The 144,179-nt window shown below is 45.1% G+C and overlaps 1 protein-coding gene across 2 annotated transcripts; it reads right to left on the reverse strand.

The window, feature by feature from the left end:
- Positions 1-16,271: 16,271 nt before the first annotated feature.
- LOC122550159 (vasoactive intestinal polypeptide receptor-like) lies at positions 16,272-111,668 on the reverse strand. Of its 2 annotated transcripts, XR_015757279.1 has the most exons (14): positions 111,446-111,668; positions 108,571-108,673; positions 79,303-79,410; positions 77,889-77,995; positions 71,258-71,355; positions 66,162-66,294; positions 51,337-51,490; positions 44,953-45,013; positions 42,905-42,971; positions 36,352-36,443; positions 28,140-28,269; positions 24,517-24,558; positions 21,703-22,211; positions 16,272-20,511 (listed from the first exon to the last, which is right to left on the reverse strand). XR_015757279.1 is itself a non-coding variant. In XM_043690842.2 (13 exons), exons 1-13 carry the CDS (start codon positions 111,506-111,508, stop codon positions 22,023-22,025), a joined length of 1,347 nt encoding a protein of 448 aa, XP_043546777.1. In that variant the 5' UTR covers positions 111,509-111,668; the 3' UTR covers positions 16,272-22,022. The 2 variants fall into 2 exon arrangements, 1 of the variants encoding a protein (XP_043546777.1); XM_043690842.2 differs by having other exon boundaries at positions 16,272-22,211.
- Positions 111,669-144,179: the final 32,511 nt, after the last annotated feature.

Below are 144,179 nucleotides of genomic sequence, written 5' to 3' on the forward strand. Positions count from 1 at the left end.
CTGTGTTGTCCCTACACTGTGTTGTCCCTACACTGTATAGTCTCTACATTGTGTTATCCCTACACTGTATTGTCCCTACACTGTATTATCCTCAAACTGTGTTTTCCCTACACTGTGTTATTTCTACACTGTGTTATCCCTACACTGTATTATCCCTACACTGTGTTTTCCCTTCACAGTGTTATCCCTACACTGTGTTATCCCTACACTGTGTTATCGCTACACTGTGTTATCCCTACACTGTATTGTCCCTACACTGTATAGTCTCTACACTGTGTTATCCCTACACTGTATTGTCCCTACACTGTATTATCCTCAAACTGTGTTTTCCCTACACTGTGTTATTTCTACACTGTGTTATCCCTAAACTGTGTTATCCCTACACTGTATTATCCATACACTGTATTATCCCTACACTGTGTTTTCCCTTCACAGTGTTGTCCCTACACTGTGTTATCCCTACACTGTATTGTCCCTATACTGTATTTTCCCTACACTGTGTTTTCCCTTCACTGTGTTATTCCTACACTGTGTTATCTCTACACTGTGTTGTCCCTACACTGTGTTATCCCTACACAGTGTTATCCCTACATTGTGTTGTCCCTATACTGTGTTATCCCTACACTGTATTGTCCCTACACTGTATTATCCCTACACTGTGTTTTCCCTTCACTGTGTTATTCCTACACTGTGTTATCTCTACACTGTGTTGTCCCTACACTGTGTTATCCCTACACTGTGTTGTCCCTACACTGTATTATCCCTACACTGTGTTTTCCCTATACTGTGTTATTCCTACACTGTATTGTCCCTACACTGTGTTGTCTCTACACTGTGTTATCCCTACACTCTGTAATCCCTACACCGTATTGTTCCTACACTGTATTATCCCTACACTGTGTTTTCCCTTCACTGTGATATCCCTACACTGTGTTATCCCTACACTGTGTTATCCCTACACTGTGTTTTCCCTACACTGTGTTATCCCTACACTGTGTTGTCCCTACACTGTGTTGTCCCTACACTGTGTTAACCCTACACTATGTTATCCCTACACTGTGTTATCCCTACACTGTATTGTCCCTACAATGTGTTATCCCTACACTGTGTTATCCCTACACTGTGTTATCCGTAAACTGTATTGTCCCTAAAATGTGTTATCCCTACACTGTGTTTTCCCTACACTGTATTATCCCTACACTGTGTTGTCACTACACTGTGTTGTCCCTACGCTGTGTTGCCCCTACACTGTATTATCCCTACACTGTGTTGTCCCTACACTGTGTTGTCCCTACACTGTATTATCCCTACACTGTGTTGTCCCTACACTGTGTTATTCCTACACTGTGTTATCCCTACACTGTGTTATCCCTACACTGTATTGTCCCGACAATGTGTTATCCCTACACTGTGTTATCCCTACACTGTGTTATCCGTACACTGTATTGTCCCTAGAATGTGTTATCCCTACACTGTGTTATCCCTACACTGTATTATCCCTACACTGTGCTTTCCCTATACTGTGTTATTCCTACACTGTGTTATCCCTACACTGTGTTATCCCTACACTGTGTTGTCCCTACACTGTGTTATCCCTACACTGTGTTATTCCTACACTGTGTTGTCCCTACACTGTGTTATCCCTACACTGTATTATCCCTACACTGTGTTATCCCTACACTGTGTTATCCCTACACTGTGTTGTCCCTTCACTGTGTTATCCCTACACTGTGTTATTCCTACACTGTATTATCCCTACACTGTATTGTCCCTACACTGTATTGTCCCTACACTGTGTTGTCCCTACACTGTGTTATCCCTACACTGTATTGTCCCTACACTGTATTATCACTACACTGTGTTTTCTCTTCACTGTGTTATCCCTACACTGTATTGTCCCTACACTGTATTATCCCAACACTGTGTTTTCCCTTCACTGTGTTATTCCTACACTGTGTTATCCCTACACTGTGTTGTCCCTACACTGTGTTAACTCTTCACTGTGTTATCCCTACACCGTATTGTCCCCACAATGTATTATCCCTACACTGTGTTATCCCTACACTGTGTTGTCCCTACACTGTGTTAACCCTACACTGTGTTATCCCTACACTGTGTTATCCCTACACTGTATTGTCCCTAAAATGTGTTATCCCTACACTGTGTTATCCCTACACTGTATTGTCCCAACAATGTGTTATCCCTACACTGTGTTATCCCTACAATGTGTTATCCCTACACTGTGTTATGCCTACACTGTGTTGTCCCTACACTGTGTTGTCCCTACAATGTGTTATCCCTACACTGTGTTATCCCTACAATGTGTTATCCCTACACTGTGTTATCCCTACAATGTGTTATCCCTACACTGTGTTATCCCTACAATGTGTTACCCCTACACTGTGTTATCCCTACACTGTGTTATCCCTACACTGTATTGTCCCTACAATGTGTTATCCCTACACTGTGTTATCCCTACAATGTGTTATCCCTACACTGTGTTATCCCTACACTGTGTTGTCCCTACACTGTATTATCCCTACACTGTGTTATCCCTACACTGTATTATCCCTGCACTGTATTGTCCCTATACTGTGTTTTCGCTACACTGTGTTATCCCTACACTGTATTGTCCCTATACTGTGTTTTCGCTACACTGTGTTATCCCTACACTGTATTGTCCCTATACTGTGTTATCCCTACACTGTGTTATCCCTACACTGTATTGTCCCTATACTGTGTTTTCGCTACACTGTGTTATCCCTACACTGTATTGTCCCTATACTGTGTTTTCGCTACACTGTGTTATCCCTACACTGTATTGTCCCTATATTGTGTTATCCCTACACTGTGTTATCCCTACACTGTATTGTCCCTATACTGTGTTTTCGCTACACTGTGTTATCCCTACACTGTATTGTCCCTATACTGTGTTTTCGCTACACTGTGTTATCCCTACACTGTATTGTCCCTATACTGTGTTTTTGCTACACTGTGTTATCCCTACACTGTATTGTCCCTATACTGTGTTTTCGCTACACTGTGTTATCCCTACACTGTATTGTCCCTATACTGTATTGTCCCTACACTGTGTTGTCCCTACACTGTGTTATCCTTACACTGTATTGTCCCTACACTGTATTGTCCCTACACTGTATTATCACTACACTGTGTTTTCTCTTCACTGTGTTATTCCTACACTGTGTTGTCCCTACACTGTGTTATCTCTACACTGTGTTATCCCTACACTGTATTGTCCCTACACTGCATTATCCCTACACTGTGTTTTCCATTCACTGTGTTATTCCTACACTGTGTTGTCCCTACTCTGTGTTAACTCTACACTGTGTTATCCCTACACCGTATTGTCCCTACAATGTATTATCCCTACACTGTGTTATCCCTACACTGTGTTATCCCTACACTGTGTTTTCCCTTCACTGTGTTATTCCTACACTGTTATCCCTACACTGTGTTGTCCCTACACTGTGTTAACCCTACACTGTGTTATCCCTACACTGTGGTATCCCTACACTGTATTGCCCCTACACTGTGTTGTCCCTACACTGTGTTGTCCCTACACTGTGTTGTCCCTACACTGTGTTATCCCTACACTGTTTTATCCCTACACTGTATTGTCCCTAAAATGTGTTATCCCTACACTGTATTGTCCCTACAATGTGTTATCCCTACACTGTGTTATCCCTACACTGTGTTATCCCTACACTGTGTTGTCCCTACAATGTGTTATCCCTACACTGTGTTATCCCTACACTGTGTTATCCCTACAATGTGTTATCCCTACAATGTGTTATCCCTACACTGTATTGTCCCTAAAATGTGTTATCCCTACACTGTATTGTCCCTACAATGTGTTATCCCTACACTGTGTTATCCCTACACTGTGTTGTCCCTACACTGTATTATCCCTACAATGTGTTATCCCTACACTGTATTATCCCTGCACTGTATTGTCCCTATACTGTGTTTTCGCTACACTGTGTTATCCCTACACTGTATTGTCCCTATACGGTATTGTCCCTACACTGTGTTATCCCTACACTGTATTGTCCCTGTACTGTATTGTCCCTACACTGTGTTGTCCCTACACTGTGTTATCCCTACACTGTATTGCCCCTACACTGTATTATCCCTACACTGTGTTGTCCCTACACTGTGTTGTCCCTACACTGTGTTATCCCTACACTGTGTTGTCCCTACACTGTATTATCCCTACAATGTGTTATCCCTACACTGTATTATCCCTGCACTGTATTGTCCCTATACTGTGTTTTCGCTACACTGTGTTATCCCTACACTGTATTGTCCCTATACGGTATTGTCCCTACACTGTGTTATCCCTACACTGTATTGTCCCTGTACTGTATTGTCCCTACACTGTGTTGTCCCTACACTGTGTTATCCCTACACTGTATTGCCCCTACACTGTATTATCCCTACACTGTGTTGTCCCTACACTGTGTTGTCCCTACACTGTGTTATCCCTACACTGTTTTATCCCTACACTGTATTGTCCCTAAAATGTGTTATCCCTACACTGTATTGTCACTACAATGTGTTATCCCCACACTGTGTTATCCCTACACTGTTTTCCCTACACTGTGTTGTCCCTACACTGTGTTGTCCCTACAATGTGTTATCCCTACAATGTGTTATCCCTACACTGTTTTATCCCTACACTGTATTGTCCCTAAAATGTGTTATCCCTACACTGTATTGTCCCTACAATGTGTTATCCCTACACTGTGTTATCCCTACACTGTGTTATCCCTACACTGTGTTGTCCCTACACTGTGTTAACCCTACACTGTGTTATCCCTACACTGTGGTATCCCTACACTGTATTGCCCCTACACTGTATTATCCCTACACTGTGTTGTCCCTACACTGTGTTGTCCCTACACTGTGTTATCCCTACACTGTTTTATCCCTACACTGTATTGTCCCTAAAATGTGTTATCCCTACACTGTATTGTCACTACAATGTGTTATCCCCACACTGTGTTATCCCTACACTGTTATCCCTACACTGTGTTGTCCCTACACTGTGTTGTCCCTACACTGTGTTATCTCTACAATGTGTTATCCCTACACTGTGTTGTCCCTACAATGTGTTATCCCTACACTGTGTTATCCCTACAATGTGTTATCCCTACAATGTGTTATCCCTACACTGTTTTATCCCTACACTGTATTGTCCCTAAAATGTGTTATCCCTACACTGTATTGTCCCTACAATGTGTTATCCCTACACTGTGTTATCCCTACACTGTGTTGTCCCTACACTGTATTATCCCTACACTGTGTTATCCCTACACTGTATTATCCCTGCACTGTATTGTCCCTATACTGTGTTTTCGCTACACTGTGTTATCCCTACACTGTATTGTCCCTATACGGTATTGTCCCTACACTGTGTTGTCCCTACACTGTGTTATCCCTACACTGTATTGTCCCTACACTGTGTTATCCCTACACTGTATTGTCCCTACACTGTATTGTCCCTACACTGTATTATCACTACACTGTGTTTTCTCTTCACTGTGTTATCCCGACACTGTGTTGTCCCTACACTGTGTTATCCCTACACAGTGTTATCCCTACACTGTGTTGTCCCTACACTGTGTTATCTCTACACTGTGTTATCCCTACACTGTATTGTCCCTACACTGTATTATCCCTACACTGTGTTTTCCCTTCACTGTGTTATTCCGACACTGTGTTATCCCTACACTGTGTTATCCCTACACTGTATTATCCCTGCACTGTATTGTCCCTATACTGTGTTTTCGCTACACTGTGTTATCCCTACACTGTATTGTCCCTATACGGTATTGTCCCTACACTGTGTTGTCCCTACACTGTGTTATCCCTACACTGTATTGTCCCTACACTGTATTATCACTACACTGTGTTTTCTCTTCACTGTGTTATTCCTACACTGTGTTATCCCTACACTGTGTTATCCCGACACTGTGTTGTCCCTACACTGTGTTATCCCTACACAGTGTTATCCCTACATTGTGTTGTCCCTACACTGTGTTATCTCTACACTGTGTTATCCCTACACTGTATTGTCCCTACACTGTATTATCCCTACACTGTGTTTTCCCTTCACTGTGTTATTCCTACACTGTGTTATCCCTACACTGTGTTGTCCCTACACTGTGTTATCCCTACACTGTGTTCTCCCTACACCGTATTGTCCCTACAATGTATTATCCCTACACTGTGTTATCCCTACATTGTGTTATCCCTACACTGTGTTTTCCCTTCACTGCGTTATTTCTACACTGTGTTGTCCCTACACTGTGTTATCCCTACACTGTGTTGTCCCTACACTGTGTTAACCCTACACTGTGTTATCCCTACACTGTGGTATCCCTACACTGTATTGCCCCTACACTATATTATCCCTAGACTGTGTTGTCCCTACACTGTGTTGTCCCTACACTGTGTTATCCCTACACTGTTTTATCCCTACACTGTGTTGTCCCTACACTTTGTTATCTCTACACTGTGTTATCCCTACACTGTGGTATCCCTACACTGTATTGCCCCTACACTATATTATCCCTAGACTGTGTTGTCCCTACACTGTGTTGTCCCTACACTGTGTTATCCCTACACTGTTTTATCCCTACACTGTGTTGTCCCTACACTTTGTTATCTCTACACTGTGTTGTCCCTACAATGTGTTATCCCTACACTGTATTGTCCCTACACTGTATTATCCCTACACTGTGTTAGCCCTACACTGTGTTTTTGCTACACTGTGTTTTTGCTACACTGTGTTATCCCTACACTGTGTTGTCCCTACAATGTGTTATCCCTACACTGTGTTGTCCCTGCACTGTATTGTCCCTACAATGTGTTATCCCTACACTGTGTTATCCCTACAATGTGTTATCCCTACACTGTTGATAGCCACCCTGCTTTGAAATGGAAGTGGCTATCTGTCAATGAGTTGGAAGCTGTTGTTGTAACAGCTGCTCCATTATGTATGCTTGGCTGGTTTTCAAACAGATAGCTCAGCAGATGATCTAAGCATTGTTGAAATGTTTACAAGCCTATGACATCAGAATGTGTCTATGATGTGCTTTCATGTTTGTTTAGAAGCCTGTGAGGCACTTGAAGGATTACAAATTTCCTTCTTTGGATTCGTTTGTCCCTTGTAGTATGTTGATATTCAGGGTTTTATTTAGATTGGTAGAGGTTTAATGTTCTGTCAATGAGTTTCAAATTGTCCCCATTGATATTGCAAGGCACCTAAGTAGTGCACTCTGAGTGAAAGACCATGGAGGATACAGGGGATGGGGCTGGTTGTGGTGATGACGTTGTCATGGAGCAATATGGATGATCTGAGGACGGTCATGGAGAATGCATAGGGGCATAAACATACTGATTCAACTTGTCCTAAAATTTAGCTGTAGCCAGTAATAATAATTTTATTGCCTGGGCAATTCGGGGTGGGCAGTAAATGATTGGAAGTGGCAGGACAGGTACAGAGTAGTTAATAAAGCATACAGTGTCCTTGGCTTTATTAATAGGGGCATATGTACAACAGCAAGGTGGTGATGGCGAACTTATACAAATCACTGGTTAGACATTAGTTGGAGTATTTTATACAGTTTTTGACACCACATTATTGGAAGATGTGAACATGTTGGAGAGAGTGCGGAAGCAATTTACAAAAATGGTTCCAGGAATGAGGAACTTTGGTTGTGAGGGTATACTGAAGAAGTTGGGACTGTTCTCCCTGGAGAGAAAGAGGCTGAGAGAAGGTTACAAAAGATTTTCAAAAGCATCAGTGGGTGGGACAGAAGGGAGAAGCTGGTCCTGCTCATAAAAGAGAGGGCTTACATTTAAAATGGTGTGCAAACGAAGCAAGGGTGATGTAAGGAAAAAAAGGTATTACTCAGCGAGGAATTGGAAAATGGAATACACTGCCTGGAAATGTAGTGGAGGTAGGTTCAACTGAGGCATTCAGGATGGGCATTGGATGATGCTTTGGACAGAAATAATGGGCAGGGATATGAGGAAAAGGAGGAAATTGTCTCAAAGTAATGATCCCTGTTTGAAGATGTGGTGCAGGCACGATGGGCCAAGTGGCCTCCTTTTGCATGGTAACAGGTCAGTGAAATGAATGGTGCTACATTAAAACCTCGGGATCTACCTGTGAAACCCCATGAAAGAAGAGCCAATCTTCAGGAGGGCAACAACACATTTGCTCCTGAGGAGAGGCTGAACAGGCTGGGGCTGTTTTCCCTGGAGCGTCGGAGGCTGAGGGGTGACCTTATAGAGGTTTACAAAATTATGAGGAGCATGGATAGGGTAATTAGGTAAAGTCTTTTCCCTGGGGTCAGGGAGTACAGAACTAGAGGGCATAGGTTTAGGGTGAGAGGGGAAAGATATAAAAGAGGCCTACGGTGCAACTTTTTCACACAGAGGGTGGTATGTGTATGGAATGAGCTGCCAGAGGAAGTGGTGGAGGCTGGTACAATTGCAACATTTACGAGGCATTTGGATGGGTATATGAATAGGAAGGGTTTGGAGGGATATGGGCCGGGTGCTGGCAGGTGGGACTAGAGTGGGTTGGGATATCTGGTCGGCATGGATGGGTTGGACCGAAGGATCTGTTTCCATGCTGTACATCTCTATAACTCTATGACTCAAGTGACAGTGGAATGCTAAATGAAGGTGAGACACATTGGAGTGGAAACTTTGACTCTATTTCCCGGTCCACAGATGCTGCCAGACCTGCTGAGTTCCTCCAGCTGTCTCTCTGTGTTTGTTCACGCTGAATGAAGAATCTGGATGTGTGATACTTGGCATTTTTCAAGAAACAGTTCAGGTGCGTCAGTGGCAGATGGCATTGCACGACCGCCAATATGTGTTTGTGATGTGCCACAGTGACTGAGGCAGCACTTTATAATAGTAGGAAACCTACATGAGGTGTTAAAAGAAGCAATTGAAAGAGATAAGACATTATTGGCACAAAAGGAGAGATTATAAGGATCCAGTCATAAGCTAAATATCTATTACACATAAGGACACTATGTTTAGAAATCATAGAACCCCTACAGTGTGGAAGCAGGCTATTCGGCCCATTGATTCCACACCAATCCTCTGAAGAACATCCTACCGTACCCATGTAACCTTGCATTTTCTCATGGCTAATCCACTTAGCTGCTTATTCCTGGATATTTTGGGCAATTTAGCACAGGCAATCCACCTAACCTGCACACCTTTGGACTGTGGGAGGACAACCACACAGACAGGGAGAATGTGCAATCTGTCTGAGCCTGGAACTGAACCAAGGTCTCCGGTGCTGTGAGGCAGTAGTGCCTACCATTGATCTTGCATAGAGACAATTATAGATTTCAGAATGTATCAAAGGCAAATGTCAGAATGCAGCATCCAGTACTTAGAGATTCGTCAATTCTTTTCCCATCCCTAGTCTCCTAGTAAATCAGTTCTGATAAAACAGATAGGGTTTAGTCTTGAAGGATTTGTTTTTTGAAATTCTGGGGCACACAGGAGACTTCAGCCACTCCAGACTTCGCTGTGTTTCAGATAACAGATTGTCACCAGCCTCTGACCGTGTTTGTAGCAGATGTGCTTTGCAAATCTCTTGTGAAGTTGTTTTGGCATTGGATCAGTCAGTCTTGATTATTGATGGTCCCAGACATCAAACTTATTTTCAATAGATTGTGCATTTGTTTTGTCGATATCCCGCGTCGGAGGCTGAGGGGTGACCTTATAGAGGTTTACAAAATTATAAGGGGCATGGATAGGGTAAATAGACAAAGTCTTTTCCCTGAGGTCGGGGAGTCCAGAACTAGAGGGCATAGGTTTAGGGTGAGAGAGGAAAGATATAAAAGAGACCTAAGGGCCAACTCTTTCACACAGAGGGTGGTACGTGTATGGAATAAGCTGCCAGAGGAAATGGTGGAGGCTAGTACAGTTGCAACATTTAAAAGGCATCTGGAAGGGTATATGAATAGGAAGGGTTTAGAAGGATATGGGCCAAGATTGGGTTGGGACATCTGGTCGGCGTGGATGGGTTGGACCGAAGGGTCTGTTTCCTTGCTGTACATCTCTATGACTCTATGACTCTATACTTTTAAATATGCAGTCAATATGGGTGTGACCAGACCATCACAATCCCCAATTGGCCAAGACAGCTTAAGTATTCTGTCATTTGACTCCCGTAAGTTTTGACAAAGCAGCAACTACACATCATTAGATATAACTAATGGGTTGAGTAGCATTTTGAGACTCAGTTAGGGACATGCATGGGGCTCTGTTGATATCAGGGCATGATAGTGGCTTGAAGAGTTCAAATCTTGCAGCAGCTGGTGGGAAAAAAAATTGAGTCTTTTCAAAAGGAAGCATCTGAAATTCAAAGCTGATCTGAGAAGTGTGTGAGTCAGTTTGAAGACAGTTCAAACAGACACCAAATTCTGGGTATTGCCAGTGAAGGAAGGAAATGAAGTTATGATGATTTGCAAATGAATATTTATTCGGCAGTTCCTCTTTCCACAGGCTCCCCGTCTGCAAATATTTTCTGGGCAGGGGAAGGTTCGGAAAAAGCAAGAATGTTGTTGCCTATATAACCCGGGCATATAGAACCTGCCTCACAGCGCCAGGGACCCAAGTTCAACTCCACCCTCAGGCGACTGTCTGTGTGGAGTTTGCACATTCTCCCCGTGTCTGCGTGGGTTTCCTCCGGGTGCTCCAGTTTCCTCCCACAGTCCAAAGGGTAGGGTGGATTAGCCATGGGAAATGGACGGTGATGGGGATTGGGTTGGATGCTGTTCAGAGGGTTGGTGTGGGGCTGAATTGCCTGCTTCCACGCTGTAGAGTTTCTATGATTCTATGATTGAAATGAGAGACGAGCTGTTGTGCAATCAGGAATTGGAAGAGTTGCTGCATGGTTTAAGAACAAGTAACTTAATACTCATTGTGAACACCGTTTGCACAATTGTGGGTAACAGCTGAAGGGTTGTGTACAAATGGAGTTTTGGATGGCAGCAAGTAATGGATTGGTTTGAGGATTAGTAACCATTCACCAATGATAAATTTCTCATGCCTGTTAACTATTGTGTAGGAGAAAGTGAGGACTGCAGATGCTGGAGATCAGATTAGATTAGATTAGATTCCCTGCAGTGTGGAAACAGGCCCTTCGGCCCAACCAGTCCACACCAACCCTCCGAATAGTAACCTAACCAGACCCACTTCCCTCTGACTAATGCACCTAAAACACTATGGGTAATTTAGCATGGCCAATGTACCTGGCCTGCACATCTTTGGACTGTGGGAGGAAACTGGAGCACCCGGAGGAAACCCACACAGACGTGGGGAGAATGTGCAAACTCCACACAGACAGTTGCCTAAGGCTGGAATCAAACCTGGGACCCTGGTGCTGTGAGGTAGCTGTGCTAACCACTGAGCTCTTGAGAGTGTGGTACTGGAAAAGCACAGCAGGTCAGGCAGCATCCGAGGGGCAGGAGAATCGATGTTTTGGGCATAAGCCCTTCATCAGGAATGAGGCTTGTGGGCCAAGGGGGTAGAGAGGGCTCGCAAGCCTCTTTTCCTGATTAAGGGTTTATCCCTGAAATGTTGATTCTTCTACTACTCGGATGTTGCCTGATCTGCTGTGCTTTTCCAGCACCACACTATTATGTTAACTATTATGTGATTGGTTCTCAGTCCACTGAACAGCTTGGGACTATGAACAAGATACAGAAAAGCTCATCTAAACGAAGTGATACTGGAAATGAAACATCAACTCTGTTTCTTTCCCCACAGATGCTGCTAGACAGGCTGTGTTTCTCCAAAACTTTCTACCACATTACAGACAGAAGCTATTCAGATCACCAGCCACTGCAGAAAAATAATTGGCTAATCCAAGCCCAAAGGAAATCAGTTTAGCAGTTGTTGTAAAACTGTGACTTTTATTCAATATGGCAGAGACTTTTTATCATGAACCAGCCACCCTGTGTCTCTTACAAACCAATGGAAACATCAAGGAAAAGGAAGATTTAGAAGCAGTGAACTGACTGGCACAAGAACCATCTGAACAAATCCTGTGACCAATGACTACTGAATTGCTTTCCTAAGTTTTCCTCCATCCATCACACCTATCTTTTATTTTTTCCAGTCTATAGTCTGTGTGTGTGCATGTGCGTGTGTGCATAAAGGGAGATTTAACATGCATAGAGGTTTTAATTAGTAGAGCAGTATGCTGATGGTTTATAACTGTTTACCTGTGGGATGATGCTGCTCCTTTAACATGATTATGTTGTCCATTTTTCAAAAGGGGTTGTAAAAGGCAGATGTTCTGATTTGTCTGGGACCTGCTAAAGGCTAACAGATACTGCTTAAGGCAACAATCAGGGAAAAGACTTTCAGGATTTTTTTTAGAAAGCAGTTTTACAATGAAAGGGGAGTGACCACTTCTCCCAGTTCAGGGATTTTTCTAGATTGGTTTAGTTTAAGTTAGGGACCCAGAGAAGCTGCTGCATTGGAAAGAGATTCCATGGCTTTAGCAAATGACCCTTGGCTGATCCTCTCTCTGTCTCTGACATTTCTCTTCCAGAAGAACCTGGGTTTGCCAAGGGGTGTGTTTATGGGATGTTGCAGGAAATCCGAATGGCTCCTTTGTTAAGTTGTGGGGGATATAAGTTAGGGATAGCATAGTGGCTCAGTGATTAGCACTGCCTCCTCACAGCACCAGGGACCTAGGTCAATTCCAGCCTTGTGTGACTGTGTCCAAAGATGTGCAGGTTAGGTGAATTGGTCATGCTAAATTGCCCATAGTGTTCAGGGACGTGTAGGTTAGGTACATTGGGCAGAGTAAATGTAGGATAACAGGGTATGGGAATGGGTCTGGATGGGTTACTCTTCAGAGGATCGGTGTGGACTTGTTGGACTGAAGGGCCTGTTTCCACACTGTATGTAGTGATTCTATGATATCATGCCAGTTAGGTTTTTAAATTGTTGCTATTCTAAATTCTGTTTTCTTTTGGTTGTGCATCCTTCGGCGGTGTGTTACTAAATCCTGTTTTACTTGAAGCCAAGTGGTTTGAGCAGCTGCGTCCCTCCTGGGATATCCACCTTACATCTGCCTGAAACAACTGGAAAAGTTAGGGTCTGGGCTACCTTCTTATAATGTTTAGAGGTGGTCGGGTCTGGCCTGGTCCATAACACCTGTATCTACAGTCTAATTACTTGCAAAAAATAGATTTCTTTGCATACAGACACCTGGTCCAATAAGTAACCAGTGCAATCTTGATATACTTATAACAATCTTTAACGTTTGGGATTAATGTGGGAATGGGGGGGGGGGGAGGGAACCTTGATTCCCAAACCAGCAAGTCGTGACAAAAGCATAATTTCTAAATCCAACTACGTTTGAGGTCCAAATGACCGTCTACTGTCTGTGGTTAAAAAAAACGTGATGTCATTGCCAAAAAGCAAAAGATCTGTGAGAAAGTGACCTCACTGTATCCTTGTGGTTTGGGCTCTTTATCTCACATTGATTCTGTCTTGCCCCTGCATTTCACCCACAGTATTTCTGCAGTTGTCTGTCTTGTGTGTTCTATTTGAGAATCAATATAGATTAAAGGGGGCATGTTTAAAATTGCTTACCAGTGATCAACAAGCTGCTTTACCCCTTCGAATAAGTTTGTGTACATTAAATAGGTCTTTTAAGTTTATTAATAAAACATAACAGTTTATCTTTGTCCTAGATGGCAGTCAAAGTCAGACAAATTAACCATCTTGCTCATTCAATTAGTCCTTTATACATTTACGGTGGCTAATGAAGCATTGGGATTGGTTGTCCGTGCACTGATCTTATCACACGCAAAATGACACTCAAAAAATAATCACTGGGACACGACTGATATAGAGGTATCACTGCTTGTTGACATGGCAGCATGGTGGCTCAATGGTTAGCACTGCTGCCTCACAGCACCAGGGATCTGGGTTAATTCCAGCCTTGGGTGACTGTCTGTGTGGGTTTCCTCCGGGTGCTCCGGTTTCCTCCCACAGTTCAAAGATGTGCAGGTTAGGGTGGATTGGCTATGCTAAATTGCCCAGGGATGTGTGGATTAGAAGTAGGGAATGCAGGGTTACAGGATAGGAGTGGGTGCTCTTCGAAAGGTCGGTGCGGGCTGAATGGCCTGCTTCCACATTGTAGGGATACTATGACTGATTCCTGAGTATAACACACTTGTATTGCAATGCTTATTTATCAATTGGCTGAGCAATTGTTGTTTGATATTTATTTACCATGCTCCTTTGGCCTGTTGTTCCCAATGAAATACTTGCTGCTCCTCAGGAGTTGTATTGCTCCAGCATTTGTTGCCCAATGCAACTTGCCTCTTGAGCTGAGCGTGTTAATTGATCCATTTGAGAGAGCCAGTTAATGGTGAAACACATTTCTGTGGGTCTGGTGTCACATGTAGGTCAGGCTGAGTAAAGACGGATTTCCTCCCTGAAAGGACATGAATGAAGCCAGTGATTCTGTATAATAATCGGTGATATTTAACACGGCCACCTTCACTGAGACAGACACTCGATTCTAGATTTATTAATTGAGCATAAATTCCACCAGTACATTCGGTGGAGTATGAATATGAACATTCTCGAGATAACAAGGTTTTATAAAAAAAGTGACTTCTCAGCTCAGACAATGCATTTAAGATGTGAGGTTAGATTCTGTCTGTATCCCAATCTTGAGTCAGACTGGTTCTATTTCCAATGGAGGAATTTATAAACTGGTATATGGATTGACTGCCTGTAGATTGTGTTTTTTGAGCGAAAATAGAATGCATCTGCAAATAAAATTCTGCAAATGGAAATTCACCTCATAGACTTATATGTGTTTGTGTGTGCATGTGAGGGAGAGCAAGAGCGAGAGAGTGTGTTTGTGTGTGCGCATGCTTGGTAGAGCATGTGTGACACAATCTGAGGCAGATTTTACAAATTTTATAATTTTACAAATTTATAAAACATTTTATAAATTCCTATTTTGTATCTAGAACCAGTCTGACTGAAGATTAACTCTAACCTCACATCTCTAATGCATTGTCTGAGCTGAGATGTCACCTTTTCTCATAAAACCTTAAGTTATCTCGAGAATGTGACTTAAAAGAAGTTCTGGGATTTACATATTAATGAACCGAAACCTGCCACCCATTCTAAAGGATGAGAGACTTAACAGCAATCTAGGTTTGTTCAATATCTCGTTTTAATTGCATGACGCTGTAATCTTTTGCTATGAATTCTGTCTTATGATCCTGCCCCAAGCTTAACCTGATGAAGGAGCAGCACTCTGAAAGCTATTCCTTCCAATTAAACCTGTTGGACTATAACCTGGTGTTGTGTGATTTTTGTCCACCCCAGTCCAACACTGGCACCTCCTCATCATGGTTTAGAAGAGTCAACTCATGGTTCTTTTGCTGAATATAAGAAATGAACCCACTGTGTGGCAGGTACAGCGGTGTATGGAAAGAGCTGCCAGAGGAAGTGGTGGAGGCTGGTACAATTACAACAGTTAAAAGGCATTTGGATGGGTATATGAATAGGAAGGGTTTGGAGGGATATGGGTCAAATGCTAGCAAATGAGACTAGGATTTAGGATATCTGGTCGGCATGGACGAGTTGGACCAAAGGATTTGTTTCTGTGCTGTATAGCTCTATGACTCTTACTATGGGAATGAGTGGGGGGCATACAGGGCATAGCAAGTAGATAGAGTGACAGAAGGTGACACAACAGTTAGGATTGTGCATGGAGGATTGCAGATTGGCATCAGGAGTATGAAAGGCATGAGATGGTACAACAGCAGAGGTTGGCATTGAGTTTTGAGGGGCCATGGAGGTGGATGGCAGCATAGATTGGTAGGAATGGACATAGGGAAGGTTGTAGAATGGGGGGATATGGCGGTACAGGCATGAGAACTGGAGAATCGGATTTTGTAAAACGTATTTCAAAAAAAAGGGCTGGGTCTTCGAGACAGGCCTTGCACAAAGCCTCTTTTGGGTTCATGGTTGCTTTGCTCAGTCCCTGGAGAGCCGCAGGACAACGTAACAAAGGCCTGACCATCCAGAGTATTGAGTCCCTGATTGTGGAGACCAGGAAGTGACCTAACTCAAGCTTCAATTAATTCCAATCAGAAAGCAGCCTGCTCTCTGTGAGGAAACAAATTGAGTGGAAAAGAAGACACATTGGGTCAGTGGAAAAAAAGTATATTTAATTCACAAACTGTTTTGCATTTCAAAACAAGCATTAAACAATGTTTTGCATTACACAGGCCAACTGTACACAATGAAATATTTCATAAAAAACAAAGTCTGACTGTACATATTACCTCATACTAGAGCTTCTTTCATCCTTCAGCTGAGGTACCAGCTTAAAGAACTCCAATAGATTCATTTAAGCATCATTTTCCTTTCACAAAACTATGTTGTTTCTGCCTGGTTACTTTGAATTTTTCTGTGACCTACTATAACATCATGATTCTGAACAGAGATAATTAACTTCAAAAAGGACATTGACTAATTGGTGGAGTGGGCGGAGAGGTGGCAGATGAGATTCAATGTTGAGAAGTGTGAGGTGATACACTTGGGTCGTAAGGACATGGAAAGACAATATAAAATAGGGAATACAATTGTAATGGGGTGCAGGAGCCAAACGAGGTGGGTGTATATGTGCACAGATCATTGACAGTGACAAGGCAATGTGGAGAGGGCAGTTAACAAAGCATAAGGTATTCCTGGAGAAAGTGAGGACTGCAGATGCTGGAGACCAGAGTTGAGAGTGTGGTGCCAGAAAAGCACAGCAGGTCAGGCAGCATCCGAGGAGGAGGAGAATCGATGTTTCGGGCATAAGCCCGAAACCTGGCTTTATTAAAAGAGCATGGAATACAAGAGCAAGGAGGTGATGTTGAACTTGTACAAGACACTTGTCAGACCCCAGCTGGAGTGTTCTGTAGAGCTGTGGGCGCCGCATTAAAGAAAAGGTGTGAACACATTGGAGAGAGTGCACAGCGATTTACATGAATGGTTCCAGGAATGAGAACCATCAGTCATGAGGATAGATTGAAGATGTTGGGACTGTTCTCCTTGGAGAGAAGGCGGCTGAGAGGAAACAAGAGAGGTTTTCAAAATCCTGAGCAGGCTGGAGAGAGTAGACAGTGAGAAGCTGTTCCAACTTGGTTACAGAAACAACAATGAGAGGGTGTAAAGTGACATGCAAAAGAAACAAGAGTGATGCAAGAAAATACTTCTTTAACTCAGCAAGTAGTTAGGGTCTGGAATGCACTGCCTGGAAATGTGGTGGAGGCAGGTTCAATTGAAGCATTCAAGGGCATTGGAGATTTTTTGAACAGAAATGGTGTGCAGAGATATGGGGGAAAGACAGGAATTTGGGATTAGGCAATAGAACTGGTGCAGATACAACAGGCTGAATTGCCTCCTTCTGCACATTCTGTGATTTGAAGGGTTTCTCTTCTCCTTGTGGGGGGGGGGGGGGGGGGGGAAGAGGCAGTTCATAACCAAGGCTGAATGCACTTCCTAAGACATCCCTGCTCCTGGAAGTCAGAACCAAGTTAACCTTGCACAGTGACCCTGTTGATCGAATACTCTGAGCCATCACCTCCCTATAAAATCTGGAGATGATCAGCATACTGGCCCTTGTCACTGGGATCACGTTTCAATTTATGTTCCTATCTAAAGTAAGAATTCTCCTCTTTCTGCTTGTTTGGACCAGGGACCCATCCCAGTTCCCAGAGGTAATAGCACAGCATCATAGCCACTCCTGACTTGCTTGGCAAATTCCCGAGAGACGCGATGGCTTTACAAGCACAGACAGCTTAACAGGGGAACAGAGGCAGCGTATCCCACAGGAGGACCCCCTTTCTCACACACCTGCCCCTTTATAGCGCATCCTTCCAACATAGGTTCGCAATCATTTTGCAAAGTGACACAATTAGATTGACTAAACAGCACTCAACCATGAGGAGATGCCAGGTGTTTGCTGCAGTGGCTGAGCTATTTCTCATGTCTCTTTGAAAAGCAAATAGTGGGAAACTTCCTTTTCGAACCATCACTTCTCAACCAAGTCTCTGCTAATTGGTCAGGAGCTTGCTGACATGTTCCACACAGAGTAACAGCTCAGTTTGATGAGGGCACCCCAAGGGTCTAAGAGGTTGGTGGCCAAGCCAACAACTCCAGACGACCACCATGGCTGCCGTGGGGAAAGGGAGTTACTCTGGAGTGGGTCACCATGTTGACGCAACATGATGTGCTCACTATTACATTTAGCTGACTGAAGTTACCATCGTTCTGAAGAGTGTGCGATTTCAATTTGAGGTGGTTACCAGCAGAATTCTGAAGATGCAGTAAGCTACTGCTGCTGTCAGATTTAGGATGCTCTGCTCTCCAGCAAATTTGGATTGAATCACAATCTTCTGTAATGGACAGACACTAATTGTTGAACTTGCTTCGCTCAGTTGGCTGGATGGTTGGTTTACAATGCCATCACTTCCTGCACTGTGAGAGTGCCATGACAGAACTCTCTTTCTCAACCTCTCCCCTTGCCTGAGAGGTGGTGACCCTCAGGTGAAACCACCAATAGATTCCTCTGCGATAAGGGAGCAGGGTTATGGTGACTTTAAATTTTTTTAATGAGGAACTCTAGCTTTTACAATGAGTGGTCATGGCATTGAAAGAAAATACATTCATTGCAAGTCAAATTAACATGACAATTATACACAGCCATAAATAATGATACTTATTTACAATAAAGTGATTTTGAGTTGATCCACTGTCAAGTTACACTTCTACACCAAGACTGAAGAAAGACAGCATGGACTGAGGATACCAAAATATTATTATTACGGTACACCGTTCTGAAGTCACTAGACTCGAAATGTTAACTCTGTTTCTCTCCTCACCTGCTGAGTTTTATTTAGCAATTTATGCTCTGCTACCAAAGTGTTAGCAGGGTTTGCTCATTGAGATAGTCTTCTCACATCAATACTCAAAACACAAACCTCAATGTATTCACTCGCTTTCACATTTGGAATGCTATTAAGTTGATCTTAGCCATGTCCTGATGATACCATTGCAATCATGCCCAACAAGGCAAGGGGTGTTCGTCACATGGAACAGTTCTGGACTGCAGACACCACCATCAGTAAGAAGTAACCCATCCCTTTTTTAAATTCAGTAACAGGATGTGAGTGTCGCTGATTGGACCATCACTTATTGTCCTACCCCTGGTGGGAGGGACTTTGGCTCAGTGGTTAGCACTGCTCTCTCACAGTGAAGACCCCGGTTTGATTCCACCCTCGTGTGACTGCCTGAGTAGAGCTTGCACATTCTCCCTGTGCGTGTGCGTTTCCTCCCACAGTCCAAAGATGTGCAGGTCAGGTGGATTGGCCATACTAAATTGCCCCATTGTGTCCAGGGATGTGCAGGCTAGGTGGGTTAGCCATAAGAAATGCAGGGTTATAGGGATAGGATAGGGGAGTGGGTCTGGGGGATGCTCTTTGGAGGGGCTGAATGGCCTGCTGCCACACTGTAGGGATTCTATGATTCTAATTGCTCAAAGGGATCTGGAGTCATATGTAGAGCAGACCAGGTAAAGTTGGTACATTTCATTCTTCAAAAGGACATTTGTGAACCAGATGAGTTCTCTCTCCCACAACAGTTTCATCTTTAGATTCTTAATTTCAGATTCTTATGGGAATTCAGTTCCATACAAGCTGCCATGGTGGGTTTTGAACCCACATCCCCAGAACATTAACTGGGGCTCTGTGTGCTTAGACTAGCAATAATACCACACCGCCATTTCCACCCTCTGGAAGCAGATATACAGGTTACAAGTCTGATTAAAGAGCTCAGTCTGTGATACCAGAATATCGATACAGTGGCAGAATAAAACTGCTGCTTCGCTTGGACTCTGACCTAGGAACATTGAATGAAATCTTTTCATTCATTGGCCATGCTTCTGGTACTTTTTTGTGTGACTCTAAAGAAAGTATTGATGTTTGCATTATGACAGCACTGAGCTTAGTTAAATGCACACGAGTCTGAGGTGAGTTGCATCTCCATAATTAAAAAAAAGTGATAAGATACACCCTGACAGCACAGCTTCCGTGTTATCAACAGCTGTTTACACATAGCAAGCTGAGAATAGAACCGTCTGATCTTCTGTGACGTTGGTCGAGGGACATGTATTGGCCAAAGATAGCTCTCCCGTCAAAAAGTGTAGCACTGGAAAAGCACAGCTTTGACAAAGGGTCAGTTAGACTTGAAACGTCAGCTCTTTTCTCTCCTTACAGATGCTGCCAAACCTGCTGAGATTTTCCAGCATTTTCTCTTTTGGTCCCAGAGTTGACAGCATTAACCAGACCCTTTCTCAAGGTCAAATGTTGACCTATTCAGCAATTCTTATTTCCCAAGATCAAAAGGCTATTGAAAATCAAAAACATTACCATCATAAATTGAGAGTGCGTGTTAGAAGAAAAATCTGCTCTTTATAAAGTTTCATTGACTGAAGTAACTTAAATTTTCCAATACTGTAATGGACTGTGTGGAGTTTGCACTTTCTCCCAGTGTCTATGTGGGTTTCCTCCGGGTGCTCTGGTTTCCACCCACAGTCCAAAGAGGTGTAGGGTAGGTGGACTGGCAATGTGAATTTGCCCATAGTGTCCAGGGATGGGCAGGCTGGATGGATTAGCCATAGGGAATGCTAAGGGAGGAATGGGATGCTCTTCAGAGGGGTCAGTGTGATCTCAATGGGCCGAATAGACTGCTTCCAGACCGTAGTGATTCTAAGATTCTATAATACTCTGATGGGAAATTAGCACAACTTCATTTTGCATGCCCTCCTATGGGACACCCTGTACAATGGCATCAACTTGTGGAAAAACAGATTGATCAAAATGGAAAGAATTTCACAGAAGAAAGCTGGAACCTTGTCTTTTGCTTCAAGAACAGGAATCTTAAACCTGGGTGACACACAACTTGTTGTTATGTGAAAAGGACTGTATAATTACAAAATAATTCTTAGGTCTAAAGGGATTAAAGGGTATGGGGAGATAGTGGGTTGGACGATCAGCCATGATCATACAGATCAAATTCTCCTGCTCCTATTTTCTATGCACCTATATAAAAATGCCTTTAGTTGTTTTACAGGAGCATTAGAAAGCAAGATATAACTCAATGCTCCATAATGGGAGATCAGGAAAGTTGACTAAAAGCTCTGTCAAAAGAGGTAGGTTTTAATGAGTGGTGGATAAAAGGAACAGTCAGGTTACAGGCAGTCAGGTTGTAGGGTCAGGTTACCGGCAGTCAGGTTGTAGGGTCAGGTTACCGGCAGTCAGGTTGTAGGGTCAGGTTACAGGCAGTCAGGTTGTAGGGTCAGGTTACAGGCAGTCAGGTTGTAGGGTCAGGTTACAGGCAGTCAGGTTACAGGCAGGTTACCGGCAGTCAGGTGTAGGGTCAGGTTACAGGCAGGTTACCGGCAGTCAGGTGTAGGGTCAGGTTACAGGCAGGTTACCGGCAGTCAGGTTGTAGGGTCAGGTTACCGGCAGTCAGGTGTAGGGTCGAGATTTGAGCATTGAGTTCCGAGAAAAACTGAGCAACTATATAATAATTTACCTTTGTCCATTTGTCAATCATTGAAACTTTTGAGATTTGGTTTCCTGCAAACGACCACTGCCTGCAAAGCCAATCTTGTCCCAGCTGAAGATGGCCACCCCATCTTTTTTCTTTTAAAAAGCAGGGCAATTCTTAGCCATGAAATTCCGATCAATTCCCACCTCTTGGGAGGATGTGCTTCACTTCCCCAGGAACATAAGCTTTCACATCAACTCAGCATTATGAAGCTTTGCGTGTATCGTTTCTTTTTGTTGGATTCCTCTTCGGGATTGCGTGTAATTTAATGTTCAACCAAACCCTGGAAGGGGAGATGCGTCATGCTATGCAATGGAAGACTCGGCTTGAAAGCTCGACGATCTGGTCTTGGGACTGCACTTGGTGAGCATCGAGATCTGGGTGGTGCAGTTGGTGCCATTGCTGCCCATGGATGGATGGTGGTACTTCAGGTCCCCTCCTACATACCTGTCAATATGCCATCGCCTCCATTTCCTCTTCAGCTCCGACTGGACCTACACACAGGTGACAACATCAATGAGAAGACCATCAAATAGAGGAGCAGGTATCTCTGGCTATTTGGCCCACTGAGTCATGATTGATTTGGTAATCCTCAACTCCACTTTCCCGTCTTTTCCCCATAATCCTCACTTCCCTTCCTGACTAAAAATCTGTCTACCTCAGCTTTTAACTTACTTAACAACCCAGCCACACCAGCGCTCTGTGGTAAAGAATTCCACAGATTCCACAGCATGGAGGAGAGAGATCCCTGAGGCAATGGCAGCAAAGGTAGACCCAGCGACAAAAGATGGCACCTCAAGATTGGCAACTTGGTTGTTGGCTCGGTCCAGTGCTGACAGCGGCAAAGCAATGGAGGGACGGCACCATGACACCATCAACTCAGCGATAGTCTCCAGCAATTGGTGTGCCTGGTACAGGTGGTGGTGAAGGTGACTTGGCCTAGCAATGAAAGATGGCACAGGATGGTCAGCGACTTCAACACTAGTTGGGTCTGGCGAGGTGGTGGTGGTACTGAGCCGGTTCAGAATCCGGACTTTTTAAATTAAGCTATATCTTTACATTTTCCCTTATTCTTAAACTGCTTCAGGTGGAACGGTGGCTCAGTGGTTAGCACTGCTGCCTCACAGTGCCAGGGATCTGGATTTGATCCCAGCCTGGGACAACTGTGTGTAGAGTTTGCACATTCTCCCTGTGTCTGTGTGGGTTTCCACACACAGTTCAAAGATGTGCAGGTTAGGGTGAATTGGCCATGTTAAATTGTTCATAGTGTTAGGTACATTAGTCAGAGGGAAATGGGTCTGGGTGGGTTACTCTTCGGAGGGTCGGTGTGGACTTGTTGGGCCGAAGGGCCTGTTTCCACATTGTAGGGAATCTAATCTAAAATGGCGACAAATGAAAGTTTTTTTTACTGTGTTATATTTCACTGTAAAATACAGGTGACAATAAATCATCCATTCATTCAGATTCACTCGCCTCTGAAAGAAGAGATTCCTCCGCACCTCTGTCATACACGTGTAACCCCCTTATTCTGAGACTCTCCCACAATGGGAAACAACCTTTTAGCATCTACCCTGTCAAATCCCCCAAGAATCTTGTACGTTTCAGTAAGGTTTCCTCTCATTCTTTCAAACTCCAATGAGCATAGGCCCAACGTACTCAACCTCTCCTCCATACGTGGAATCAGCTAAGTGTACCCTCTCTGGACTGCCTCCAATGACGGAATATCTTCCCTTACATGAGGAAACCAAATCTGCTCACGATATTCCAGCTGTGATTCAACACGTGTCTTGTAAAGTGGTTGGAGGGATTTGTTTATGAGGAGAGGGTGAGTAAGTTGGTCCTCATTGGGGTTCAGAAGAAAGGAAGGTGACCTTTATGAACCACACAAGATTCTTAGGCAGCTTGACAGGGTCAATGCAGCATAGCCCCCCTTGTGGGAGAATCATATTAAGCGATCCTAGAATAACGTGGGCTTTATTAACTCTTCTCTCTGCCTGTCCTGTCACATTTCATGACTCATGGACATACACAGCCAGGTCTTTCTGTTCCTGCAGTTCCTTTGGAGTAGTACACTGTTTTTATTCCTCAGTTTCCACGTCCTTGTACAAAAATGCATCACCTCACACTTCTCCACATTGAACTTCATCTGTCTTCTGATTTTTGATTTGATCTGATTTATTATTGTCACATGTACCTAAGTACAGTGAAAAGTTTGTTTTGCGTGCATCACAGGCAGATCATACCATACGTTAGGGTGCATCAGGGTAATAGAACACAGCGAGGAATACAGTGTTACCGCTGCAGAGAAGGCACACAAACAGCAAGACCAACATTAAATTTAAAGTTTGAGAGGTCCATTCAGAAGTCTACTACTGTTCTTGAATCTCTTGTTTGTGTGTTTAAGCTTTTGTTTCTTCTGCCTGACAGAGTAGGTGGAAGAGTTTATAACCTCTGCCCACTCTACTGCTCTATCTGCTTCACTGTTTAAAATAATTCCAAGATTTGTATCCTCCACAAATGTTGAAATTTGCACGCCAAGATCCAGATCATTTATACATAACAAGAAAAGCAACAGTCCCAATACCAATCCCTGGGGAACTTCAATGCTAATTTTCCTTCAGCCTGACCATGACTCTCTGTTCCCCTATCACTCACGCCATTTCATATCAATTCGACTACTGTCCCTTTGATTCCACAGCCAATAACATTCTTCAGAAGTGTGATGTGTGGTACTGTATCGAGTAACTTTTGGAAATCAATAAATACTCAAATCTCTATCTATGTCACTGATTCTCTTACCTCTCCATTAAGGAAGCAGTACAGCACAGCTACAATGAAACCCTGTGGAACATATCAAGTGGAAATCATTATTATCACAAGGGCAATGTTTCATCATCTGCACAAGGTACAATCCATGATTTGACCTCGCGAATCTACCGCAACAAAGACTGAAAACAAGAAAAACGATTAATCAGCACCTGCTTGCAAGATATTAACAGATAGATTAAAGTTCAACCACGTGATTGACTTAATTACAAACTCTGCCAGCATTTAGGTCGAATGTGAGGACTGGAGATCAGAGCGGAAAATGTGTTGCTGGAAAAGCGCAGGTCAGGCAGCATCAAAGGAGCAGGAGAGCTCCTGAAGAAGGGCTGATGCCTGAAACGTTGATTCTCCTGCTCCTTGGATGCTGCCTGACCTGCTGCGCTTTTCCAGCAACACATTTTCAGCATTTAGGTCGGGCAACTCAAGGCAGGACTTATACGCTTAGTGGTAAATTTCTGGGCAGTGTTGCCGAACAAAGACTTTGGAGTGCAGGTTCACAGTTCCTTAAAATCAGAGTCCCAGGTCAATAGGATAGTGAAGAGGGCATTTGGTATAGTTTCCTTTATTGGTCAGAGCATTGAGTACAGGAGTCGGGAGGTCATCTTGCATTGGTTAGATCACTTTTGGAATATTGTGGTCAGTTCTGGTCTCCCAGCTATGGAAAAGACGTTGTGAAACTTGAAAGGGTTCAGAAAAGATTTACAAGGAATTTGCCAGAGTTGGAGGGTTTCAGCTACAGAGAGAGGTTGAACAGGCTGGGGCTGTTTTGCCTGGATCGTCAGAGGCTGAGGGGTGACTTTATAGAGGTTTATAAAGTCATGAGGGGCATGGATAGGGTGAATAGACAAGGTATTTTTCCCCGGTGTAGGTGTGAACAAAACTTAAGTGTATAGGCTTAAAGTGAGACGAGAAAGATATAAAAGGGATCTAAGGGACAACTTTTTCACACAGAGGGTGGTGCATGTATGGAATGAGCTGCCAGAGGAAGTGGTGGAGGCTGGTACAATTACAGCATTTAAAAGGCATCTGGATGGATACATGAATAGGAAGGGTTCAGAGGAATATGGGCCAGGTGCTGGCAAATGGGACTAGATTAGGTTGGGATATCTGGTTGGCATGGTCGAGCTGGACCGAAGAGATGCTGTTCATCTCTATGACTTACTTTATAAATTCTTTCACAGTTTGCAGCCATCACTGGCCAAGCCAGCATTTACTGCCCATTCCAATTGCCCAGAAGGTGGTGGTGAGCTACCTTTTGAACCCCTGCAGTTCGAGTGGTGTGGGAGTGGTGTAGTGCTGTCCTCTGCTGCTTTTTTTAAAAAGTAGGCTTCCCAACTGTCCACTTACTACTAATCTTCACCACAATGTGCGCTTTTCCTTTTGCTTTTATACTGTTCCGAACTTCCCTTTACAGTCATAGTTTCCTCAACTTACCCTTAATATGCTTCTCCTTCCTTGGGATGAATTTCTGCTGTGCCTCCTGAATTACAACAGAAATTCCTGCAATTGCTGCTTCCCTTCCAATCAACTCCAGCCAGATCCTTCATGTCTTCGTCATTACGTTTACTCAACTGTAATACCATTGCATCTGATTCCAGCTTCTCCCTCTCAAACTGAAGGGTGTGTCTTGTCTTATTATGGTCACTGCCCCCTAGGGGTTCCTTCACCTTGAGCTCCCTAATCAAGTCTGCCTCGTTACACATCAGCAAATCCAGCACTGCCTGTTCCCTAGTGGGATCTACCACAAGCTGCTCCAAAAAAAAAACGTCTTGCAGACATTCCACAAATTCCTTTTCTTGGGATCCACGACCGACCTGATTTTCCCAGTCCCTTTGATAATGGTAGTAGTGCCTTTCTTACATGCCTTTTCTATCTCCTGATTTATTTTCTGCCCCACTGCTCCCATCAAGATCTTTCTCCTTTTCCAATTCCTCAACTCAACTGACACAGATTCTACGCTTTCCAACGCTATATAACTTTTTTTTAAGCAAACTTAAATTGCTAAACAAGGCAACTCTGCCCACCTACCTGTCCTTTCAGTATGACATGAACTTTGCATATTTCATTCCCAGCTCTGATCCCCTTCCAGCATTTCTTTGAGATCTTGAATATGAAGGGGGCATGGTTCGATTCACTTGTTAGAGATAGTCCTTGAATCAAACTAGCAACATTCGCATCACACAAGTGCCAGACAATGACCATCTCCAAGAAGAGAGAATCTAACCACTGCCTCTTGACATTCAATGGTGTTACCATCACAGAGCAGTCCACTTAATTGGCACCACATCCACAAACATCCACTCCCTCCACCATCAACATTCAGGAGTAGCAGCGTGTACTATCTACAAGATTGCACAATAGAAATTCACCAAAGATCCTCAGACAGCGCCTTCCAAACCCATGACCACTTCCAGCAAGAAGGACAAGGGCAGCAGATACATGGGAACACCACCACCTGCAAGTACCCCTCCAAGCCACTCACCATCCTGACTTGGAAATATATCACCGTTCCTTCACTGTTGCTGGGTCAAATTCCTGGAATTTCCTCCCTAAGGGTGTTATGAGTCAACCCACAGCAGGTGGACTGCAGCAGATCAAGAAGGCATCTCACCCCCACCTTCTCAAGGAGCAACTAGTGACAGGCAATAAATGCTGGCCCAGCCAATAATGGTCACGTCCCACAAGTGAATAAATATTAAAAGCAGTTGGCTTTGAGAATGAGTTGTAAATGAAGGGATGAGCGATCACAACATGATAGAATTCTTCATCAAGATGGCAAGTGACTTGGTTGATTCTGAGACTATGGTCCTGAATCTAAATAGAGGGCATTAAATTGGAATGATATGCAAGTTGGCTATGATAGATTGGGGAAAGTTAGTGAAAGAGATGATGGTGGAAAGGCAATGGTGAACATGCAAATAGCTGAGCATTTGGAAAACAGTGGCATGATTGGACAGTGTCAGCATATATTTGTAAAAGGGAAACCATGCTTGACAAAGCTACTCGAGTTTTTCAAAGACATAAGTCATAGGGTTGGTGAGGGGAGACAGTGGATGTGGTTTATTTGGACTTTCAGAAGACTTTTGACAAAGTGTCCAATCACAGATTAACGTGTAAAATTAAAATTCCTGGGATTAGGGGCAGAGTATTGAAGTGGGTTTAAAAAGAAAACTGCTTGGCAGACAGGAAACAAAAACTAGAAGTAAACAAGTCTTTTTCTGAACTACAGGGAGTGACAGGGATCAGTGTTAGGACTCCAGCTATTCACAATGTATATTAATGATTTAGATAAGGGAACTAAATGTAATGCCTCACAATTTGCAGATGAAATAAAGCCAGGTGGGTGGGTGAGCGGTGAGGATGATATGGAATGATTTGGACAAGTTAGGTGAGTGGGCAAATGCATGGCAGATGTAGTATAAATGTGACATTTCTAACTTTGGGACTGAAAACAGGAAGGTAGATTGTTATCTGAATGGCAATAGATTGAGAGAGGAGAATGATGAAAGGGACTGAATGGACCTACTGCTGCTCTATATACAACGGGTTTCCTATTTATAATATCAGGGTGCGCGATGAAATATAGAATGTCTTACCTGAAAAGAGCCGAGAATGAGGTCAAAAACCAGTTTTATTTCCACTTCAAAGTTGTCAGGGAAGAATGCAAACACAATGTAATTGACTCCAAAAAGAGGAATTAGCAGAAGAGTTGACTTTGCAAGCCTCCTGTAAAAGGGGAAGAAAAGAAACCACTTCTTTAGAGCCTTCAGACAACTGGGTTCAAGACCACCCCACACGTCCTGTGAATGAATGTCAAAAAGTTACAAAATAAACTCATCACAAAATATTGGTGATGCATGGAGCCTATCTTGAAAGCATTCAAGGTTTGCACATTTCTAATTCAGCCTGAATTAGGAGCCGGTGATTATTTTGACAGTATGCCAAGTGTCAATTACTGTTGGCACCATTCTCAAGTGTGGAGTCGCATTCCTTCATCTGTTAATTGTCCCACATTTTTAAAATGGAAACACTGATATATTTTAAAACTTTTCCTTTTCTATCTCTTTTGTTATTTCTTGTGCAATCCATCTTTATTTCCCGCTGTTCTGAGGAAGGTCACTCAACCTGGAACGTTAATTGATTTCTCTCTAAGATGCTGCTAGGCTTGCTGAGCTTTGCCAGCAACTTCTGATTTTGTTTATTCCCCGCTCAATAGGCAAATTGATCTTATTGAATGGCACAGCAGGCTCAAATGTTTGTCATACCTTCATACTTTGTTTGTCCCTCTGTATATTACTGAGGCATTCTCAGCGACCGTTTGGAGAATCAGGCATTTTCAAGGCACCAGCAGATTGTCACCTGGAAGCAAGACCCTGAGGCTTGCGCTTCACCATGGGGAGATACAAGGAGAGCATCCCCAGAGTTCCAGGTTCACAGAAGATCCAGGACTGAGATAATGGATTTGTAGGTGGGAGTTTTCCCAAGATGGGATCAGCGAGATGGGACCAGGATAAGAATAGGAAGCACGGTTAGGGTACTGGCTCCCAGTATACAACCCCTGCTGCTCTATGTTAAGTTCCTTGATCAGTCACTGACTGCCTTTCTTTGGAGGACTCCGCACCCCAGGGGGATGAGCTACCGTCCGGGTATCAGTTCTCGAACATGCTCGGCTACAGGCCGACTCACAGCTGTGGGTTAATGCCAATGGATGGTGGGATGAGGCCCTTAAATGGTCCTGAATTGGTCACGTAAGCAGCTCAATTGACAGCAAGGCAGGAAAGTTGACCACACAGAACTTAATGGCTAGGATTGGGCACCATCACTTGCATAATTAAATGCCCTTCCCACCTTCAAGTTCACCATCTCCTGAAATTGCAGGTTTCCCCCTCCTCCCCCAGGTATTATTCTTCCTGTATCAATTTGGCCTCAAATTCAGGAATATCACATGGAAGCAGAGGACCAGCTCATATAAGAACAAAGGTTTGGATCTATGTTATTTATTATTTACATAAAGGGCAGCACGGTGGCTCAGTGGTTAGCACTGCTGCCTCACAGAACCATGTACCCGGGTTCGATTCCAGCCTCGGGCGACTGTCTGTGTGGAGTTTGCACATTCTCCCCGTGTCTGCGTGGCTTTCCCTTCGGGTGCTCCGGTTTCCTCCCACAATCCAAAGATGTGCAGGTCAGGGTGAATTGGCCATGCTAAGTTGCCCATAGTGTTAGGTGTAGTCAGGGGTAAGTATAGGGTAGAACGTAGAACAATACAGCACAGAACAGGCCCTGCGGTCCTCAATGTTGTGCTGACCTGTGAACTAATCTAAGCCCATCCCCCTACACTAGCCCATCATCATCCATGTGCTTATCCAAGGATTATTTAAATCTCCCTAATGTGGCTGAGTTAACCATATTGGCAGGTAGGGCATTCCACACCCTTGCCACTCTCTGAGTAAAGAACCTGCCTCTGATATCTGTTTTAAATCTATCACCCCTCAATTTGTGTTTAGATCAGAGTGGTGCTGGGAAAGCACAGCAGGTCAGGCAGCATCCGAGGAGCAGGAAAATCGACGTTTCGGACAAAAGCCCATCATCAGCACCACTCTGATCTAAACTCTGGGTTCCAGCATCTGCAGTCCTCACCTTTGCCTACCCCTCAATTTGTAGCTATGCCCCCTCGTACAAGTTGACGTCATCATTCTGGAAAAAAGACTCACTGTCTACCCTACCTAATCCTCTGATCATCTTGTACATCTTTATCAAATCCCCTCTTAGCCTTCTTCTTTCCAATGAAACAGACCCAAGTCCCTCAGCCTTTCCTCATAAGACCTTCCCTCCAGACCAGGCAACCAGCTTTGACAAAGGGTCAGTTAGACTTGAAACGTCAGCTCTTTTCTCTCCTTACAGATGCTGCCAGACATGCTGAGATTTTCCAGCATTTTCTCTTTTGGTTTCAGATTCCAGCATCCGCAGTAATTTGCTTTTAACCAGGTAGGGGAATGGGTCTGGGTGGTTACTCTTTGCAGGGTTGGTTTGGATTTGTTGGGCCAAATGACTTTCCATTCTGTAGGGAATCTAATCTAAATGATCTGGATGTGAAAGTACAAGGCATGGTTAGTTAGTTTGTGGATGATACTATCGTTGACAGCGAGAAAAGGTTATCAAAAATTACAGAGGAATCTGGATCAGATGGGGAAGTGAGCTGAGGACTGACAAAAGGACGTTAATACAGATAAGTGTGAGGTGTTGCACCTTGTAAGTCAAACCAAGGTAGGACTTGTACAGTAAATGGTAAGGTGCTGAGGTGTGTTGTGGAACAGAGGGACCGAGGAGTACAAGTACATAGTTCTTTGAAAGCAGTGTCACAGGTAGACAGAGTGGTGAAGAAGCATTTAGCATGCTGGCCTTCATCAGTCGAGGCACTGAGTATAGGAGTTGGGACGTTATGTTGCAGTTGTAAAGGTGCTGGTGGAGTATCGTGTATAGTTTTAGTCATCCTGTTACAGGAAAGGCTTAGGTAAACTGGAAAGAGGGTGAAGAAGATTTACAAGGATGTTGCCAGGACGGGTAGGCCTGAGTTACGGGGAGAGGTTGGCCAGGATCTGACTTTATTCCTTGAAACGGAGGAGAATGAGGGGTGACCTTATTGAGGCGTGTACAATCATGACGGGCATAGATAGGATCTATGTAAATAGACTTTTTCCCAGGGATGGGAAATTGAAAACTAGAGGGCACAGGGTTAAGGTGAGAGGGGAAAGGTTTAGGAAGGACCTGAGGGGCAACTTCTTCACACAGAGTGGTGCGGGTATGGAGTGGGCTGCCAGACAAAATGGTTAATCAATGTTTCGGGCATAAGCCCTTCTTCAGGAATGACTAAGAAGGGCTTATGCCCGAAATGTCGATTCTCCTGTTCCTTGGATGCTGCCTGACCTGCTGCACTTTTCCAGCAACACATTTTCAGCTCTGATCTCCAGCATCTGCAGCCCTCACTTTCTCCCCAGACAAAATGGTTAAGGCAGGTACAATAGCAACATTTTAGAAAACATTTGGATAAGTACATGGATGGGAAGGGTTTGGAGGGATATGGACCAAATGCGGGCAATTGGAACTAGCTGAGTGGAGAGCATGGTCAGCATGGACCTTTTTGTGCCAAAGAGCCTATTTCCATGTTATATTACTCTATGATTCTACAACATATGAACTAGGAGCAGTAGGAGGCCATTTGGCCTCTTGAACCTGCTCCACCACTCAATAAGATCACGGCTGATCACGGACTCAGCTCCACTTACTTGCCCACTCACCCTAACCCTCAATTCCTTTACTGTTCAAAAATGTATCTATTCACGTCTTAAAAACATTCCTTCCCTTCACTTGAAGAGGTCACTTCAACTCCTTCACTGTGCAGGGAATTCCACAGATTCACAACTCTTTGGGTGAAGAAGTTCCTCCTTAACTCCGTTCTGAATCTGCTTCCCCTTATTTTGAGGCTTTGCCCCCTTGTTCTAGTTTCACGAGTCAGTGGAAACAGCCTCCCTGCTTCAATCTAATTTTTTATGTTTCTATAAGAAGCCCCCCCCCCCCCCCCCCCCCAACCCCCATTCCTCTAAATTCCAATGAGTCTCATTCCAGTTTACTCAATGTCTTGTCTGGAATCAACCTAGTGAATCTCCTCTGCACCCCCCCCCCCCTCCAGGGCCAGTACGTCCTTTCTCAAGTAAGGAGACCAAAACTGTACACAGTACTCCAGGTGTGGCCTGTACAGCTGCAGCATAACCTCCCTACTTTTAAACTCCCTCCCTCTGGCAATGAAGGACAATATTCCATTTGCCTTCTTAATTACCCGCTGCAGCTGCAAACCAACAATATTGAAGGTCAGTGCAGGCTTGAAGGGCTGAATGGCCTCTTCCTGTTCCCTCGTTTCTATGTTTTCACCCATTCAATCTGGTTAAGGAGAGTTTGTGCATTTTTTGTCCTGGTATTGCAAATATCTGATTCATGTTAACGTTTTTGAGGTAACATTTAAGATTAGATTAGATTACTTACAGCGTGGAAACAGGCCCTTCAGCCCAACAAGTCCACACCGACCCACCGAAGCGCAACCCACCCAGACATTTACCCCTGCACCTAACACTATGGGCAATTTAGCACGGCCAATTCACCTAACCTGCACATTTTTGGATTGTGGGAGGAAACCAGAGCACCCAGAGGAAACCCACGCAGATACAGGGAGAACGTGCAAACTCCACACAGTTAGTCACAGCCTGAGGCGGGAATTGAACCAGGGTCTCTGGTGCTGTGAGGCAGCAGTGCTAACCACTGTGCCGCCCACTAATTTAGTTCTGGAAAGATTATTGTTGCATAAAACGCTGGGCTTTGGAGATGGCTAAAGAAATCACAGTTCAAAGGTAACTCTTGTTTGTTAAATGAAGTCATGTGTTATGAAACAGCAAGAGGACCTACTCAGCTAAAGAACTGGAGGCGTGATGTCTGAAATCCTTGCAGTAATGACAGTTCAGAGAGATATTTTATTTTAGGAGTTAAGAGTTAATTTGATTTTAAAATCTAGTGAGCCCCAAAAGATTGTAAACCTCATTTACTTCAGTAGATCAAAGAAGAAACTGTAATTAAACAATTTAAAAAGGTTGATTTGAGGATAGCCCAGAGCAACTGTGTTGACATGGAGCTGGGTGGAGCTAAGACAGACTCTTTATTTTCAATCTATCTGGGTGTTTGCTGGGAGAGGTAGTTGCAGTTGTGATTTGCAGCTGCCTGAGTAAAGTTAACCAAACGACTACTTATATCAATAGGCCTGAGCTATAAGCAGCTAATTAACTTCACAATTGACAGTGTGGAATATAGGCAAGATAAACCCTCGCGATTTTCAGGGAAAGGTGGGCACTGCAGGGAGTGGAGTGTATTATTTCCCCCTCCAACTCTATTTTGAGTTAATCCCTGCCCTCCCCTTCACTGTTTGATCACGCAGCATTGCCCTTTGATGTTTTCTTTCTACCTGGTGGGGGAAATTGAATAAAGATTTGTACACCTGTTGTCTTTCACGGTGTCTCATGCCTACAGACACACAAAATGGGTGCTGGGGAGAAAATTAAAAAAAAAACGTATAACCAGAGATTACAATCTCCTTAAAAAAAAATTAAGCAGGAGAGGCTCTTGATGTGAAGGGCACTGCTTGTCACTGGCCACTCTGGTGTTTCCTTGCTTCCTGGTGGTGGCGGACGAATAAAGATTTATGCGCTCATTGTTTTACACGGTGTCTCACACCTGCACACACACAACATGAGGGCTGGGGAACAAATAAGCACTACCGCTGTTAGGTGGCAGTGCAGGCGAAAAAGGGTTTAAAAAAAAAGTAAAACCAGGAGATTAGAATCTCCTCATTTGAGAAAATATATCTAACCAGGAGATGAAAATCTCCTCAGTTCAGGGGACTTACTCTGAGCTGGCTGGCCACACAGCCAAGGGGTGCGGCTGCTGTTGGTCTCTGCTGAGGAGGAAAGTTTCCTTTCTTTCCCCTTGTCAAGGAAGACATTTAATTTTTGGTCTTCTTTATTTGTTTTTTTTTGTGTTCGTTTTTCTGGGTTTATTTTGTTTTTTCTTTTTTCCTTGAATTTGAGCTGTGTTCAGGTGCACAAGCAGCTACCCACTACTGCTGCTGTTAGAGAAAAGAAGAAAAGAATATAGTCAGGAGAACCAAAAAGTGAATAATCTCTGGATTACTACCTGAACCATGAGAGAAAGAAAAAAGGCAAGACGAACCCTCGAGATTTTCAGGGAAAGGTGGGCACCGCAGGGAGTGGAGTGCATTATTTCCCCCTGCAACTCTATTTTGATTTAATCCCTGCCCTCCCCTTCACTGTTTGGTCACGCAGCATTGCCGTTTGAGAAGGGCACTGCTTGTCACTGGCCACTCGGGTGTTTCCTTTCTACCTGATGGTGGAAATTGAATAAAGATTCATGCACCTTGTGTCTTTCACGGTGTCTTACACCTGCACACACACACACCATGGGTGCGGGGAAAATAAGCACCACTGCAGTTAGGTGATAGTGTGGGGGGTAAAGGAAAAAGAAGTATTAAAAAAAGGTGAGATGAGATGGGGGGGGGGGGGGTTTGAATATAACCAGGAGTTTTAGAGTCTTCGCAGTTTAGGGGACTGACTCTGAGCTGGCTGGTAAAAAAACCCAGGAGATACTACTGCAGTTAGGCAATGGTGTGGGGGAGGGGGGGTGGGAGAAGAAAAAAATTTTAAATAAAAGACAAATATAGGCAAGACGAGGTGGGAGTGGAGGGGGTATGGATATAATGAGGAGATTTAGAGTCTCCTCAGTTCAGGGGACTGACTCTGAGGTGGCAGGTGCCAGTGTGTTGCTGTGTTTTGGAGGAGGAAAGTTTTCTTTTCCTTTCCCCTTGTTTAGGGAAAGAAAAAAAAAAGTAAAAAAAAAAGCAACTTGAGAACGTAGTTTGAACTTTGTGAAGGAACACAGGCTGAAAGATTTTCTAGTTTGAAGCTCCTGAAAAAAGAAAAAATGTCTACAGGGCATCTCACTATGTCTTGTGGCAAAAGATCACAATCAGCCAAAAGTGGCAAGTGTTAGAAAAGTACCCAAGAAACTGATAAGATACAGAAGCATCAACAAGTCAAGAGAGGGTGAATTAAAGTTTTACTTCGGAGAATGGTTGAAATGAAGTAAAACTCTCCAGGGGACTGTGGCGTTGTTATGGCTATGTCTTACTGATGCAACTATCCTCGAGATTTCTACATCTTACAAGAGAATTCTTCAGTTAGATAGGAAGCAAACTACAACGCATAACATAATGCTAACCCATACTAAATTAACAGTGTCGGGATTAGTACTTAGAACTGTGCAGCATAGGAACAGCCCCTACAGCCCATGATGCTGTGCCAAACAGGACGCCAAATTAAGTTAATCCCTTCTGCCTCGCCTTGGTCCATATCCCTCCATCTCTTGCCTATCCATGTGTTTATCTAAAAGGCCCTTAAATGTCCCTATTGTATCTGCCTTCTACACAACCCTGGCAGCACTTTCCAGACCCCTACCACTCTGTGTAAAAAACCTTCCCCTCACACCTTCTTTGAACTCTCCCCCTCTCACCTTAAATGCATGTCTCCTAGTATTAGACATTTCAACTTTGGGCAAAAGATTCTGATCTTCAACCCTATCCATGCTTTGTATTAATTCTTTTACACACAATTTTTGTTTTTGCTAAAAGTAGTAAAACTTTGTGGTACAGTTCTATTTATTAAAATGAGATATTTAAATTTCTTTTTTAAAATATTAATATGATGATGAGATGTAGAAGTAAGAATAGGCCATTCAGCCCATAGGGTATATTCCACCATTCAGCATGATTATGGCTGATTTGATAATCCTCAACGCCACCTTCCCACACTTTCTCCATCACCCTTACAGATTTAAAAATCGATCTCAGCCGTGAATATACTTAACGACCCAGCCTCTACAGCCCTCGGTGATTAAAAAAAAAAATCTACAGATTCACTCCCCTCCGAGAGAAGAAATTCATTCTTATCTTTGTCTTCAATGTGAGATCCTTTATTCTGGAGTTATGGCCACTGGTCCTTGACTCTTTCACAAAGGGATGATCTCCTTAATGTCTCCTCACTAGATTCTAATGCTGTTTACTGGTGTTCCAGTTTCCCTCACAGCCAGGTTAACAGCCAACAAACTGTGGTGTGAGATATAGTTGAGACAAGATCAGTCTAACCAATGGTGATGGGTGCTGCTATAACACATTAATGAGTCATTCAGAACACTTACAGGTATTGACTGGTATCATGGAGCCCAACATCTGGTGAGTGGAGTTTTTGAACCAGGATTCGAATGATACAGATGAAGAAAATAAAGTTTACCTAAAGATGGAAAACAAGGTTAAAACACTCGAACATAAGAAATTGGAGTAGACTGACAATCCCATTGAGCGCACTCTGATATTCCATCTGATCAAGGCTGATGACATGCTTCACACTTTCACACCTACTCCGTCAATTCCCAAACAGACCAAAAATCACAACCTTAAATGTATTCAACAATGAAGCACTCAATCCTCTGGGGTACAGAGTTCCGAAGATTACTCACCATCTGTGGGAAGAAATTTCTCCTCATCTCAAACTGAAATGATTGCCCACCTCTAGCCAAAGAATATGGCCCTGCATTACACCCAGCCCAGCCAGGGTAAATGGCCTCTCAGTTACTACCCTCTCAAGCTCCTTCACAATCTTGAATTGAAATCACCTCTCGTTCTTCTAAAATCCAGAGAATACAGTCCCAATTTACACAGCTGCTCAACCTAGGACCACTTTCTTATCCCAGGGACCAAGAACAGGGAGGGGGATAAAGAGGAGGGGGTGTAGCATTGCTAATCAGAGGGTGCATCATAGCTGCAGAAACGAAGGATGTTGAGGAAGGTATGTCTACTGAGTCCGTATGGGTGGAAGTTAGGAGCAGCAAGAGAACAACCACCGCATTGGGGGTTTTCTACAGACCACCTAATAGCAGTAGAGAGATTGAAGAATTCATAGGTGGGCAGATTCTGGAAAAATGCAGAAGTAGCAGGGTTGTAGTCATGAGTGATTTCAACTTTCCCAATATCGAGTGGGAAGATGGTTTGGATGGAGTGTCAGGTGTGTTCAGGAGGGTTTCCTTACTCAGTATGTAGACAGACCGACGAGGGGAGCAGCCATTTTGGATTTGGTGCTCGGCAATGAGCCAGGACAAGTGTCAGATCTCACGGTGGGAGAATACTTTGGTGACAGTGATCACAACTGCCTCACATTTAGCATAGCCTTGGAGAGGGAAAGGAGCAATTACCGAGGGAAGATATTTAATTGGGGAAAAGCAAATTATGACACTAATCTGACAGGAGTTGGGAAGTACAGACTGGGAGCAATTGTTCCACAGAAAGGGCATAGCAGACATGTGCTGAAAATGTGTTGCTGGAAAAGCGCAGCAGGTCAGGCAGCATCCAAGGAGCAGGAAATCGATGTTTCGGGCATGAGCCCTTCTTCAGGAATCCTCCTGCTCCTTGGATGCTGCCTGACCTGCTGCGCTTTTCCAGCAACACATTTTCAGCTCTGATCTCCAGCATCTGCAGTCCTCACGTTTTCCACAGCAGACATGTGGAGACTATTTAAGGAGCAGTTGTTGAGAGTGATGCACGAATTTGTTCCTCTGAGACAGGTAAGAAGGGGTAAGATTAAGGAACCTTGGATGACGAGAACAGAGGAACTTCTTGTCAAAAGGAAGAAGGCAGCTTACGTAAGGTGGAGGTAGCAAGGGTTCAACACAGCTTTAGAGGATTACAGGCTTGCTAGAAAGGTGCTGAGAAATGGACTGAGGAGAGCCAGGAGGGAGCATGAAAAAGGCTTGCCAAGAAGGATTAGGGAGAACCCAAAGGCATTTTACTCATACGTGAGGAATAAGAGAATGATGAGGGAGAAGCTAGGGCTGATCAGGGATAGCGGAGGGAACTTGTGCATGGAGCAGATAGAGGAAGCCCTAAATGAGTTTTTTGCTTCGGTTCAAGGAAAGAGAACTTGCTGGGATACAGCCTTGACCAGATCAAGATTGATGAAGATGATGTGCTAGAAACTTTGGAAAACATTAAGATTGATAAGTCCCCAGGGCCAGATCAGATTTATCCTAGGCTGCTCCGGGAAGCGAGAAAGGAGGTTGCTAAGCCGCTGGCGAAGATATTTGCCTCCTCACTCTCCACAGGAGTCATACCAGAGGATTGGAAGGAGGCGAATGTTGTTCCTCTTTTCAAGAGGGGGAATAGGGAAATCCCTGGCAATTACAGACCAGTCAGTCTTACGTCTGTGGTCAGCAAAGTTTTGGAAAGAATTCTGAGGGATAGGATTTATGACTATTTGGCAAAGCATGGCTTTGAGAGGGGCAGGTCATGCCTCACAAATCTTATTGAGTTCTTTGAGGAGGTGTCAAGACAGGTCGACAATGGTCGAGTGGATGTGGTGTATATGGACTTCAGCAAGGCATTTGCTAGGGTTCCTCATGGTAGGCGCATTCATCAAGTCAAGAAGTATGGGATACAGGGAGATTTAGCTATCTGGATTCAGAAGTGGTTGGCTGACAGAAGGCAGAGTGTGGTTGTAGATGGAAAGTATTCTGCCTGGAGGACAGTGCTGAGTGGGGTCCCACAGGGCTCTGTTCTTGGGCCTCTGCTCTTTGTAGTTTTTATACATGACTTGGATGAGGAGGTTGAGGGGTGGGTTAGTAAATTTGCAGATGACACAAAGGTTGGAGGTGCCGTCGATAGTATCGAGGGCTCCTGCAGACTGCAGCGTGACATAGACAGGATGCAGAGCTGGGCTGAGAAATGGCAGATGGAATTCAACCTGGATTAATGCGAATTGATGCATTTTGGAAGGTCGAACTCGAATGCTGAATACAGGATTAAAGACAGGATTCTTGCCAGTGTGGAGGAACAGAGGGATCTGGGTGTGCAAGTACATAGATCCCTCAAAGTTGCCACCCAAGTGAATAGGGTTGTTAAGAAAGCAAATGGTGTTTTGGCTTTCATTAACAGGGGGATCGAGTTGAACAGCCGCAAGGTTTTGCTGCTCTACCAGTCCCTGGTGAGGCCACACTAGATTTGCTTTTCAAATTCTTTGTTAGAATAGGGAAGCTCAATGGAATTCTAGCCGATGAATTTCAGTGACAAAAAAAAAACTGCAGATGCTGGAATCCAAAGTAGACAAGCAGGAAGCCAGAAGAACAAAACAAGCCAGTCAACATCAAGAGGTGGAAAAGTCCTGAAGAAGGGATACACCTGAAATGTTGATTTCTCCACCTCCTGGTCCTGCTTGGCTTGCTGTGAATTCCAGTGACAACCGATATAAAACTGGAAGAACTGTGGATGCAGTAAATCAGAAACAAAAATAGAAATTGCTAGAAACGCTCAGCAGGTCTGGCAGCATCTCTGAAGTGCAATCAAAGTTAACATTTCATGTTGAGTGACCTTCCTCAGAATCAGACCTAAAACGTTAACACCAGTGATAGCCTGACTGCTGTTATATCCCTGACTACTCTCAGAAAATTGCTGGTTTGTAAAGAGTCATAGGGGCAAAGAGATGTACAGCACAGAAACAGATCCTTTAATCCAACCCGCCCATGCCGACCAGATATCCTAAATTAATCTATCCTCATTTACCAGCTTTTGGGCCATATCCCTCTAAACCCTCCCTATTCATATACCCATTCAGATGCCTTTTAAATGCTGTAATTGTACCAGCCTCCACCACTTCCTTTGGCAGCTCATTCCATACATGCACCACCCTCTGTGTGAAAAAGTTGCCCCTTCGGTCCCTTTTAAACCTTTCCTCTCTCACACTAAACCTATGCCCTCTAGATCTGGACTCCCCTCACCCTGGGGAAAAGACCTTGTCTATTTATCTTATCCATACCTTTCATGATTTTATAAACCTCTTTCAGGACACTCCTTAGCCTCCGACGCTCCAGGGAAAACAGCCCCAGCCTATCCAGCCTCTCACCATAGCTCAAATCCTCTATTCTGGCAACATCCTTGTAAATCTTTTCTGAACCCTTTCAAGTTACACAACATCCTTCCGATAGGAGGGAGGCCAGAATTGGACGCAGTACTCCAAAAGTGGCCTCTGTGACGGAGATAAATGCAGGAAATGCACCGCAGTTTAGTGATGGAAATGGAAAGGCTATCTAGGTCTACATGGGAAGCTGACTTTGCTGAAGGGGACTCTACACAAAGCAACAGCCCATTCTTTCTCTTTCTTAGGCTGAGTGGTTTTCCAGGGTTTTCCTGAGATTCACCGATGCTATCATTCCACCGTTTCTGATGACCAATGGATAGAGAGATAAAGTGCATCAAAGCACTAGCATCTCATCCTTGCAAGTGTAAGGAGACCTCTACATCAATAATATCGACATCATGTAAACTGGCTACATGAAGAAGTGTCCAAATATTTCAATAACATTTTCAGTGTTCTTTTGGTAATGTGCATTGAGTTTTTCGTGTAGGTCAGTTGGAACAATCCTCAATGCTTTTGGAAAACAAAATATAGATCGGGAAGATTAATGTGACTGGCTACTGAGTTAAGAAGGTGGAGGGTGAGGGAAACTGTAACTCTTTATGTCAATTGACAAGTAGAGTTAAAATCCAAGTGGTATGTTTCACACCCACAGCCCCTCCCTGATTTTAATTCTGCTCATTGTCCTGACAATGAGCAGAGGCCTCCTTCTTCAAGGACAGCAATTTTCCCCTCCCATGCGGTCCCCCCCAGCACATCTTCACTTCCTGCTCGTCTGCCCTTGAACTCCACCTCTCCAATCGCAACAAAGACAGAACCCGCCTGGTCCTTACCTTTCACCCCACCAACCTCTATAGACATCGCATCATCCTTTGCCATTTCCACCACCAGAGATATATTTCCCTCCCCACCTCCATCGGCCTTTCGGAGAGACCATTCCCTCAGTGACTCCCCTGTCAGATCCCCACCCCTTTCCACCAACCCACACCTGGCACCTTCCCTTGCCATCGCAAGAAGTGCAAATCCTGTGCCCACATCACCCCTGTTACCTCCATCTGAAGTCCCAAAGGATCCTTCCACATCCATCAGAAATTGACCTGTACTTCCACACACGTCATCTACTGCATCCGTTGCACCAATATGGTCTCCTTTACATTGGGGAGACAGGATGCCAACTTGCGGATCATTTCAGAGAACGTCGCTGGGACACCCACACCAACCAACCCCAACGCCCTGTGGCTGAACACTGACTCCCCCTCCCATTCAACCAAGGACATGCAGATCCTGGGCTTCTTCCATCACCAAACCCTAACCACCCGGCACCGAGGAAGAATGCACCTTCCGCCTTGGGACCCTCCAACCACATGGGATCAATGTGGATTTCACCAGGATTTCCATTTCCTCTCCCCTGACCTTGTCCCAGATACAACCTTCCAACTCTGAACTGCCCTCTTTAACGGTCCTACCTGTCCATCTCCCTTCCCACCTATCTGCTCCACCCTATCAACTTCTCCCTCACCTTCATCTACCTATCATATTCCCAGCTACTTTTACAGTTCCGTCCGCCCGCCCCCCCGACCCCCCCCCCCGACCCCCCCCCCCCCCCCCTCCCTCCCCCTCCCATGTATCGCTCAGCTCCCTTGGCCCACAAGCCTCATTCCTGATGAAGGGCTTATGCCTGAAACGTTGATTCTCCTGCTCCTTGGATGCTGCCTGATCAGCTGTGCTTTTCCAGCATCACACTCTTCAATATTGTCGGGACAATGCCTTACTCAAATCAGAGCCATTCATATTGATCAGCCTGTGCTCTTTTAACTGACCCCTGAACAGGGTGCAGATACAGTAAGGGAGAATCTCAGTGCAGGTTCTGTTGTAAAATTTATCAGAGGTGTGGAGGAACCCTTCTTCGTAGCTCATGACTGTACCAAACATCTCATCCTTACCGCTCTCCGTCCCTCACCCTGTGCAATTCACCTGCCCACACTTTTATCCTTGGAGGCTTCAGGTGATGCTATAGAGGGAGTGCCGTAAAAGTTTACCAGACTGAATCCTGGGATGGCAGGGCTAACATATGAAGACAGACTGGATCGGTAAGGACAATAATCACTGGAATTTTGAAGACTAATGGGTGATCTCATAGAAACATGTAAAATTCCATTAGGACTAGACAGAGTAAATGCAGGAAGGATGTTCAGTGACCAGGGAGCCCACTACCAGGATCACAGTCTACAGATATGAGTAGGTTATTTAAGACTGTGATGAGGAGCAATGTCTTCAACCAGAGAATGGTGATCCTGCTGACTTCTCTGCCACAGATTGCTGTTAAGGCCAAAACATTGAATGTTTCCAAGAAGGAGTTACACATCGTTCTGAAGACTAAAGGGATCAAAGGGTATGATGAGAAAGCAGGAACCAGGGACCGAGTTGCATGATCAGCCATGATCATATTGAATGGTGGTGTAGGCTTGAAGGACCGAATTGCTTACTCCTGCTCCTATTTTCTATGGAGGAAGGGTAGATGGCCAGTCGAGGTATTCAGAACAGTAACGAATGATCACCAGAAACAAAGTGTGGTGTCAAAGGCAGGAGATTGGGCACAAAGTTAAAAGGCTTGGAGAGTCGGTGCAGATATGATGGGCTGAATGGCCACCTTCTGCACCATAACAATTGTGAAGTATATGGCCTCCCGTCATCTCCTGCAGCTCCTGAGATGAAAATCCCACCTTCCCATTGGCTTCAACCCAGGAGTTTAAAATTCCCATCCAACAGTAATTTGAGCACTGTTCCCTTACCAAGATGGAGACCAGAATGGGAGCACGAATGATCCACCAGTATGGAGAGTCAATATTCAGCCAACATCTAAAGGACAAAAGAATAAACTGGCTTAGACTAAATGGATCCAGATATATCACAGAAACCTCAGCAACTCACGCGGGTTAAATTAAACACATATTCGCTCCAACCAAGTCAAAGCTCTTCCACATTGGTCTCACCTCCTCACATCTACTCAACGGACTTCCAACCCAATTGACCCTTCCTAATCTTTGGGTGCTGAGATTTAATTACAGCACTGCTCTACTTGAGAGGAGCTAACTTCCAGCTTATTGATCACACTGGTTCCATAACTCAGGTTCCATATGGGCGGCACGGTGGCACAGTAGTTAGCACTGCTGCCTCGCAGCGCCAGAGACCCGGGTTCAATTCCCGCCTCAGGCGACTGACTGTGTGGAGTTTGCACGTTCTCCCCGTGTCTGCGTGGGTTTCCTCCGGGTGCTCCGGTTTCCTCCCACAGTCACAAAGATGTGCAGGTCAGGTGAATTGGCCATGCTAAATTGTCCGTAGTGTTAGGTAAGGGGTAAATGTAGGGGTATGGGTGGGTTACGCTTCGGCGGGTCGGTGTGGACTTGTTGGGCCGAAGGGCCTGTTTCCACACTGTAAAGTAATCTAATCTAATCTAATCTAAACTCATTGCTTGGGCTGAAAATTCCTCAGATTCCTCTACCACCCACATAGTCTATGCTGCCTCCTGGAATCTGAGCAGCATGTCTATTCCTCCCTTCCTCATGTGTTTCTCTAACTTCACATTCATGGATCGATTAATTACTCCCTGTAGTAGCAGATGCCACATACCCCTCACTCTCTGGGATTGCCTTTCTATGTTAGGCCAGTTGACAGTTAAGTGCTAACCACATTCAATGGACCTGGAGTTAAATGTAGACCTTACCGGGTAAGGAGGGCGGTGGCGTCCACCCGATGATGTGGAAAATTGTCCAGATGTGCCCTGTACAGGAAAAACAGGACAAATCCAACCAATGGGTGGCATGGTGACTTAGTGGTTAGCATTGCTGCCTCACAGTGCCAGGGACCCAGGTTCAATATCTCCCTTGGGTGACTGTCTGTGTGGAGTTTGCACATGCTCCCTGTGTCTATATGGGTTTCTTCCAGGTGGGTATATGAATAGGAAGGGTTTGGAGGGATATGGGCCAAATGGGACTAGATTAGGTTAGGATATCTGGTCAGTATGGACAAGTTGGACCAAAGGGTCGGCTTCTGTGCTGTGCATCTCTGTGAAAGGCAACAGTAAACATTTGGGATATTCCAAAAATCGATGATCGCTGTGCATAGCTTTCAATTTATTATTTGAATATAGAGAATCCCAATGGTGCGATTTGAGCTCCTTAACCTAGGCCTCTCCATTACACCTACACTATACAAACACTGCAGCTGCAAGAGCAGGTCAGTGACTGGCAGGTCAGTGTCTTTGGAAGCCACTATTCCATTTATTCATTTTGATCTTACTACTGACCTCAAATTTTAAATTCCTCCAGAACAGAAAAAATCTCCGCTACATTGAGCAAATTGAACCCTTTCGGAATTTAATAGGCCTGGAAAATCAATTGCCTTCCAGCCTTCACTTGGCTGTCGAAATGAGTCTCGCCTATTTCAACCTGCCTGATAGTTATACATACTCTGTTCTGGCATCAATCTTTTCCTGCACCTTCCCCAGCGACTCGATACCCTTTACTCATTGCTCAGATATTCTGAAAGGGGTCTGCCTCCTTCGCATTCAAGGTCAGAGTCATGGAGACTTGTAGCACCAACAAGGCCCTTCAGCCCATCATTCCTGTGCCACACAGACTCCCTCAGTCAATGAGCTGACTATTCTTCCATCCAGCAGAAGCCGGCTGTACCCAGTGTGGTGCCCACGAGAACTCAATGTAAGAGACGAGTGAATGTTTGGCACTGCCCTCCAGGCACGCTGAACTGGAACTGAAAATCTCTCCACATTGTGAATTCTGCTGGACTCTGCCCTGTACCGGAGTGAACACAGAGAACTTACCCGTCATCATCATAATGTACTCGAGTAATGGTCCAGGTGACAATAAAAAGCATCGGAGTCCCTGGCAAAAGAATTAAAGAGAACTTTACTTCAGATACTATCCAATATGAAGCAGTCTGTTTAAATTCCATCCCATCCAAATGCTTGAATCCCTATTCCTCCATCATTAATGCTCAGTAGCAGCAGTGTAGACCGTCTACAGGATGCACTGCAGAAATTCACCATAGAGTCATACAGCATGAAAACAGACCCTTTGGCCCAACTCGTCCATGCTGACCCAGGGTTCCTGAACTGAACTAGTCCCATTTGCCTGCATTTGGCCCATATCCCGGAGTCAAAAAGTGTGGTGCTGGAAAAGCACAGCCGGTCAGGCAGCATCCAAGGAGCAGGCGCGTCAACTGGTACATGAATAGGAAAGGTTCAGAGGGATATGGGAGCAGGAGAGTTGACATTCCTGATGAAGAGTTTATACTTGAAACATCGATTTTTCTGCTCCTCTGATGCTGCCTGACTTGCTGTGCTTTTCCAGCACACACATTTTGACTCTAATTTCCAGCATCTGCAGTCCTCACTTTCTCCCACATCCCTCTGAACCTTTCCTATTCATGTACTTGTCCAAAAGTCTTTTAAATGCTGTAATTGTACCAGCCTCTACCACTTCCTCTGGCAGCTCATTCCATACAGGCACCACCCTCTGTGTGAAAAAGTTGCCCCTTAGGTCTCTTATATCTTTCCTCTCTCACCCTAAACCTATGCCCTCTAGTTCTGGACTCCCCGACCCCAGGGAAAAGACTTTGTCTATTTATCCTATCCATGCCCCTCATGATTTTATAAACCTCATTAAAAGGTCACCCCTCAGCCTCCACACTCCAGGGAAAACATCCCATTCTATCCAGCCTCTCCTTATAACTCAAACTCTCCAATCCTAGCAACATCCTGGTCAATCTTGTTTGCACCCTTTCCGGTTTAACAACATTGTTCCAAAGCAGGGCGACCAGAATTCCAGACAGTACTCCAGATGTGGCCTTACCAAAATATCCTTAAACACACACTTCCACCTGGAAGGACAAGGGCAGTGGATAAATGGGAACACCACCCCCTGCAAGTTTCCCTCCAAGCCACTCAGCATCCTGACTTGGAAATATATCCCTGTTCGTTCATTATCACTGGATCAAAATCCTGGAATTCCCTCCCCAAGGGCAGTGTGGGTCAACCTACAACATGTGGACTGCAGTGGTTCAAGAAGGCAACTCACTTTCTCAAGGGGCAACTAGGGACGGGCAATAAATTTTGGCCCAGACAGAGACACCCACCTCCTATGAATATGTATAAAAAGATGGAACCAAATCAAAAATCCTGCCGAATCTCCTCTGCACTCGCATCCTTCCTGAGCGTGGTGATTAGAACTGCACACAGTAATCTGACTAACGCTATATACAGCTCAACATAAACACCTTGCTCTTGTATTCAGTGTCCTGACTAATAAAAGCAAATATCCCTTCCTAGCCAGCTCACCTGCCTGTCCTATACCTGGAAGGAACTATGGAGATACACACCAAGGTACCTCTGATCCTCTGTATGTCCCGGTGACGTAACAACAACATACACTCTCATGTCTTATTAGTCCTTCCAAAATGCATCACCTCACCCTTTTCAGGATTAAACATCAATTTGCCACAGCTCAGCCTAACTGACCAGCCGGCCTAGATCATCCTGTAGTCTAAAGTTTGCTCCTTGCTATTAACCAACTGCCAATTTTCATGCAGTCTGAACTTACTGACTATACTGCCTGTATTCTCACTCATTAATACACCACAAACAGCAAGCATGGAACCCTGTAGTATTACACTGGACACAGGCTTCCAGTCACAAAAACACCATTCAACCATCACCCTCTGCTTCTTGCCACAAAGCCAATTTTGTATTTAATTTGTCAAGTTATCCATGATTCAATGAGCTCTAACCTTCTTAAGCAGGCTACCGTGAGCTCATCAAAAGCCTGACTGAAGACCGGATAGACAACATTAACTGCACTCTCCTTATTTATACATTGGGGCACCCTCTAGAGAAAGTTAATCAAATTTGTTCGATGTAATTTCATCCCTAGCATAGCTGTGCAGACTCGCCTTGATTAACCCCTGCTCCTCCGACTGGGAACTGATTCTGTCCCTCAGTTTTTTTTTTCCATTAAATTCCATATCACAGGCATTAGATTCCCTGACCTGTAGTTTCCTGGTTTAGTCCTACCATTCTCTTAGAGAAATGGTGCCAGGTGGCCATTCTCCAGTCCTCTGGTACCTCTCCTGAAGCCAGAGAGGATTTGAAAGTTAATGTCAAGGCCACATCAAACTTCATCCTTGCCTCTTATAGAAACCGTAGATACATCTCATCTGCGCCTGGGGTTTACCCACTGCGATACCTAATGTCTCTTGCTGTTAATTCGGTCAAGTATACCACAGGCTCCCTACCTGATACTCGATATACATTGTACACCCTATAGTAAATACGGATGCAAAGTATTTTTTAAAACCTCAGCGATGTCATTGACTCCACACACAAATTGCCACTTTGGTCCCTAATTGGTCTTACATTTATTTTCTGGTTCCTCTTTTACTCCTGGTATACCTATAAAATACCTTTGGATGTTCCTGAACGTTACCCACCAATATTACTTCATGTCACCTCTTTGCTCCCCTAATTTCTTTTTGAAGCAACTCCCTGTACTTTCTGCACTCCTGTAGGATATCTGCTGCTTTGAGCTTTTGGTATCTGTCATAAGCTTCCTTTTATTTTCCCCATGTATCCAATTCTGCACATCCCTTGATATCCAGGATTCTTTGGCCTTCTCTGGATCTCATCATTGACCTTCATGGGAACATGTTGGCCCTTCACTCTTACTACTGTCCTTTCGAGCATTGCCCACTGATGTGGATTACCCTGCAAGTACCTGCTCCCAGTGCTCTTTGGCCAGACCCTGTCTTATTAAAATCAGCTTTTCCCTAATTCAGAACCTTTACTTCCAGTTCATAAGTATCCTTGTCCATGACGACTTTAAATTCTCCTGAATTATGGTCACTATCACCAAAATGCTCCCCCACTACCACATCGTACCCTAAAATTAGGATCAGGGCCAACCCTTTGCCTCTTGGAGAGTAGGTAGGAAAGTGGAGTTCAGGCTGAGGTGAGATCAGCCATGATGGTATGAAGTGGCAGAACAGGTTTGAGGGGCTGAATGGTCTCGATCTAGTAGGGCATTCTTTGTGCTGGCTTAAGAGAGCCCTCCATACTTTGTCTATCACGATTAATAATGGGGAGGTGGAAATTCCTTCTGATAATCAGTCTTACAGGCAGAGATGTATTGCACGGTCCAACTCATCCATGCCGATTAGATATCCCAACCCAATCTAGTCCCATTTGCCAGCACTTGGCTTATATCCCTCTAAACCCTTCCTATTCATATACCCAACCAGATGCTTTTTTAAATAATGCAATTCTATCAGCCTCCACCACTTCCTCTGGCAGCTCATTGCATATACACACCACCCCCTGCATGAAAATGTTGCCCCTCAGGTCCCTTTTATATCTTTCTCTTCTCACCCTAAATCTATGCCCTCTAGTTCTGGACTTGCCCCACCCCAGGGAAAAGACTTTGTCTATTTATCCTATCCATGCCCCTCATGATTTTCTAAATCTCAATGAGGTCACCCCTCATCCTTCAACGTTCCAGTGAAAACAGCCCCAGCCTATTCAGCCTCTCCCTATAACTCAAATCGTCCAACTCTGGCAACATCCTTATAAGGGTAAAAACAATGACTGCAGATGCTGGAAACCAGAGTCTAGAATAGGGTGGTACTGGAAAAGTACAGCAGTTCAGGCAGCCTCCGAGGAGCAGTAAAATCGACGTTTCGGGCAAAAGCCCTTCATTAGGTATTCCTGATGAAGGGCTTTTGCCTGAAACGTCAATTTTACTGCTCCTCGGATGCTGCCTGAACTGCTGTACTTTTCCAGCACCTCTCTAATCTAGACCCCAACATCCTTATAAATCTTTTTTGAACCCTTTCAAGTTTCACAACATCCTTCCAATAGGAAGGAGACCAGATTTGCTGGCAATATTCCAAAACTGGCCTAACCAACGTCCTGTACAGCCACAACATATACTCAATACTCTGACCAATAAAGGAAAGCATACCAAACGCCTTCTTCACTATCCTATCTACCTGCGACTCCACTTTCAAAGAGCTATGAACCTGCACCCCAAGGTCTCTTTGTTCAGCAACACTCCCTGGGACTTTACCATTAAGTGTATAATTCCTGCTAAGATTTGCTTTCCCAAAATGCAGCACCTCGCATTTATTGGAATTAAACTCCATCTGCCACTTCTCAGCCCATTAGCTCATCTGATCAAGATCCCATTGTAATCAGAGGTAACCTTCTTTCGCTGTCCATGACATCTCCAATTTTGGTGTCATCTGCAAACTTATTAACTATACTTCCCATGCTCACATCCAAATCATTTATATAAATGATGAAAAGTAGTGGACCCAGCACCGATCCTTGTGGCACTCCACTGGTCACAGGGCTCCAGTCTGAAAAACAACCCTCCACCACCGTCTGTCTTCTACTTTTGAGCCAGTTCTGTATCCAAATGGCTAGTTCTCCCTGTATTCCATGAGATCTAACCGTACTCACCAGTCTCCCATGGGGAACCTTGTCAAATGCCATACTGAAGTCCATATAGCTCACATCTACCGCTCTGCCCTCATCACTTTTTCAAAAAAACTCAATCAAGTTCGTGAGACATGATTTCCCATACAAAAAGCCATGTTGACTATTCCTAATCAGTCCTTACCTTTTCAAATACATGCAAATCCTGTCCCTTAGGATTCCCTCCAACAACTTGCCCACCACTGATCTCAGGGTCCCTGGTCTGTAGTTCCCTGGCTTGTCCTTACCACCCACTCTTAAATACTGGCACCACATTAGCCAACCTTCAGTCTTCCGGCACTTCACCTGTGACTATTGATGATACAAATATCTCAGCAAGAGGCCCAGCAATCACTTCTCTAGCTTCCCACAGAGTCCTAGGGTACACCTGATCAGGTCCTAGGGATTTATTCACCTTTATGCATTTCAAGACATCCAGCACTTCCTCCTCTGTAATCTGGACATTTTTCAAGATATCACCATCTATTTCCCCTACATTCTATATTTTCAATGTCCTTTTCCACAGTAAATACTGATGTAAAATACTCGTTTAGTATCTGCCCCATCTCCTACAGCTCCACAAAGGCCGCCTTGGTGATCTTTGAGGGGCCCTATTCTCTCCTGAGTTACCCTTTTGTCCTTAAATGTATTTATAAAAACCCTTTGGATTCTCCTTAACTCTATTTGCCAAAGCTATCTCATGTCCCCTTTTGCCCTCCTGATTTCCGTCTTAAGTATTCTCCTACTGCCTTTATACTCTAAGGATTCACTCGATTTCTCCTATCTATACCTGACGTATGCTTCCTTTTTCTTAATCAAACCCTCAATTTCTCTAGTCATCCAGCATTCCCTACACCTACCAGCCTTCCCTTTCACCCTGACAGGAATATACTGTCTGTTGTTATCTCATTTTTTATTCCCATTTTCCAGTCGTCCCTTTACCTGCAAACATCTGCGCCCAATCAGCTTTCAAAAGTTTTTCCTCCAATTTAGAACTTCAACTTTTAGATCTGGTCTATCCTTTTCCATCACTATTTTGAAACTAATAGAATTATGGTTACTGGCCCCAAAGTGCTCCCCCACTGACACTTCAGTCACCTGCCCTGCCTTATTTCCCAAGAGGAGGTCAGGTTTTGCACCTTCTCTAGTGGGAACATCCACAAACCGACTCAGAAAATGGTCTTGTACGCACTTAACAAATTCCTCTCCATCGAAACCCTTAACACGATGGCAGTCCCAGTCTATGTTTGGAAATTTAAAATCCCTGACCATAACTATCCTATTATTCTTACAGATAACAGATCTCCTTACAAATGTGTTTCTCAATTTCCCTCTGCCTATTAGGGGGGCCTACAATACAATCCCAATAAGGTGATCATCCCTTTCTTATTTCTCAATTCCATCCAAATAACTTCCCTGGATGTATTTCCGGGAATATCCTCCCTCAGCACAGCTGTAATGCTATCCCTTATAAAAAATGCCGCTCCCCCTCCTCTCTTGCCTCCCTTTCTATCCTTCCTGTAGCACTTGCATCCTGGGACATTAAGCTGCCAGTCCTGGCCACCCTTTACCCTGTTAGCTTTGCATTTCTCTGAGATGCAGAAGACTACACACACACGACTATGACCAAATAATAAATGACAGCCAGAAATGTTTGACAGACACATGTACCAGCCTTACCCCAGCCGATTAGAGTATACCACCAGAAGTACTTTCTCTCTGAGAAGAACGAAATAATCAGTAACGTGTGCAAGTAGAGACCTTCCACCAGGAGCCAGAAGAAATTCGCCATGATGCAGTATTGAAAGAACACCACTGCTGCTTTACAACCATCCTGGGGTGAACAGAGAAACACATTACAATCAAACGATGCAACATCTGGGCCAACCAAGTTCCTGGCAATGACAGAGAATGCTGGAGAAAATCAGCAGGTCTAAGGAGAGAGAAACACAGTTAACATTGCAACACTGATACAACAACTCTTCAGAATGTGTCATTCCCCATGCAAAATGTTAACTGTTTCTTTCTCCAGTGATTCGGCCAGTTTCTCCAGCAGTCTTTGTGTCTATTCTATGATTCCAGCATCCACAGTATTTGTCTTCTATTCAAGTGCCAGAAAGCAAGGGCCTCCAACAAGAGAGAATCGAACCATTTCCCCTTCATGTTCAACACCATTTCCATCACTGAATTCTTCACTCCACTCCCAGGCTCAACCATCGATGACATTCCTTCCAGAATCTAAGCTTGAGCCGAGTAGTGGCAAGTCACATTCATGCCACAAAAGTGCCAAGAAATGACCATCTCAACACAAGACGAGACAATCTAACCATTGTCACTCAGTCAATGCCATTACCATCACTGAATCCACTCACTAACAACATCCTGGAGGTCACCATTGACCAGAAACTGAACTGGACTTGCCACATTAAGACTTGGCTACAAGAGCAGAGGCTAGGAATACAGCATCAAGTAACTAATCTCCTGACTCCCCAAAGCCTGTCCACCACCTACAAGTCAGGAGGGTGATTGAATCCTCCCCACTTGCCTGGATGGGTGCAGCTCCAACAACACTCAAGAAACCTGACACCATCCAATACAAAGCAGCCTACTTGATTGGGACCACAACACCCACACCGTCCACCACCAATGCTGAGCAGCAGCAGTGTGTACTCTCCACAGGTTTCACTGTGGCAAATTACTTAGGCTCCTCCCACAGCACCTTCCAAATCACAACCTCTAACACTCAGAAGGACTAAGGCAGCAGATACTTGGGAACACCACCACCTGTAAGTTCCTCTTTGAACCACTCACCATCCTGACTTGGAAATGTATCACTTTTAGGTCATCGTTTTGCTTGCTGAGTTGCTGGGTTTGTTATCAGATGTTTCGTCACCACGCTAGGTAACATTGTCAGTGAGCTTGCAGTGAAGCGTTGGTGTTCTGTCCCACTTGCGATTTGTGTGCCTTGGTCTGTTGTGGTAGGTGATACCACTTCCAGTTCTGATTCTGAAAGGTTGGTAGATGGGGTCCAGATCTATATGTTTTTTTTAAATGGAGTTCCCTTTGGAATGCCAGGCCTCTCGGAATTCCTGCGCATGTCTTTGTTTAGCCTGTCCCAGGATGGATGCACTGTCCCAAATGAACTGCTGTCCCTCTTCGTCTGTGTGTATGGGTACTAGTGATTGTTGTCAAGAGTGTGGTGCTGGAAAAGCACAGCAGGTCAAGCAGCATCCGAGGAGCAGGGAAAAAAAAAAGAAAAAAAAAACAAATAAAAAAATTCGACATTTCAGGTGACACCAGTGATTATTGGTCATGTCTAGGTGACTACTCCGGCTCCTAGGCTATAGCCCACAAACTTACTACACACTAAAATAACTACTGATGAATTTAAAGGACCCCATATCCACAGCCAGTAGAATGATCATTATATACAAAATACCCTGCAAATACTGCAACAAACATTACATTGGACAGACGGGCAGGGAACTAGCCACCAGAATACATGAACACTAATTAGCCACCAAAACACACGACCAGCTATCACTAGTACCCATACACATAGACGAAGAGGGATAGCAGTTTGACTGGGACAATGCATTCATCCTGAGACAGGCTTAACAAAGATGTGAGCTGAAAATGTGTTACTGGAAAAGCGCAGCAGGTCAGGCAGCATCCAAGGAGCAGGAGAATCGACGTTTCGGGCAAGAGCTCTTCTTCAGGAATGAGGAATGACTTCGGGTTTTAGGTATTTTATTGGAATAACCCCTAGTTCTCGATTCTCCCACAAGAGGAACCATCCATCCCATATGGTCAAGACCTCTCAGGATCTTATGTGTTTGAATTAAGTCACCTCTAATTCTTCTAAACTTCAGAGGATACAGGCCCAGCCTGTCCAGTCTTTCCTCATAAGGCAATCCACTCATTCCAGGTATTAGTCCAGTAAACCTTCTCTGAAATGTTTCCGACACAGTTGGAGAAAGTGAGGACTACAGATGCTGTATATCGGAGCTGAGAGTGTGGTGCTAGAAAAGCACAACAGGTCAGGCAGCATCTGAGAAGCAGGGGAATCGAAGTTTTGGGCATAAACCCTTCATCAGGAATCCTTCTGTAAGTCTGGTGACGAGTGCTGTATACAATACTCCACATGGAGTCTCATCAATACCCCGTAGAACTATAGCATAACCTCCCTATTACTGCGTTCAATTTCCCTCACAATAAAGGCAAAAGTAGGTACTGCAGATGCTGAAGATTAGAGTGGTGCTGGGAAAGCACAGCATCTGAGGAGCAGGAAATTGATGTTTTGGGCACAATAAGGCATAGCATTCATGAGCCAAAATGCTTAACAATCTAATAGGATTAACACTTAAAAATGCAAGCACACATATTTTAAAAAAAGTCCCATTATCATTCCTTTCAAGTGGCTATTTGTTGTAAAAGCAAATATACATTTTGAAACCACAAAGACCAAAAACTTTTGAAGACCCTTTTAAAATGGTCAAACTTCGAGCACAAAATGACCACAATCCCTCAACGAGATAGTGGATCTAATGCTTTTGGAACTCAACCAAACATTCATAATGCGCTCAGCTGAGAAATAACAACTCCAGACAATAAGACCCATTGAAACAGGTGAAAAATATGCCATACTTTTGTAAACATAAAACCCCTGTCTGAAATGCAGCCCATCTGACACTCCATACTGCATTTACTTGTCTTCGCAAATCTCTGCAGTAAGACTTTAACTAAAAGCAAGTGTGCTTTCAACTGATCTACAGAAGAACAACAAGAAGCATAGAAGATCTTTTACTGTATTTTGCTTAGTGTTGTTGTTCATTAGATATTGTACTCCCCCATTAGCACCATGCCCCTATAGTCTTATACAATAGCATCATGCCTTACTAAGGTCCTGCATTGGAAATTAAGCTATTCTTGGAATTTGTCACAGAAATTGAATATTTTCCCAGTTCACAGTATTCCTCAAATTACCTGCCTTGCAGACTCAGAAACACGGGACAAGTTTCTGTCCTTAACAACAACTATTCATTTATCAGAAGTAGATTTTAAATCATAGGTAAACAACTGTGAACGGTCAATGTATTAACACTATGTGTTAACACTCCTTTATAAACTCTGCCTCTACATTCACAGGCAGACAAAATAACATCGATATTATGGGTTGGGGGGGGGGGGGGGGGGGGGCGCTGAGGACAGAAACTGGGAAAGTAAATCAATGGCCCCAGTTCATAGGAATGGCTGAGATGATCCTTTTGCTTGCTAGGAACTTGCTCTTCTTCAAATCTCTCTTCTCTAGTGTTTGTTTTTCATTTCTTTGCAGGAGGCATAGAGTGATTGGTACATAAACTGCAAAGTCTTTTCATTAGTGTTAAAATGCCACAGCCTACAACAACTGGTGGGGAGAAATATAGGAAGGCTTTATCAAGCTGGGGAGGGTTCAGAAGAAATTTACCAGGATGCTGTTGGGAATGGAGGGTTTGAGTTACGAGGAGAGGTTGGATAGGCTGGGACATTTTTCACGAGTGTAAGAGGTTGAGGGATGACCTTATAGAGGTTTGTAAAATCATGACGGGTGTAGAAAACATGAATGACAGGTATCTTTCCCCTAGGGTTTCAAGACTAGGGGGCATTTTTTTTTTAGGGTGAAAGGAGAAAGATTTAAAGAAGACATAAAAGGGCAACTTTTTTGCAATGGTTCGTGTGTGGAATGTACTTCCAGAGGAAGTGATGGATGTGGGTAGAGTTACAACATTTAAAAGGTATTTTGTTAACTTCATGAATATGAAACATTTGGAGGGATATGAGCCAAAGGTGGGACTAACTTAGTTTGGGACTATGGTCGGCATGGACTGGTTGGACTGCGGGGTCTATGTCTATGCTGTACAACTCCGTGACCCCAACTAAATGAGCTTTCTTTGGGATTTAGATATTTTGCTGGATAGAGAAACCATCTCATGTTCCAGAGCTCTGAAGGCTTCTGCTAGTATCATTCACACCCACAAGCTGTTCAGTTTCCCTGGAGCCAATCAGAGAATTCTGATCAGATTGATGGCCTTTGTCATCCACAACTGGTCACACCTCCACAAAACAATCAGCCCTTTTAGCTGGGCTCCCCTCGCCTCCTTCACATCTCCTGGCGTTGGTCCATCTACGGTGTGTGTGCGCCACTCTGCTTGAACAAACAACTTACAATGAGTTTCAATAACTGGTTTCAAAAAAGTACAGCAATCCTTTCCACAATCCTGGTGTGTTTTTTTTCGTAAAACCAGCCTTTTATTTCCCCAATTTCAGTCCACAATCAAAACTACAGAAAATAAAAATCATCTTTACAATGACATTCTTCTTGCAGCAGAGACATTTGTGTGCGATTTAATGGAGGCATTCAAAAGCATAAAAGATCTGTCAATGAAAAAACACTTTCTACTGGCAGAGAGGGATCAGCAATTAAGACGGCACACAGATTGGACTGCTGGCAAATAAATAAAGGGGAGATGAGCACTCTATTTAAGTGCAGAGAAATGTTATGATGTGGAATGTGCTGCATGATAGGACTGTCAAAGAAGACTCAACTGTCACCTTCAAAGCGATTTGGAAACGTACAAGAAAAAAGGGGAAGAAAAGAATTCCAGGTTCGGGGATAAGAGCTGGGGTGTGGGACTAATTGGATAACTTGGGTCAGATTGCTAGCAAAGTAGCGTTGGGTTTAATGATCTCCATCAAAAGTGGTGTGAGATTATCTCAATCCCCCCAGTTAGATTTGTGCTCGATAGTGGCTCTTTGAACAGTGAAACAATGCAAGCAAAAAAAAAAAAGTGAACAGGGAAAGTTGGCCAGTGAGCAGAGTGGGGAGGTGGACAATTCTGTGTTTATGCTGTCAATTGTCATTGTCAAGATAAACTAAGGCCTACTTCTTTAACTCACATATCACGCTCAGAAATTCTGATGCTCTCAATATGGTTTCAGTTAGAATAAAGAGATTCACTTTTGTTTGGTTTTGACATATTGACCAGAAAGCTGTTACTGAGGCCAATTATTAACTGTTTTGTGTATCCTCTGCCAAGGAGCATGCCCTCTTATCTGCTTTGCTCGTTATTTAATTCTCGTCTGTATGCTGCTCGGAGCTCGCCAGGAGAAAGATAATGAGGCTGTGGTTCCAATGATACTTACAGGTCAAAGTGACTGCCTGGATAAAGAAAAGATTCAAGCTTTTTAGCCAACAGGCTTTGGCAATGTGGAGTTGGCTCTGAAAGCATATTGTCAAAAGATGGGAACTGGAGGTCTCAAAACAAAATCAATTATAAAAATTGAAAATCCAAAGATACCAAGAAATGAAGGGAGACCAGGAGGTTGCCTAGCGTGGTCAGCTCAGTTGGTAGTGTACTTACCTTTGAGCTAGAAGGCTGTGGGTTCAAAACCTTTTGCTTCAGTGCAATACTGAAGTATTCCTGCATTGTCAGAGGTGTCACCCTTCACAGAAACTGGAAATAGGCCATTCGGCCCTTTGAGCATGTTCCACCATTCAATGACAGAAGTCACATGACACCAAGTTATAGTCCAACAGGTTTAGTCTAAGTTAAAAATCCCTGATAAAGAAGCAGCGCTTTAAAAGCTAGTGCTTCCAAATAAACCTGTTGGACTATAACCCGGTGTTATGTGATTTTTAACTTTGTACACTCCAGTCCAACACTGGCTCCTCCAAATCAGGTTTAGTTGTAATGATACGCTTTAGGAGCACTGCTCCTTAGTCACCTGATGAAGGAGCAGCTCTCCGAAAGCTTGTGATTTCATGTTGGACTATAACTTGGCATTGTGTGACTTCTGACTTTGTCCACCCCAGTCCAACACTGGCTCCTCCACATCAAAGCTACCATTCAAAGGGATCATTCAACTCAATACCCTGTACCCACTTTCTCCCCATACTCTTATCTGTGCACCTCTCGAGATCAGAAGATATCTGATAACCACCTCTTTGATATCTCCTGAACTGCAGGTAGAAAAGAAAGAGGATAACCATCTTCACCGATGGTCCCAAAGAGCCAACAGCACCCCCTTCCTCCTACCCTTATTAAAAAAAACACAGGCCAGGAACTCCACTCTTAGCACCAGAGAAATGATAGCACAGAAGGGGGCCATTTGACCCATCTTGTCCATGCCGACCCAAAGACACCCAGATGCCCTTTCCAATTCCATCTTCCTGCCCACAGCTCATAGCCCTGCAACTTAAGGTGCAGATCCAAGTACTTCTTGAAAGGGTTTAGGGTCTCCGCCTCCATCACCAACTCAGGCAGCGAATTCCAGACACCCACCACCCTCCCCATAAAAAAATGTTTCCTCATGTCCCCTCTAATCCTTCTGCCACTAAGCTTGAGTCTATGGTAAGGAAAGGCTGGATAGGCAGGGACCCTTTTTCATTGGTGCATAGGAGGTTGAGAGGCAATCTGATAGAAGCTTATAAAATAATGAGTGATATAGGTAAAGTCAATGGTAGTTGTCTTTTCCCTAGGGTGGGGGATCACAAGACTAGGGAACATATTTTTAAGGTAAGAGGCAAAGGATTTAAAAACATCATGAGGGGAAACTTTCCTTTACACAGAGAGTGGTTGACGTGTGGAATGAATGTCCTGAAGAAGTGGCTGACGTGGGCACAGTTATATTAAAAAAACACTTAAATAAGGACATGAATAGGAAAGGTTTGGACGGATATGGGCCAGGAGTAGGCAGGCAGGACTTGTTTAGTTTGGGATTATGATCAGTATGGACTGGTTGGACCGAATGGTCTGTATTGGTGCTGTATGACCCTATCATCCCTGATTTTTGAACCCTGTGCCATAGGAAACAGGCCACTCCTCTCTACTGTTTCTCTACCTCTCGTAATTTTAAATATGTCAACTGTGTCGCTCCTCAGCCTTCTCTGTTCTGAGGACAACAACCTCAACCTCTCCTGTTTTGCCCTTCACCAACCACTAACCAATATAACATTTATTGGTTAATGAATTTAGTTCTCTATGTGGTGGACAGATTGTTAGTTTCTGCACTCGCTCACTGAAAACACTCCTAGTGGAGGAACATATCATATTAAACCAATTGAATGGTAGAGCAGTTTTGGGCTGAATAGCCTTCTTGTATTCCTATGTGAATTGGCCATACTAAATTGCCCAGTGTTAAGTGCATTAGTCAGGGGTAAATATAGGGTAGGAAAATGGGTCAGGGTGGGTTACTCTTCGGAGGGTCAGTGTGGACTTGTTGGGCTGAAGGGCCTGTCTCCATGCAGTAGGGAATCTAATCTAATCATGTCCAATGGTCTTAAGAGTGCCTTTTGAATTCCACCTACCCCCAGTAACCTTTCAGTCCCTTGCCTAACAAGAATCTATCTAACCTTCATCTTAAAAATATACACAGAGCTCTTAGCCCCATCCATCACCTTTCGAGGCTCATCTCTTTGAGACAGAAATAAATTCCTCACCGCAGTTACGTTGGGGTTTTGAAGGATGTGGATGCAAAATGGGTAGGTGGAATTAAGGTAACAACCAACCATTGAATGGAAGAGGCGAAGAGTGTACTGCTGGAAAAGCATAGCCGGTCAGGCAGCATCCGAAGAACAGGAGATCTTGTGTTTCGAGCACAAGTCCTTCATCAGGAATTGAATGGAGGAATATACTAGAGGGGCTGAATGGCCTTCTCTAGTTTCTATCTCCCTTTCCAGCTTTCATTTTATTAATTTCTGTAAAGGCGCCGGCATTGGGGGACGTTGCTTTATTGCCTCCTTGCGATTCTAACGGAAGAACTTCGAGAAATAAATCCTGTTATTAGCATCTAAACAACTCTGACTATATGGTATGAATTTCCAGTAAGTGTTGGGACAATGGATTACTGCCATCAGTTCTGGTCACCAAACTAGAACAGGTCCAGAAACACCCAGCCTCACACACACAAGACAGACTGAATCAATTCCACAGTGGGGAGGGAGATGTTATCAAGATGTTGGACTGATCACATGCAGCTAGGGGGAGGGACTGGAACTTCGAAGAGCAGTCTGTTCTTATAAACCCACCTCAGGGGTTTCACGGACTGCTCTGTGCTCATCCATTCATTCTCTGCCCTGCGTGTTTTAACCTGCAGTGAGACCATTCTGTAATTTGCTATTCATGTAGATCTCCTCAGTGACATACTAGACAGCGGCTTCTGAAACACAGCGCTCAGGCTTCTACAGCTGACAATCCCTCCTGCAGATTGTTTTATTGACTAGGACAGCGTTCATGACTTCCCACAGGATGCCAATTCCACTTTCCCGAGCTGTCCTGCCATACCTTAAACTTTACAAACTATGCAAGCTCACCTAACTGCTTTGTCTCTGAAGTCAGTACAGAAGTGTGGCTGACGGATGGTGGGGGAAGATGGAGGAAAAGCACCTTTAAGCAAGATGCTGTTGCCTTTGGGGCAGGTCTGGTAGGCAAGCGTGCCTCTTTCTGCATGATAGGTTTGAGCAATGTTGCATATGTCCAGGAGATTATCGAGAAAGTTCCCTAGTATTTAGGGTAGGGCTGAGTCAGAAGCCTGGTTTGCCAGAAGCAAGCTAGTTTTATCTACATTGATTTGGGAAGGCAGTGGCCTGGTGGTATTATCACTAGACTGTTAATCCAGAGACCCAGGTAACCCAGGTTTGAATCCTGCCACGGCGGAATTTGGACTCAATAAAAAGTTGGAATTTTGGGTCTAATGATTGTCAAAAAGAACATCAACAAACAATTGGGTTCATTAACATCCTGCAGGGAAGGAAACTTCAATCTTTACCCGGTCTGGCTCGTGACTCCAGACACACAGATGACTCATAACTGCCCTCTGGGCAATTAAGGATGGGTCCCCATCCAGTGAATGAATAACCAAAAAAAAAAAATGGGATCGCTGGATTTTCTCCGGTGATCAGAGCTTCTAGTGTACAATGTTCTATCACATCATCATGTGGGGAAAATACAGGGAATTGGACACGAGGATGCTCGGATCAGCCACGATCCTACTGAATGGCGGTGCAGGCTCGAGGGGCCGAATGGCCTACAACTGTTCCTATTTCTTAAGGGAAAACATTGCCCGGGATTGAAAGAACTCAGACTAAATCACTAAATCCAGCCGTGCACCACGACAGGGTTAAGAAAATTAACAGATGCACATTTTCTCTTTAGCCACAGAGAGAAAAAAAAAGAATAATGTATCGGATTTGGAATGTTCCCCTTTGGCCAAGATGTCAACTCACAGCAAATTTACACTGGATCCAGTTACCGACATGGATGTGAGAAATGAAAGATTCCAGGCACAAAGCCTTCGAGATATTCCAATCACGACAATGGAATCATTTAGTTTTTCCTTTGCTTGCTGCCCGGAGTTCCTGTCTCCAGGACCATCACCACCTGCCCCCCCCACCTCCATGGCCATCCAAACACCACCACCCCTATCGGTACACCTTGATGCTCGTGTGTATGCTACTTCCAAATCGTAAAAATATCAAAGGATTCACAGCACCGAAGGCGGCTACTTAACCCATTCAGTTTCTACTAGCTATTCAGTCTAACATCACCGTCTAGCTCTCGGTTTGTAACCTTGCGAACGAAGAACCACAAGTGCTCATCAACTCTGGTCTCCCTGCTGCAGGAAGGATGTTGTGAAACCTTTTTTAGAATCCCTACAGTGTGGAAACAGGCCCTTCGGCCCAACAAGTCCACACTGACCCTCCGAAGGGCAACCCACCCAGATCCATTCCCTTATCCTACGTTAACTCCTAACTAAGGCACCTAACCTATACTATGGGCAAATTCCCTAACCTGTACATCTTTGGATTGTGGGAGGAAACCGGAGCACCTGGAGGAAACCCATGCAGACATGGGGAGAATGTGCAAACTCCACACAGACAGTCACCCGAGGCGGGAATTGAACCCAGGTCCTTAGCGCTGTGAGGCAGCAGGGCTAACCACTGAGCTACCATGCTGCCCTTCTTGGGAGGGTTCAGAACATCTTTTACAAGGATGTTGCCAGGGTTGGAGGGTTTGAGCTATACGGAGAGGATGAACAGGCTGGGGCAATTTTCCCTAGAGTGTCGGAGGCTGAGGGGTGACCTTATAGAGGTTTATAAAATCCTGAAGGGCATGGGTATGGTAAATAGACAGAGGTCTTTTCGAGGGTAGGAGAGTCCAGAACTAGAGGGCATAGGTTTAGGGTGAGAGGGGAAAGATTTAAAAGGGTCCTTAAGGGCACCTTTTTCATGCAGAGGGTGGTGCGTGAGGTGCCAGAGGAAGTGGTGGGGGCTGGTACAATTGTAACATTTAAAAGACATCTGGACAGGTATATGAATAGGAAGGGTTTGGAGGGATATGGGCCGGGTGCTGGCAAATGGGACTAGATTAGGTTGGGATATATGGTCGGTGTGGACGAGTTGGACCGAAGGATCTTTTTTTTTTTTAGATTAGATTAGATTAGATTAGATTAGATTACTTACAGTGTGGAAACAGGCCCTTCGGCCCAACTAGTTCCACACCGCCCCGCCGAAGCGCAACCCACCCATACCCCTACATTTACCCCTTACCTAATACTACGGGCAATTTAGTATGGCCAATTCACCTGACCTGCACATCTTTGGACTGTGGGAGGAAACCGGAGCACCCGGAGGAAACCCACACAGACACGGGGAGAACGTGCAAACTCCACACAGTCAGTCGCCTGAGGCGGGAATTGAACCCGGATCTCTGGTGCTGTGATGCAGCAGTGCTAACCACTGTGCCACCGGATCTGTTTCTGTGCTGTATATCTCTATGACACTGTGGTGTTTTCTTGATGTGTTAAGGTTGAGACAGAGTTGCTGAGCATCTGCTCAATGTCAATAAACAGGTTTAAGGCCTTGGGATTTTTTTTGAAGTTGGAATAAGCGCACTTTGGGATTACTGTGTAAATTCTGATTGGCTTGCCATAGCCATGTATTATTAAATTCGAGAGGGCTCAGAAAAGATTTTACCAAGATTGTGGCAGGACTGGAGGGTTTGAGTTATCGGGAGAGGCTGGATAGGCTGAGGCTTTTTTCACTGGAGTGTAGGGGGTTGAGGGCTGACCTTATAGAGGTTTATAAAATTATGAGGAGCATAGATAAAGCGGATAGCAAAGGCCTTTTCTTTAGTTCAAAACTAGGGGGCATATTTTTTAAGGTGAAGGAGAAAAATTTAAAACAGGCCTGAAGGGCAACTTTTTCACAGAGGGTAGATTGAGTGTGGAACGAACTGCCAGAGGAAGTGGTAGATGCAGGTACAGTTACAAAAAGGGATATGGGCCAAATGCAGGCACGTGGGACCAGTTTAGTTTGGGAAACTTGGTCGGCATAAACAATTTGGACCGAAGGGCCTGTTTCCATGCTGTATTACTCTATGTTCTATGAACAGTAGAGCTCCCACAGGATCAGGATTTTTGTTTAACTTTCTGTAGCTGTTGGGGGTTTGGAAGCTCCTATACAACTCTCCCTGCTACAGAAAAACACTCGAGTTCTCTCTCTTTGAGTTTTCTCTTTACATTGTTCCTCCTGGATTGGAGAATTGCATGTGACAATCTACTTTACTGAATTTGCCTTTGCCAAGGGTGTGTTTATAGGAAATTACAATATTGGAACAGTTGAAGTTTAGTAGTTAAAATGTTCTATTATTGCATTAAGTTTTCCAATAGAGTTAAGCTATTCCAATTTTTCTTTTAGTTTGCATTCTAACTATATAGTGTAAGAATAAAGTGTGCTTTGTTTCAAGTCTGATAGTCTGACCAATCAAATTGTATCCGGAACACAATGCCTTACACTTGCCTTTAAAAAATAAGAAAAAGTTGCGCTCTAGGCCGTTTCCTTAATATACATTGAGGGGGTTCGGTCTGACCCATAACAAAGAAGAATGAGCTCGTGTCACAGAATCATTACTTATCAGAGGTAGGCCATTCAGCCAGTTGAGTCCTTACTGGTGGACAGTATTGTGAATGGAGATGAGGAGAATGCAGGATTTTCACAACAATATAGACAAGTTGGTGGAAGTGGATGGACAGACAGGGGGCAGGTGCAGTTCAATGCAGAGAAATGTGAAATGATTCATTTTGGGAGGAAGAATGTGGAGAGACAATATAGAATAAAAGCTACAATTCTGAAGTGGTAACAGGAACACATGATCTTGGATTGCTATGTATACAAGTCACTAAAGATGGCAGGACAGGTTGAGAGAGTAGTTAATAATGCACACAGTGTCCTAGGCTTTACTAATAGCGACAGAGAACAAGAGCAAGAAGGTGACGCTAGGACTTCTACAAGACACTAGTTTGCTCTCAGCCGAAAGTTTGTGTCCACTCTTTGCGCTGCACTTTGGAAAAGACTTTATTTATTCCTATCCATGAAAATAACAAGAACACAATGGCATAGATTTAAAGTAATTAGTAAAAGAAGCAAAATTGACACTTGCTTCTGTAGTCGAGAGTGTGGTGCTGGAAAAGCACAGCAGGTCAGGCAGCATCTGAGGAGCAGGAGAATCGATGTTTCGGGCATAAGCCCTTCATCAGGAACGAGGCTTGTGAGTTGGGGCTGAGAGATAAAGATTCCTGATGTCCGAAATGTTGATTTCCCTGCTCCTCGGATGCTGCCTGTCCAGCTGTGCTTTTCCAGTGCCACACTCGACTGACTTCCAGCATCTGCAGTCCTCACTTTCTTCTACTTGTTTATGCAGAGAGTAGCTTGGGTCTGGAATGTTCTGCCTGAGTGGAGGGTGGAGGCAGGTTCAACTGAAGCAATCAAAAGGGAATCTGACTATTACCTGAAAAGGAAGAACATGCAGGGTTACAGAGAGAAGGCAGGAGAATGACAATAAGGGAACTGCTTATTTCGGAGAGCTGGAACAGGCACGATGGATTGGACACACTCCTGCACTGTTACAATTCTGTGATGATACAGCAGATTCAATGGGTCAAATGGCCTAATTTTGCTCCTATATCTTAAATCCATAAGATTGCAAGTCTAGGTTCCATAATCCTGTACCTTCAGCTAAAGGAATCAGTTTTTCTATACCTACCTTATCCAAACTGCTGCTAACCTTGTACACATAAATCACTTCAATCTCCGTTGGACCAAAAATAAATTAGTAAAAAACAAATCAATGGCCCATACCCCCAGCTTAGTTCCTGGATTTGTCAGATTGGTGAGGTCATGCATTTATCAATGAGAAGGCATTTCTAGCCTGCAGTAATACTTTGTCATATCAGGGTATTCATACATTGAAGGTAGTTTAAAATCAGGGTACCATCCAGAAGACCTTTTTGTTTTTAAACACGTGGTAAATTGGCTTTGATGACAAGTATTATTTATGATTATTCTGATACTGAAGTGGTGAGTGTCTTGGTCTATTAAGACCAGGACAACATCCAGGCTTGGGATGATAAGTGGCAGCTAACATTTGTGCCACACAAATGCCAATCAATGATATCTCCTACTGACATTCAATAGTGTTGCCATCATGGAAGCTCCCCCTAATAATCCTGGGGGTTACCATTGACCAGAAACTCAACTGGACTTGTCACATTAACACAGTGGCTAAAAGAGCAGGTCAGAGGCTGGGAACACTGCAGTGAGTAACTCTAAACCCTGTCCACCATCTACAAGGCACAAGTCAGGAGGGCAATGGAATACTCACCACTTGGGTGCAGCCCCAACAACACCCAAGAAGCTTGACACCATCCAGGACAAAGCAGCCCACTTGATTGGTACCACATCCACAAACATCAACTCCTTCCACCACTGGCACTCAGTAGCAGCAGTGTTTACCAGCTACAAGATGCACGGCAGAAAATCATCGTGTCTCCTTAGATAGCACTTTCCAAACTCATGACCTCTGCCACTTAGAAGAACAAAGGCAGGAGATACATGGGAACACCACCAATTGCATGTTCCCCTCCAAACTAGTCACCATCCTGACTTGGAAATATATTGCCGTTCCTTCAGTGTTGCTGGGTTACTCTCTCCCTAAGGGCATTGTGGGTCAACCTTAAGGTCATGAACTGTCTGGGTCACCACCACTTCCTAAAGGCCAATTTGAGAGGTCAACTTGAATAGAGGTATAAAAGATGTTGAGAGGCATTGATAGAGTGGATAACTAGAGACTTTTTTCCCCCAAGGCAGAAATCTATACCACGAGGAGGCATTATTTTAAGGTAATTGGAGGAAGGTTCAGGAGAGATGTCAGAGATGGGTGCATGGAATGCACTGCCAGTGGTGGTAGTAGAGTCAGATACACTAGGGACATTTAAGCAACTCTTGGATAGGCACATGGAAAATAGTACAATGAAGGACATGTAGGTTAGTCTGATCTTAGAGTAGGATAGTAGCACAACACTGAGGGCCGAAGGGCCTGCACTGTGCTGAACTGTTCTATGTAATTAGGGATGAGGAATAAACGTTCGCTTTGCCAATGAGCGAGTGTGTTTGGCTACTTTTGACTTACCAAGGCCGTAAAGCAACGATCCGTTTCCTCAACTTCGAACAAGACAAGGTCTTTGATAAAGACAGCGATGGCTCTCAGGATGAAGGACATAAATAAATTCATGTGGATGTAATTCCGTGTACAGTGCAACTTCCTGCAGAAGAAAAATTAACAGTGATGGTGACATAAATGGCCCAAGATTGAGGAAATAATCAAAGAATAATAAAACTCATTACCAGAAGAGGTAATGATGGCAGATAACTGTACTACTGTCAACACATTGATGGATCCTGTTGTCCTCAATACCTCTCAATGGATGAATTGTGGTACTAGCTGATCCAGAACACTTTCTGACCCAGCTGTTGCCATTGTTTCATTCTCCCACCCAGGGGCGGCACAGCGGCCTCAGTGGTTAGCACTGCTGCCTCACAGCACCAGGGACCCAGGTTCAATTCCTGCCTCGGGTGACTGTCTGTGTGGAGTTTGCACATTCTTCCTGTGTCTGTGTGGGTTTCCTCTGGGTGCTCCGGTTTCCTCCCACAATCCAAAGGTGTGCGTGTCAGGTGAATTGGCCATGCTAAACTGCCCATAGTGTTAGGTACAATAGTCAAGGGTAAATATGGGAGAGGGGAATTGGGTCTGGGTGGGTTACTCTTCGGAGGGTCGGTGTGGACTTGTTGGGCCAAAGGGCCTGTTTCCACACTGTAGGAAATCTAATCTTAATTAACGTCCCACTGTTTCAATTGCAATCCTCTTAAACTGTGCGTTCTGCAGCCTATTGCCAAAGTTCGACATCCCTTGATCACGTGTAGCATATAAACGGCAATATATCTTAGAGGGGTTTTGCCCAGGGCTGAGGACTTTTAGCTACAAGGCTAAGCAGTGGAACACCAGTTTGCTGTAAAGGAGGCAGAGTAGAGATTTAAAGAAGCAAATCAAAATTAGGACAGAGGGATGGGGCAATGGGATGGAGTGGCCTCTTCTAATGCCATGAAGCATCCAATGCAATTTGATATAATTCTGTGTTGGGTGGAAATGATGCTGATTTTCAGGGAGAACTTGGAACAAGCAATACCCCAACAAGTGGCTGTTACACACTATGCCCCACATCAAGCCAAATGGATTTCCAACTTCCCAAATTCAAAAATCTGTCTCTAAGTAAAACACAAAAGCCTCGCCCATTTTTCTCAAGAGCAGCGATTGGCTCTCACGGTTACCAATCAGAGGATGATGGAGTTGCCCCTGTTTGAAAGCCCCTCTTGCTCTCATGGTGCACTGGTCATGTTCCTGTCGCTGGGACAGGAGATCTGGATTCCAATCCCAGCTACTCCAGAAGGGTGTCATATCACTCCGAATTATCGCCCCTGGTGGACGGATTGATTGTCCTCCTGAAGTGATCTCCTCATCTCTACAGTGGATGGGTGACACCCCATCCTGTCATTGAATCCGCACAATTAGTCATTTGGATATTTTACTGGGACACAAGTGGCAGTCTAGGCTGTCAGTGTCCCTATTCAAAGGGGTCAGCTCCAAACCTAATGTTTTCCTTTATCTCCTCACTTCCTCTTAGTCACAGAGTCATAGTCATAGATTCGGCTATAGTCCCAGTCCAGTCATAGAAGTAAACCATTCAGTCCATCGAACCTGGTCCACCATTCATTACTATGGAGTCTGCTCAGACATGACTACCACTGAAGGTGCATGAATTCTAATTTCCTGCACTTGTCCCATATCCTTGAATGTTATGATATTTGAAGTATTCATCCAAATATGTTTTAAAGGTTGTAAAGTTTCCAGCCACCACTACCTTCCCAGGCTATGCTTTCCAGATTCCCACCACCTGCATTTTTCCCCCAAATCCTCTCTGAATTTCCTGCATATTTTTTTACATTGCCCTCTTGTATTTGACCCCTCAATGAAGGGAATAGCTGCTCTCCATTCACCCCGTCCATACCCCTCAATCTTAGACACAACAATCATGTCTCCCTCAGCCTTCTCTGCTCCGAAGAAAACAATCCAAACCTATCTAAATGTCTTCCTATAGCTCACTTTCTCCATCCCAGGCAACACCCTGGTGGTACTATCTGATCCAGAACAATTTCTGACCCAGATGTCACCATTCTCTCATTCCCCCACCCATTAATGTCCCACTGTTTCAATTCCAATCCTCTTAAACTGTGCATTCTGCAGCCTATTGCCAAAGTTCCACATTCCATTATCACGTGTAGCATATAATCGGCAATATATCTTAGAGGGGCCAAATAACCCCCTCCAGTGCTATCACATCCCTCTATAGTGTGATGACCAGAACTACACATAGTACTCCAGAACACCAATGCTTTGCACAACGCCAACATTACCTCCTTGCTCTTATACTCTATGCCACGACTGATGAAAGCAAATGTCCCATATACCTGCTTAGCTTTCTATTCATGTGTTCTGCCAACTTCATTGATCTGTGAATAATTACTCCAAGATCCTTCTGTTCCTCTGAGCTACTCAACATCCTGCCATTTATTAAATACTCCCTCATCTTGTAGTTTCTTCCAAAGTTCCTCACCTTGCACCTATCAGGATTAAATACCATCTGACCAACCCATCTATATCTTCCTGAAACCTACAACCAACTTCTTCACTGTTAACCACTCTACCAATCTTCACCCTTAGCCAACTGTAGTACCCCTCAGTGCATGCGGAGAATTTCCATTTGTCATCTGAATGAGTCCTGATTCATTAAGTCAGAATCATACAGCAAAGAAATAGACCCTTCGATCCAACTTGTCCATGCTGATCAAGTTTCCCAAACTACACTAGTCCGACTTCCCTGCATTTGGCCCATATCCCTCTAAACCTTTCCTATTCATGTACCTGTCCAAATGTCTTTTAAATGTTGTAACTGTACCTGCATCGACCACTTCCTCTGGCAGTTCATTCCACATATGAAACACTATGTGAAAATGTTGCCAGTCAGGTCCCTTTTAAATCTTTCTCCTCTCACTGTAAAATTATGTTGTGTAGTTTTGACAGCCCCACTCATAGGGAAAAGACCTTTGCTATACACCCTATCCATAACCCTCATGATTGGATCAAACTCGATAAGGTCACCCCTCAACCTCCTACGCTCCATGGAGAATAGTCCCAGGCTATCTAGCCTCTCTTTGTAACTAAAATCCTTTAGTCACAGCAACATCCCCGTAAATCGTTTCTGCACCCTTTCTAATTTAATAACATCCTTCCAATATCAGGGTGATCAGATCTGTCCACAGTGGAGGCCTCACCAATGTCCTGTACAACTGCAACATGACATCCCAATTCAATGGTCTGAGCAATGAAGGTAAGTGCGCCAAACACCTTCTTCATTACCCTGTCTACCTGTGACCCCACTTTCTAAGAACTATGTACTTGCACCCTAAGGTCTCGGTGTTCAATAACACTCCCAATGGCCCCACCATTAACTGTCTAAGTCCTGCCCTTGTTGAGAAACCAAATTTTATTTGTTGCTATTCTTTTGTGGCTGAACAAGGACAGGTTTCAAGATTAAAATTGGAGCCAAGTTTCCCAATCTATCCCCTCATCCCTAGGCGTCATCGGAAAAGAAAACTTGTATTTACATAGCACCTTGCACCAGCCTGATGCACTCCCAAAGTGCTTCCCCAGCCCATCAAGTCTTTAACACTGTTATAGAGACAAACTGCATGGGAACAGACCCTTTGGTCTAATCAGGAGAAAGTGAGGACCTGCAGATGCTGGAGATCAGCCAAAAACAATTGTGGTGCTGGAAAAGCACAGCTGGTCAGGCAGCATGCGAGGAGCAGGAGTGTCGACTCTCCTGTCCAAAGTCAAAAATTGCAGTGCTGGAAAATATAGCTGATTGGGCATATCTGAGGAGTGTCGACTCTCCTGCTCCTCAGATATGCCCGATCAGCTATATTTTCCAGCACCGCAATTTTTGACTTTGGTCTAATCAGTCCATGCCAAACTAAACTCGTCCCACCTGCCTGTTCCTGGCCCATATCCCTCCAAACCCTTTCCTATTCATGTCCTTATCCAAATGTCTTGTCAAGTAAGAAAGGAAATATCACCTTAAGCAATAGGAGGAGAAGTAGACCATTCAGTCTTTCGGGCCAGGTCCCCCATTCAATACCATCATGGCTGATCTTCAGCTATAACTCCACTTTGGTATTTCCTCCCCATGCCCCTTGGTTCCTGGAGAGACCAGGAATCTATCTATCTATCCTATGTTAGCTTTAAACGTCTTCAAATGATGAAGCATACACAAATCTCTGGGGTAGTGAATTTCAGAGGTTCACAACCCTTGAGTGTAGAAACTCATCTTCAGTCCTAAATGATCAGCCCCTTACCCAGAGACAGTGCCCTCCCTTGACCCTTCCTGTTCTCGATTCCCCGGACAGTGGAAACAATCTCTCAGCATCTACTCTGAGAAACCCCATCACGATTTCATACGGTTCAGTGACATGGCCTCTCATTTTTATATAACATTTGAGAATGTAGAGGCAATTTGTTAAGAATCTCATCCCTGGGACAAATTCATTGAGTTGTCTCAGTAATGCATGTATATCTTTTGTTGAATGTGAAAACCAAAACGGCACTTTTCTTTGTATTCACTCATGGGATGTGGCTGTTGCTTGCTGGGCAGCATTTATTGGCCCACAGGGCAGTTAAGAGTCAACCACGTTTCTGTGGGTCTGGAGTCACATGTAGACCACACTAGGTAAGGAAGGCAGTTTCCTTCCCTAAAGGACATTAAAGAACCAGATGAGTTTTTATTCATGACAACTATTTCTGGGATTTAATCCCAGGAATTTTTATTGCCCCATCTGCCACAGTGGGATTTGAACTCGGGACCCCACAACACTGAGATCCTGGATTAACGGTCTAGCGATAAGACCACTCGACCATTGCCTCCCCTTCAGATGTGCTCTCTCCAAAACCCAAATGACTGTAGTAAGACCTCTCTATTCCTGCTAAAGCCTTGCAGACTCTCAAATTACAGATCACCAAAGGAGGCCATTTGGCCCATCATGTCTGCTATAGCCCTTCAAGTGAATACAAGTACCTTATGCCAAACTCTTATTTGTCCCCTTGTGATGTCCTACCTGAAAATGCAAAGGATAATTATCGCAGTTGTCAGGGCACAGAGGGACAAACTGTGCCCGATGGTGTAACCAGTCTTCACTGCTTGATAGAAATCCCTCTGTGGGGGTAAGAAAGAGGTATTTAGGTGATTAAGCAGGTCTCAGGTTTTGCTCAGCACTTACGCAGAAGATGCTAAGCATAAGCCCCACGTCTCCAAAGTCACCTGGTTCACATTCCACCCTCCTGCTAGGGGCTCGAAACACATGTGGCCGAATTATTGATAGCTACTGAAAATATAAAGTGCTGAAGGAGGCCATTTGGGCCATCATGTCTTTGCTAGCCCCAAAGTCCCCATACTCCAGCTCTCGCTCTCCAACTATGGGGTGGGGGCTCACGGTATTCCAAACACTTACAATCATCATGGGTTTGAGTCGACCATCATTTTAGTTTCCCACTTGCTTCTGTCCAAGACAAAACCCTCCTCCAGTCACATCTATGTTTCTTTTGCTCATCCACTGAATGTGCAGTCACTGGCTAGGCCAGCATTTATTGCCCATCCCGAATTGCCCAGAAGGCAGTTGAGTCAACGACACTGCTGTGGGTCTGGAGTCACATGTAGGCCAGACCAGGTAAGGACGGGAGATTTCCATCCCTAAGGGGACATTCGTGAACCAGTTGGGTTTTGACCAACAATTGATAATAGATTCATGGCCACCATTAGACCCTTAATTCCATGGTGAGATTTGAACCCGAGTCTCCTGAACATTAGCTGAGTTTCTGGGTTCAAATCCAGCCATGGCAGATGGGGGAATTAGCATTCAATTAAAATTAAGAGTCTACCAATGACTATGAAACCACTATCGATTGTCAGGAGAAGAGACATCTGGTCCACTAAGGACCTTGAGGGAAGGAAACTGCCATCCTCATCTGGTCATAGAGTCATATAGTGCTGAAACAGACCCTTCGGTCCAACTCATCCATGCTGACCAGATATCCTAAATGAATCTAGTCCCACCTGCCAGTACCCAGCCCATATCCTTCCAAACCCTTCCTATTCATATACCCATCCAGATGCCTTTTAAATGTTGCAATTGTACCAGCCTCCACCACTTCCTCTGGCAACACATTCCATACACGTACCACCCTCTGTGTGGTTTCCCCTTGGGTCCCTTTTAAATCTTTACCCTCTCACTTTAAACCTATGCCCTCTAGTTTTGGAGTCCCCTACCCTAGGGAAAAGACCTTGGCTATTCACTCTATCCGTGGCCCCTGTGATTAGATTAGATTAGATTACTTACAGTGTGGAAACAGGCCCTTCGGCCCAACAAGTCCACACCGACCCGCCGAAGCGCAACCCACCCATACTCCTACATTTACCCCTTTAACCTAACACTACGGGCAATTTAGCATGGCCAATTCACCTGACCCGCACATTTTTGGATTGTGGGAGGAAACCGGAGCACCCGGAGGAAACCCACGCAGACACTGGGAGAACGTGCAAACTCCACACAGTCAGTCGCCTGAGTCGGGAATTGAACCCGGGTCTCTGGCGCTGTGAGGCAGCAGTGCTAACCACTGTGCCACCGTGCCGCCCACTGTGATTTTATAAACCTCTAATAGGAGCCCTTCCTGAAGAAGGGCTTATGCCCGAAACGTCGATTCTCCTGCTCCCTGACCTGCTGCGCTTTTCCAGCAACACATTTCCAGCTATAAACCTCTAATAACCTGGTTTACATGTGACTCCACACCCACAGCAATGTTAATTTTTAGAAAGATTGGCCACCTTTGTCTGCCCTCATATGCAAAACCCCACCTGGTGTTCCTCGGTGCAGTGGTATTCAGCAACCACAGATAAAACACTCGAGAATGTTTCCACAGTACAATTCTCTTGTCGCTATCACGAAAACAGAGGGAAAATTATACAGGATCACTGAATCATCAACAGCTGTGAGTTTGCCATGGGAGCACTCCAGATAAAAATACTTCCTGGATAAAGAGCTCGGCTGTTCCAAGGTGTACCTCATTTATGAGCATGTAAAATTTACATAAATTTGACATTTTGAGTGTAAATGATTGCTGCCAGCGAGCTGCAGAAATGATCGTCACTGCAATAAATCGCTAAACTTCAGCTGCTAGTACTTTTTTTTAAAAAGGAACTGTTGTCCTGTGAAAATCTTTTGCTGGTCAGGTAGGGCTGGATTTCCACAGTTTGTATCCCCCCCTCTCCCTGATTACTGTGAGGAGAATGAGTCCTCAAGAATTTTAGAATGTGCTTAATTTGAGCAGTAGCTAACAGATTGACAGCACGAATTGAGTCAAACAGCACAGAAACAGACATTTTAGTCCAACTCATCCGTGTCGATCTTAAATACACCGAATCCCATTTGCCAGCATTTGACCCATATCCCCCTAAACCCTTCCTATTCATATACCAATCCAAATGGCCTTTTAAAAAAAATGTTGTCATTGTACCAGCCTCCACCACTTCCTCTGGCAGCTCATTCCATACACGTACCACCCTCTGTGTGAAAACGTTGCCCCTTATGTCAGTTTTAAATCTTTCCCCTCTCATCTTCAACCCATGTCCTCTAGCTCTGGACTCCCCAACCCCAGGAAAAAGACCTTGTCTATTTATCCTATCCATGCCCCTCATGATTTTGTAACCCTCTACAAGGTCACCCCTCAGCCTCCAATGCTCCAGGGAAAACAGCCCCAGCCTATTCAGCCCCTCCCTGTAGCTCAAACCCTGCAACATCTTTATAAATCTTTTCTACAGTTGGTGAAAGATCAGCATAGAAGGTGCCCATTCAGCTCCTGGTTTCTGATCTGGTTTTCTGAATGAGCTGCCAATTTCCTTGCCCAATTAAACCATTTCAAATGCTCATTATCTGAAATAAAAACAAGGCTAATTTGGATCTTGATTCAGCTGCGATTTATAACAAGACATCTTGAACCTTATCAATCCTCTACCTTTCTAAATTTTTTTTTTCTAACCTCTCCCTTCATTTGGTGATGGCCCTTGAATTTCTATTCTCTTGTCACTCACTGACTGATTAACAGTCTTTTCTTTAAGGAGCAGCTGTTCTTTTTAGCTTCCTTACTAACTTTCGCGATTGTCTCACACTATGTCGCCTCATGAAAGGAGCCTTTTTGTGTGCGCGCGAGCCCAGATCCCCAGGAGTAATAGTTGGTCATTCTCACGCCTGTTTGGCAGTGGCACAATTTGTTGAGTGCAATAGTCAGGCAAAACGGGCAGCCACCTAGAAGAGGCATTAAGACCCCAGCATTGTTCCAGAGGGACCTATGATGACCTCTGAAGAGATTGGCAGATGGGACTTTCCTGGTGAAGATGCGGCCTACAAAGTGGTCTCCTTCAGTACGATGAGACAACGATGTGGCCTACAGTCGTAGGAGCTGTGTTCTTGTTGGTCAACTACTGGGCTAGAACAGCACCAGCACATCCTCAATCTCCCACCCCACCAGCAAAACTCTCAACCCCCACCCCACCTCCGACAACTTTTCCCTCACCCTCTCACCACTCCCCTGCTCCCTGCTGCTGATAGAGCATTAAGCCAGATTCGTAAAGATTGAAGTTGCGTTAAGATCGGACAGATCATGGCTAAGTTAAAGCCGGAGGCCCAATTTGTGTTCTTAGGGTTCCCTTTTGAAGGGAAGGGAGTCTGCCATCCTTACCGCGTCTGACCCTGTGCATGCCTTCATGTAGCTGCAATCAATGACCAGTGTTGCTGAAATCCCATGAACATCCCTGAAAGTTGCCACCCAGGTCGATAGGCTTGTAATGAAGGCATATGGTGTGCTGGTGTTTATTGGTAGGAGAATTGGGTTTCAGAGCCATGAGGTCATGCTTCAGCTGTACAAGACACGGGTAAGGCCGCACCTGGAGTATTGCGTACAGTTCTGGTCACCGCATTATAGGAAGGACGTGGAAGCTTTGGAAAGGGTTCAAAGGAGATTTACTAGGAGGTTGCCTGGTATGGAGGGAAGGTCTTATGAGGAAAGGCTGAGGGACTTGAGGTTGTTTTCATTGGAGAGAAGGTTGAGAGGTGACTTAAAATCGAGATGTGTATGATAATCAGAGGGTTAGATAGGTTGGACAGTGAAAGCCTTTTTCTGTCGCTGGTGAAGGCTAACGCTAGGGAACACAGCTTTAAATCAAGGGGTGATAGACTTAGGACAGATGTCAGGGGTAGTTTCTTCACTCAGTAGTAGGAGCGTGGAACGGCCTGCCTGTAACAGTAGTAGACTCGCTGACGTTAAGGGCATTTAAATGGTCATTGAACATATATATGCATAATAATGGAACAGTGTAGGTTAGATGGGCATCAGATTAAGTTCACAGGTCAGCACAATATTGAGGGCCAAAGGGCTTGTACTGCACTGTAATGTTCTACAATGTGATAGGCGGGTCACCACTGGGTGAAGTGAATTTGGGAAGGTGGTTCACCATCATGGAGACATAGCTGGCTTCTGGTAAGATGCAACCCACCGAGATCACCTCGCATTATTCTGAACTCGAGACAACAGACTCAATGTCTCAGCACAAGCCCATTACACCAGAGACTAGCCTCGCACATCTCCTTTAAATCTTCCCCCTACTCACCCTAAAAACTTATGTCCCCTACTATTCGACATTTCCACCCATGGATAAAGATTCCGACTATCCACCCTGTCCACGCTTCTCAGTTTTATCAGGTCGCCCCCCACCTCATGCTCTAGTGAAAACAATCCAAGTCGAGAGTGTGGTGCTGGAAAAGCACAGCAGGTCAGGCAGCATCCGAGGAGCAGGAGAATCGATGTTTCGGGCAACAGCCCTCCATCAATAGGCTCACCCTGATGAAGGGCTCTTGTCCGAAATGTTGATTCCTTTGCTTCTTAGATGCTGCCTGACCTGCTGCGCTTTTCCAGCACCACACTCTCGACTCTGATCTCCAGAATCTGCAGTCCTCACTTTCTCCTGAAAACAATCCAAGTCTGTCCAACTTCTCCTCAATACGCTCCAATCCAGGCAACATCCTGGTCAACCACTTTTGTATCCTGATCAGAGCCTTCACGTCCTTCCAAAAGTGTGTGGACCAGCACACAATGCTCCAAATGTGGCCGAACTAAAGTCTGAAACAACTACAACATGACCTGCCAACTTTTATACTCAATTCCCTATCAGTTGAAGGCAAGTGTGCCATATGGCTTCCTTTAACTTTATTCATTGGTGTTGTCACTCTCAGGGAGCTATGCGTTTTTATCCCAAGATCCCTCTGTATATGCAATGTTCCTGAGGATCCTGCCATTTATTGTTTACTTTCCTCTTGTGTTTGACCTTCCAAAATGCAACACCCCATGCTTGTTCAGATTAAACTCCATCGGTCAGTTCTCTGCTCAACTTTCCAACTGATCTATATCCTGCTGTATCCTTTGACAAATTTCCTCACGACCAATAACTCCGCCAATTTTCATGCTAACTGCTGACTTACTAATCAGACCACCTACATTTTTCACCCAAATCATAATATATATAAAATCATAAATAATAGAGGTCTCTGCTCTGATCCTTGCGGAATACCACTGGTCACAGACCTCCAAATCAAAAAAACACCCTTGTTTTGGTGCCCTTATACTGGCATTGGAGGTGGTCCACAGAAGGTTTGATTCTGGGTACGTAGGGACTTTCTTTTGAGGAGAGGTTGAGCCTGTACTGACTACAGCTTAAACGAATGAGAGGTGACCTTACCCAAATATATAAATTCTTTGGGGACGTGACAGGGTAGATGTGGAGAGGTTGTTTCTCCTTGTGGGAGAGTCTAGGACCAGAGGGGGCAATCTCAGAAGGACGGTGTCACACATTTAAGACAGAAAGGAGGAGAAATTTCTTCTCAGAGGGGATTGAATCTGTGGAATTCTTTACCTCAGAGGGTGTTGAGGTTGGGTCGTTGGGTATATTCAAGGCGGAGACAGATTTTTAAATCAGGAAGGGAATCAAGGTTACGGGGAAAAAGGCAGGAAAGTGCAGTTGAGGATTATCAGCTATGATCTCATTGAATGGTGGAGTAGACTCAGTGGGCTGAATGACCTGCTTCTGCTCCTGTGTCTTATAGTCTTATCTGCAGGATTCTGGAGATAGCATGTATTCTAACCATTCTTGAGGTAAAGAAATTTCTCCTGATTTTCCTATTGGATTAGCTCGTGACTATTCTACATTGAAGAATTTCAGTTTTTTTTACTCCTCCTGAAGTGAGGGAAACTTTTCTAAATCTAGGCCCCCATTAAAATCTTTCATAATTTTAACCTGGCACTCTCATTTCTTGGGAAAACAATGGAAAGACTCCTCAAATATCATCTCTTATAAATCGGTTTGGATCCTTCTCTGCTGTTTCTTTATCCTTTTCACAAAATGGAGTCCAAAATGCCAAGGGCGGTTGAACCAAATTAAAACCCAGTCTCGCTTTAGCCAATTTGAAAGGATTCCTAGCTTGCAAATTTTAAAAATCAAATTAATTCGATTTGTTAAGTGGAGTGATAGTCCAGACCCCCCCGAACACCCTTCTTGTTGCCGTGGGATACCTGTCCTCTCAGGCTACCATTCGTAATCACTTAGTAAGCTGGGCGATGAAGAGCAGTAACAGAAAGCTGACAAACCTTCTGCACGGTTGGAGTGGTGTTGTTGTTGTTGTATCTACAGGCCAGGAAATAGGGGAGTGAGAGATTGGCCCAACCTTGCGTCGTGCAGTTCCTGCTGACATTGGCTGAAAGGCAAATGTTTTGCATGTTTTTATTATCTTAGGACAGAAACTGAGTTGTGTCACAATAAGTCGAACTTATATAGCGCCTTCAGTGGAGTATGAAAACATCCCCAAGGCACTTCATGGATCAGGAATAAGACAAAAGGATCCGGCCTGGGGACTTGAAGGGAGACATGCATTTACATGGCCTCAGGCAGTGCCAATTAATTAACTTCAAATTGTAGAGAGCACAGAGTCACAGTGGTCTACAACACAGAAAAGGGCCCTTTGACCCACACTGTCTGTGCCTGTCAAAAACAACCATTATAATCCCATTTTCCAGCACAGAGCCAAAAGTCTCAAGCAACAATATGATAATGATAACATGTTGACAACCAATCAGCAGCCTTTTCTCCTGCAGTATAAATTGTTATGATCATTTGAAAATTGGCATTCTTCTATGTGTGCAAAATGACAACATGTCTGTCTTTTCAGCAAGATTGAATGTGATAACAATTGGATAATCTGCCATGATGACAGCAGATGAAGGACGATATTGGCTGGAGAGTGTTAAAGAGCTCTACTTACACTGTCCTGCCCCTGATAGTTTGAATGGCCGGGATTTTTCAGAACAGGCATTGATAATCTTCCTAGTGGCAGCCTCTAAAATGGCTGACACGGTCACAATCAAGGATGGTGGGACGGTTCTGCTGGACCAATCAGCTGTGCAGCCTCATTAGGAGGCGGGGCCGGTATGGAGGCTGAAAGCTAAATGGGGACTTTAACATACAGTTGGCCACATATTTTGTTCGACCACCAAGAGAACACCTATGATAAAGTGCATTCACAACAGTGTCTTTCTTTCTGTCTCACTAGACAAAAAAATTTTAAAAAGTGTATAACCATGACTTGGAGGGAGAAAAAAAAAACAGAAAATGAAGGACCCGATTTGGCCCTAAACAAATAATAAAAAAAAAGGCAAATAGGAAGAGACCTCCATTTTGAGGTGTCCCCGATGGGGAGGCAGACATATTTTCCAGCAGCCCCTCCAATGGCAGTGCCAGTGGAGTATCCAGATGCCATAGCTTGCCAGGTCCTTCTACTGCATGCGTCACAATGTCAACTTTCACCAATTTGTGGATGTCAGCAATCCTTTCTCCTTGACAGAGTCTAAGGGCTTTATTTGGTTGTCAGTAGTGGAGGAAAATCGCGAGTGAACCTTAATAAGGAGAGGCTTGTTTCTTAAAGACAATGTTGATGATTTATCAATGTACATTAAGAAGTTAGACACGGAGATCTGTGGATGTTGGCCTTCACTCTGGGTTGGTTACCTTTGATGTCCAGGAAAAGTGCAGGCAGGAATGGACAAGGCATCACCACAACTTCCCCGACCTGAGCAGACGGCCAGCATGTGAGGTTGTCCCACATTCCTTGACATCCTGCAAAACAGAAGTATATATCCTCAAAAGTGAATCAAAATGGCTAGGTCTCATACAATGGACCTTAAAAGTAACAAAAACAACCGTGGATGCTGGAAATCATACATAAAGGAGACCCACTATGGCCATTCCCCTCACCATTAAGTATATTGTTTTGGTTACTGCTTTGGTGGGGGGTGGGGGTGATGATCTACCAGAGGAAAGCCATAGTGGTCAGTTCTCTGGCACTGAGCCTGACACTGTGGCCCAGAAGGGAAGGGGGCAGAATAGAAAAGCGCTAGTGGTAGGAGACTCAATAGTTAGGGGAATCGACAGGAGATTTTGTGGTCAGGATCGGGATTCCCAGAAGGTGCGTTGCCTCCCTGGTGCCAGGGTCCGGGACGTCTCCGATCGGGTGTATAAGGTTCTAAAAGGGGAGGGCGAACAGCCAGAAATCATGTTACATATTGGCACCCATGATATAGCCAGGAAAAGGATCAAGGATATAACAAGTGATTTCAGGGAGTTAGGGTGGAAGCTGCAGAGCAGGATGAACAGAGTAGTGTTCTCGGGTTTACTACCGGTGCCACGAGATAGCGAGGCGAGGAACAGGGAGCGGGTGCAGCTTATTACGTGGCTGCGCAGCTGGTGTAGGAGGGAGGGCTTCAGATATGTAGATAATTGGGATGCCTTCTGGGGAGGGTGGGACCTGTACAAGAAGGACGGGTTGCATCTGAACTGGAAGGGGACCAATGTTCTGGGTGGAAGGTTTGCTCGAGTTGTTCAGGAGGGTTTAAACTAGTATGGCAGGGGGGTGGGAACCTGAGCTGTATACCAGAGGTGAGAGTTGATGGAGATGAGGCAATAGCAAGAGGTAGTGCAGCCAGTGGAAGGAATTTCCTGGGAAAGAACCAAGGGATGGGTTAAAGTGCGTTTGTTTTAATGCAAGGAGTATCAGGAATAAAAGTGATGAGCTTAGAGCATGGATCAGTACCTGGTGCTATGATGTTGTGGCCATAACAGAGACATGGGTTTCTCAGGGGCAGGAATGGTTGCTGGATGTTCCAGAGTTTAGAACATTTAAAAAGAATAGGGAGGGGGGGGGGGATAAAAAAAAAAAAGAGGGGGTGTCGCACTGCTAATCAGAGAGGGTATCATAGCTACAGAACTTACCATTGTCAAGGAGGGTCTGCCTACTGAGTCAGTATGGGTGGAAATTAGGAACAGGAAGGGAGCAGTCACCTCATCAGGGGTTTACTTCAGGCCCCCCAGTAGCAGCAGGGAGATTGAAGAAAGCATTGGTCGGCAGATTTTGGAAAAGTGTGAATGTAGTAGGGTTGTTGTAATGGGTGACTTTAACTTTCCCAATATTGATTGGAACCTCCTTCGAGCAGATGGTTTGGAAGGAGCTATTTTTGCAAGGTGTGTTCGGGAGGGTCTCCTAACTCAGTACGTTGACAGGCCGACGAGGGGAGAGGCCATTTTGGATTTGATGCTCAGCAATGAGCCGGGGCAGGTGTCAGACCTTGCGGTGGGAGAGCATTTTGGTGATAGTGACCACAACTTCCTCACATTCTACATAGCTATGGAGAAGGAGAGAAGCAGGCACAATGCGAGGATATTTAATTGGGGAAAAGGAAACTATGATACTATCAGACGTGAGTTGGGAAGCATGGACTGGGAGCAATTGCTCCATGGAAAGGGCACTATAGACATGTGGAGACTGTTTAAGGAACAGTTGTTGTGAGTGATGCATAAATGTGTTCCTCTGAGACAGGCAAGAAGGGGTAAGATAAAGGAACCTTGGCTGACGAGAGCAGAAGAGCTTCTAGTCAAAAGAAAGAAGGCAGCTTACGTAAGGTGGAGGAAGCAAGGGTCTTGCTCAGCTCTAGAGGATTACAGGCAGGTGAAGAAGGAGCTCAAAATGGTCTGAGGAGAGCCAGGAGGGGGCATGAAAAAGGCTTGGCAGGAAGGATTAGGGAGAATGATGTTTTACACATGTGAGGAATAAGAGAATGATCAAAGAAAGAATAGGGCCGATCAGGGATAGCATAGGGAACTTGTGTATAGAGTCTGAGGAGGTAGGGGAAGCCCTAAATGAGTTTTTTCCTTCTGTCTTTACTAAAGAAAAGGACCTTGTAGTGAATGAAACCATTGAGGAGCAGGTAAGCATGCTGGAACAGATAGAGGAAGCTGATGTGCGGAAAGTTTTGACAAACATTAAGATTGACAAGTCACTAGGGCCAGACCAGATTTGGGAAGCGAGAAATGTGATTGCTTCGCCACTTGCGAAGATCTTTGCATCCTCGCTCTCCACCGGAGTCTACCTCAAGGAAGGAAATAGGGAAATCCCCGGCAATTACAGACCAGTCAGTCAGTCTCGTGTCTGTTGTCTGCAAGGTGTTAGAAAGGATTCTGAGGGATAGGATTTATGACCATCTGGAAGAGTATGGCTTGATTAAATGCAGTCAGCACAGCTTTAAGAAGGGCAGGTCATGCCTCACAAATGTTATTGAGTTCTTTGAGGATGTTACTAGACAAGTTGATGAGGGTCAAGCGGTGGATGTGGTGTATATGGACTTCAAGGCATTTGATACAGTTCCCCATGGTAGTCTCGTTCAGAAGGTCAGGAGGAATAGGATACAGGGAAATTTAGCTGTCTGGATACAGAATTGGCTGGTCGACAGAAGACAGCAAGTGGTAGTGGAAGGAAAGTATTCTGCCTGGAAGTCAGTGGTGAGTGGTGTTCCACAGGGCTCTGTTCTTGGGCCTCTACTCTGTGTAATTTTTATTAATGACTTGGATGAGGAGATTGAAGGATGGGTTAGCAAGTTTGCAGACGAAACAAAGGTTGGAGGTGTCGTTGACAGTATAGAGGGCTGTTGTAGGCTGCAGCGTGACATTGACAGGATGCAGAGATGGGCTGAGAGGTGGCAGATGGAGTTCAACCTGGATAAATGCGAAGTGATGCATTTTGGAAGGTTGAACTTGAAAGTTGAGTACAGGATTAAAGACAGGATTCTTGGCAGTGTGGAGGAACAGCAGGATCTTGGTGTGCAGGCACATAGATCCCTTAAAATTGCCACCCAGATGGACAGGGTTGTTAAGAAAGCATATGGTGTTTTGGCTTTCATTAACAGGAGGATTGAGTTTAAGAGTCGGGAGATCTTGTTGCAGCTCTATAAAACTGGTTAGACCGCACTTGGAATACTGTGTCCAGTTCTGGTCGCCCTATTATAGGAAAGATGTGGATCCTTTGGAGAGGGTTCAGAGGAGGTTTACCAGGACGCTGCCTGGAATGGAGGGCTTATCTTACGAAGAGAGGTTGACTGAGCTCAGACTTTTTTCACTGGAAGAAAGGAAGAGAGGGGACCTAATTGAGGTGTACAAGATAATGAGAGGCATAGATAGAGTTGATAGCCAGAGACTTTTTCCCAGGGCAGAAATTGTTAATACGAGGGGTCATAGTTTTAAGCTGTTTGGCGGAAAGTATAGAGGGGATGTCAGAGGCGGGTTCTTTACGCAGAGAGTTGCGAGAGCATGGCATGCGTTGCCAGCAGCAGTTGTGGAAGCGAGGTCTGTGAGAAGATTTGTAGCTCGGGTGCTCGTTGTTGTAGTTCTGTTCGCCGAGCTGGGAATTTGTGTTGCAGACGTTTCGTCCCCTGTCTAGGTGACATCCTCAGTGCTTGGGAGCCTCCTGTGAAGCGCTTCTGTGATCTTTCCTCCGGCATTTATAGTGGTTTGAATCTGCCGCTTCCGGTTGTCAGTTCCAGCTGTCCGCTGCAGTGGCCAGTATATTGGGTCCAGGTCGATGTGTTTGTTGATAGAATCTGTGGATGACTGCCATGCCTCTAGGAATTCCCTGGCTGTTCTCTGTTTGGCTTGTCCTAGAATAGTAGTGTTGTCCCAGTCGAATTCATGTTGCTTGTCATCTGCGTGTGTGGCTACTAAGGATAGCTGGTCATGTTGTTTCGTGGCTAGTTGCGAAACCACTACTCGTTGCCTTCTTACAGAAAGCCAGTTCCTAATCCAAACTGTTAAATCACCCTCAATTCCATGCCTCTGCATTTTCTCCAACAGTCTACCATGTGGAACCTTATCAAAGACTTTACTGAAGTCCATGTATTCCACTGAAAATGTGTTGCTGGAAAAGCACAGCAGGTCAGGCAGCATCCAAAGAGCAGGAAAATCGACGTTTCGGGCATGAGCCCTTCCCTGAAACGTCGATTCTCCTGCTCTTTGGATGCTGCCTGACCTGCTGCGCTTTTCCAGCAACACATTTTCAGCTCTGGTTCCCAGCATCTGCAGTCCTCACTTTCTCCTATAGGAATAGGGAAGTCTTACTACAACTGTACAAGGTGCTGGTGAGACCACGTCTGGAGCACTGTGTTCCTTTATTTAAGAAAATACATTATTCATTCCAGGCAGCTCAAATAAGATTCACTCGGATGATCCCTGGTTATGGAGGGAGTGTCTTAGGAGCAAAAGTTAAACAGGTTGGGAGTTTATTCACTGGGGTTTAGAAGAATGAGAGGGGATCTCACTGAAACGTATTGGATTCTGAAGGGCTTGACAGGGTCAATGCTGAGAGGAGGGCAGAGCCTCAGAATGAAGGGGCATCAACTTAAGACGGAGATGAGGTGGAATTTCTTCCCTCAGAGGGTGGAGTGTCTTTGGAACACCTTGCTGTGGGGAAGGGTCCTTGTGCACGTTTAAGGCCGAGATAGAGAGATTCTTGATCAGTCAGGGAAAGGGCAGGAAGGTGGACGTGAGGAACGTTGGATCAGCCGTGACCCTGTTGAATGGTGGATCAGGCTCAAGGGGCTGAATGGCCTTCTCCTGTCCAGATTTCTTGTTCTTAAAACAGTAGGCCTTAAGAACAGAACAAACAGGAGGAATAGACCATTCGGTCCATCGGGCTTGCTCTGTCATTTGAAACGATCACTCCTAGGTGTAACCCCACTGTCTGTCCGCACCTGACCCCCTCGCCCCACCAAACCCTGAACAATTAGCTCCCTTGTCAAACAAAAATCGGTCTAGCTCAGTCTTAAACATATTCAATGATTCAGCCTCCTTTGCTCACTGGGGATGAGAACTGAAAAGATTCATTGGCCCAGAGAGAAGAAATCCTTTCTTATCTTCAATTTAAATGGGAGATGCTTTACGTGGTGTTGCCTAGATCCTGGACAATGTGTGCACTGGGACTCGTGCAGTGCTGCCACATTGACTTGATTCCAGGTTTCACTCCAGGTTTGTTTGGGCCTCCCATTTTACACAAACATATTCATAGAGTCATACAGCTGGTGCTCTTGACAACCTTATCACCCGACGCCTGGAGGAGGAACGCCTCATATTCTGCCTTGGGACCCAGCAACCACACGGGATAAATGTGGATTTTAACAGTTTCCTCATTTCCCCTCCTCCCACATTATCCCAGTCCCAAGCCTCCAACTTGGCACTGCCCTCCTGACCTGTCCATCACTTTTCCCATCTATCTGCTCCACCTCCTCTCAGATCTATCACCTTCATCTACCTATTGCTTTCTCAGCTACCTTCCCCCCTCATCCCAACCCCCTCCCATTTATCTCTCAATCCCTGGCCCACAAGCCTCATTCCTGGTGAAGGGCTTTTGCCCGAAACTTTGACTCTCCTGCTCCTCGGATGCTGCCTGACCTGCTGTGCTTTTCCAGCACCAAACTCTGTACACTGTTGCAATGGACAGCTTTAAAGGATGCCGATTCCAGTACACCTATCCTCCTAACTGATGCGGAGAATCTGTTTCAAATGGATAATTGCAAATATGTTCTAGAAATTACACATATCAGTACAAAGGGCCCTGGAACACACACACAACTAGCTCTATGGTCAAGGCATTGCTCCGAGAATTAATTTGCTTGGTTAACCAAGCACAGTCAATTTACCGCCAAATCAGCACATTCTTGTCATACAGTATAAATATTGATTTTCCCTTGAAATCTCACAAATTGCCTTGTTGGTTCAAGACAAAACACTTCAACAAAATGTTCCTGCTTTTTAGCAACACTCCTGCTGGGTACTACCAAAGAACAACAAATCTTGGTTGTATCCTCCTGTGGGGAACGAAAAGAGGGATGCTGATTCATCACCCCTCGCCCCCTTCAACTGGGCAGCAGAAGGGAGAGGATGCAGTGAACTTGGCATCTGTACCAGTAAGAGACAAAAAATGCTGAGAGCGAGCCAGCAGAGTAGAAGCTGTAGTAATATTAAGGCTAATCAGTATGTGACATGACTTGGTTTGACACCCCTTTATTGACTATTTTATACTCTGTACACAAGGTCCAGCAGGAGCTCTCATTCCTCTAGCCCCAGTTGACTTCTGAAGGATTATCCTGGCCATCTCAGTTATCATCTGCTCCATGGGCATTATCTGATTTTAAAAAAAAAAGGAAAACACCTCCTCCCGTCTAACTTTGATTGTGTGTCCATGTTTCCTGCAAGGAGTGTGAGATAAGTCATGGCTACCCTCAGTGTTGAAAGTCATTTCCATTTTCCTTGCGGAGTTGCGAATCACATTGTCTGCAGGTCCTTCTTTTCCTTCTGAGAAATACTGCTGGAGTATCCTCAGGTGGTGTCCACTGGAGATTGCAAATGCTGAAAGATGTCCAGAATGTTGGGTGATTGAGTTCACTTGTCAAGTGTCTGTGACATTATTGAACTGCTTTGGCACTGTATCCACATTCTCCATTTCCTTCTGCTGTCACCCTCTGGGAATAGACTCTTTCTTCTCTCCCTCCCAGTCTCCAACATGAGATTTAGGTCTGCATCAATGAACCGAGGGCTCTCTCCATCCATCCTGGCTCTCTCTAGAACAACTGACAGCTTTTGGTAAGAAGCAGAACTCTCTGCCTCAGGACAGGCCTGAGGTGAGGACTTTATGGAGAGTGACAGACATATAAATGTTGCAGGCCAGTTTTTATGGATTTTCATTTTGAGCAGAAAGGTTCATAGAACACAGAACAATACAGCGCAGAACAGGACCTTTGGCCCTAGATGTTGCGCCGACCTGTGAACTAATCTAAGCCCATCCTCCTACACTATCCCATCATCATCCATGTGCTTACCCAAGGATTGTTTAAATGCCCCTAAGGTGGCTGAGTTAACTACATTGGCAGGTAGGGCATTCCACGTCCTTACCACTCTGAGTAAAGAACCTGCCTCTGACATCGGTTTTAAATTTATTACCCCTCAATTTGCAGCTGTGCCCCTCATACAAACCGATGTCACCATCCTAGGAAAATGGCTCTAACTGTCCACCCTATCTAACCCTCTGATCATCTTGTATGTCTCCATTAAATCCCCCCTTAGCCTTCTTCTCTCCAATGAGAACAGACCTAAGTCTCTCAGCCTTTTCTCATAAGACCTTCCCTCCAGACCGGGAAACATCCTGGTAAATCTCCTTTGCACCTTTTTCCAATGCTTCCACATCCTTCCTGTAGTGGGGCGACCAGAAATATTTTAAGTGAGGCTACACTGGCGTTTCCTACAGTTGCAGTATGACATCACGGGCTCTGGAACTCAATCCTTCCACCAAAAGAACCGAACACACCACATGCCTATATTCATTACCTATAAAGGAATATATTAACTCCAAAACCTTCTGCCCATAATGGTTTAAACGGAGGTAAATGTTTGTTTTTTCTGGCTATGTGACCAGCAACATAATCTAGGAGAACAGCGATGTTGTGTCATACTTAGCGTCTTAAAGTCCTACAGCACAGAAACAGACTCTTCAGTCCAACTTGTCCATACTAACCAGATAGCCTACATTAATCGAAACCCATTTGTCAGCATTTGGCTCATGTCCCTCTAAACCTTTCCTATTCTTGTAACGATCAGATGCCTTTTAAATGTTGTAATTGTACCAGCCTCCACCATTTCCTCTGGCAGCTCGTTCCATACATGCACCACCCTCTGCATGAAAAAGTTGCCCCTTTGGTCCTTTTAAAACCTTTCCTCTCACCCTAAGTGTAATCTGACAGTTTTGGACTCTCCCACCCCGGGGAAAAGACTTCGACTATTTACTCTATCCATGCCCCTCATGATTTTATAAATCTCTTCTGCTTTTGGGGAGGTTTTAAACTAATGTGGCAGGGGACTGGGAACCAGAAGAGAAAACAAGTAGGCAGCGAGGTGGAGACGGGAGACTGTAAGAATCATGAAGATAATATTAATAAAGGGAAGACTAGGCAGAGAGCAGGTGAGCGCTAAAGAATTGGTGGCCTGAAATGCATCTACTTTAATGCAAGGAATATAGTGGGTAAGGCAGATGAACTTAGGGCTTGGTTTGGTGCCTGGGAGTATGACATTATTGCCAGTGACTTGGTTGAAGGAAGGACATGGTGATTGGCAACTGAAATGTTCCAGGATATAGACGCTTCAGACAGGACGGGGAGAGAAGTAAAAGAGGGGGTGGAGTTGCATTGCTGGTCAAGGACGATATCACAGCTGTGCTAAAGGAGCACACGATGGAGGGCTGGAGCAGTGAGGCATTATGGGTGGAGCTGAGAAATAAGGAGGGTGCAGTTACGTTGTTGGGGCTGTATTACAGACCTCCCAACAGTGAGCCTGAGGTAGAAGAACAAATAGGTAAACAGATTAGGAATAGATGTAGAGGCAATAGGGAAGTGGTGACGGGAGATTTTAATTTTCCCAACATTGACTGGGATACACTTAGTGTCAGAGGTCTGGATGGAGTAGAATTTGTACAAAGCATCCAGGAGAGTTTTCTAGAGCAGCATGTCAATAGCCCGACGAGGGAAGGGGCCATATTGGACCTGGTACTGGGAACGAGACAGGACAGGTGGTAGAAGTTGCGGTGGGGGATTTCTTTGGGAACAATTCTGTAAGTTTTAGAATACTCATAAATAAAGAAGAGAGTGGTCCTAAGGGAAGAGTATTAAACTGGGCCAAGGCCAATTATATCAAAATTAGGCAGGAGCTGCGAAATGTGGATTGGACACAGCTATTTGAAGGGAAGTCCACATTTGAGATGTGGGAGGCTTTCAAAGATAGGTTAAAGGTAGTGCAGGATAGGCATGTCCCATTGAAGGTAAAGGATAGGAAGAGCAAGATTCGTGAATCGTGGATGACAGGAGAAATTGTACAACTAGCCAAGAGGATAAGGGAAGCGTACATAACGTCTAGGCAGCTGAGAACACAACAGGCCCTGGAGGAATATCGGAAGAGTAGGACAAGTCTTAAACAAGGAATCAAGCGGGCTAAAAGGGGTCATGAAATAGCTTTAGTTAGCAGAATTAAGGAAAATCCCAAGGCCTTTGATTCTTATATAAGAAGCAGGTAACTAGAGAAAAGATTGGTCCACTAAAAGATAATGAAGGAAGGCTGTGTGCCGAACCTGAGAGAATGGGTGAGATTCTGAATGATTACTTTGCATCAGTGTTCACGGAGGAGAGGAACATGATGAACGTTGAGATTAGAGATAGAAGTTTGATTAGTCTGGATCACGCTGGTATAAGTAGGGAAGATGTGTTGGGTATGTTAGAGGTTATTAAGGTGGACAAATCCCCAGGACCGGATGGGATCTATCCCAGGTTGCTGAGGGAGGTGAGAGAAGAAATAGCTGGGGCCCTGACAGATATCTTTGTGGCATCCTTAAATACAGGTGAGGTGCCAGAGGACTGGAAGGTTGCTCATGTTGTCCCCCTGTACAAGGGTAGTAGGGATATTCCGGGTAACTATGGACCAGTGAGCCTCACATCAGTGGTGGGAAAGTTGCTGGAGAGGGTACTGAGGGATAGGATCTATTTATATTTAGAAAAGAATGGGCTTATCAGGGATAGACAACATGGTTTTGTGCGGGGGAGATCGTGCCTTACCAATCTAATAGAGTTCTTCGAGGAAGTGACCAAGTTGTTAGATGAAGGAAGGGCTGTTGATGTCATATACATGGACTTTAGTAAGGCATTTGATAAGGTTCCCCATGGTAGATTAATGGAGAAAGTGTATTCATATGGTGTGCAGGGTGTTCTAGCTAGGTGGATAAAGAACTGGTTGAGCAACAGGAGACAGAGTAGTAGTTGAAGGGAGTTTCTCGAATTAGAGAAAGGTGACCAGTGGAGTTCCACAGGGGTCAGTGTTGGGGCCACTGCTGTTGTAATATACATCAATGATCTGGAAGAGGGCACTGTTGGTATGATCAGCAAGTTTGCAGATGACACAAAGATTGGTGGAGTGGCAGAAAGCATAAGGGACTGTCAGAGAATACAGGAGGATATAGATCGACTGGAGAGTTGGGCGGAAAAGTGGCAGATGGCTTTCAATGCAGACAAATGTGAGGTGATGCATTTAGGCAAGTCTAATTCTAGAGCGAATTATACAATGAATAGAAGAGCCTTGGGAAAAGTTGATGGGCAGAGAGATCTGGGAGTGCATGTCCATTGTACCCTGAAGGTTGCTGCACAGGTGGATAGAGTGGTCAAGAAGGTATATAGTATGCTTGCCTTCATTGGACAGGGTATTGAGACAAGAGCTGGCAAGTCATGTTAAGATTGTACAAGACATTGGTTTGGCCGCATTTAGAATACTGTGTACAGTTCTGGTCACAAGATTAGCAAAAGGAAAGGGTACAGAGTAGATTTATGAGGATGTTGCCTGGTATGACAGGTGCTAGCTATGAAGAGAGGTTGAGTAGGCTAGGTTTATTTTCACTAGAAAAAAGAAGATTGAGGGGGGACCTGATTGAGGTTTATAAAATCATGAAGGGTATAGACAGGGTGGATAGAGACAAGCTTTTTCCCCAGGGTGAAGGATTCAATAACGAGAGGTCATGCTTTGAAGGTGAGAGGTGGAAAGTTTAAGGGGGATACACGCGGCAAGTACTTCACACAGAGAGCGGTGGGCGTCTGGAACACGTTGCCAGCAGAGGTGGTTGAGGCAGGCACAGTAGATTCATTTAAGATGCATCTGGACAGATGCATGAGTAGGTGGGGAGCAGAGGGATACAGATGCTTAGGAATTGACTGACAGGTTTAGACAGTACATTTGGATCAGCTCAGGCTTGGAGGGCCGAAGGGCCTGTTCCTGGGCTGTAAAGTTTCTTTGTTCTTTGTTCTATAAGGTCATCCCTCAGCCTCCGACGCTCTAGGGAAAACAGCCCCAGCCTATTCAGCCTCTCCCTATAGCTCAAACCTTCCAACCCTTCCAAATTCGTTGTAAATCCTTTCTGAATCCTTTCAAGATTCACAACATCCTTCCTACAGCAGGGAGATGATCATTACATGCAAAATCCTAATCAATGTCCTGTATAGCTGCAACATGACCTTCTAAACTCCTATACTCAGTGCACTGACCAACAAAGGAAACTGTATCAAACACCTTCTGCACTATTTGATTAGAGATGTGTTAAAACTATCACACAGAGGGATTTCAATTTCTGGGTAAAGGTTCAAGTTTGCATATGGCAGACAGAGACTTGGCACAAACCAGAGAACCAGCCCTGTACAAGAGGGTGTGACGGAGGTCAAGTACATCGTGTCGGTGACTGTCACAAACTCAATGGGCCAAAGGGCCGTCTTCTGTGCTGTAGGCCTCTATGAGGTCACAGGGCAATATTCAAGCACTCTTAACTCTGTGCCAAGGGGAAAAAAAAAATCATACAGTCAGAGTTTCATGGAGTTACAGCACAGACAGGCCCTTCAGTCCATCATGTCCCTGCCGATCATCCAACATCTCTTTCTTCTCATTCCATTTTCCAGCACTTTGCCCATAGCCTGGTCTTTTAAATATTCATCTAAAGTATTATGAAGTGTTTTGAGGGTTCTTGCCTCTGTCACCCTTTCAGGCAGTGAGTCCCAGATCCCATCCACCCTCTGGGTGAAACCATTTCCTGAAATCCCCTCTAAACCTCCTGCTCCTTTCCTTAAAATCAGGGTCTCCCCAACTCAGCATCCTCTGTTGTAAGGAAAGCAACCCGAATCTCTCTTCATAATATTGATGCTGCCTTTGCATTCTGTGTCCGTGTAACAGAAGCCTTCCTTTTGTTCCTGTAGCGATCCTAAAGAGGTCAGCCAGGTGGACCTCTTAGAATAGGAGTTCCCTGATAGGGTCAGATTAACAGCCCCAATCAGGGAGCCCTGGCTGACATAAATGGATGACTGTCAGGGATATGGTGGCCCTGAATGCCTAACTCAGTGAGAGGCAGTGTTATTGCCTAAGGCTAGTCATTTGTTAGCGATGGGATGCCAGCCTCAGATATTTCAGTTCCTTTCTTGCTCCCTCCCTTCCTTAAGTTCAGTTTCTCAAAATGAATTTAAAAGGCACCATTCTGGTGTAATTGACAGCACTAGTCATGATATTTTCTGGTCTTTCCCCAAGACAAACATAACAGTGCCATTCATTACTATTATTAAACACTAGCTATGCCAGCTGTCACACCAGGTCCCGGGATATTCTGAAGGGAATTGCTGATTGATGTTCCGTGTCCATGTCTGTACGACCCCTACCCAAAACAATGTGTGAAATAGCTCTCACTGGAAGCTCAGTGCGGCACAACTGTAGACTTGAGGTTACTTCCTATTTGAGGTACACTCATTTACCTGACTCAGACGGTGCAGGATAGGGAGGTGGTGGTCTAGTGGTATTGCCATAGACCAGGGTACTCAAAGGCCTAGGAAGTGGGCTTAAGTCTCACTCAGTCACTTGGTGTGGGGGGAGTCCAGAACTAAAGGGCACTGGTTTAGGGTGAGAAGGGAAAGATTTAAAAATGGACCTATGGGGCAACTTTTTCACGCAGAGGGTGGTACGTGTATGGAATGAATTTTCAGAGGAAATGGTGGAGGCTGGTACAATGACAACAGTTAAAAGGCATCTGGATGGGAATATGAATAGGAAGGGTTTAGAGGGATATGGGCTAAGTGCTGGCCATTGAGATCAGATCCCTCAGTGCCAGGGACCCAGGTTAGATTCCAGCCTCTGGCGACTGTCTGTGTGGAGTTTGCACATTCTCCCAGTGTCTGTGTGGGTTTCCTCCGGATGCTCCAGTTTCCTCCCACAGTCCAAAGATGTGCAGGTCAGGTGAATTGGCCATGCTAAATTGTCCATAGTGTTAGGTAAGGGGTAAATGTAGGGGTATGGGTGGGTTACGCTTCGGCGGGGCGGTGTGGACTTGTTGGGCCGAAGGGCCTGTTTCCATACTGTAAGTAATCTAATCTAATCTAATCCAAAGATGTGCAGGTCAGGTGAATTGGCCATGTTAAATTGCCCATAGTATTAGGTAAATTAGTCAGAGGGAAATAGGTCTGGTTGGGCTACTCTTCATAGGGCCGGAGTGGACTTGTTGGGCTGAAGGGCCTGTTTCCACACTCTAGAGAATCTAATCATATCTCGTCAGCATGGAGGAGTTAGACCGAAGGGTCTGTTCCCATGCTCTACATCTCTATGACTCTAAGTCCTGATGAAGGGTTAAGCCCAGAATGTTGACTCTTGCTCCTCAGATTCTGCCTGACCTGCTGTGTTTTTTCCCGCACCACACTTTATTGACTCAAGTCACACTATGGCAGTTGGCGGATCGAAGGTTAAATTTGTCATAATTAGGAGGAGGACTAGGCAGTCTAGCCCTGGCTAACCTGCTCTGTCATTAGACAAGTTCGTGGCTGAAATGTGGAATTGAAAGTTACCTCAGTGATGGTGAACGTGACTACACTGAAAAATCGCCCATTTGGCCATTCCACCTGCTCCATTACTCAAAACAATCATGGCTGACCATCCAACCCTGTTCCTGCTTTCTCCCCCACACCCTTTGACCCCAAGGACTATATCCAACTCCTTTACGTTCAATATTTTGGCCTCATGGTTTTCTGCAGCAGAGAATTCCACAGGCTCTTCACCCTCTGGGTGAAGACATTTCTCCTCAATCTCAATCCTAAATGAAAACCTTGTATTCTTGGAACGTGGCTGCTTGGTTCTCATCATTTTAATCCTACAATACAGGGCAACCAGCCGCTGGTGGGGGAACGTAACACAAAAAGAAACAGAAACCAATTGTTAATGGAAACTTACAAAACGGACGAATGAAAACTTATTGAATCAAAATCACATGATCGGGGTGAAGACACTCCCAGCTCCTGCAGGGTCCACCAGTCTCCAAAGATCTCTGGCAGCCCCATATCACTAAGAGTAAAGAAATGTCAAGTACATGCTTTATCTTAAAAGCAATAAATGCTGGAGGTCACAGCAGGTCAGGCAGCATTCGTGGAGAGAGAGCAAACTAACGTTCCACGTCTAGTTGACTCTCCATCAGAGCTAATGTGAAGCTTGGAGCGGGTAGCATTTATGTTATAGTGAGGGTTGGGGTTAGAGTGCTGGAGCAGAAAGGATGTTGATGGTTCAGGTGAAGCGATCGAAATGTGAGAATGGTAGAACACGGGCATGTAGTAACTGTCAGACCGAAACAACAGAGAGTCCCACTGGGGTGGTAGAAGGGGAGGGGAGAGAGGACATGGTGACACAGAATGTAACAAGGAAAGCTAAACGAAAGGGAAGGGATGGGAGTGGGTTCACAATCTGAAGGTGTTGAACTCAATGTAACAGCGGTTACATGGGAAGGTGCCGTGGGAAGGGGTGTGTGGTGTTATAGACAAGAGTGTCCTTGAAGGAACGATTCCAGCAAAATGCATACGGAGGCTGAAGGGAGGATGTGTTTGGTGGCAGGGGTTCTGCTGGAGTTGTCTAACATGGCAAATCCTTTGAATTTGGAGACTGTGGGGACTCGATCATGCTGTGGTGAGAAGGGGCAAGGACGGAAGCACGGGCGATGGGTCGGATGCGGTCGAGGCCCCTGTCAACCACAGTGGGTGGGAAACCACGGTTGTGGAAGAAGCAAGCAATGTCAGCAGCGCTGTTTTGGAAGGTATTACCATCTGAACAGATGCGACATAGGCGAAGGATTTGGGAGAATGGGATGGAGACCTTGCAGATTGTGGGATGTGACGAGCTGTGGTGAATGTAGCTAATGGAGTCATTGGCTTCGTCGTGGATGGCAGTGGGTAGTTTATTCCCCAAAATGGGGACAGAGAGGGCAAGGAAAGGAAGGGCAGTGTCGGAAATGGATGATGTGAAAGTTATAGAGGGGTGGAAATTGGAGGCAAAATGAACAAACTTTTCAAAGTCCTGGTGGGAGCATGAAGCAGCAATGAAACAGGCGTTGATATATTGATAAAATAGTTGTGGGAGGGAGCTTGTGCAGGACTGGAACAGGATTGATCCACATACCCCATAAGAGAAACTGAGGACTGCAGATGCTGGAGGTCAGAGTCGAGAGTGTGGCGCTGGGAAAGCACAGCAGATCAGGCAGTATCCGAGGAGCAGGAGAATTGACATTTCAGGCATACCCCATAAAGAGGCAAGCAGAACTGGGAATCACGTGGGAACCTACTCCTTTCACTTGGCAGAAGTGAGATGCATTAAAGGAGAAATGGTTCAGTGAGAGAACAAGTTCAGCCAGAGGAGAAAGGTGGTGGATGGAGAATGTTCAAGCCTCTGGTCAAGGAAGAAACCAAGAGCTCACACTCTGTCCTGGTGGGGATTGAACATATAGAGGGATTGGACCTCCATGGTGAACAGAAGGCAGTTAGGGCCAGGGAACTGGAAATTGTTAATATTGTTGAGGGCATCAGAGGATTCGCAGATGCAGGGTCTGGACAAGTGGAGAGAGGGTGGAGTCAAGATAGGAGGAAATACGCTCAGTTGGGGCAGGAACAGGCTGATACAATGGGCCTTACCAAGACAGTCTGCTCTGCGCATTTTAGAAAGTTATGTCAATGTGGGATATCCGGAGTTGGGACACTGAGGTTTGGGGGGTGGGGGGGTGGGGGGGGGGGGGGGGGGGGGGGGAGAGGTGGAAGGAGATCTCCAGAGGTAATGGAGACTGTGGGGACTCGATCACCCTGTGGTGAGAAGGGGCAAGGACGGAAGCACGGGTGATGGGTCGGATGCGGTTGAGGCCCCTGTCAACCAGTGGGTGGGAAACCACGGTTGTGGAAGAAGCAAGCTACGTCCTGGCAACAATGGCTTGATGTTCGGTAACCACAAAAGGTGCGCCACCTACCCCTTCACCTCCTCCCTGCTCACCACCCAAGGGCCTAAACAGTCTTTCCAGGTGAAGCAGCATTTCACCCATACCTTTTCCCATCTGTGTATTGTATTCACTGCATCCAATGTGGCCTACACTACACTGGAGAAACCAAATGCAGACTGGGTGACCACTTTATGGAACATCTCTGGTCTGTGTGTACAAGCAGAGCTTCCTGCAGCCAGTTGTTTTAACACAGCGCCCTGTTCACATGCCCCATGTGTCTGTCCTCGGCGTGTTGCAGTGTTCCAGTGAATCCCAGTGCAAACTGGAGAAACAACATCTCATCTTCAGACCAGGCACTTTACAACCTTCTGGGCTCAATATTGCGTTCAACACCTGCAGATTGTGAACCCTCCCCATTCCTTCCCTTTCTTTTAGCTTTCCTTGTTACATTCTTTGTCACCATGTCCTCTCTCCCCTCCCCCAACTCCAGTGGGACTGTCTAAACTCTCTCTCTCCATAGATACTGCCTGACCTGCTGTGATCTCCAGCATTATTTGTTTCCAGTACAGATTCCAGCATCTGCAGTAATTTGCTCCTACACTCTTTATCCTTTCAGCTTTGACCCCAATGGCAATGTGTGAATTAGAATGAATTAGAATCCCTACAGTGTGGATACAGGCCTTTCGGCCCAACAAGTCTACATAGCCCCTCTGAAGAGTATCCCACCCAGATCTATTACCGTACATTTCCCCTGACTAATGCATCTAACCTATACATCCCTGAACACAGGACAATTCAGCACAGCCAATTCACCTGATCTGCACATCTTTGGATGGGGGGACAAAACTGGAGCACCCAGAGGAAACCCACGCAGACACGGGGAAGATGTGCAAACACCACACAGACAGTTGCCTGAAGCTGAAATCAAACCTGGGTTCCTGGCGCTGAGGTAGCAGTGCTAACCACTCAGCCAACATGCCGCCCGTGTGGAGCAGCTAAGCCTTGGTGAACATAAGATTGTAAGAACTGGGACAATTCTCCCTCAGGCCTTCCAACCTCCTCCAGCATCCAATAAGATCTGGCTCTTCTTTTTCTACCTGCATCCCAATAAACCCAGATTCCCTCAGCAACCTAAATTCTGTTAATGTTCCAGCTTCCACTGCTCACTGGGAAAGAGAAATCTAAACACCGATGACCCTCTGATGAAAGAGATTCTCTTCACCTCCGTTTAATGTCAGTGGCTAGCACTGCTGCCTCACAGCACTAGGGTCCCAGGTTCAATTCCAGCCTCGGGCAATCCTGTATGGAGTTTGCACATTCTCCCTGTGTCTGTGTGGGTTTCCTCCGGGTGCTCCGGTTTCCTCCCACAGTCCAACGATGTGCAGGTTAGGGTGAATTGGCCATGCTAAATTGCCCATAGTGTTAGGTGCATTAGTCAGAGGGAAATGGGTCTGGGTGGGTTGCTCCTCGGAGGGTTGGTGTGGACTTGTTGGGCCGAAGGGCCTGTTTCCATGCTGTAGGGAATCTAATCTAAAGTGGGAGATCAATGATTCTAGTCCCTTAGCCAACGCCTTGGCTGTAAGATGAACATACAGAGCAGGAGCAGAAGTCAGTCCTTCAGCCCCTCTAAACCACCACACCATTCAGAAAGATCATGGTAGATCAGGTACCCCCACTCTCCCACCTATCCCACATTCAGGAATTTCAGGGTTAAGTTTTGAGGAAAGATAACACAAATTAAGTCTGTTTTTGTCTAGAATTTAGAAGGCGAAGGATCAAAGTCTTCAAGATATTAACAGCACCTGCAGCCTGATAGTGGTGTATCCAGTCAGGGTGTGCGTAATGAACAAGACATGTGACTTTCAAGAAACACCTTGTTTTAAAATTATATTTCACCGTCTTTTCACGGAGCAATTTTCAACCAGTGGAAATAGTTTATCTTTACCCTGATAAAGATAAACTATTTTTACTAGTTGGGGATTTTAGAACTAGGGGCATTGTCGGAGAATTAGGTTCAGACCATTCAGGGAGAGATGTTAGGAAGCACTTCGACACACAAAGGATGAGAGGGGTTTGGAACTCTCTTCCACAAATGGCAGTGGATGCCGGAGCAGTTGTTAATTTTAAATCTGCGAGAGATTTGTTTTTGTCATGCAAAGGTATTAAGGGAGAGGTGTATGGAGTTAGGCCACAGATCAGCCATGATCTCATGGAATGATGGAACAGGCTTGAGGGGCTGAATGGCCTATTCCTATGTTCCTATTTCCTTTGACAATGGGATAGATACAGTTGGAATCTGACAACATATGAACATACCAATTACAAATGGTTGTAGGGCATTCTTCACATTTTTGATTAGTGACCCCTAGTTGTAGAATCTTCCACAACAGGAAATTTGCTTTCCACACGCACTGTGGCAAGCCCCATCGGTTCTTACACATTTCAGTCAAGTCACTTGGACATTTCTAAACTCAATCAGATACAGGCTTAGCGTGAAAAGCCTTTTATCATAAGACAAAGTATTACATTGGTAGATCTTTGCTAAAACTGCTTCTAAAGCATTCTTAAATAAGGGAAGCAAAGCTACACACAGTAGCCTTCCTTCTTTTCAATTCGATTCCCTTTCAATAAAACATACCATTTCATTTGCTTCCCTAATGGGCAGCATAGTCACTAGCACTGCTGCCTCACAGCACTAGAGACCTGGGTTCAATTCCCCATCGGGGGCTGTGTGGAGATTGCACGTTCTCCCAGTGTCTGTGTAGGTTTTCTCTGGGTGCTCCAGTTTCCTCCCACAATCCAAGGATGTGCCGGTTATGTGGGGTGGCCATGCTAAATTGCCTGTAGTGCCCAAGGATATGTAGGTTAGCTGTGGGAAATGTGTGGTTATAGAGATAGGGAAGGGAAGTGGGTCTGGGTGGGACGCTCTTCAGAGGGTCGGTGTGGATTTTATGGGCAAGATGATCTGCTTTCCCACTGTGAGGATTCTAAAATAGAATTACTTGCTGTACCTGCACACTAGTCGTTTGTGATTCGTGAACAAGAACACACAGAACCCTTTGCATCTCTGAACCCTGCAATCCCTCTGCTTCTTTTTCATTCTTCCTGCCAAAATGGACAATTTCACATTTTTCCCCACATCTTTTCCAGATCTTGAACCCCACTTAAATCCTCCCTTGCTCCTTTGTAACCTCTCCTATCCTGGCGCCACCTTCACAGCTTCCTCTGCTGGCTTTGTGTCATACAACAAGCATCCCTTGATCTCTTCATCTAAATCATTGACGTTGGTTCTGTTGCCAAGTTTATATTGCTAATTACTGTGATCTTGAGTTTGAAGAGTTGTGGACATCTGGATTGTTTTGTTTGAAAAGCAGCTCAGTGAAATATAATTTTAAAACAAGGTATTTCTTGAAAGTCGCACGTCTTCTGGTAACTTGTTCATTACACACCCCCTGACTGGATACACCACTATACAGGCTGCAGATACTGTTTTGGAGATTGTCTCTATTACTCTGTCCCAGAAAGGGAAAGAGTTTCCAACTCAACTCTCCTGTTTCTCATTAACCTTTTGTTGTGGGTGCACTGAAGCAAGGTCCTGCTGATCCCTGACTGTCCTCCTGAATATTGTCTGGAAGAATTCTTGACACAGTCTTTTCTGAGCAGGCTGCTTTGGGGAAGATCCCAGGGTTATCGGCTTTTGTTTTAGTGACATCTGTTATTATGAGCCTGTATCTGTCTTTGTGCATCAGATTGACGTTCCACACTTTATTCTTTTCATTTTGGCCCACAAATTAAGACTTATTGGCCAAAGATATTTTATTTCCTAAAAAGTGTAATTACTGTTGTGTACAACATTCTTTAGGGAAGGAAATCTGCCATACTTACCTGCCTTTGTGCGACTCCATAGCAACATGGCTGACTTTTAATTGCCTGATGGGCAATAAATGCTGGACCAGAAAGGGATATCCACATCCCAAGAGAATTTTTAAAAAAATGTCAGCAACTGGTTGATACAATAAAAATGTACGTTATGGAGTAGTGAATGAGCGAGAGAGGGAAGACCGATGTTGGTAATGACAAAATAAACAGTAAAAAAAAAATGGAGGCCCTCCCACCAATCCCTGTAGCATATAACTACCCACCAAGTTTGTACCTACTCTGTTTGCTATTAGCTATGACTTGGAGATGCTGGTGTTGGGCTGGGGGGGGGAGGGGTGGGTGGAAAAGTTAAAAATCACAAAACACCACAATATAGTCCAACAGGGTATTTGAAAGCACTAGCTTTTGGAGCGCTGATGAAGGAGAGGCATTCCAAAAGCTAGTGCTTCCAAATAAACCTATTGGACTATAACCTGGTGTTGTGTGATTTTTAACTTCTATTAGCTAGTCCATCTTCTATCCAAATCAACAAATTATCTCCTAATTCATAAGTGTTGGTTTCACACAACAGACTTTGATATGGCATTTTAGCAAATGATGTCTGAAATCTATTTACCAGTTTTCCTTTGTCGACCAAACAACTCCAATACCTTGGTCAAACATGGCTTCCCTTTCACAAAGCCATGGTGACTTCAGCATAATGCACCGAATTTTCTAACTGTCTAGCTTAATACCGTTAATAATAATTTACATTTTCACCATGACAGATTTAAGCCAGGTGGCCTACAGTTCCCTCATTTCTATTTCCCTCCTTTTTGGATTAAGGAATTACATTCAATCAATGTTTTCCAATCTAAAGGAATACTTCCTGAATTAAGGGAATTTTGGGAAGCTAACACCAAAACAAAAACCCATTGATTCAACGACGAATCAATCCTACAGCAGGAAAGGACATTCTTTGAGTTGAGCAGATATGAAGTTGTTCAGCGTGCCTATTTATCTCAACAAGCTCATAGCAGGATCATAAATCTACTCAATAATATCAACACAGCAAATAAATGGCAACTCCCAATGTCAATAGCACAGGGAGCTGGGGAAAGCCGGTGCTTGCAAACATTGGATTTTCGTGCCTTGCTGTTTCCTTGTGGCTGTGTTAAAGTTGTTTGGCTGTTAACTGTTCCAGGATCAGCTGTCAGCTCATTGTAACCTGCTCAATTGGCCATTACTCCCGGATGGTCCTTAAACTTCAGGCTAGTCTGCAGCTTAACCCTTACCTACTTCAACCTCACCACCTCTCTCTTCCCTTCCCTCACCCTCTCTCCCTTCTCCTTCCAAACACACAGACACACATACAAACATGGCTAGACACAGACAGACATACAGATAAACACAGGTATACAAATTCAGAGACAGATAGATGGATGGACATACATACAAACAAACAGACACAAAAACAGAGAAACAGATATTTACAGACAAAGACAGATATACACAGGTGCTCACACACATTTACAGACACATTCAGTCAGACACACACACATTTACAAAACCAGACAGACCGAGACACACATACACACACAGTGTATTACTGGATGACAATCAGCAGAGAGAACATTCAGTTAAAGTCAGTTCACACTGTACAACTTTCTCAGCCTGGGCATGAGCTCTGGCTCCAATATTTGCTCAGGGGGCAGTACTGTTTCCTCAGAGTCATAAGGTTCCGGATTCTAGACCCCTTTCAACACTTCAGAACAAAGTTCAAGGTTCATGACACTCCTCCAGCAGAGCATGGAAGGAATGCTGCACTGTCAGAGGGTTTACATCTAGATGGGATGTTCAAGATGGACAGGATAGACTCCACCTGGCACAATTGGGAAATAGAGCAGGGGAATACGTCTTGATCTCCTGGGCAATATTTATCCCTCAATCAGCACCACAAAACAGATGATCTTCAATCGTAATCACATTTCTGGTTTGTGGGAGCTTGCTGTGCGTAAACTGGCTACATTAGCCGAGCAACTACGCTTTAAAAAGAACTTTAAAAGCACATCCTGTGAATGTGAAATGGACTACAGAAATGCAACACTGCATTTTTATTATATTAACCATTGCCCCATCCTCTCAAACTGATGGAGTTTTTTATTTAAAATGGGAGAATACCGTCAAAGACGTTTGGCATGCATTCATTTATTGGTCAGTGCATTGAGTATAGAAGTTGGCAGGTCATGTGCAGCTGTACAGGACATTGCTTAGGCCACTTTTGGAATACTGTATGCAATTCTGGTCTCCCTGTTATAGAAAGGATGTTGTGAAACTTGAAAAGGTTCAGAAATGATTTACAAGGATGTTGCCAGGGTTGGAGGGTATGAGCTATAGGGAGAGGCTGAATAGGCTGGGGCTGCTTTCCATGGAGCGGAGGCGGAGGGGTGACCTCAGAGGTTTATAAAATCATGAGGGGCATGGATAGGGTAAACAGACAAAGTCTTTTCCCCAGGGTGGGGGAGTCCAGAACTAGAGGGCATAGGTTTAGGGTGAGAGGGGCAAGTTAATAAAAGGGACATAAGGGCAACTTTCTCACGCAGAGGGTGGTACGTGTATGGAATGAGCTGCCAGAAGAAGTGGTGGAGGCTGGTACAATGACAACATTTAAAAAGGGCATATAAATAGGAAGAGTTTGTAGGGATATGGGCCAAATGGGACTAGATTTATTTAGGATACCTGGTTGGTATGGATGAGTTCGACCAATGGATCTATTTCCATGCTGTATGACTCTTTAGTTATTTATGTGCTGAGCATTTTCATAGAGGCACTGCATGCGATCAGCCGTCTTACCTTGCAGATTGCTTCTTCCTTCTCCTCCTCTTCCCTGACTCCATTAGACCTCTGACCCACTCCTGTTGGCCTATTTCTTAACCCTGACCCCAGCAAACTGCAATCTCCCTTGCTCTCCCTGTGCCCCTCCATCCAGATTCCTTTCTTCCTGCCTCACCCTCAAAAATACATCTCAGACCTCTGACCTTCCCCTGTCCTGATCTCCTTCGCTCCTTGTCGTTCCCTGAAACCATGAGCTCAGGGCCCTACCCACATCCTCTCCTCTCTCTCTCTCAAAGATGCACGCTCTGGTCTCCCAATCCAGCCCTCAAACTCCGAGCCCTCAGCTTCCTGCACGGAGGTTCTGCCAGATCCCTTTCACTTGTCCCGACCCGAAAGTAGAAGATTACTTTGGGTTCAAAAGGTTCTGCTGCTAAACTTTACATGGGTCAGTCCGTTCCCTTCCCTTTCTTCCAATTTAGGGGAAATTCTCTGAAGTAGCACAGAGCCACAAGTCTGACACTGAGAAGGAGCCATTCAGTCCATTAACCTGTACTAGCTCTTCAAACAAGCAGAATTTAGGACTGTGGGGAGAGCGAGCGAGAGACCATTAGGCCTACTGAGCCTGCAGCAGCTCTATCATCCACTGTGGCATGGGGACCTGGATTACATTCCACCTTCGGGCGACTGTCTGTGTGGAGTTTGCACATTCTACCCGTAGGTTGGCCTTGGTTTCCTCCCACAGTCACAAAGACGTGCAGGTTAGGTGGATTGGCCATGCTAGTGTCCAGGGATACGCAGGCTAGATAGATTAGCCACAGGAAAAAGCAGGGTTACAGGGAAAGGGTGGGATACTCCTCAAAGCGTCAATATGGGCCGAATGGCCTGCTTTCGCACTGTAGGGATTCCACTTTCGAATGTCAATCTCCAGCCTTCTCCCCATACACCAATACTCTCCCTTTGCTTGCACTACTTAGTGCTAATCTTCTGATCTTTTTTCCTTCCCCAGAGCATTGCACATTATTTGGATAAAAATAATCATCCAATGCCTTCCTGAACAATTGTCCTTCTGTTTGTCATTCCTGAGCTGAAAGACCTCGAGAGTGTCACCTGGATCAATGTTATTCCCTAACAAAAAACAAATGTCCATCACTTCTCAGTAAGCAGGAGGTAGCGAGCTCCCAAACAGTTTTACTGGAGTTATATGGGATCTCTCAAATGGTTACAACAACTCATTCTGAGGAAACCTTGAACAAGTCAACTGCAAGATTGCGAGAGTCTGTGCGTGTGTGCGCGTGTGCGAGTCTGTGTGTGTGTGCGCGCCTGAGTGAGTCTGTGCATGGCTGTGTGTCTGATCAGACAGTTCATTCAAAGGCCTTCGTCGTGATTGATTTGATTTTTTCTAAGACCAGCCAAACAAACAAGTACATCAATATATAGATTTATTTATACAAAAATCAAGTGAATATTTATGTCATACATTTAAAAAAAAAGCTTTTAAAGACTACAGGAGTTCAAGTATAATTAGTTCATTCATTGATCCCACAAAATGCATGTCCCAATTGTTCATAATGGAGGTCATAGAGTCAGACAGACGGAAACCGACCCTTTGATCCACTGAGCTGCCCATAAAGTTGAGAGAGATCATGAGAGAGAGGATCAGTCATGACCATGTTAAATGTAGAGAGGTCTCTATGGGCTGAATGGCCTATTTCAGTTCTTTTTTTTAACGTTTCTATGTTTTTTTAATATGGGGATAATTTAAAACAAGTGTTTGATGTAAGTAAGTTAACACAGTCAGCTCACACTAAAGGAGTTCTATGGTGATATTAAATTAAAAACCGATATCGGATAAGGAAATGAAAACACAGCATCTCCGACCTGCAGATGAGTAAAACTTATCAGATAACAACACTGCCCGGATATCATAAACAGACATTGCAAGTAGTAAAAATTTCCTGTCTAAATTTTCTCTGGATGTAATAACCAATTTGGGTGTAAAATATAGTCGAAGAACACGGCATATCATCCGCAAACACAAAAAGAATTTTACTGGGATATATCCTTCTCTTAATGATTACGACACACCAAGCTACAGGACTGCGACAAAGAATTGGATTTTTTGCAACTACAGATACCTCAAATGAATTTACAGAGTTTAGCTCATTTAAATTGTTCCAGAAAAGTTGCCCCTCATGTCTTTTTTTAAAATCTTTCTCCTCTCACCTTAAAAATATGCCCCTAGTCTTGAAATCCCCCACCCTAGGGAAAAGACACATGCCGTTCACCTTCTCTATACCCATCATTATTTTATAAAATCTCTAGAAGGTTGGTAGAGTTACAATTCACGGAATGAGTACAGGTTGTTGCACTTGTACAGATAGAAAACATAGAGCCTCGAATTTTCCTTTCCATCGCGGATAGAACACAGAACGGGACAGCACAGGAAAGGTCCCTTCGGCCTATGATGCTGTGTCGAACATGGCACCAAATCAAACTAATCCCTTGGTCCATTCCTTGCATATTCATGTGCTTATCTAAAAGGTCCCTTAAACGTCCCTATTGTATCTGCCTCCACCACCATCGCTGACAGCGTATTCCAGACCTCTACCACTCTCGGTGACACAGCTAACCAGGAAACTCTCCCATTTTTATAGAATCCCTACAGTGTGGAAACAGGTCGTTCGGCCCAATAAGTCCATACCGACCCACCGAAGAGTATAACACCCAAACCCATTCCCCTATCCTATTACTCTACACTTACCCCTGACTAATACACCTAACCTGCACATCCCTGAAGACAATGGGCAATTTAGCACGGCCACTTCGCTTAACGTGCACATCTTTGGATTGTGGGAGGAAACCAGAGCACCTAAAGGAAACCCACGCAGACAGTCACCCAAGGATGGAATCAAACCCATGTCTCTGCTGCTGTCAGGCTACAGTGCTAACCACTGTGCCACTATGCCACCTAGAACCTGCCAATGAAGGGAAGAGGAAGTATTCTGCAAGTTCTGGGTGGCATAGTGGCACAGTGGTTAGCAAAGGTATTTTCCCTATGGTGGGGGAGTTCAAAGTTAGATTAGATTAGATTAGATCCTCTACAGTGTGGAAACAGGCCCTTCGGCCCAATAAGTCCACAATGTCCCTCTGAAGAGGGACCCACCCAAACCCATTCCCCCACCCCATATTTACCCTTGACTAACACACCTAACACTGTGGGCAATTCTGTATGGCCAATTCCCCCGACCTGTACATATTTGGATTGTGGAGGAAACCGGCGCAAACCCGCACAGACACAGGGAGAATGTGCAAACTCCACACAGACAGGCAGGAATCCAACCCAGGACCCTGGTGGAGTGAGGCAGCAGTGCTAACCACTGAGCCACCGTGCTGCCCCTTAGGGGGCATTTTTTTTAGGTGAGAGGAGAAAGATTTAAAAAGGACATGAGGGGCAACTTTTTTTTTTAAAAAACAGAGTGGTTCACACAAGGAATGAACTTCTAGTGGATGTAGGTACAGTCACAACATTTGAAAGACATTTGGATAAATACATGAAAGAGAAAGGTTTGGAGGAATATGGGCCAAGCGCAGGCAGGAGAGAGTAGCTTAGTTTGGGCTTATGGTCGATATGGACTGGTTGGACCGGAGGGTCTGTTCTCGTGCGGTGTGACTCTATGACTACTGTGCTGAAGTATTGCGTAGAGTTGTGGCACCACGCTATAGGAAGGATGTAGATGTGCTGGAAAGAGTGCAGGGCAATTTACAAGAACAGTTCCAGGAATGAGGGAAGATTGAAGAAGTTGGGATGATTGTCCTTGGAGAGAAAGAGGCCGAGGGGAGATTTGATCGAGGTTTTCAAAGTTGTGGGCGGCACGGTGGCATAGTGGTTAGCACTGCTGCCTCACAGCGCTTGAGACCCGGGTTCAATTCCCGCCTCAGGCGACTGACTGTGTGGAGTTTGCACGTTCTCCCCGTGTCTGCGTGGGTTTCCTCCGGGTGCTCCGGTTTCCTCCCACAGTCCAAAAGATGTGCAGGGTCAGGTGAATTGGCCATGCTAAATTGCCCGTAGTGTTAGGTAAGGGGTAAATGTAGGGGTATGGGTGGGTTTCGCTTCGGCGGGTCGGTGTGGACTTGTTGGGCCGAAGGGCCTGTTTCCACACTGTAATGTAATCTAATCTTGTGAGTGAGCTGGATAGAGTAGATAGCGAGAAGCTGTTCCCATTTATAAGGAGAACAAGGAAGTGAGATCACAGACATAAGGTGATGTACAAACGAAGCAAATACTTTTTCACACAGCAAGTAGTTACAGTCTGGAATGCACTGTCTGGAAATGTAATGGAGACCAGTTCAATTGAGGCATTCAAGAAGGGCATTGGATGACTATTTGGATAGAAATGAAGTACAGGGATATGGGGAAAAGGCAGGAGATTGGCACTAAATAATGATGCTCATTGAAACGTTGGTACAGGTTTGATGTGCCAAATGGCGTCCTCTGTACTTTATCAATTTAATGATTCGGTGATAAAAAACTTCGGGGAACTCAAATCTTTCCAATAGTGAAGTAGATGCACAGTTACTAACTTTGTAATTTTAAATGTAATTTAATTAATTCAATTTAAATTCCCCCACTGTTATGGCAGAGATTTGAACCTACGCCTCTGTATCATTGTTTCGGGTCTCACGATTGCTACTCCACTAACCCAACCTCCATTCAACATTAAAATGTAGTTAATGTGCAGTCTCTATCTGTCCAACAACACATCAAATTTTAAAATGAACATATTTAAATAAAGTTGGTGTTGTCTGTCCCCCATGGTGCAGTATAATGAAATCAAAATTTCAAAGGGAATTCATCAAATTTAAATAAAAATATCATTCTGTGCGGTATTGATGCTACTACAGTGCCCACTGAAGACGAATGCACCAATTTCTGTCTATTCTGCAAGCCGTCACCACATAAACGAAACATTCCTATACCCTGAGAAAACATACAACCTTCAGTCTCTGTGACAGATATCCACCAAGCACTCTCTATGTCTCAGAGTGCTGCATTGGCAGAGATTCTGTTGTTTCTGATGGAATAGAATATAGAAAAGTACAGCACAGAACAGGCCCTTTGGCCCACGATGCTGTGCCGAGGGTTAATCCTAATGTAAAATATAGTAACTTAACGTACGCACCCCTCAACTCACTTCTATCCATTGCATGTCCAGCAGTCGCTTAAATGTCCCCAATGACTCTGCTTCCACCAGCACAGCTGGCAACGCATTCCATGCATTCACAATTCTCTACCTCTTTACGTCTCCTCTATACCTTCCTCCTAATATCTTCAAAGTAGGACTTCTCATACCAGTCAATCCTGCCCTGGAGAAAAGTCTCTGGCTATTGACTCTATCTATTCCTCTCATTATCTTGTATACCTCGATCAGGTCTCCTCGCTGCCTCCTTCTCTCCAGACAGAAAAGTCTGAGCTTATTCAACTTTCTTCAAAAGGCAAGCCCTCCAGTCCAGGCAGCATCTTGGTAAACCTTCTTTGCACCCTTTCCAAAGCCTCTGTATCTTTCCTATAGTAGGGCGATCAGAACTGGACACAATATTCCAAGTGTGGTCTCACCAGGGTCTTGTATAACTGCAGCAAAACCTCGCAGTTCTTAAACTCGATCCCCTTGTTAATGAAAGCCAAAACACCACATTCTTTCTTAACAACCCTATCCACTTGAGTGGCAACTTTGAGGGATCTATGTATTTGCACACCCAGAGTCCTCTGCTCCTCCATGCTGCCAAGAATTCTGTCTTTAATCCTGTATTCAACATTTGAGTTTGACCTTCCAAAATGCATCACTTCGCATTTATCCAATATTAAACTGAATTTGGGGTGGAAGTTTGTGATTGCACAGCAGTATTTCAAAGTGGTGTCTGACTCGGTGTCCTGACTAATGTGAAAACCCCTACCAACAGATTCAAAATAGCAGGGAAGAAGCTGTTCATCACACTTATGAAGGAACCTCTCAGAGTTGATCTTTCTCTGCAAGTGTAATATTATATTCTGCATTCTGTTTTATTACCCTGCTGTACTTATATAAGGTACGATTTGTCTGGCTAACACGCAATACAATATTTTTCACTGTATCTTGGGATACGTGACAATAATAAATCAAACCCAAATATATCCTTCCCATGACCAACAGCGAAATAGATTATCTGATAGTCAATCAGATTTGTGTAAGCTTACTGTATATCAAACAGCTTCCAAATTATAGCAGTGACAGCACTTCAAGTCACCTGGGAAGTATCCAGGTGCTAGGTAAATGCAGACTCCTTGTTGCTTCCACTGGCATGGTGCTTTTTCCCAGTCTGCTTGGCGTGTTTCTGGCTACAGGGCCCTGTCACTTCCCCTCCCAGTGCTGTTCACTCACCTGTCTCTGAACTCGGGTTCTCTGCGCTCAGTTTCATGACGCACTCCTCCTGTAGCTGTGTGACCTTCAGCATAATCTCACAGGCAAGATTCACACATAACACCTGCGGAGACAACAGTCCCATTAGAAGCTGCAACATTTACACAAGTGGCTGTCCCCATCAGTTATACGCTCTAAACTGGCCCTTTTCTACGTGTGCCCTTTGATTTAGAATCGTAGAGACAGAGAAATATAGCATGGAAACAGACCTCTCGTTCCAACTCATCCATGCTGACCAGATATCCTAAATTAATTTAGTCCCATTTGCCAGCACCTGGCCCACATCCCTCTAAACCCTTCCTATTCATATACCCATTCAAGTGTTGTAATTGTACCAGCCTCCACCACTTCCTCTGGCAGCTCATTCCATACACGCACTACCCTGTATGTGAAAAAGCTGCTCCTTTTAAATCTTTCTACTCTCACTTTAAATCTATGCCCTATAGATTTGGATTCTCCTACCCTGGGAAAAAGACCTTGTCTATTTACGCTATCTACACCCCTCGTGATTTTATAAACTTCTAAAAGGTCACCCCTCAGCCTCCGATGCTCATTGTGGACTTATGAACAGTGGATTTATTTAGCAATGTTATTGTGGATGCAGTGTGTACTATCTACAAGAGTCACTGCAGAAATTCACCAAAGATCCTCAGACAGCACCTTCCAAACCCACAGCCACTTGCACGTAGAAGGACAAAGGCAGCAGATACATGGGAATACCACCACCTGCAGGTTCCCCTCCAAGCCACTCACCATCCTGACTTGGAAATATATCACTGTCCCTTCACCAGCAATGGGTCAAAATCTTGGAATTCCCCTTCCTAACCACAGAATGACAATTTGTTACAGCACAGGAGGAGGCTATTTGTGCAGAAAAGCATTGTGGGTATTCCGACACCAAATGGGCTGCAGCGTTTCAAGAAGGCAGCTCACCACCACCTTCTCAAGGGGGCAACTAGGGACGGGCAATAAATGCTGGTCCAGCCAACAATGCTTACATAAAGAAACCACCTGGATGGCTGAGAATTGCAAAGTATTGCGCATCACTCAGCTACTGAGAATGAGGTTTTGTGTTTTTGCGCCTACAAAGTCCGAATGTTAATTTTTATTGCATTCCTCTGCCCATCTTTCCCGCAGTCAGTGACTCATTGCCCAGTTACTGTTTGGTAAGAGTGCCCCGGTGATAGTCCCAGAGTCCTCACTCCAACAATTGAGATGAATGAGGGGAGATTTTACTCAAACTTATTTGACGTGGACAGGTTGTTTCTCCTTGTGGGAGAAAGTGAGGACTGCAGATGCTGGAGATCAGAGTTAAAAAGTGTGGTGCTGGAAAAGCACAGCAGGTCAGGCAGCATCTGAGGAGCGGGAGAATCGACGTTTTGGGCATACGCCTCATTCCTGACGAAGGGCTTATGCTTGTAATTTAATACCCCTGCTCCTCGGATTCCCCCTAAATTAAAAAATTAGATTCCCTACAGTGTGGAAACAAGCCCTTTGGCCAAACATGTTCAGACTGACCCTCCGAAGTGTAACCCGCCCAGACCCATTTCCCTCTGACTAATGCACCTAACACTATGGGCAATTTAACACGGCCAATTCACCCTGACCTGCACATCTTCAGACTGTGGGAGGAAACCCACGGGGAGAATGTAAAACTCCACACAGCCCACAGGTGGAATCGAACCTGGGAGCCTGGTGCTGTGAGGTATTGAGCCACTGTGCCACTTTGCAGGAGAGTCTCGGACCAGAAGGTGCAATCTCAGAATGGAGGGACCACTCATTTAAGACAGAGATAAGGCGGAATGGGAGAAGTGAATCTGTGGAATTCTTTACTGCAGAGGCCTGGTGAGGCTGGGTCATTAACTATAGCCAAGGCTAACGTTGACAGATATGTAATCAGAAACAGAAACTAAAACAGAAATCACTGGAAAAGCTCAGCAAGTATGACAACACTTGTGGAGAGAAATCAGAGTTAACCTTTCGGGTCAAGTAACCTTCCTCAGTATTTGTTAAGGGGAAAAGGCAGGAGAGTGGAGTAGAGGATTGCGTGCTCTACCATGATCTCACAGAACGGCAGAGCAGGCTCGATGGGCTGAATGGCCGACTTTCGCTGCTACATCTTACAGTCATTGGCCTGTCTGTCCATGCTGAGGCCCCACCTTCACCTCTCATCACCTGGGACTTTAACTGCAGCCCTTTCGAAATCTCTTCCTCTAGGAGGGGTCACCCAGATCCTGTTAGACCTGCCGAGTTTCTCCAGCAATTTCTGATGGTGCGGCAGATTTGTTCAGACACGCCTGTGGGGCAGGTGACACTTGAACCCCGGGCCTCCTAGCTCAGAGCTAGGGGCACTACCATTGCGCCTCAAGAGTCACCCCCGGTCCTTCACAACAAAAAAAAATTCGACATCGAAAGCCTTTAAAAAGGGAAATAGTTAATAGTGGGGCCCACAAAGTCTAAAACAAGAACCACCTGATGAAAGAGCGGCTAGTTAAACCTGTTGGACTATAAACTGGTGTTGCGTGATTTTTAACCTTAAACAACAACGACTTATAATACAGTAAAAATAATTATAAAATAAATGATGTGATTTAGACTTCAATGGCTATATCATATTTAAAAAATCACACATTTGCCCAGAATAATAATCATTTGAAAGTAATTTAAAATGAATTAAAACTGTACAATCCCCATCCCTGTTGCAATCGAAGACAAATTAGGTTTCGCTCTATTTCCATCAGCTCTCGGTTGGTTTAAGAAATCACTGGTTTTCCTCACTCTTGTCACAGAGTAACTCCCGACCCAGTTAGCTGGCGACGTTAACGATTTCGCTTACCCGGGGAATTGCGCCGTGCGCCAGCAGGGCGGCCAACAGCAGGCAAACTTGAGCGAAGTCCATTCGGCCCGTCTAGCGCTCCCTCCCTTCCGCGGGGTGGGGTGGACCGGGATCAGCTCTGCAGCGCGCCCGGTCCGCACGCAGCCTTGCCCGGCACTGGAGCGGCTTCAGGTGCAAAGCAAGGGGCAAACATCTCTCAGCAAAAACAAAAACAAAATATACCTCCCACCCCCCCCTCCCGAGTTAACACACAGCAACGAGAGCCGTGATTTCGGCTCCCTAACAGTTCCAGGAACCCTCTGCAGTACAAGTTTGTAAAGCCGCCTGCTCTATAAGGTCCGCTATCTCTGATCCGGACCAGGTCTGGCTCTCTCACTGTTGTATATTTGTTCCTCCCTTTGATGGACAGATCAGCCACCAACCAAAAACTGAGCCATCTCGCTTTGCACCAATGACAGCCACACTATTGGGATATGGTGGGACTTTCAGACTGTATAATCCTTGCATTGTGATGTGTTCCAGATTTTAATGGGATAATGCTTTACATTGACATAGGGATGATCGGTGATGTTAAAAATCTGGCACGGTGGTTAGCACTGTTGCCTCACAGCGCCAGAGACCCAGGTTCAATTCCCACCTCAGGCGACTGACTGCGTGGAGTTTGCACATTCTCCCTGTGTCTGTGTGGGTTTCCTCCCACAGTCCAAAGATGTGCAGGTTAGGCGAATTGGCCATGCTAAATTGCCCGTAGTGTTAGGTGAAGGGGTAAGTGTAGGGAAATGGGTCTGGGTGGGTGCGCTTCGGCGGGTCGGTGTGGACTTGTTGGGCCGAAGGGCCTGTTTCCACACTGTAAGTAATCTAACCTAATGATGCACCTGCTGCAGGGACTAGCCCTGATCCATAAGGTAAAAACAATGACTGCAGATGCTTGAAACCAGATTCTGGATTAGAGTGGTGCTGGAAAAGCACAGCAGTCCCTGCTGATCTGATCCATAATCCTCATTTCTACCCTCTGTAGTCTCGATATTGCTGGGTTTTTTTGGGACGAGGCATTAAACTAAAGGGAAGTGAAATACCATACGGTGATATTTTGAGAAAGATCACAGATTTCCTTCGTTATGAAAGAATTGAGATTGAGATGTATAAGATTATTAAAGGATTGGACACTCTGGAGGCAGGAAACATGTTTCCGCTGATGGGTGAGTCCCGAACCAGAGGACACAGCTTAAAAATAAGGGGGTAGGCCATTTAGGACAGAGATGAGGAGAAACTTCTTCACTCAGAGAGTGCTGGGTGTGTGGAATGCTCTGCCCCAGAGGGCAGTGGAGGCCCAGTCTCTGGATTCATTTAAGAAAGAGTTGGATAGAGCTCTCAAGGATAGTGGAATCAAGGGTTATGGAGATAAGGCAGGAACAGGATACTGATTGAGGATGATCAGCCATGATCATATTGAATGGTGTTGCAGGCTCGAAGGGCAGAATGGCCTACTCCTGCACCTATTGTCTATTCTGACTAAAAACTTTGTAGAGTCTTTGGGTCATAGAGTTGTAAAGCACGGGAACAGACCCTTCACTCCAACTCGTCCAAATATCTTAATCTGGCCGTATTTACCAGCAGGAGTAAGTTACTGCAGATGCTGGAATCTGTACCGAAAGCAAAAAATGCTGGAGATTACAGCAGGTCAGACAGCACTGTGGGCGGCACAGTGGCACAGTGATTAGCACTGCTGCCTCACAGCGCCTGAGACCCGGGTTCAATTCCCGACTCAGGCGACTGACTGTGTGGAGTTTGCACGTTCTCCCCGTGTCTGCGTGGGTTTCCTCCGGGTGCTCCGGTTTCCTCCCACAGTCCAAAGATGTGCAGGTCAGGTGAATTGGCCATACTAAATTGCCCGTAGTGCTAGGTAATAAGGGGTAAATGTAGGGGTATCGATGGGTTTCGCTTCGGCAGGTCGGTGTGGACTTGTTGGGCCGAAGGGCCTGTTTCCACACTGTAATGTAATCTAATCTAATCTAACGATTCAAGTCCAGCTGACTCTTTATCGGAGCTGATATGAAGAGTCCATTATAAGCACTTGGCCCATATCCCTCCAAACCCTTCCTATTCATATACCCATCCAGGTGCCTTTTAAATGTTGTAATTGTACCAGCCTCCACCACTTCCTCTGGCAGCTCATTCCATACACGTACCACCCTCTGTGTGAAAAAGTCACCACTAGGGTCCTCTTTATATCTTTCCCCCCTCACCCTAAACCTCTGTCCTCTAGTTCTGGACTCCTCCTCCCCAGGGAAAAGACTTTGTCTGTTCACCCTATATATGCCCCTCATGATTTTATAAACCTCTATAAGGTCACCCCTCAGCCTCCGACGCTCCAGGGAAAACAGTCCCAGCCTGTTCAGCCTCTCCCTGTAGCTTAAACCCTCCAACCCTGACAACATCCTTGTCGATTTTTTCTCGCACTGCTGCCTCACAGCGCCAGAGAACTGGGTTCAATTCCCGCTTCAGGCGACTCTCTGTGTGACGTTTGCACGTTCTCTTTGTGTCTACGTGGGTTTCCTCCGGGTGCTCCGGTTTCCTCCCACAGTCCAAAAATGTGCAGGTCAGATGAATTGGCCATGCTAAATTGCCAGTAGTGTTAGGTGAAGGGGTAAATGTAGGGGAATGGGGCTGGGTGGGTTGCGCTTCAGAGGGTCGGTGTGGACTTATTGGGCCGAAGGGCCTGTTTCCACACTGTAAGTAACCTAATCTAATCTAAACATCTTTCCTCTACCGTGGAGGAGAGAATTGAACACACTATTCCAAAGGTAGCCTAACCAATATCCTAACTAGCCACAATATGACTTCCCAACTCCTGTACTCAATGCACTGATCAATATAGGCAAGCATGCCAAATGCCTTCTTCACTGTCCTGTCTATCTGTGACTCCACTTTTGAGGAACAATGAAGCTCCATCCCAAGGTCTCTTGTCTGGCAACACTTCCCAAGACCCTGCCATTAAGTGTATAGGTCCTACTCTGGTTTGTCTTTCCAAAATGTAGTTAGGAGAAAGTGAAGGCTGCAGATGCTGGAGGGTCAAAGTCAAACAGTGTGGTGCTGTAAAAGCACAGCAGATCAGATACCCACCCAGGGATCTCGAGAGTCTTCCCGATGGAGGGCTTATGCCCAAAATGTTGATTCTCCTGCTCCTCAGATGCTGCCTGACCTGCTGTGCTTTTCCAGCAACACACTTGTTGATTCCAAAATGCAGCACCTCACAAATTAAACTCAATCTGCCACTCCTCGGCCCATTGGCCCATCTGATCAAGGCCCTATTGTACTCGGAGATAACCTTCTTCACTGTCCATCATACTTCCTATTTTGGTGTTGTCTACAAATGTATTAACTATTCCTCCTATATTCTTATGTAAATCATTGATTCTATCTGGTCCCTTATCTCATTGCAGATAGTGGGAGCTTATTGTATGCAAACTGGTTGCTGGGTTTTTCTATAATATGAAAATTATATTTCAGAACGTACTATATTCTCTACCATGCTGCTCCATCTCCCTCTGTAGCAGCTTTTTGAAACTGAAACAGATCTGATACATCTTTGATGTCATATTTGATGTCAAGATAAGCTTGTAATTGCATAAGATATTGAGCAGTTTAGGCATATACTCGCTCTGGAGATTAGAAGAATGAGATGAGATCTAATTGAGATATATTATGTGCTAAAGAGGGTTGACAAAGTAAATGTAGAGAGGATGTTTCCTCATGTGAGGCAATCTAGAACGAGAGGACATAGTTTTTGAATAAAGGGTGGCAGATTTACAGAGATGAGGAGAAATTATTTCTCTCAAAGAGCCATGAATCTGTGAAATTCAATAGACAATAGACAATAGGTGCAGGAGTAGGCCATTCTGCCCTTCGAGCCTGCACCACCATTCATTATGATCATGGCTGATCACCCTCAATCAGTATCCTGTTCCTGCCTTATCTCCATAACCCTTTATTCCACTATCCTTGAGAGCTCTATCCAACTGGGCCTCCACTGCCTTCTGGGGCAGAGCATTCCACACCTACCACTCTCTGGGTGAAGAATTTCTCCTCATCTCTGTCCTAAATGGCCTACCCCTTATTTTTAAGCTGTGTCCTCTGGTTCGGGACTCACCCATCAGCGGAAACATGTTTCCTGCCTCCAGAGTGTCCAATTCTTTAATAATCTTATACATTTCAATCAGATCCCCTCTCAGTCTTCTAAACTCAAGCGTATGCAAGCCCAGTTGCTCCAATCTTTCAACATAAGGTAGTCCCGCCATTCTAGGAATTGACCTCGTGAACCTACGCTTCACTCCCTCAATAGCCAGAAAGTCTTTCCTCAAATTTGGAGACCAGAACTGCACACAATATTCCAGGTGTGGTACAGCTGCAGAAGAAGCTCTTTGCTTCTATACTCAATCCCTCTTGTTATGAAGGCCAGCATGCTATTAGCCTTCTTCACTACCTGCTGTACCTGCATGCTAGCCTTCATTGACTGGTGTACAAGAACACCCAGATCTCTTTGTAATGCACCTTTACCTAACTTGACTCCATTTAGGTAGTAATCTGCCTTCCTGTTCTTGCCACCAAAGTGAATAACCATACATTTATCCACATTAAACTGCATCTGCCATGCATCTGTCCACTCACCTAACCTGTCCAGGTCACCATGTCATCTCCTAACATCCTCCTCACATTTCACCCTGCCACCCAGCTTTGTATCATCAGCAAATTTGCTAATGTTAGTATTAATACCATTTTCTATATCATTAACATATATTGTAAAAACCTGCGGTGCCAGCACTGATCCCTGCGGTACCCCACTGGTCACTGCCTTCTTTTACTGCTATCCAGATGTGTCATAATCTCATCCTTTATAATTGACTCCAGAGGGCAGCAGATGCTGGGACCCTGAATAAATTTATGGAGGAGATGGATAGATTTTTAATTAGTAATAGGCTGAAGGATTGGGCAGCATGTGGCCCAGTGGTTAGCACTGCTGCCTCACAGCGCCAGGGACCCAGGTTTGATTCCATCCTTGAGTGACTGTCTGAGGGGGTTTGCATGTTCTCCCCGTGTCAGCATGGGTTTCCTCTGGGTCCTCTGGTTTCCTCCTGTGGTCCAAAGACTAAATCTAAATCCTCAGTCTAAACCTAAATCTAGGAGGTGGATTGGCCATGCCAAATTGCCCCGTAATGATCAGATTAGATAGATTACCCAGGATAAATTAGATTAGTTACAGTTGGAAACAGATCTTTCAGCCCAACAAGTCCACACCCAGACCCATTCACCTAATATTACAGGTAATTTAGCATGGTCAATTCACCTAACCTGCACATTTTTTGTACTGTGGGAGGAAACCGGAGCACCCGGAGGAAACCCATGCAGAGAATGTACAAACTTCACACAGTCAATTGCCTGAGGCGGGAAATTGAACCCGGGTCTCTGGCGCTGTGAGGCAGCAATGCTACCCAGTGTGCCACCGTGCCACCCACTAATGTAGGGTTACATGTATGTCGCCATAGGGTGGGTCAAGGGGGCAGCAGGAATCTGGTAGGATGATACTCGGAAGGTCAGTGTGGGCTCAATGGGCCAAGTGGCCTCTTTCTGCCGAGTAGGGATTCTCTGATTATGGAGAGGAGGCAGAAAAATGGAGCTGAGACCGAGATGAGTTAAGCCATTATTCAATAGCAGAGCAGGCTTGAGGGGCTGAATGTGGTCTAGATTAAAGTGGGGCTGGAAAAGCACAACAGGTCAGGTAGCATCCGAGGAGCAGGAAAACCAATGTTTCGGGAAAATGCCCTTGATTAGGAATAGAGATAGGGTGCCTGCAGTGGAGAGATAAATGAGAGGGGGGTGGGGCTGGGGAGAAGGTAGCAAAGAGTAGAATGGGGGTGGAGATGAAGGTGATAGGTCAGAGAGGAGGGTGGAGCGGATTGGTGGACAGGAAGATAGGCAGGTAGGACAGGTCATGGGGACAGTGCTGAGCTGGAAGGTTGGAATTGGGGTAAGGTGGGGGAAGGGGAAATGAGGAAACTGGTGAAGTCCACATTGATGCCTTGGGGTTGAAGTGTTCCAAAGCAGAAGATGAGGCATTCTTCCTCCAGGCGTTGGGTGGTGAGAGAGTGGCAGTGGAGGAGGCCCAGGACCTGCATTCCTCAGCTGAGTGGGAGGTGGAGTTGAAATGTTGGGCCAAGGGTGGTGTGGTTGATTGGTGTGGGTGTCCCGGAGATGTTCCCTAAAGCGCTCTGAAAGGAGGTGTCCAGTCTCCCCAATGTAGAGGTGACTGCATCAGGAGCAATGGATACAATAAATAATATTGGTGGATGTGCAGGTAAAACTTTGATGGATGTGGAAGGGTCCTTTAGGGCCTTGGATGGAGGTGAGGGAGGAGGTGTGGCGCAGGTTTTGCAATTCCTGTGGTGGCAGGGGAAGGTACCAGGACGGGAGGGTGGGTTGTTGGGGGCTATGGACCTGACCAGGTAGTCACGGAGGGAATGGTCTTTGTGGAAGGCCCAAAGGGGTGGGGAGGGAAATATATCCCTGGTGGTGGGGTCTGTTTCGAGGTGGTGGAAATGTCAGTGGATGATTTGGTTTATGCGGAGGTTGGTAGGGTAGAAGGTTAAGACTAGGGGGGTTCTGTCCTTGTTATGGTTGGAGGGGTGGGGTCTGAGGGCAGACGTGCAGGATGTGGACGAGATGCGTTGGAGGGCATCTTCAACCACGTAGGAAGGAAAATTGTGGTCTTTAAAGAAGGAGGCCATCTGGTGTGTTCTATGGTGGAACTGGTCCTCCTGGAGCAGATAAGGCAGAGGCGGAGGAATTGATAATATGGGATGGCATTTTTGCAAGAGGTAAGGTGGGAAGAGGTGTAATCCAGGTAGCTGTGGGAGTTGGTGGGTTTGTAAAAAACGTCAGTGTCAAGTTAGTCATCATTAATGGAGATGGAGAGGTTCAGGAAGGGGAGGGAGGTATCAGAGATGGTCCAGGTAAATTTAAGGCCGGAGTGGAATGTGTTGGTAGAGTTGATGAATTGCTCAACCTCCGCGCGGGAGCACGAGGTGGCGCCAATGCAGTCATCAACGTAGCGGAGGAAGAGGTGGGGAGTGGTGCCAGTGTAATTACGGAAGGTGGACTGTTCCACGTAGCCGACAAAGAGTCAGGCATAGCTGGGGCCCATGAGGGTGCCCATGGCTACCCCTTTGGTCTGGAGGAAGTGGGAGGATTCAAAGGAGGAATAGTTAAGGGTGAGGACCAGTTCAGCCAAACGAATGAGAGTGTCAGTGGAAGGGTACTGTTGGGGACATCATGAGAGGAAGAAACAGAGGGCTTGGAGGCCCTGGTCATGGCGGATGGAGGTGTAGAGGGATTGGATATCCATGGTGAAGATGAGGCATTGGGGGCCGGTGAAATGGAAGCCTTGGAGGAGGTGAAGGGTGTGGGTGGTGTCCTGAACATATGTGGGGAGTTCCTGGCTGAGGGAAGATAGAAGATGGTATGCGGAGATGAGTTCGGTGGGGCAGGAGCATGCTGAGACAATAGGTCGGCCAGGGTGGTCAGGCTTGTGGATCTTGGGAAGGAGGTAGAACCGGGCAGTGCGGGGTTCCTGGACTATGAGGTTGGAAGCTGTGGGTGGGCGATCTCCTGAGGTGATGAGGCTGTGTCTGGTCTGGGAGATGATAGTTTGGTGATGTGGGGTGGTTTCATGGTCGAGGGGTCGGTAGGAGGTGTCTTCGAGTTGGAGTCTGGCTTCAGCGGTGTAGAGGTCAGTGTGCCAGACTACCATTGCAGCCCCTTTATCTGCTGGCTTGATGGTGAGGTCGGGATTGGAGCAGAGGGATTGGAGGGCTGCGCGTTGTGAGGGTGAGAGGTTGGAGTGGGGGAGGGGGGTAGACAGGTTGAGGCGGTTAATGTCTCGGCAGCAGTTGGCAATGAAGAGACTGAGGGCAGGTAATAGGCCAGCGCGGGGTGTCCAGGTGGATGCAGTGTTTTGGCGGCGGGTGAAGGGATGCTCGGAAGGTGGGCGGGAGTCCTGATTGTGAAAGTAAGCTCGCAAGCCGAGGCGGCGGAAGAATGGCCTCGGAGGTGGAGGCGACAGAGGAGGTTGAATGGCCTACTGCAAGGTCGTATTCCTGCAGGGTGGCTTGGTGGCTCAGTGGTTAGCACTATTGCCTCACAGTGCTAGGGACCTGGGTTCGATTCCAGCCTCGGGCGACTGTCTGTGTGGAGTTTGCACATTCTCCCCGTGCGGGTTTCCTCCGGGTGCTCTGGTTTCCTCCCACAGTCCAACGATATGTAAGTTAGGTGGATTAGCCACCCTAAATTGCCCATAGTACCTAGGGATGTGCAGGCTCGGTGGATTAGCTGTGGGAAATACAGGGGTAGGGGAGTGGCTCTGGTTGGGAGGGTCAGCATGGACTCAATGGGCCAAATGACCTGCATCCACCCTGTAGGAATTCAGTGATTTGCAAGACCCCTCCGAGATAGCTCCACTCAATGTATCCTGGCCTCTCAAAGATCCCTAGATTTCATTGCTGAGTGTAATCTCTGCTTCACCTTTGTGACTCTCCTGATAACCTAAACTAACCAAGTTTTTCACTGGTTGTTCCAGTCTGCCCTCTCACGGATTGATGTCAAAGCTTGATTAATAGTTACTCATGTGAAATGCCTTGGAGAGTTCAAAGTGCTACACAAATGTAGTTCTGGTGCACTGCCTGTCGAATGCTTTGGAGTGGCCTGTGGGGGTGAGAGGTAAACTTTCATGTGTTTCTGTCACGTGACACTTTGTCCAAGTGAGGATTAAGCCATCATGGCTGGAATAGTTCGCCTCCTTAAAAACCTGATGCGAATGCTGATCTTCAGTCACCAGCCTGTCTGCACTCTGACTCAGCCTTGGATTAGGTGTTCAACCTGAGATCATTGTGGTCTGTATGACTCACTGGACAAACACAACAAGCTACGGGGAGGGGGGCTAACCCTGCAGTGCACACCAGCATTGATCAGCCACTCCACCATCCCAGCCAATCTCCTGTGGATCAAGAACAAGAACAGACTGCAGCAGAAGAGATTTGCAACCCTAAATTAGTGCACGAAATTAATGAGCTCTTCAGAAAACGCTGGATGGTTTGAAGGGCAGATCAAATTGGTTTTGATTGCCTTTAGGATATGCCAACATGTGCGAGCAGAATGCCAGAACACGCTGGAGGAACTCAGCAGGTCTGGCAGCATCTGTGAGAGACAGGAGCAGAGAGAACACTTCGAGTCTGGTGTGACTCATCTTCAGAACGAACAGCAGTTCTCAGTCAAAATTAAACAACGACCTGCGGGGACTTGAAATCCGAAATAAAAGTAAGAATCGCTGGGGAAATTCAACGGGTCTGAGGAGAAAGAAATCGAGTTAACATTTCACGCCCTGTTTGACATTTCTTCAGAAACCAAAGAGTATTTTTAAAGTTCATTCATGGGATGTGGGCATCGCTGGCTAGGCCAGCATTTATTGCTCATCCCTAATCATCCAGAGGGCAGTTAGGGGTCACCACATGGCTGTGGGTCTGGAGTCACGTGTAGGCCAGACCAGGTAAGGATGGCAGTTTCCTCCCCTAAAGGACCTAGGTGGGTTTTCCTGACAATTGACAATGGAATCATGCTCATCACTGGACTCTCAATTCCAGATTTTTATTGAATTCTGATTCCACCTTCTGCCATGAGCAGGACTTGAACCAAATTCCCTGTAACATTACCTGGGTCTCCTGCTGCTATATCATCTTTAGCTGTCATAAGATTTCCAGCCGCCACAAGACCCCCAGCTGCTGCAAAATCTTTAGTTGTCACAAGATTCCGCAAGCTTCTACAAGATCTCCAGCTGCCATAAGATCTTTGGCTGTCAGAAGATCTCCAGCCACCACAAGGTCTCCAACTGTCACAAGATCTCCCACTGTGGCATGATCTCCAGATGCCACAAGATCCCTAGCCGCCAAATGATCCCTAACTGTTACATGATCCCCAGCTGATGTTGCCAGGGTTGGAGGATTTGAGCTAAAGGGAGAGGCTGAAGAGGCTGGGGCTGTTTTTCCTGGAGCGGCGGAGGCTGAGGGGTGACCTTATGGACGTTTATAAAATCATGAGGGGCATGGATAGGATAAATTGACAAGGTCTTTTCCCTGGGATCAGGGAGTCCAGAAGTAGAGGGCATAGGTTTAGGGTGAGAGGGGAAAGATTTAAAAGGGACCTAAGGGGCAACTTTTTCACGCAGAGGGTGGTACGTGTATGGAATGAGCTGCCAGAAGAAGTGGTGGAGGCTGGTACAATTACAACATTTAAAAGGCATCTGGATGGGTATATGAATAGGAAGGGTTTGGAGGGATATGTGCTGGCAAATGGCACTAGGTTAGGTTGGGATATCTGGTTGGCATGGATGAGTTGGACCAAAGGGTCTGTTTCCATGCTGTACATCTCTCTGACTCTAAGATCCCCAGATGCCACAAGATCTCCAGCTGCCTTCTGAGCTGCACCACCCCATATCCAAGTTTGAAAGTGCCTCGAGCACAATTAGATTTTGTTCTGTTGCTGCTGCTGCACTTTTGTGTTTGTTTTTATAACCTTCAGAATTTCATACAAAAAGCACCGTTCATTGTTCAATAAATAGAACTGCACTATTTTTAAAAATCAATCAGATGACAAACAAAAAGGGGATTTCAGAATCTAAGGTAATGAATGCCAAATGCCAATGTTCCTGTATTAAAGGCAGCAAGAAAATTGGTGGAACATCGAGAAGAATCGAATGAACTGAGACTGTTCTCTGAAGTTCCTCCAACTGAAATGCACTGAATGTTTGCTCCAATAATGTGGAGAATGTGGATGCGGGAACACACAGAAGGGCAAAAGAGTTTTAATTATCTCCCAATTCCCAGCATTGTTTTCAAATCCCCCTATCCTCAAATCCTTCCTATCTCTGGGCTATAGCCACAAGACCATAGGGTGTCTGACCAGAAGTAGGCCATTCAGCCCATTGAATCTACTTTGCCATTCAGTGGGATCATGTCTAATCTGATAATCCTCAAATCCACTTTCCTGCCTTTAGCCCCATAACCCTAACTGATTAAAAATCTGTCTGTCTCATTCTTGAATATACTCAATGATCCAGCTGCGACAGCCCTTTGGGGTAAAGAATTCCACAGATTCACTCCCCTCAGAGAGAAGAAATTCCTCCTCATCTCTACCTGACCCTTCATTATGAGATTATGCCCTTTGTTCCTAGACTGTCCCACAGGGGGAAGCAACCCTTTCGTACCCACCCTGTCAGGTCTGCTAAGGATTGGGTATGTTTTAACAAGGCCACCTCTCATTCTTGTAAACTCTAATGAGTCCAGGTCCAACCTACTCAACCTCTCCTCATAAGGAAATGTCTCATCACCCAGTATCAACCTTTTCTGGAAGATCTTCAATGCCAATATATCTTGCCTGAGAGAGGGGTCCCAAAACTATTCATGGTATTCCAGCTGCCTGGAAGTGTTTCAGTCAAGCTTCTTGATGTTTGTGCTCCATTCCCTATGAAATAAAGACCAACATTCCATTTGCCTTCCCTATCACCTTCCCAACCTGGACTCTAGCTCTTTGTAATTAGGACTCCCAAATCCCTCTGTTGTGCCAATCCTCTGTCCACACTAATAAACTACCTTCAACACCAGGGACTGTTGTCTTACTGAGAAGCCCGATGTGTATAAGAATCCTCTTTCCACTTGTACAATTCTATGACTTTGTAAGTGAAAGGCTATTGTACACAATATAAATCAAGATCATATCCAATGGCAGAAACCATTGATCAGTGAAATAAAACCCCTAATTTAAAAAACAAACAGGCATTGACAAGACTACTACAGACCTATCGTTAAAGTTACTTTATTTTAAGTTGTTGGGTGTGGTTCTTCATCTGAACAATTTTATTTCAGCAAACGTTAAGATTGACGGATCAGATCCCACTGCAGAGTCTACAATGTGTAGTGCAGGGTAAAAACAATGACTGCAGATGCTGGAAACCAGATTCTGGATCAGTGGTGCTGGAAGAGCACAGCAATTCAGGCAGCATCTGACGAGCAGCAGGTTTGCCCTGCTGAATACGTGCTACTGATTTTTTCAGATATGACATTTAACTACTGCCCCAACTGAGCTCTCACTGGCACAGGTCCTGGCCAGATTTAGACCCTAGCCAACCTACCCAAAACCGATTATCTGATTGTGATCTTATTCCTGTGCTCAATTGCTGCCTTTCTGACATTTCAACACACAAAATAGTACTGGCTGTGACACTACGGGACAAGAACAAGTAATGAAGGGGGCTATATCAACAATGAGTCTTTTCATTTTCCCTTATTTTTACACAATCATTAAAATTGCTGACTAGCGGGTATTTACAGCCCATCCCTAATTACCCCCTTGAGAAGGTCAGGCTGAGCTGACTTCTCGAACTGCTGCAGTCCACCTGCTGTGGGTTGACCCACAATGCCCTTAGGGAGGGAATTCCAGGATTTTGACCCAGCGACAATGAAGGAATGGCGATATATTTCCAAGTCAGGATGTGTGAGTGTCTCGGAGGGTGAAGCGAGGTGTTCTATATTTGCGTCCCTGATCCTTTTAAATGGAAGTGTTCATGTGTTTGGAAGGTATCGCGTTTGGTAAATTGCTGCAGTGCATCTTGTAGGTAGAATCATAGAATTTTAGTGAGTTTTGAGAAGATTTGTAGCTCTGTTTGAGGTTCTGGATATAAGTTTGCTCGCTGAGCTAGAAGGTTCATTTTCAGACGTTTCGTCACCATACTAGGTAACATCATCAGTGAGCCTCTGGTGAAGCTCCAGTGTTATGTCCCATTTTCTTTTTATGTGCTCAGATTTCTTTGGGTTGCTGATATCATTTCCGGTTCTTTTTCTCAGAAGGTGGTAGATCGGGTCCAAATTAATGTATTTGTTGATAGACTTCCAGTGGAATGCCATGCTTCCAGGAATTCTTGAATGTGTGTCTCTGTTTGGCTTGTTCTAGGATGAATGTGTTGTCCCAGTCAAAGTGGTGTCCTTCCTCATCTGTATGTAAGGATACTAGTGAGAGTGGGTAGTTGATGTTCATGTATTCTGGTGGCTAGTTTTCTGCCTGTTTGTCCAATGTAGTGTTTGCTGCAGTTCTTGCAAGGTATTTTGTAGATAACATTAGTTTTGCTTGTTGGCTGTATAGGGTCTTTCAAGTTCATTAGCTGCTGTTTAATTGTGTTGGTGGGTTTGTGGGCTACCATGATGCTAAGGGGTCTGAGTAGTCTGGCAGCCATTTCTGAGATGTAGGGGAGAGTGGCGACGGTTTCTGGGCATGTTTTGTATGTTTGTTTGTGTTTGTTGCTGACAAACCGGTGGATTGTGTTCATTGGGCACCTGTCCTTTTTGAATACCTTAAATAAGTGATTTTCCTCTGCTTTGCGTCGTTCCTCTGTGATGCAGTGAGTGGTGGCTCGTTGAAATAATTTCTAATGCAGCTTTGTTTGTGGGTGTTGGGATGATTGCTTCTGAAGTTCAATATTTGGTCCGTATGGGGTTGTTTTCCTGTAGACACTGGTTTGAAGTTCCCCATTGGCTGTCGCTCTACTGCGACATCTAGGAATGGCAGTTTGTTATTGTTTTCCTCCTCTTTTGTGAATATAATCCTAGTAAGCATATTATTGATGGTCTTGAAGCTTTCCACTAATTTGTTTTGTTTAGTGATGACAACGTGTCATCTATGTAGTGGACCCAAAGTTTAGGTTGGATGGTTGGCAGAGCTGTTTGCTCGAGTCTCTATATTACTGCCTCTGCTAAGAACCCTGATATCGGAGATCCCATGGGTGTACCTTTGGTTTGTCTGTAGGCTTTGTTATTGAAAGAGGAGTGGGTGGTAAGGCACAGGTCCACCAGCTTGACAATATTGTCCTTGATGATGAAGTTGGTGGTGTCTGGTCTATGTGTCTTTGGTTCTTTTCTAATAGTGTAGTCAGTGCTTCCTTGGCCAGGTTAATGTTAACCTACACAAAGACAGCTCAGAAATCACTGCCAGACTACTCTGACCTCATGGCATCATGGTAGCCCAGAAACCCACCAACACAATAAAACAGCAGCTAATGAAAAGACCCTATACATACAACAAGCAAAACTAATATCATTTACAAGATACCTTGGAAGAACTGTGACAAACACTGTATTGGACAAACAGGCAGAAAACTAGCCAGCACGATACATGAACATCAACTTGCCACAAAAATACATGACCCACTCTCACTAGTATCTTTACATACAGATGAGAAAGGACACCACTTCAACTGGGACAACACATCCATTCCCTAGGACAAGCCAAACAGAGACACTCGCAAGAATTCCTGGAAGCATGGCGTTCCAACTAGAACGCTATCAACAAATACATCAATTTGGACCCCATCTACCACCCTCTGAGAAAAATGATGTCATCAACCCAAGGGAATCTGAACACATAAATAGAAAGTGGGACATAACACTGGAGGTTCACTGGAGGCTCACTGATGATGTTACCTAATATGGTGACAAAACATCTGACATCAAACATTCCAGCTCACCGAGCAAACGTACATTCAGTGTCATAGAATCTTTACAGTGCGGAAGCAGGCTATTTGGCCCATCAGCTCCATACATACCCTCTGAAGAGCATCCCACCCAGACCTAACCCCTTACCCTATCCGGATTGGAGGGTGGCTAATGTTATACCACTTTTTAAGAAAGGTGGGAGAGAGAAAGCAGGAAATTATAGACCAGTTAGTCTGACCTCAGTGGTGGGAAAGATGCTGGAGTCAATTATAAAGGATGAAATTGCGATACATCTGGATAGTAGTAACAGGATAGGTCAGAGTCAGCATGGATTTATGAAGGGGAAATCATGCTTGACTAATCTTCTGGAATTTTTTGAGGATGTAACTCTGAAGATGATGAGGGAGATCCAGTAGATGTAGTGGACCTGGACTTTCAGAAAGCTTTTGATAAAGTCCCACATAGGAGGTTAGTGAGCAAAATTAGAGCGCATGGTATTGAGGGCAAAGTACTAACTTGGATTGAACGTTGATTGGCTGATAGGAAACAAAGAGTAGAGATAAACGGCTCCATTTTGGAATGGCAGGTGGTGACCAGTGGGGTACCGCAGGGATCAGTACTGGGACTGCAGCTTTTTACAATATATGTTAATGATATAGAAAATGGTATTAGTAATAACATTAGATGATACAAAGCTGGGTGGCAGGGTGAAATGTGATGAGGATGTTAGGAGATTACAGGGTGACCTGGACAGGTTTGGTGGGTGGTCAGATGCATGGCAGATGCAGTTTAATGTGGATAAATGTATGGTTATCCACTTTGGTGGCAAGAACAGGAAGGCAGATTACTACCTAAATGGAATCAGTTTAAGTAAAGGGGCAGTACAGAGAGATCTGGGTGTTCTTGTACACCGGTCAATGAAGGTAAGCATGCAGGTACAGCAGGTAGTGAAGGTGGCTAATAGCATGCTGGCCTTCATAACAAGTGGGATTGAGTATAGAAGCAAAGAGGTTCTTCTGCAGCTGTACAGGGCCCTGGTGAGACCACACCCAGAGTACTGTGTGCAGTTCTGGTCTCCAAATTTGAGGAAAGACATTCTGGCTATTGAGGGAGTACAGCGTAGGTTCACGAGGTCAATTCCTGGAATGGCGGGATTACCTTACACTGAAAGACTGGAGTGATTGGTCTTGTGTACCCTTGAGTTTAGAAGACTGAGAGGGGATCTGATTGAGACATATAAGATTATTAAAGGATTGGACACTCTGGAGGCAGGAAATATGTTTCCGCTGATGGGTGAGTGCCGAACCAGAAGACACAGCTTAAAAATACGGGGTAGACCATTTAGGACAGAATCGAGGAGAAACTTCTTCACCCAGAGAGTGGTGGCTGTGTAGACTGCTCTGCCCCAGAGGTCAGAGGAGGCCCAGTATCTGGATTCATTTAAGAAAGAGTTGGATAGAGCTCTCAAGGTTAGTGGAATCAAGAGTTATGGAGATAAGGCAGGAACAGGATACTGATTAAGGATGATCAGCCATGATCATATTGAATGGTGGTGCAGGCTCGAAGGGCACCTATTGTCTATTGTCTATTGTCCCTGTAACCCCGCATTTCCCATGGCTAACCCAACTAGCCTGCACTTCCCTGGACACAATGGGCAATTTAGCATGGCCGATCCAATTAACCTGCACATCTTTAGACTGCAGGAGGAAACTGGAGCACCCGAAGGAAACCCACACAGCCACTGGGAGAATGTGCAAACTTCACATAGTCGTTGTGGTTCTGTTTTGCGCGGGTATCCGTTTTTGGCGAATACCTTGTATAGGTGTTCGTCTTCCTCTTTTTGCAGTTCTGGTGTGCACAACACACTTCACATTCAACAACCAGATATACGAACAAATCAACGGAACACCCATGGGCTCACCGATCTCTGGACTCATAGCAGAAGCAGTAATGCAAAGGTTGGAACAAACAGTCTTACCACAAATTCAACCCAAACTCAGGGTCAGATATGTTGATGACACCTTTGTAATCATTAAAAACAGGGAAATAGAGAATACACACCGGATCATCAACGCCACACTCACAGGAATCCGATTCACGAGAGAAGAAAAGGACAACCAACTCCCATTCCTAGACGTGAGGGTACAGAGAACACCAAACGGAGAATTCACCACAAAGGTACACAGGAAAGCCACCAAGTCCTGAACTATGAAAGCAACCACCCCAATACACACAAACAAAGTTGCATCAAGACACTATTCAAAAGGGCCACAACACACTGCAGCTCACCAGAACTGCAAAACGAGGAAGAGGAACACCTATACAAGGTATTCGCCAAAAATGGATACCCACGCAATTTCATCAACAGATGCCTAAGAGAAAGACAACGGAACGAGGACATGCCGCAACCCAAAGGACTAGCCACACTACCATACATCAAGAACATTTCCGAACTGACAGCCTGACTACTGCGACCACTAGGAATTATAACAGCACACAAACCAACAGCCACCCTCAGACAACAACTCACCAGAATGAAGGACCCGATGAGCAAAACTAATGTAGTGTACAAAATCCCATGCAAGAACTGCACAAAACACTATATAGGACAAACAGGAAGACAGCTAACGATCTGCATCCATGAACATCAACTAGCCACGAAACGACACGAACAGCTATCCTTAGTAGCCACACATGCAGACGACAAGCAACATGAATTCGACTGGGACAACACTACTATTATAGGGCAAGCCAAACAAAGAACAGCCAGGGAATTCCTAAAAGCATGGCACTCATCCACAAACTCCATCAACAAACACATCGACCTGGACCCAAAATACCGGCCACTACAGCGGACAGCTGGAACTGACAACCGGAAGCGGCAGGGATAGGCTACTATAAATGCCGGAGGAAACATCACAGAAGCGCTTCACAGGAGGCTCCCAAGCACTGAGGATGTCACCTAGACAGGGGACGAAACGTTTGCAACAAAAATTTCCAGCTCAGCGAACAGAACCACAACAACGAGCACCCGAGCTACAAATCTTCTCCCAAACTTTCACATAGTCTCTCGAGGGTCAAATTGAACCTGGGTCCCTGGCGCTGTGAGGCATCAGTGCTAACCACTGAGCCACCGCTCCAACATAATTGTACACGTTGCTGCTACTGACAGTTAGATTAGATTAGATTACTTAGATTATTTACAGTGTGGAAACAGGCCCTTCGGCCCAACAAGTCCACACCAACCCGCCGAAGCACAACCCACCCACACCCATTCCCCTACATTTCACCCCTTTACCTAACACTCTGGGCAATTTAGCATGGCCAATTCACTTAACCTGCACATTTTTGGACTGTGGGAGGAAACCGGAGCACCCGGAGGAAACCCACGCAGACATGGGGAGAATGTGCAAACTCCACACAGTCAGTTGCCTGAGGCGGGAATTGAACCCGTATCTCTTGCGTTGTGAGGCAACAGTTGGTGATGGAGAGAGTGAACGTTTGTAGATGTGGTGTCAATTGAGCAGGCTGCTGTGTCCCAGATAGTGTCAAGCTTCCACAGTGTTATTGGATCTGTACTCATTCAGGCAAGTGGGGAGGAGCATTATTTTAATTTTCTTTACCTTTTCAGAGAAATTGGTGTACTGGACGGAGAATTTGGCTTGGCCTGTCTCCCAGTCAGCACAATGAAGAAAATGATCATGTTGGCACAATTACAACATTTAAAAGGCATCTGGATGGGTACACAAATTGGAAGCGTTTAGAGGGATATGGACCAAATGCTGGCAAATGGCACTAGATTAATTTAGGATATCTGGTCAGCATGGATGAGTTGGGCCGAAGGGTCTGTTTCCATGCTGTACATCTTTCTGACCTTATGTTTGATGCTGACTGAGTTTGGGAGACACTGCTTGAGAGATGCTGACTGTGTTCTGGCATTGAATAAAGGCAGACCCTGGAGTTAAATGAAGTTGTAGATAAAAAGCATCAATAACTGTTTCCTTGACCTGAGCAGAAAGAAACAGCATCAGAACAATTACCATCATTCAGCTGCATTCAGCTTTATTACTTGCTTTGCAGCACCTGCACTCCACAACCATAAAGAAATAAAAATATATTTTCTGTCAGCTTCTCCCCCCTCCCCCCCCACCTCTACCTGAAGGTGTTGACTCTCACCATAGAGATTGCACAGGCGCTGTTACACACTCTCTTCACCCCCCACTCTCTGCTCTGTATCCACCTGCGTCCTAATTCACAGATGTCTACATGCACCTACCAACCTACCACCCCTTCGCAACTCACCAAACACTTCGAATGGGGCCACCGACTGCCTGAACCCATTTACAAGTCCCAATGTCTTGCATTTAAGTGACGCCTCTAACAAGGCAAGAGGCAGGCTGGGTGAACACTGTAAGTTGAAAGCAGATACAGTAGAGCCCCCCCCCCACTCCCCCATACCCGTAGGGGGTGCATGGAACATAGAACATAGAACATTACAGCGCAGTACCGGCCCTTCGGCCCTCAATGTTGCGCCGACCTGCCATACGAATCTGAAGCCCATCTAACCTACACTATTCCATGTACGTCCAAAAGCTTGTCCAATGACGACTTAAATGTACTTAAAGTTGGCAAATCTACTACCGTTGCAGGCAAAGCATTCCATACCCTTACTACTCTCTGAGTAAAGAAACTACCTCTGACATCTGTCCTATATCTATCACCCCTCAATTTAAAGCTATGCCCCCTCATGCTCGCTGTCACCATACTTGGAAAAAGACTCTCTTTGTCCACCCTATCCAATGAATTGAATTGAATTAGCTTTAGCTTTAGTGTAAAGTTTACAAGAGGCGACCTCCATCTTAGATACCAGGGTATCCAGGTACAGACCCTTCAGCTGCAAGATTAGTTACTGTGTAACAATATTACCAACATGCATTTGGCACCAACTTAGGTACTGAGTACCTCAGTACAAACCTTAGTTGTAGAATAGAGAAATGATGAAAAGAAGTTACATTACAGCTATACACGTTATAACCATAGATCAGATCGACAGGAAACAAAGTTAAAAAGACAAATATCCCAGTCTCTCTCCAACTGCTCTCCACAGCAAACCAATACATAGTGCTAAGCGAGCTGTCATACGTTCCAAGACTGACTGCAGAAACCCATATCCACGGATAGTTGCAATCCCATTCACTTAAATGGGAAATTTACCTTCCCAGCATTCCCCAGTCCCTGGTTCAGGAACGTTCTCTGTAATATGTTCGGGCTGCGGTAAACAGCGGGTAACTGAAACCTCAGAAACCGGACCCATGGATACGGGGGGGTCACCCTGTACAAGATTGTGGGAGTCTGGCAGCAGCTAGTGGTCAGACCACATGGTGGTCCCTGCATTGGGTTGCTGTGGAGAGCAGTTGGAGAGAGACTGGGATATTTGTCTTTTTAACTTTGTTTCTTGTCTATCTGATCTATGGTTATAACGTGTATAGCTGTAATGTAACTTCTTTTAATCATTTCTCTATTCTACAACTAAGGTTTGTACTGAAGTACTCAGTACCTAAGATGGTGCCAAATGCATGTTGGTAATGTTGTTATACAGTAGCTAATCTTGCAGCTGAAGGGTCTGTACCTGGATACCCTGGTATCTAAGATGGAGGTAGCCACTTGTAAACTTTACACTAAAGCTAAAGTTAATTCAATTCAATTCATTACAAGGTTTTAAGCAAAAAAAAACAAAAGGGAGTCACTCAAAAGTATCTTGAATTTATATAGCACCTTTCATGTGAAGCAGAAATTTCACTTGAATGTTTTCATATAAAATTCGGCATAGTGCTAAGCGAGCTGTCATAGGTCAAACGCCCAAAGGTTTGGCCGAGAGAGGTTTTTACGGAGTGCCTGAAAGGATAAAGCCAGGTGAAGAGGTGGGAAAAAATAGAGAGGGATTTGCAGAGGTTTTGATCTAAACTTCAGGATCATCGGTGGAGAAGCAGTGATGGTTAAGAGGCCAGAACTGGAGGAGTGCGTCTATCTCGATGAGGGTTCCGGAAAAGAAGGATTTGGGACTCCTCACCCATGAATCACGAAAAGCTAGCATCTAAGTTCAGCAAGCAAAGTGCAGGCAAATGTGATGATAGCCTTTCTGTCATAATATAACAAGCATGGAAATCAGGTGGCTTTACTAAAACTGTAAAAGGCATAAGTCAGCCCACAGCTGCAATACTGTGAACGGTTTTGGGCCCCTTATCTAAGGAGAGGTGGACTGGCATTGGAGGCAGTCCAGAGAAGGTTCATTAGGCTGGACCCTGGTAAGGAAGGTTGAGTACATTGGCTCTTTACTCATTGGAATACTGGGTGGTCTGTATGTGGAACGAAGTTCCTGAGGAAGTGGTGGATGCAGACATTGTTACAAAAGACACTTAGATTAATACACGATTAGGAAAGGTTTGGAGGGATATGGGCCAGGGACTAGTTTGGTCTGAGATTATGCTTGGCCTGGACCGGTTGGACCAAAGAGTCTGCTTCTATGCTGTATGACTCTATGACCTTTTGAAGCTTTCTTAGGAAATTTAGTTTTGGGTACTTGTGAGGAGAGTCTCGGAGACCAGGGGAAATAATCACAGAGTAAGGGTTCATGTTCAAGTTCTGGGAGCCTGGGTTTAAATCCCTCCCATGGCAGATGGTAGAATTTGAAATTAAGAGTACAATGACGACCATGAATCCATTGTCAATTGTCGGAAAAACCCAGCTGGTTTTCTAATGTCCTTTAGGGAAGGAAACTGCCATCCTTACCTGGTCTGGCCTACATGTGACTCCAGACCCACAGCAATATGGGTGATTCCTAAACTGCCCTCTGGGCAATTAGGGATTGGCAATAAATACTGGTTTAACCAGTGACGCCCACATCCTGTGAATGAATCAAAGTTAAGACAGAGATAAGGAGGAATTTATTCTCTGAGAAGGAAGTGAATCATAGAATCCCTACAGTATGGAAGTAGGCCATTCAGCCCAACGAATCCACAGCGACTCTCCAAATGGCATCTCACCCAGACCAAACTCCTTATTTCCTGTGGCCAATCCTCCTAGCATCCACATCCCTGAACACTACGGGGTGATTCAGCTTGGCCAATCCATCTAACTTGTATATTTTTTGACTATGAGAGGTAATCAGAGCACACCCACACAGACACAGGAGAACATGCAAACTCCACACAGTCAGTCACCCCAGGGTGCAATCGAACCCAGGTCCCTGGCGCTGTGGGGCAGCAGTGCTAACCACTGAGCCACCGTGTCACCCTGTGAATCTGATCTTGTTGAAGGGCAGAGCTGGATGGTCTAGTTCCTAATGAAGGGCTTTTGCCCAAAACGTTGATTTTCCTGCTCCTCAGATGCTGCCTGACCTGATGTGTTTTTCCAGCACCACTCTGATCTTGGTCTAGTGCCGCTCCTACATCCTTTGGTTTTATGCCAGCTCTTGCTATCTGATTAATCCCACTGCCCTCCCTTTCCCCCATTAACCTGCACAGGGCTCACTCGTAGATATTTCTCAAAGTCCCTTTTTAAATCAGAAAGGTTAAGTCTGCTTCCACCATCTGGCCAGGCACTGTTTTCCAGACCACAATGAGTTGTCGTGGGACAAAGAAAATTTACAGCCCATAAACAGGCCCTTCGGCCATTCAAGATGTTTCTCACCATTCCTCTCCTTGTTGCTTGGTACTGAGCACTCTGCCGGTCAAATCCTGGTCTCTGCATTCACTTTAGCCAAAACTCCCCAGTACTTTTGAAACGGTTATCGAATGTCCCTTTCACGTTCCATTCTCTGTGGAGGGCAATCTCAGCCTCAGCGCCATCCCCGAGTGACTGTCACCCCTGGGCCCTGGCATCATTCTGCTGAAACAAGTCCGTACCCAATCCAAGGTAATCCTGCTCTCCCTGCTATAGTAAAGATATTGTCAAACTTGAAAGAGTGCGGAAATGATTTACAAAGCTGCTGCCAGGGTTGGAGGGTTTGAGCTATAGGGAAAGGCTGGGGAGGTTTTCCTGGAGCATTGGAGGCTGAGGAGTGACCTTATAGAAGCTTACAAAATCATGAGGGGCATGGATAGGGTAAATAGACAAGGTCTTTTCCCTAGGGTAGAGGAGTCCTAAAATAGAGGGCATAGATTTAAGGTGAGATTTGAAGAGATCTAAGGGGCAAATTTTTCATGCAAAGGGTGATGCATCTATGGAATGAGCTGCCAGAGGAAGTGGCGGAGGCTGGTACAATGACAACATTTAAAAGGCATCTTTGGGTATATGAACAGGAAGGGTTTAGAGCCATATAGGCCAAATGTTGGGAAATTGAGAGTAGATTAATTTAGGATATCTGGTTGGCACGGATGAGTTGGACCAAAGGGTCTGTTTCCGTGCTCTTTGACTCTATGACTTGTATGGAACCCAATGTTCTAGCGGGGGATTAGCCAGCCTTTTCAGGAACCGAGGCTGCCGGGAGAGATGAGTTGATAATTTGCCTCTGGCAAGTTATAAGACATTGCTGCAGCTTCATGAATCACAGCTACCCATCCCAGGAACATTGCCCAAAGCTATGGACATCTGTCCTTCCTCGTTCTTTGACGAATGAATGAGCTTTCACTGAGGGGAGGGAACATGATGCTCTAATTAGATCATGTGTAGATGATGCTATGATCACTGTGAAGGGAACCATCAACTTAAATAATCAAATTTACTAAATGACTCCCAGGTGAAGAAATTACCAACAAGACTTCACACCTTGTGGATGTTTGCTTTTATGTGAATCTTTATCGATGTAAATGAAGCGCGAGTTAACAGACAGATTGTGGTTGGTACAAGCTGCAAATTACACATGGAATAGCAGGTTCAGCAAAGCCTCTGACTTGGAATAATGAGCTTTGACTTCTCTCCCCTTACAAATGTGGCACCATGTTCAATCTCAGCAGGTTTTCAAACTCATATCTGTTGTGGAGAATTTCACATAATATTCCTCATTCCATGCAATTATTCCTTGTGACAATACTATGGCTTTAAGAGGAGTATGTTAGGAGATTCAAGATGGCGGCAGTCTGAACAGTCTGCTGTGTTGGACTCTGTGCCATATCCCAGGCAAGGTGGGCTCCTATTTCCTCATTCCTGATGAAGGGCTTTTGCTTGAAACATCGATTTTCCTGCTCCTCAGATGCTGCCTGACCTTCTGTGCTTTTCCAGCAACACACTAATCTTGACTCCCACCTCCTCCCCATCAGTCACCCCTGAGGAAAGTCTGTAGTTTAAAATAAGTAGAATACCAAAAGCCTCTTTAAATTAGATTTAGAAGATGTGGAGCTGATATGAGGACCTTGAAGGGAAAAAGGTCTAGGAGAGTGCAGCAGGCAGGGCACTCCCCTACTACATCGGGTACACCCGCAGCCATTGCCTTGATCCCTATGGCGATGCCTTTGAGTTCAATGGAGCAACAGCAGTTACTAACGGAGTTTACAAAACTCTGTGAAAAGATCGAGGGACCAATCACTGCCATGCTGGCAAAGGATGAGCAGGAGATCCAGGCCTTGGATCAGCGCGTGTGAGTTGTGGAACAGAGGACCGCAGCCTCGGAGAGCTCTGAGGGGCGATTACGAACCTTGGAAGGTCAAGTTCGGGCCCTGCAGGGACAAGTGGGTAACCTCACAAATCAAGGTTGGAGGAAGAAAATCTACGGACCTTGGGCTTACCTGAATGTGAAGAAGGTGAAAACCTCGCTGACTTCCTCAAGGGATGGCTTCCGGAGTTGCCTGGGCTGCAGGTCGAGTCAGGCTGGGTGAGTGTGGAATGGGCCTACCAGACCGCAATGTGCAGCTCTGGGCCAGCCCAGCGCCCAAGACTGGTCCTAGTGCAACTCTAGCATTATAAGGAAAAGCACTTAATAATAGAAACAGCCAGAAGACTGGGAAAAGATCCACAGGTTTATAAAGGTTCGAAAATAATGTTTTTTCTCATGACTTTTCTGGGCCTATAATTAAGAAAAGGAAGGCTTTTGATGGTGTAAGGAAAAAATGGAGAGATTTAATCGTTCAGTACTCTCTCTGAAGTACCTGGCAGTTTTATGTTTCAGTTATGGGGGAACTGTTTACAACTTTGTCTCAGCGGAAAAAGTAAAAGAAGTTTTGGACTCGCTGAAATGATAGATTTTGTCCAAGAAGGAAGGAAGAAAAGAGACGTATGGACAATGGCATTATATAACTTTTTTTTGAATCTTCTTTCTCTTTGTTCTTTTTCCTTTTGGGGTTTTGCACTTTATAAACTTGATATTGCTCAGGTGTGTTTTATATTATATCTATTTTGAGGTTGTTAGTTATTCTATTGTTCTGTTTTGCTGGGTGAGGGGTGGTTACTCCTTTGATGGAAAGATGTGTGGGGCTGAGGTGAGGAGGGGGAGGGGTGGGCATCCATTGTTAACTGGTGGGAGTGTAAATAATAATGTCTTTTCTTGCTTAACTGGAAGGTGCTCGTATGGTTAGGAGGTTGGGAGTGAATGGGCCTGATGGACAAGGGTTTGGGGGGAATCTCTGGAAATTTGTGCTTTTTGTGTTTATTTGTTTAAGTTAGGGGTAGAGGTTAGTTTTTTAGTTTTGATAGTTCTGGTAGCATTTGTCAGAATAGTCTTCAGATTTGATAAAGTCTGTTTTTTTCTCCACATGCACACTGAAAGGGCTTCTTCCTCTCAGGGGACTGTAGTGTGTGGTCATGGCTAGTGAACTGTTCAGGTGGTGCACCCGGAACATGAAGGGGAGCCACTCCCTCATTAACAGGAAAAAGATGCTCTCTTAGGAAAGAAAAAGTTGACATCACTCTGTTGCAAGAGACACATCTAACTGATAAGGAACACCTGAGGTTACAGCAGGGGGGGATATGATAGGGTATTCTTTTCCTCCTTTAACTCCAAAAGCAGAGGGGTGGCCATACTGTTATGAAAGAACCTCCCATTTCCGGTGACAGATCAAATCAAGGGTGAGTATGGACAGGTCATCAATCTCAAGGCTCTAATACATGGAGAAGAGTATGGCATCCTAAACGTTTACTGCCCCCCGGCACACCCTCTCAAATTTTTAGTTGATGCAGTTTCTAAGTTAATGGCTCTTGGGATGTGTCATATGATTATCGGAGGAGACTTTAATCATCTCGTGGTCCCTGGTGTAGACAGGATGCCAAGAGGGCTGTCAGGTACACCTTGGCGAGACAGTTAGTGGACTTGTGAGGAGTAGAGGCGAGCGGATGTGTGGAGGTGCCTCCACCCACGTGCAAGGGACTTTACCTTATACTTCAACCTGCACAAAGGCCACACAAGAATTGGTATGTTCTTTGTTCCGTCGGTTTGTTTGGATTTGGTGTTCGCCTGCAGAATTGGGAGCATAACTATTTTGGACCATGCAGCAGTGTACTTAGATGTTAAGACCAAGGGTAGTGGAGCAGGCACACGGCAGTGGCGCATGGATCTGTTTCTGTTGAAGGATGACAACTTTGTACAGTATATCACAAGAGAGTTCAAGGCTTTTTGGGACATCAATCGGGGTATGGCCAGTAATCCATCAGTGCTCTGGGAGACCACCAAAGCATTCTTAAGAGGTATGATTATCTCATACTCGGCAATGAAAAGGAGACGGAGGGGGAAGCAGCAGCGGATGCTTGAGGCCCAGTTGAAGGCAGCCAAGTCGACATATTACACCCCGAACAATCTGTTGTCAAACTGCAACGGGTCACGGCTCTCCGGGCTGCTCTGGACTCAGTGCCCATACAAGCGGCGAAGAGAGGGGTCTCCTTTGCAAAGCAAAGGCTGTTTGAATATGGGGATAAGCCAGGTAGATCCCTGGCTTACCTGGCTAGGAAGAAAAGTGCTCCACAGTCCATTGTGTTTACCAGGGAGAGAACTGGCAATGTCACTCGTGAGCTGAGGAAGATTAATGCCAGATTCCGGGAGTTTCATACAGAGTTATACCGGCCGGAGGGTTTTGGGGATGGAAATGCAAAATTGGAATCCTTTTTGGAAAACTTGGACCTCCCCCCCCCCCGTATAAACTCAGATCAGGCCTCCCTTTTAAATGCACCTCTGACAGTACAGGAGGTGCAGGAGGTGGTAAGGTGGCTCCAGAATGGTAAGGTACCTGGTCCAGACGGATTCTCGAGTGAATTCTACAAGGAGTTCATACCCATGTTGGCTGAACCATTGCTGGAGATGTATAGTCACTCATATAACCAGAACTGTCTTCCTCCCTCTCTTAAGGAGGCTAATATCTCCCTTATCTTAAAGAAAGGAACCCCGAGGATTGTACATCATACAGACCCATCTCGTTGTTGAATGTGGATTTTAAAATTCTATCAAAGATATTGGCTCTGAGACTGGAGAAGGTGCTGCCCATTATTACAAATGAGGATCAGATGGGTTTTATCAAGGGCTGCATCTCCTCTAATAATGTCAGGTGGGTATTGAACTTCGTGCAAATATGTCAGCAGATTTGGTGGTCTCCCTGGACACAGAAAAGGCATTTGATCAGGTGGAATGGTCGTATCTCTTTGCTGTTCTCGATCGTTTTGGTCTGGGAGGGGTCTTTGCCAGGTGGGTGGCAGTATTATATAGAGACCCCCAAGGTGGCAGTTATCACAGATGGGGTTAAATCCAGCAATTTTGATGGGGCTGACAGGGATGTGCGTTGTCGCCATGACTGTTCACCTTGGTACTTGAACCACTGGTGGAGGCTATCCGAAAACACCCTGAAATAATGGCACCGGAAGTGGGAGTTGGGGAATACAAAATCACTCTCTGTGCGGACAATGTCCTTTTCTTTTTAGCTAACCCCGAAAAATCCATACCCTGGTTAATACAAAAAATTAAATTATTTGGTAGTTTTTTGGGATACAAAATAAATTTTACAAAATCGGAAGTCATGCCCGTGGGGCGGAGCGCAGGGAGGAGGAGGGGGTGAGCTGTGGAGGAGTTGGTGGAGGTACCGAAGCTATAAGGCAAAATGGAATTTCCCTTTAAATAGTCATAAACCGATACAGGTTTTCTGTATCTGGGAATTTTTATTACCCCTCACTTCCAGCAGTTGTAGGGAGCGAACTTTGCGCAGCTGTTTGAGAGGATAAAGCAGGACGTGCAGTGATGGGAGGGATTAACCATATCATGGCTTGGCCATATAGCCTTGATAAAAATGAATGTTCTCCCTCAGCTACTACATCCTGCGAGGATGCTCCTGCTTTTAATACCCAAACAGGTGCTGTGGTGGTTTGTGGGTTGGCTTGGACCATTTATTTGCTGCCATAGGCGTCCCTTAATTAAATTTATCAAGATGCAGCTTCCGCAGGATATGCTGGGGGTTTGGTGGGGTGGGGGTGGGGAGGTTGGTGGGGTGGGGGGGTGGACCTTCTGGATTTGAAGAAAAATCAAATAGGCACCTTGTTGTCATATGTAGGCGAATGGGTGCACGATGACTTGATGTGGAGGCCTCGCAGGCAAAATGTCCCCTCACAAATGTGCTGTTCATGGATAAGGTGAGGTCGGTGGTTGAGCACTGTGCAAGTTCAATTATCATATATACGGTAAAAACATGGAGGATGATGTGGCAGGGTGAGGGCAATTTGTTTAAGACTATGACATTTACCTTGTTAGTGAGAGCTCCAGGATCTCGGCCGGGGTCAATGGATGCCACCTTCAGAGCTTGGGAGGGTAAAGGAATCTCCTAGGAGAAAGTGAGGAGTGCAGATGCTGGAGATCAGAGCTGAAAATGTGTTGCTGGAAAGGCGCAGCAGGTCAGGCAGCATTCAGGGAGCAGGAGAATCGACGTTTCGGGCATAAGCCCTTCTTCAGGAATGAGGAAAGTGTGCCCAGCAGGCTAAGATAAAAGGTAGGGAGGAGGGACTTGGGGGAGGGGCGTTGGAAATGCGATAGGTGGAAGGAGGTCAAGGTGAGGGTGATAGGCCGGAGTGGGGTGGGGACGGAGAGGTCAGGAAGAAGATTGCAGGTTAGGAAGGCGGTGCTGAGTTCGAAGGATTTGACTGAGACAAGGTGGGGGGAGGGGAAATGAGGAAACTGGAGAAATCTGAGTTCATCCCTTGTGGTTGGAGGGGTGACCTATTTGAGTGGGAGGTCTTGATGTTTTTTAGCCAATTAGGTCAGAAGTACAGAATCCCTAATAAGGACCTTTTCCAATATTTCCAATTTAGGGATTAGACACAGAAGAAGACCACATTCTTGGCCCACTCCTACAAGTTGGATATAGAACGTAGAGTGCTCCAATGTGCGGACACTTTCTCAGTTACTACCATATACCATCTGCAGAGAGGGAATGCCTTGTGAGATATGGAGAGGCTTCATGAAATTTAGAATCAGGAGTTAGGGAAGGAAATCTCATTGGAAACGTGGGAGGATATATGGGGGAATGGATAGTAGATTTCAATATGCAATAGGGTGCAAGCAATGCAATTGAAGATCTTCCACAAGGCCCATATGGTGCCAGAGAGATAAGCAAAGTTTAAGAAAGGATCCTCCCCGAAATGTCCTAAAGTAAAAACAGTATTGGCACCCTTACACATTACTTTTGGTCCTGTTACAAGATCCGGATACTGGGGGGGCAAAGTGAATGAGCTGGAGAGGATTTTGGGAGTGGAAGTTCAAGGGGATCTGGTGTCACTCCTCTTGGGACCGAATCTTCCGTCTCTGGATGAGCCCAGGAAGAGATTGTTTAATATCCTGGCTCACTGAGCGAGGAAGAATGTCCTAATGAGCTGGATATTAGAAAAACCTCCAAGTCTTGCAGGGTGGCATAGACTTGTGGTGGAGCACGTTCCTCAGGATTACCTGACAAGTATGGTGCACTGCAGAATGGAGCGATTCTATAAGACATGGTGGCTTTTTCTAAATTCAATAAACATGGATCTGTTGGCAGTATTGATTAGGGCCTTTATATAGCCACGAGGGCCATATATGGTGGTCCGGGACCCCAGTTGGGGGTGAGGGGGAAGGCCTAGTAAATACAGGTATAATTACTGTTGCTCCCATGGGTGGGAGCCTTGATGGAGGTGTTAGGAGTGGGGCAATGTAGTGAGGCACTACAATGTAGTGGAAGTTAATTTTTTTTGTTTTGTAATTTAATTTAGTGTTATCTTATTTAATTTGAGTTTGTTTTAATTTGGTTTAAGTTAAGTAAATATGAGCCATAGAGTTATAGAGTCATGGAGATGTACAGTACGGAAACAGACCCTTCGGTCCAACTCATCCATGCCGACCAGATATCCCAACCCAATCTAGTCCCACCTGCCAGCACCCGGTCCATAGCCCTCCAAACCCTTCCTATTCATATACCCATCCAAATGTGCTTTAAATGTTGCAAATGTACCAGCCTCCACCACTTCCTCTGGTAGCTCATTCCATACAAGTACCACCTCTGTGTGAAAAAGTTGCCCCATAGGTCCCTTTTATATCTTTCCCCTCTCACCCTAAACCTATGCCCTCTAGTTCTGGACTCCCCCACCCCAGGGAAAAGACTTTGTCTATTTATCCTATCCATGATCCGAACAGCCCCAGCCGATTCAACCTCTCCCTATAGCTCAAATCCTCCAACCCTGGCAACATCCTTGTCGATCTTTCCTGCACCCTTTCAAGTTTCCCAACATCTTTCCGATAGGAAGGAGACCAGAATTGCGTGCAATATTCCAAAAGTGGCTTAACCAATGTCCTGTACAGCCGCAACATGACATCCCAACTCCTGTACTCAGTACTCTGAGAAATAAAAGAAAGCTTACAAAATGCCGCCTTGACTATCCTATCGACCTGCGACTCCACTTTCAAGGAGCTATGAACCTGCACTCCAAGGTCTCTTTGTTCAGCAACACTCCATAGCACATTATTATTAAGTGTATAAGTCCTCCTAAGATTTGTTTTCCCAAAATGCAGCACCACACATTTATCTAAATTAAACTTGATCTGCCACTTCTCAGTCCATTGGCCCATCTGATCAAGGTCCTGCTGTAATCTGAGGGAACCTTCTTCACTGTCCACTACACCTCCAGGTAAAAACAATGACTGCAGATGCTGGAAACCAGATTCTGGATTAGTGGTGCTGGAAGAGCACAGCAGTTCAGGCAGCATCCAGCACCACTACACCTCCAGTCAACTGTATCTTGGAGAATAGTAGGCAGTTTATTGTTAACGCTCCTGTAATAACATAATGGTACGATATCATTTCTACTTTTCTGTACTTTTGTACTTTAATAATTTTGTTTTTTTTCTGGTTTGTGTTTTTGCAAAAAAGGAAAATCTTTTTCAATAAATATATAGATTAAAAAAGTGGTATATTTTGTCCTTGGTTTTTTTATGAAGAAACGTTGAGACAGAGATGATGAGTGGTCTGTTCCCAGCCAATAGAGTGAATGGCTTGTGAGGCCTTGGGTTTTTTAAAAAGTTAAAACAATAGAAGCAGCTTGACTGGGTGGCAATCATGAGGGCATCACTGTCTAGGCCAGCATTTACTTGCCTATCCTAAAGAGTAGTTAAGAGTCAACTGCATTGCTGGGGGTCTGGAGTCACATGTAGACCAGACCAGGTAAGGATGGCAGTTTCCTTCCCTAAAGGGCTTTACTGAACCAGGTGGGTTTTTACCAACAATCGATATTGGTTTCACGGTCTTCATTAGACTCTTAATTCCAGAAAGTTATGAAATAAGGTAAGAGCCCACGGTGTTAGGCACAAGGTACTGGCATGGCTAGAGGATTGGCTCTGACTGGCAGAAGGCAGAGAGTGGAGATAAATGCACATTTTTTAGAATGGCAGCTGGTGATTAGTGAATTTCCTCAGGGGTCAGTGTTGGGACCACAATTATTCACATTATAGATCAACGATCTGGATGAAGGAACTGAGGGCATTCACAGATGATACAAAGACAGGTGGAGGGACAGGTAGTGTTAAGGAAGTGGGGAGACTGCAGAAGGATTTGGACAGGCTGGAAGAAGTGGCAGATAGAATACAATGTGGGCAAGGGTGAGGTTATGGGTCTTTGGTTGTAAGAATATAAGCGTGGACTATTTTCTAAATGGAGAAAGGCTTTGGAAATCTGAAGCAAAAAGGGACTTGGGTGTCCTGGTTCACTATTCTCTTAAGGTTAATGTGCAAGTTCTGTTAGCTCACAGGAAAGGAAATGCAATACTTAGATTCATTTCAAGAGCAGAGCTGTATTGCTGAGGTTTTATGGGGCGCTGGTCAGACTGTATTTGGATTGCATTTGGCCATCACAAATTCACCTGCACCTCCACACACATCATCTACTGCACCCGATGTGGTCTCCTCTACATTGGGGAGACAGGCCGCCTACTTGCAGAACGTTTTAGAGAACACCTCTGGGACACCTGCACCAACCAACCCAACCGCCCTGTGGCTGAACACTTAAACTCCCCCTCCCACTCTGCCAAGGACATACAGGTCCTTGGCCTCCTCCATCGCCAGACCATGGCAACACGACGCCTGGAGGAAGAGCGCCTCATCTTCCACCTAGGAACCCTCCAACCACACGGGATGAATGTAGATTTCTCCAGCTTCCACATTTCCCCTCCCCCCACCTTATCTCAGTCCCAACCCTCAGATTCAGCACCGCCTTCTTGTCCTGCAATCTTCTTCCTGACCTCTCCGCCCCCACCCCCTCTCTGGCCTATCACCCTCACCTTAACCTCCTTCCACCTATCACATTCCCAACGTCCCTCCCCCAAGTCCCTCCTCCCTACCTTTTATCTTAGCCTGCTTGGCACATCTTCCTCATTCCTGAAGAAGGGCTTATGCCCGAAACGTCGATTCTCCTGCTCCTTGGATGCTGCCTGACCTGCTGCGCTTTTCCAGCAACACATTTTTTCAGACTGTATTTCGGAATATTTTGGGCAGTTTTGGGCCCCGTCTCTATGGTAGGATATGCTGGCCTTGGAGGTGATCCAGAGGATGGTGTGCAGAGCTTGTCAGATGAGGAGTGGCTGGGGACCGTTCTTAGTGTTTAGAAGGATGAGGGGGTTTCTGATTGAAACGCTCAGACTACTGAGGCCCCTGGATAGAGTGGATGTGGAGAAGATGTTTTCACTAGTGGGAGAGGCTAGGACCTGAGGGCACAGCCTCAGGACGAAGGAAC

Source organism: Chiloscyllium plagiosum, unplaced genomic scaffold (assembly GCF_037043375.1).
Source record: "Chiloscyllium plagiosum isolate Xiang-an unplaced genomic scaffold, Cpla_swu_hap1 HiC_scaffold_5, whole genome shotgun sequence".
In the NCBI taxonomy this organism is placed as follows: Eukaryota; Metazoa; Chordata; class Chondrichthyes; order Orectolobiformes; family Hemiscylliidae; genus Chiloscyllium; species Chiloscyllium plagiosum.

Excerpts from the sequence above, each read along its gene's own strand:
- LOC122550159 (XM_043690842.2), bottom strand. The coding sequence starts at position 111,508 with ATGGACTTCGCTCAAGTTTGCCTGCTGTTGGCCGCCCTGCTGGCGCAC. Across the intron at positions 77,996-79,302 it reads ACTTTTCCTGGACATCAAAG|CCAATGTCAGCAGGAACTGC; the intron begins GTAACCAACCCA and ends TTTGCCTTTCAG. Across the intron at positions 28,270-36,351 it reads CATGATACCAGTCAATACCT|GAGGCTTGCAAAGTCAACTC; the intron begins GTAAGTGTTCTG and ends CCCCTTTTACAG.